The following is a 144,179-nucleotide window of genomic DNA, read 5'->3' as shown; positions in this document are numbered from 1 at the left end:
GGGTCCCTGGCCTGGGGGGCCTCTGCCCTTGTCCCAGGAGCCAGCAGGGCCCTGGGTGTGCTAACGGGGACATGGGCTGCAGGCAGCAGGTTTAGAACCTCTGAGACCAAAAGGAAAAAAAAAAAAACCCAACACATTACGGAATGTGATTTCTGCCTGGATATGCCAGAGAGGAAGGAAACACGGTTGTCAGAGAGCAGGTCTCAGCCTGAATGCCGGTGCGTGGCCAACTCTGGCCAGGAAGGCTGCAGTGGGTGCGGTGGTGTCCGGGAGGAGGGGGAGGGCTGTGTGCAGAAGAGAGGCTCAAGAATTTCTAAGTTGAGCTTCTCTGGTTCCTAAGAGAGTCAGCATGAGGCTGAGATGTCCACAGTGACACCACCGTCCTGCGAGGGACGCACCAGGCAAATGTAAAACACGAGGCGACTCCATCCATCCAGGCCAGGAGACGGCTTCTTAAGAGACCAAGGTAAGACAGATGCTGGTGGCTCACGCCTGTCATCCTAGCTACTCAGGAGGTTGAGGTAGGGGGATCATGGTTCAAAGCCAGCCCGGGCAAGAAAGTTCATGAGACTCTTATCTCCAATAAACTTCCAAAAAGCTGGAAGTGGAGCTGTGGTGCAAGTGGTAAATACTAGCCTTGAGCAAAAAAGCTCAGGGACAGCACCCAGGACTGGCACCAAAAGCAGACAAAGAGAGACAGAGAAAGAGAAGGAAGGAAGGAAGGAAGGAAGGCAGGAAGGAAGGAAGGACAAAAGAAGGCAGGGAAATCCTTCTCAGTTGAAATTACAGTGTTCTGTGACATCTTTGGAGACGTTGCTGAAGAATGGCGTTACTGGCAGGTCAAGGCTGGCCTGGTTCTTCTCTGGAGAGTTTAATCCACATGGAAAAGTCTGGCACAGGCTGGGCCCTGCGCCCTGGCTGCCCCAGCCCAGCCCCTTGGTTACACACACATTCTTGGTGGCTGTCTGCAGGAGATGTCACGCCACGGCAGAGCCCCATGCGCCCCCACTCCTCCTAACTCGAATAGCAGCATTGCGACTTTATCGTTCACAGCTCAGTCAGGCCATACCTGCCAGGCAGGATTTCTAAGCAAAATGATTTGCTGTCAGAAACGGTCAATGGCTCTGTTGGCCTTGGTGACTCCAAAGAGACTGAAAAGCCCAGAGATAGGGAAGGAAAATATTTGTGAACCGGGGTCCTTGCCTGGCATCCTGGCACCCCGCTGATCTTTCCCGGGGAATTCTAAGGCTGGAGTCCAAAGCTCACACGGATGCCTTTCCACGGGTGTCTGAGAAACTGGTCATCTGTTTGCTACTCAGCACACTAACTTATCTTAGACAGGCAGTGAACCGGGTTGCATGTACGTTTTGATCACAAAGAGTCTCGACCTACCACAGGTGACATATGACAAAGAGACACGTCACACGAGTTTTCCTGACAGATCTTTTCGTATACAGGGTTGTGTGGAGCTCATTTTCTGATTAGAAAAGCTGACCCGCCTGCAAGGGTCCACGCATCTTCTCAGCCCAGCTGCCTGGCGTCGGCTAACTGCGACGTGCGGTTTGCGTAACCGGATTAGGAGCTGGGAATGCCAGAAACCACTTGAGGTTGAAGGAGCACTGAGGTTAGGCTGACTGTGGTCAGCAAAGTATGGAGCAGAGAAAACTCTCTGGTTTCACAGAGTGATTGCAGACGCAGCGAAAGGAATTCCGTGGTGTCGGGCAGCCTAGAAAGACTTGTGCATCCACCGTCCGCAGCTGCAGCTTTGGGGGCCTCTTGTGTCACTTTTACCTACCTCGTCCCGTGGCTCTGGAGACTTGGCGTCTGGTCTGCGCTGGGGAACGAGGTGCCAGATCTCAGGGTGTCCCAAGTCCCATCTGTGGCCGTTCATCTGTGGGGCGATTACAACACTTGAGACCGTGTTATTCTGAGCGGTGAGGTAGGGTTCACTGTGATTGAACGAATTAAAATTTGTCCCATGTAGTAGAATGCTTAGGATTTTTTCAGTGGCTTTTTGAATCCGTGCACCCGGTGTGGTTAACCAGGCTGTCTAAACAGAACGAATAACCTCTGGTCGCATGCACGTATGCGCGCGCGCGCACACACACACACACACACACACACACTCTGATCCTGGGGCTGGAACACAGGGGTTTGGTGCTGTTCCTGAGCTTTTTTGCTCAAGGCCAGTGTTCCACCATTTGTGACAAATCTCCATTGCTAGCCTTTTTTTGGTGATTTTAATTGGAAATAAAAGTCTTATAGACTTCCTTGCCTGGGCTGGCTTTGAACCCCTCTCCTCTGGTCTCAGCCTCCTGAGTTGCTAGGCTTACAGACTTTTCTCATGGCAGTTCTTCCATTTCACTGGATACTGTTGACAATCTCTTGCTGCGCCTGACTTTGCTATCCACCTTCATCGTAAGTGTGTATGGAAGAGGAGCCTGGGTTCCGGGCCTGTCTTGGAGTGCATGCCCGGCAGAGGGAGGGCCGCTCACTCAGTCATAGTTGGAAACCCCGTGTCAACCATCTCATGCAGTAAACTTAAGATCTCCGCTTGAACGCATTCTGCGAGAAATAGAAACGTAAGCAGAAAGACGGTCCAGAGGGAGCGGCCCTCACTTGACGTGAGGCTGCAAACCACTCTGCCAGCCAGGCCGGACGCAGCCAGCCAGGGCAGCCTCTCTCGGGGGGCGGGGGGGGGGGGGGGGGGCTGCAGGGTGGTGGTGGGAATGGCCGGCTGGGGTTCCGGCCTGCCCGGGGCTCAGGCTGCTCAGGGCCCGGGCCTGGGGAGGAACAAGGCTGAGCCACACAGGCCTCTGCCGCCCCCCAGGATGTTCCAGAGATGGGGCGGCCTCTCCCCGCTTCCTAGTCTAGTCAGCTGTGCCAGGCGAGGCTTTTCCACGGCCGTCAGATGGTCACCAGATACAGGGAGCCCCTGGGAGGGAGGGCACACAGCACCCCATGGCTGGAGGGCAAGCCCAAGGAGTAACTCAGGTCCTAAGCAGAAGCCATCTGCAGCCTCTGCCGCAGCACACACCCATGCCTGGCAATACAGAAGTGAGGTCTTCAGTGGATAACTACGTCATAGAGTGAAGTCTCAGCCAGAGATCAGCTCCCAAGCAACCCTTCCGATTAAGAACCGATACCAGTGCCAGGCGCTGATGGCTCACGCCTATAATCCTAGCTCCTCAGGAGGCTGAGATCTGAGGATCTTGGTTTGAATCCAGCCCTGGCAGGAAAGTCTGTGAGATTCTTACCTCCAGTGAACAACCAAATCCACCAGGAGAGGAGCTGTGGCTCAAGTGACAGGGCATCAGCCTTGAGCAGTGGGCAGGCCCTGAGTTCAAGTCCCAGGACTGGCACAAAGTAAAATAAAATGTCTGAGCAGATAGTAGATGTGACTAAATCCATGCCCCCAAACTAATGAATGTTATTCTTGTTTGTACAAGAAGCCTGGCGATAACGGGGCATGCCTGCAAGCCCCACACTCGAGAGGCTGAGGTAGGAGAGTCATGAGTTCAAGGCCAGCCTGAGCTACTCTAAGTAAGAGAGATGCTAAAAAGCTTCTTACTCACAGGGGCCTAGAGCCATTAACGGTGTGTTTGGGAGGGAGGAATGAAGAAAGTAACATGGGACGGGAAACGAATCGTCGCGTGACCGCTCATTACTGTGATTTATATCAACAGTGAGTGTGTCCTCAAGAAAATCACAATGGAGGGGCGAGGGGGTGCACACCTGTAATCCCAACCATATGAAGGCTGAGGCAGGAACACGGAGAGTTCAAGGCTAACTTGGGCTATCTGGAGAGACCCTGTCCTCAGAAACAAGAAACAAACACGCTCTGCTGTGGCACTACCCCCAGTCCACGGAGTCACACTCTTGGCAAGGTCCGCCCGCCTCTTCAGCCATCCCAAACCCTGGCAATGTCACGAGGTGCCATTCCCGCCAGGTCTGTGGAGCCGAGTCTTGACTGTACACGGCGTGGCTTCAACAAGGGCTTTAGCAGGTGGACGTCCACCCACAGGTCTGCGGCCATACCCCTGTGTCCTGTTTCTTTCCTTCCGTAATCAGCTCCCCTGGCGACTGGTAAGGGAGCCCCAAGGCCGGGACAATGCCCTGCAGGCAGCTCTGGCCTGCCCGGCGGCCCAGCCCACCCGCCGGTGTCTTTCTTCCCAGGGAAAGTGGCTCTGAGGCTGCGGGCAGCACGTGAGCCCGGCCTTGGGGTCAGGGTCGCAGTCTCGAGAGCATGCCTGGAGCCTGGCCTCACGGGCCAGCCAGTGCCACCGGGCCGCGCGTGGAATGCTGAGTGAGTTGCCGCCGGGCGTGGGGCAGGTCTCTTATCACCAGGAGGTCTTTAGTGACTGGGCACTCGCTGCCCGGGGCCCAGCTCGAGGCCCACGTTCCCTCCTTCCTAACATCACAGAACCGGGAGGCACTGAACACTCCCAAAGCCTTCAAAGGACTGGACTTGATCGCTACTTATTCAGTTGTTAATTTGGAATGACACTGGGGTTGAACTCAAGCCCCGTGCTTGCTAGGCAGGCCCTGTACTACTGAGCCACACCTTGAGCCCTTTTTTTGCTGCCATTATTATGATCGCTTTCTTGTGTGCTGGCCTTGGTAGTTGGACTCAGGGCCTGGGCGCTGCCCCTGAGCTTTCGTGCTCGAGGCTGATGCTCTACCACTTGAGCCACCCTCACTTTTGGCTTTTTTTTTGGGGGGGGGAGTTAAATAAGAGTCTCACAGACTTTCCTGCTGGCCTGGATTTGAACTGAGATCCTCAGGTCTCAGTCTCCTAAGTAGCTAAGAGTACTGGCATGCAGTTTTTTAATTTTTTTTGAAATCTTTTAAACATTCCTTAAGCCACGAAAACAACTGCAAATCTTTTCATGTTAAAATTGCCAAATATTTTTTGGAGGGGTCCTTGGTCAATCCTCTTGGTTTAGGACATTTTTCTTTTCATTTTCGAAGCACCAGGATTTGAACCCAGACTCTCAGCGTCTGCTGGAACGCGCCCTACCCCGGCCCTCTGTGGTGTAGTTAGGGTCTTGGGCTTTTGCTGCACCTGCCTACCTCCACCACGCCTGGCCGGACGTGACACTGGCCATCCAGGGGTTCCAGCATGGAGCTGTCTCCTGCGTGGATCTGTGCCAGGCTGCTTCACGCAGCTGTGCCTAGTGCTCAGCGCATCGCACACGCAAATGCGAAGCTCTCCTACCGAAGAAGGTCAGAGTCCCGGGCCCTGCCGGTGCTTCACTCCATTCAAGGCGCCCTCTGCTAGACAACACCCACAGGGATGTGGGGATGCAATCAGCCCGGGAACCTGTTCCCGTGATTAACCCGGATCAAGGCGGGGGGTGGGGGGGGACTGCCACGGAAGGCCACGGAAGGCGGTGTGGAGGAAGGAGTCAAGCCCCTGTGTAGGGAGGACGGCCGGGAGGAAGATGTTAAACCAGTAACAGGACCTTCTGGTGCTTGTTCTGCATGTGGCCTTTTTCTAGTTGGGTCAGTGGCATCGGAGGCCACCGGTCAGAGACGGGATGCGATGAACGGCTCGGCCCATGGCCTCGGCGTCCCAGAAGCTTGCTACGGGTGGGGGAGGGGTGGTGTTTGTTTCCTGTGGTTCCCCATCCCCTTTGACCCTTTGGGCTCATTTCTAATAGTTGTTTGTGCTTTTCCTTTTAGATGTGTTGAGATTCGCTTTCGGGTCAGCACACAGGAGAAGGTTTCCTGCACCCTGTGAAGAAGCTCTTCTTGCACAATTGCGCGTGGAGCGATGGAGAGGAGTCTGTGAGGCCTAACTGGTTTATAAAGTTGCTGGAGCCTTGCGCTTCCTCATCGGCTGCTGAAGGCAGCCGCTGCGCCCTCCATCCTCGGCCCAGTGCGCCCTCCATCCTCGGCCCAGTGCGCCCTCCATCCTCGGCCCAGTTGCGCCCTCCATCCTCGGCCCAGTGCTCTCCTTGTCATGCTGTCCACTGCAGCCCACGTATTTTGGTCTCCATGTTTAGGCACCTACACGTTAATAATCGTTACGTCTTCCTAATAGATTGATCTTTGACAGCACGCAAGGGCATTCTAGGTCTTATCTAAACTTTTTAAAGTTGAACCTAGTTTTGGGTGTTTTTTTTTTTTTTAATTTCAATTTTTGGTCGGTCGTGGGGTCTGAACTCTGGGCCTGGGCGCTGTCCCTCAGCTCTTCAGCTCAAGGTGAGCGCTCTACCACTGAGCCACCTTCCCAACCCATAAACCTAGTTTTTTGTTCAAGACTAGGTTGTTTAAGCCCAGGGCAGATACTTTATTACCTGAGCCACACTTGGAGTGTCTTCCACCTGGTGTCTACTAATTATATAAAAGATTATAACCACCAATTCTCCTTTGGAACATACTTTCTACCCTAAGCTCTCAGTTGCTTAGCGTGTTGCGTGTAAGTCTCCGCACACCATCTGTAGAGGTAGACCAGGTACTGAGGCCCGTCCTGCCCGTCTCTGCTTGTAATGTAGTTTCTCCCTCCACTTGCTCAGAGCAATTATTGATAGTGGATAAAAGCTGCTGTTGGATCTCTCTTACCTGTTTTGTTCTTGTACCACACAATTTTGTACCTGACGTTTTTTAAATCTGTGTTGTTTTTGTTTGTTTAAGCATACTGGTACCAGGGTTTGAACTTCAGGCATACAAAAGTCTCACAGACTTTCCCGCCTGGGCTGGCTCAGATCTCAGTAGCTAGGATTAAAGGTGTGAGCAGCCCATTTCTCTATGTATTTTGAAAGTTATCAGTGTTAATTTGGAGATTACCGTCAACATCTCAAGCTTCTAATTGCCTAGTTTGAATAATAACAGCTTGGTTTTTAAGAGTTCACAAGTAGTTGGCTTCTATGTGTTTCCCTTCCACGCTCTCTACCCTCCCTCTCCTCTTCCCCTACAGAGGGGCAACTGGACAACCAGAAATAGCATTCCAAAGTAAATTATTGAGGGGGAAAATGTACAAGATGTATATAAGACCTGCGCAACATGAACTGGACCCGTGGCCAAGAGAAACTGAAGAAGACCAAATCAAATAAAGAGCAAAATCATGTGCCTGGATTAAGAGACTCAAATCTTCTCAAATTGATCTCAAGATTCCACATACTCTAAAATTCCAATACTCAAAAATCTCATCAGCCTTTAAAAGGAAATCCACACACCGAATCAAAAAAAAAAAAAAAAAAAAGGTGCAGAAATAGATGATCTGGACCAGCCAAGAAAAGTTCAAAGATGAACCGAAGGACTTCAGGGCCTTCTACGAATGACAACACGGTGTGGCTCAGCGTTCAGCAGACCTGCCAACCAGCCTGACTGTCAGGCAGCCCAGCAGTAAGCCAGAGCCGTGTACCCACAGCAAAGCCCGAAACATGGGTTAGCCAATGAGTACAGCGGCGAACACACAACAAAAAGCAGAGAACATTTATGAGGTTCTTGTCCAATAGGAAGGTACATTATTGGCAAGGAGAGTTAATAAGGAACTGACAGTGAAGTACCATTCTGGGCCTCTTGCTTTTTCACCCTCTCTTATGGAGATCAACTGCCGGGATGGAAGGAGGTTTGCGAAGCAGGTGCTCTACTATTTGAGCAGCTCAGACAGGTCCTTTGTTTACTTACTTATGCGGGCTTTTCTTTATGGGGCTGGTCTTGTGCTTGAACTCCGTCCACTCACCCCCTGCACAGCCTCTCTACTGATTGCTTCTTGTTCTGGTTACTTTCGAGATCCAGTCTCACTTTACACCCAGGCCAGCAGGGGCTGTGATCCTCCCGTTTCTGGTTTGCATGTCTTACAGTATCAAATCTTCACCGTAAAGCTGTCAAGTTGGCACGATTGTTATTATTGCTGATTGATAGATAGGGAAACTGAGGCCTGGAGAGGGAAGCCTTGGCCGTGTTTATGGGTCATAATTCGCAAAGCCGGACTCTAAGCCTGCTTTGGGGACTCCCAGAGCCTAACTGGGAAACGGTTTTTCTGCCTCAAATCCCAGCTCAGTTCTTCTCAGCCAGCCGTCCCTCCACAGGCAGCAAAACCTTTGAGCCTCAGGCAAAAGCCTAGAGGGAAAGGACAATTTGAGGAAGGCCATTATCCAGATCATTTAAGATACACTGCTTGGTGCAGCACAGGGAAAGCATAATATCAATACTAGTTTTTCTTCCCTTTATACTTTAGATTTAGTTAAAAACATCTGAAATGCTGGACTTTGTGAGGACCCAGTGAGAATTCTATCAAAGTCATTTTGAGCAGGAAACATTAAATACATTCTGATGATGATGATGATGATGGTGATGATGATGATGATGATGATGATGATAAACGTACAAAAACCTAAGTATAAACTAGTTGAGAAATCAGCATGTGAGGTCGAAACTCTCAACACACAATGGAGTTGCTGGAGTGAGTGTATAAAATCCAAGTTTCTGGTTGTATTCCATCTAGAGACTTCCTGAGTGTACAATCTTTGGTGGTGAAGCCCTGGGGCGAGAAGGTTCTAATGGCCACAGCATCTGCGGCGGCTTCCTTATGAAAACTTCCTGGTCTTAATCAACCACCAGTCACTATTCGAGTATTTGGATTATGTCAAAGCCAAGTCCTAAGGTCAACAATCTACTAAGAGAGCTATCAATTATTCATAATTGGAGTCTGTGACGTGGATGACGACATTTTCTGTAGTATCTTTAAATATCCTCCATTTCTTGATTAAAAAAAAAACCCATCAACCACTTCCTGGGAAAGCCCTTTATTAGTCAGGTGCTCTAGGAAACATTAGTCGCTGGATGGATTCGGGTGGAGACACCGCACTCTGCGGTCCACTCTGACCCCCTCCCCGCTTCCCCTGGGAGCAAAAGAATTGGAAAAAATGGCGCGGGTGCAGGCTTTTGTCTTGCTGGTTCTGCCTGAACAATGTGGTGTAAGAACTACTTCCTACAGCGCGAGTTTGTATTGTGTGCACTGCAGGGCTGTCCTGGGACCAGGGGAATTCAGGAGGATGTGTGTCGGATGGTGTTCATGCATGAGGGGTCCTGTGTGTGCGCGTGTGCGTGTGTGAGCGCATGTGTGTGCATGTGAGTGCACGTGTGTGTGTGTGTGAAAGAGAGAGAGAGAGAGCGCCTAAGAAGGTCATGGCAACCCCACAGACAGCATCCAGAGAATCTCAATCCCAGACATGAAGAAGCACACATGAGAGAATTCCAGACACTAGAGGGAAATGAGAGGGACGTGGAGGGAAGCTGGCCGGGTCTCCGGCCACAGGGGAGGAGAGGCAGTGTGCAGCCCGCCACATCCACGCCACCAGACAGCGAGTCCGCTCACACTGGCACGGAGCCTCTCCGTGAGCGTGTGGAAAAGACTGAAAAACACAGAAGGCAAAACCCAGCAGGGTCCCAAAACGATTCAACAGAAGAAAGAGCAGTCATTTCTACAAATGCTGTCGGGAATGAACAAGGTAGACCCTGACCTCACACCACTCACACACACCACACACACCACACACACACACAACACATACACTACACACACACAACGCACACCACACACACACACCACACACACCACACACACATACCACATACACCACACACACACACCACACACCACACACATATACCACACACACACACCACATACACCACATACACCACACACCACACACACTACACACATACACCACACACCACACACACACACCACATACACCACATACACCACACACCACACACACACACCACACACCACACACACCACACACCACACACACACCACATACCACACACACCACATACCACACACACACACACTACACACACACCACACACACACCACACACACACCACACACCACACACACCACACCATACACACACACCACACATACCACACACACACACATACCACACACACCACACACACACACCACACACACACACACACCAACACTAGCTGAAGACAGACCAAAAGCTTAACTATTACTATATTTATAAAGCATGTGGAGAAAAGTAGACAGGAATCTTTATGGAGCTGAAGTAGCAGCACCCATGTTTGAGACCAGCCAGAGGCCAGAGGTCACAACAAATAAGTTGGGTATGAGGGTTCACAGCCGCATCCCAGCTACACGGGGGCTCCACCATCAGAGGCCAGCCCTCAGCACTAAACTAAGCAAAACAGAGTTGGGGATATAGCTCCAGTGGTAGAGCACCTCTCTAGCAAGAATGAGATCCTGAGTTCAAATCTTAGTACCACTCAAATCCCCAGAAGCCAAAACAACAACAACTACCAACACAACACAACACAACACAAAAACCTCTTATCTAACTGTGGCTGTAGCTGCTTGGGGGGAGACCAGGAGGATTTGTTTGAGGCTAGCCTGGACAAAAACTTCAACAGACCTATTCTTAGCTAACAAAAAGCTGAGTACACAGACATAAGTCATTACCCAACTATGCAGGAAGCATAAATAGGAGGCTTGGGGTCCAAGCTAGACTGTACAAAAAGTGAGAGCTATGAAAAAAACCCCTAAAACCTAAAAACTAAAGAAAGAAATAAAAAAGGAATGGCTACCGCACAAGTGTGAGAATGTCTTGTCTGATTCTCTTCATATGTACTGTGCAACCCCACCCCACAAATCAAAGGACACTCCAGGTCAACCTCGCTCCTAACAGAAATGAGCCGACCGAACCCAGGCTGCTGTATCAGGGAAGCCGCCCAGCCACATAGACATGTGAGAGAGACCGGCAACTTCAGAACCAAGCACTGAATTGACAAAACAGAAGTACAAAGAAAACCCCAGCCAGCACCTAATCAAAGGCAACACATCCCTGGAGAAAAACCCATTCTTGATTTAAAGGTTTAATAAACCAAGAGAGTAGGGAAACTTGCTTAATCTAATAAGGGATCTGTTGAAAATCAAACAAACAAAAAACAGAAGAAAAAACAAAACAAAACACTAGTAGATTTCATATTTGATGATAAAATGTTGAAAGCATTTCCCCTGAAATCAAAAATAATCCAGAAAGGAAAAAAAAATGTCATAGAGATTGGAAAGGAAGAAACGAAGTTGTCACAGATGACTTGATGGTGTGAGTACAATCCACAGGTGTCGCCAGGAAAACTTATAAACACGTGAACCGTGCAGCATTACACAGATCAACACACAAGAGCACCGCTTGTATTTCTATACACCAGACGTACACAAGAGAAGAAAAAGTGTTAAATGACAGTATGTAACATTAAAAAACACAAAAAATCTAGCAAAAGATGTGGAAGACCTCTACAAAGAAAAAACAGCACAAAATATTACATACAGGGATTTAAAAAAGAAATATCCGTGCTAGCACCTCATTCGGGATTGGTGAGCCCGCTTCCTCCCAGATCGGTCTTTAGAGTAAATGCAAGCCTAATCCCAACGGACAAAGGGAAGAACAGTAAAGACCATTCAGAATACGAAAAGTGCTGCCCAGCGCAGACGGGAGAGAAGAGGGCTCACTAGGAAGCTGTGGGCACGCGGGCCGCATGCTCATTAGACGCCATGGATCAGCAGAGAGTAAGAGAGAACCAGAGACAGACTGCAGATCGCAAGGCAAAGCCTGCGAGGATTTAGGAGGTGATAAGTGGTCCTTTCAACTAATGAACCAATTTGATATCTATATGGATCTATCGATCAATAAATCCTGACTCCCACCTCCCATCCCACACACCAATCACCACTCATGTTCTAGGGCTACACATGAAAGGAAAAGCAATAAAGCTTTTAGAAAAGAACACAGGGAGTGAGTAACCGTTTCCTAAAGCTATAGAGCCATCAAAGGAAAGATTGATAATGAGGACTTAATTAAAATCCAAAGTTCTTTTCCTCGAGTGATAGAGAGGAATGAGAGCTGAGAAGCCGCAAAGGGACAGGCCTTCCCCACAGTGGAATGAACGAACGTCTGGAATTTCTAAACAGGTAATGAAAAAAATCAGCAAACTTCCTGAAGGCAGATTGCTATTTGAACAAATCCTGAGGGCCGGAGGCATGGCTCAAGATGAAGATCACCCACCTAGCAAGTCAGGAATAAGATCTTGAGTTCAGTCTCTAATACTGCCAAGAAAGGAGGGAGGGAGGAAATAAGGAAGGGGAAGAGGGAGAGAAGGAGGTAAGGAAGGAAGAAAAGGGTGGAAGAAGAAGGGTGGGAGAGAAGAAAAGAGAAAAAGACAGAGAGAAAGACGGAAAACAGAAAAGAAGGAAAAAGAAAAAGAAAACCCACAGCTTTCCTATCCCAGGCAGTAACAACTAGCATTAATGGTGTCAAGACTCCTTATCAGAATCACAAAACAACAAGCTACGGTGGAAACATCCAGCAGTGCTCTGTGACAACGACATGACTGTAATTTACAAAGCATCACTAAACACATACAAGAAGTCTTAGATAATTGAAAGACACATCACATAGGTGACCAATATGACTAAGTATTGTAAAAAAAAAAAAAATACAGCTCCCCTCCCCAAGCAACTGCACGTACTGAATACAATCAGAATAAAAATCTCAACATGAGGAATTTGTCCATCTGAAAATCAGGGCTGCAGGAATCTTACAGGGGAAAGAGTCGCAGAGACGATTTGAAGGAGAAGGTGGGAGGGATTGAAAGTCACTCTGTGGTGATCCTGCAAAGAGAGATGAATACCTGACACAGACGTGAGAAGCCGGAGCCTCGAGCGGGCGTGGGTGTGTCGTGGAAATCCCACGGCCCTGATGAGGGAGAGCAGCCTTTCCAGGCTCTGAACTAGTCTCCCACAACCATAGAAGAATGAATCTTGGCCAGGCGCCGGTGGCTCACACCTGTAGTCCTTGCTACTCAGGAGGCTGAGATCTGAGGATCAAGGTTTGAAGTCAGGCAGGGAAAACACATCCAAGAGACTTATTCACCACCAGAAAACTGGAGGTGCAGCCTAAGTGGTAGAGTGCCAGGCCTGAGAGAAAAAGCCAACCGAGAGCATGAGGCCCTGAGTTCAAGTCCCCGCACTGACGTGTGTACGCGTCACACAACGTGAAAGGTTTTTTTTTTTTTTAATTTAAATTTTATTTTATTTTATTTGAGAGCATACTGTACAGAGGGGTTACAATTACATTGGCGGGATAATGCATACATTTCTTACCAAGCATTGCAGCCTCCTCCTTTGTTTACCCTTCACTTCCCTTCCCAGCCTCCCCCCTCCCCCCCACCCAATCATACCCCCCCCACACTGACATTGTAAAGCTTGCTTTGACATGACATTTTGTAATTCTCCTTGTTGCAACAGGTCCACCTGAATCCTTAAATGACTTGTTTGTCCCCATCTCCTCCACATGTTATACTGACATCAAATAAAGTGAAAGCGGGGGTTACACTGTGGGGGAGGGACATACAAAGCAACAAAGAAATAATCTTATAGATGCGTTAGAAACACATGCATGAAAGAAACGAAAACATTAAAATACATATTTAAGGGTTCGTTTTCCTAACATCACATTATCTGACCTTTTCCGCTTGACTCATACCTATACTAGATATTGCAAATAAGGGAAACCATGGGACCTATGTTTCTTTGGGCCTGGCTTACTTCACTTAATATAATTTTTTCCAAGCCTTACGTGAAAGGTTTTTATTAGAACTTGGCGATGTGGTTCTACATTTCCCGTCCAACGTGGAAGAGAAACTGCATGAGACAAAAGAATCCTGACAAATTTGAGGAGGATTTTCCTGAAATAATTGAAACATATCAAAGTGATCATATAAAACTGTGTGACACTGGTCTAGACACAGAAAAGTGGATGGAGTAAAACCAAGGCCCAGTGGACTCGTGGCAGCTCAGCAAGCATGGAGAGACTCGGTATTTGTCCACGGCATCTCCACCCTGGGGCTCAACCGTGCGGGGCGTCTGCTCTACCAGCGAGCTCCCAACCAGCCCTGTACTAGTACTGAGGTGTTCTGACATTCTGGGCTGTGTGCCGCTAATGTTTTGTGGTTCTACCAACTGATGCTCTCTAAGGTTTTCACTGTGGTATTCATAAATGAGAACCATCTGTGGGCGGTGTCATTAAATCGTGGCGGGGGGGGGGTACTGGGGCATGAACTCAGGATTCTAACTTTTTCACTCAAGGCTGGTGCTCTACCACTTGAGCCACAGCTCCCCTTCCAGCTTTTTGGTGGTTATTGGGAATAAGAGGCCCACAGACTATCCTGCCTGGGGTAGCTTTGAACTGCAATCCTCAGATAGCCTCCCAAGTGAGTAACTAGGATTACAGGCGTGAGCCACCGGCAATAAATAATTCGATTCTCTTTTACGTTTTATTTTTGAGGTAGGGTGTTGCTTTGTAAGTCGGCTTCAACTCCACATTCTCCTGCCTCAGCCTCTCAAGGGCAAGGATTGCAGCCTGCACCGCCAAGCTCGGCTCTAGCTTCTCGGTAAGTTTTACTTCCTGAGAGTATGACCTCGGCAGGTGTGGCTGAGGCTTCCCTGCTCCGCTTCCTGAGGTCTCTTACCGAGGTGCACGTGTAACCTATTGCCATAAGAATACTGACGGACATTACTTACTTCTTTCACTCAGACTCTCTCAGCTCCGCAGGGCCGGGTCTGCAGAAACACCTGTGAGCCCCGCTCCTGCCCTCGGGCCGGTGCCAGAGCCGGGAAGCGTGAGACAGCGCTCTGCTCAGCCATTTTTTGTTAAGAAAAAATGCAATTGTTGGGCTGGGAAGGTGGCTCAGTGGTAAAGCGCTTGCCTTGCATGCCTGAGGCCCTGGGTTCGATTCCCAGCACCACATAAGCAAAAAGAAAAAAGCCGGAAGTGGCACTGTGGCTCAAGTGGTAGAGCGCTAGCCTTGAGCTGAAGAGCTGAGGGACAGCGCCCAGGCCCAGAGTTCAGGCCCCACGACCGGACCCCAAAAAAAAAAAATGCAATTGTTTTTCATTAACTTGCACTGTGTTCACATGGAACGCAACTATTTACTATTGTTTTAAAATGAACACCTGTATTTTTCCCCCCAAGACTGGGACTGGAAGAACTTGGTAACAGATGCTTGCTTTTGCTCATTGGCTGGCGCTCTACCACCTGAACCATGCCTCCTTTACACTTTCAAATTTCATGTCTAACGGTAGATGTTGATAGCTACAATCCTCATAAATGAAAGCACATTTGAGTTTCGAGCCCAGGGCCTGGCACGCATCAGCTCATCCTCGCCCCCACCCTCCATCCCCTCCAGGCCCAGCAATGATTTTTTTTAGGAGTCCCAAAAGGTTTGATAATCCGTGAGGCAAAGAATCTATTTCAGGTAGGCTTGAAACTCGCCTCTCCTTTGGCATTCCCTTTCTCCATGCCTTTTCTCACTTGTAGCTTTGGGCTTTCCTTCTCTTAAAAAAAATTTAAGTGAGCTATTAGATGGTTTCTTTTCATTGGTTTTCTCAGTTGACACACCTGTTTGGTTTTTTTTCTTCCTTTTCTTGTGTCAGAACTGTGGCTTTCTTGCTCATGGCTAGGACTCCTCCATCACTTGACAGCCTCGACTCCAGTCTGGCATTTTGCTGGTGCATTGGAGATGGTGAAGGCAGATTTTTCTGCCTTGTCTAGCCTTGTACCATGATCTCCAGGTCTCAGCCTCATGGGTAGCTAGGATGACAGGTACAAGCCATAATGCCTGGCTTGAATCACCTTTTTAATTTACAAGTATCCATTTCTTAACCTCACTAATGTTTGCTTTTATCTCACTCACTTCTTTCCGCTTGTTACTTTCCTACTTCTTAGTTGCATACTTAATTGAATGACCTGCTATTTATGAGCCAGGTGCTTGGCGCTGCGCTTTCCTCGGGCGCTGTGTCCGCACTCATCACCGAAGCTCGGCCATATCTCTTTCCAATCTCACTATTTTTTTTTCCTTGAAATTCTGCAAAATCCTTTTCCGTGTCTCCTTTGATCTTGGCTCTTTGATTTCACATTTCTAATATTGCAAATAGCACGAGCTTTTAATTTTCCTTTCCATGCTTCTGTGTCCCTTGTGCAACATGGCAAACTTTGAAGTAACCGGATTTGGAGGCTTTGGCGTGTGCGCGGTGCCCGCAAGCCTGGTGCCGGCTCCGTGCCACGCCCGCGCGGGCTTGGCATCCTCGGAAATTCTTTCCAGGTTTAAGACTCTGTTATCCCGAATATACATGCAAATGAGGGAAGATCCGCTTTTAATGATGGCTTCTCCCTTCAGAGAGATTTTACGCTCTGAGGAAGCCGGCATCCTCACCGTGACTCACGCGGGGTCGGCTGCCGAGGCCGGACTGACTTCACCAAGGAGCTGCTTAGGATAAAGTGGGGTACGGAAAGTGGGGGATGCGGGCACAATGCTGGCCGGCGCCGTGCCCAGCCCCTGCCACCCGAGTCCCTTCGCCCCACCTCAGGCTCAGGACGCTGGGGCAGAAATCTCTGTCTATGTCCAGCCTGGGGAGCTGTGCTAAGCACTAGGGCCAGACACTGGGCCCACAGGGCCACCGAGCCCAGCACCCTGACCCCATGCAGCACACAGCCGGCCAGGAACTGGAGCTGTGAGCAGAATTCATAGGGTGCGACGCGGTCAGTGCCCGTGGATTTGTTTCCCAGTTCTGTGACGCGAGCTCCCAGCAGGCACCTTGCAGCATTTTATTCATGAGCTGGCATGTGTGCACAAAAAGCTAATCTTGAGCCCGTGCCAGTGGCTCACGCCTGTCCTCCTGGCTACTCAGGAGCCTGAGATCTGGGATCGCGGTCCGAAGCCAGCCTGGGCAGCAAGTCTGTGAGACTCTGATCTCCAAGGTGCCACCGAGAAAGCTGGCACCGGAGCTGTGGCTCGAGGGGTAGAGCGCTAGCCTTGAGCAAAAGGAGCTCAGGGACAGCGCCCAGGCCCTGAGTTCAAGTCCCAGGACTGGCGCAGGAAAAAAAATCTCACCTTGGTTGTTTTGAATTTTCGTAACTTAGCTCTGGTGCCACATATGTCTCCTCAGCGCGCAGCATGCTGCACTGACTTTCAGACTGTGTTCAAACCCAGCAACCCCGTCGAGGGGGGCTGGAACAGGACTCCCCCCATGGACACAAACACCTGACGAGTTCAAGTTCCTTATTCACAATGGCGGAGCATTTGCTGTGGGTCTACGCACATCCTCCTGTGACCTCTAAACCATTTGAGAGGCCTCTCCTGGTCCTGGCGCTGGGCAAGGCCTTCTGTCCCTGCGGCTCTCCTGTATTGTGTAGAATGACAAGAAAAGTCTGTGTGTGTTCAGCTCAGGAAGGAAATTCTGTGACACTCTTATCTCCAATGAACCACCAGAAAACTGGAAGTGGCGCTGTGGCTCAAGTGGTAGAGTGCTCACCTTGAGCTGAAGAGCTGAGGGACAGCGCCCAGGCCCAGAGTTCAAGCCTCACGACCAACCAAAAAAAGCAAGCTATCACTCTACCACAGAGCCACAGGTCCAGTTCTGGCTTCTTTTATTTTGGGGTGGGGGTAGTTAATTAGAGATGAGAATCTCAAGGACTTTCCTTCCTGGGCTGGCTTTGAGCCTCCATCCTCTGATCTCAGCCTCCTGAGTAGCTAGGATTACAGGCGTGCACCATCGTACTGGCTCTAGCTGTGTTTTAAAATCACCATCGCTCTCTTTGGTGTCGAGTTGTGCCTTCCTCTCTGCCCTTCTGACTCAAACTCGGAGCCCCTGACTCGGACCCAGGCTGCGAGCGGGACTCCGGCTCCTTCCGAGGCTAGAGGCTACAGCCACAGGATTGGAGGGGGGGCGGGGGGGGGGGTGACCGTGTTGATCCACAGGCTACAGCCACATGCTTGGGGTGGGGGTGCAGGGGGGTGCAGGGGGAGGTGGGGGGTGGTGACCGTGTTCATCCACGATCACCCACACTTCATTTGGGCAGAGGTCCTGGCAGGCCGAACCCCTCACCTCCCAGCTTCCTTCTCCCTACAAGGAACAGTGAGACTCATTTTGTGGTCCAGGGTGATGGATCTAACCCCTGAAGCCTGGGACGTCAGCCGACAGACGAGAGAGACAGGGAGGGAGTCCGAGACAAAGGCGGCAACGAGTGGAACGCGTCCTCCCACCCTCTGCCCGAGTCCAACCCTCTACCTGAGTCCAACCCTCTGCCCGAGTCCAACCCTCTGCCCGAGTCCAACCCTCTGCCCGAGTCTCTGATCTTTCACTGGGAGGCTCTGACGCCCCGGTGCACATTTTAATTAAAACCATAGCTCAAGCAGCCAGCAGCCCCCGGGCGAGAAGCAGTTGCAAGGATAAAGGTTCTGCCACGGCCCAATCCGATTTTCCAAGGTGCTCTGTGCCCGGGCCTGGGGCCTCGGGTTCCCTCCACGGTCCCGGCCGGGCCCGGGGGCCACGGGGCCTCTCCCGCCTCCCTCCCACAGGCCGCGGCTGCTGAGGTGATGTGGGTTGGGGCAGCTGCTTGCTCTCCCTGCCCCTGCAGGAGGTGTAGGAGCCGCAGCGCTCAGTAACCAGCCGTGTGGGGTCGCAGCCACCAGCTACTGCTTTTAGCTTTTGAGAAATAACAAGTCTTCTTTTGTTGTTTTGCGGTCGTGGGTCTTGAACTCTGGGCCTGGGCGCTGTCCCTCAGCTCTTCAGCTTGAGGCGAGCGCTCTACCATTTGAGCTACAGCGCCACTTCCGGTTTTCTGGTGGCTCACGGATGATGAGAGTTTCACAGACCCCCCCCCCACCTCCCCACCCCCGCTGGCTTTGAGCTGTGGTCCTCAGTTCTTTGATTACAGGCGGGGGCCACCGGCACCCAGCTGAGAAATAACACTTTTATGGCCACAAGTTAAACTGTACGGAAGAAGTGGTTTTATCCTGGCATCCCCTTACGTACAAACAGCGTACTTTGATCAGATGGCATCCACCCTGGATTAGCTTTGCTTATCCACCCCAAACCTTCCCTTCCACTCCCTTCCCTTCCCTCCCTTCTCCTCCCCCTCCCCTCATTCCTCCGGCATTTTCATGACCCTGTTCTATTTTCCCTAACTTCTACAAATAAGAGAAAACATACAATACTTGTCTTATTTTGTTTCACATGTAATAAAACTTATTTTTTCTTTTGTTGGTCATGGGGCTTGAACTCTGGGCCTGGGCGCTGTCCCTCAGCTCTTCAGCTCGAGGCTGGTGCTCTACCACTTGAGCCACAGCACCACTTCCGGCCTCATGCATGTGAGGCCAGCGCTGGCCAGCGCTCTACCACTGAGCCATCTTCCCAGCACCAATAAACTTTTTTTTTTTAAGCCACACAGTTTTCCATGAAAGGAAGCAAGAATCTCGTTGGGGTACAGGGACAAACGAGAGACTAGCCCAGCGTGGTCGCCTGGCCTGTGTATAAATCAATCTACTACCATCTGCATTGATCTAAGCAGTATTCAGAAGGCAAAATGTGTTTTCGAAAACACATCAAAGTGAGCTAAGCTGGAAACGTGGACTCGTGCCTCTCAGGAACGGCTCCCTGCTGCTCCTGCGGGATTTCACGTGCTCTTCGAGCTCAGTGCTCTCAGAGAAGGGATTTCCCGGCTTCACGTCCACTCCGCAGGCAGAGCATTGTCTAGAGTTGCTCCTACCAAGGCTCACGTGTTTGTTGCTTTTCTGTTTGTTTGGGTGGTTTTTGTTTTTTGTTTTTTGCAGAGCTGGGAATTGAACCTATGGCCTTGTCCATGCTGGGCAAGCATTCAGTCGTATTATAGCTTCAGTCAAGTATTATTTCAAAGCAAACTCTAGAGAGCCGGGGCTGAGGAGCTGTGGGTCCGGGCTGCTCCGCGGCTTTACCTTTGGTCCCCATCCAGCACTAGACACACAAGTGGATAATCTTATCAATACGAAAAGCAGCCTTTTCTTTTATTTTTCTTTTAATAACACTGTAAGTCATTTCAAAAAGCAATGGCTTTTCTGTGAGATAAGATGGCAGCCACGCTGGCGGCTCAAGGAGAAGGTAAGCAACGGATGCGAGGTGTCCCAAAGGCAAAGAAACATCATTTCATCACCCAGGGACCAATCTCATGGGGTTTGCAGAGACACCCCCTCCCCCTCCCTCCCCCCTGGCCTCCCTCCCTCCTTCCCTTTCTCTCTCTCTCCCTTCCCCCCTTTCTTCCTTCCCTCCCTCGAATTAGTCTTTCCTTTCCAAACCATCTGCTTGCCACGTTGCAATAATCAGTTTAAAAATGAGCTTTCCAAAAGATGTCAGCCACTCTAGGCAAAACTCCAGGGAAGTCCTGTTCTCAATACATATTTTGTTGTTGCTATTTATCAGTCAGCTGTGGTATGGAAACAAACAATTCTCAAATACCAATCTCTTACACCAGAACCACGTCTTGATCCCTCGGACGCTCGCAGCTTCCCACCGGCTGCGGCTCTGCTTCTCCTGTCTCTCCACTCTGAGGCCCAGTTTGACCATTTCCACCACATTGGAAGGAGCAAAAGAGCCATGGCGTCTATTGAGTAAGTCTTTCGTTGTCCATGCAGCTGGCTGCAGAGCACCCTGTCACGGGGTGGAGGCAAGCATTTGGCAATGGTGGGCGAGGTCTCGACGATTACAGAACCGGACAGTAAAGCCTGGATGACCGGCTGGGCGCCCGCGGCTCACTCCTGTGATCCTAGCGACTCAGGAGGCCGAGATCTGAGGATTGTGGTTTGAAGCCAGCCCAGGGAGCAAAGCCTATGAGACTTTTATCTTTAATGAACCAGAAGAATAGCCAGAAGTGGAGCTGTGGTTCCAGTGGTAGAGAGTTAGCCTTAAGCAAAAAAGCTGAGGGATTGCTCAGGCCCTGAGCTCAAGCCTCAGTACTTGTGTCTACACACACACACATTTATATACACACATACACACAGAACTGGGTGGCTCAAGTGGTAGAGCGCCTGCCTATAGTGTGAGGCCTTGAGTTCAAACCCCAGTACCACCTCAAACAAACCAGCAACAGAAGAACGAGGAGCAATGATACAACTGCTCATACCTCCCTGAGGCCAGCATCGGTCGCCCAGCCAGTCTAACGCGTTACCTATGCGGAGTCTCGTTACCAAAGGCAAAATAAATAAAGAAGAAAGAAATATGAAAGCGGGAGCCCCCCGAAATAGCTTCTCGGGGAAAGGGATTCTGTCGAGAACCTGTTCCGCTAGTCTTGGCTCAGTGGCCAAACTCTTAAGAGCTGGCCAAACGCGTGGCCTTGGAGACACGGGAAATCGGACAGAGCCATTTCCTTACCTCCGAGGGGTAAAGCGGATCCCAGGAGAAAGCTCGGAAGGGGCCGCCAGCTGGTAGAGACGGCCCCGGGAGGCCATGTTTTCACGTGCGCCTCCTCAGCCGGCCGGGGAGTTACAAGGTGCAGTTCCGGGGTCACTCTTCATGAGATCCTTCCATGTGTCGCTCTTTGGTCCTGCCCTACCCCACGCTTCCTGTGAGTCGGATGGCCGCTGTCAGCTCCTCCTGTAGTCCAGTCTGCGCTCTGTCCAGCTCTCTGAGGTCACTGTCTCTCGTGCCAGCTCTAAGCACGGGGCTCCACGTGCTGCAGGCTCGCCCTCCAATGGCCTCTCTGAGCAGCCGGCCTCTCCCGCAGGACGTGGCAGTCGCGTGTGTTCTGTTCTGAGGCAGTCCCGCTGGCCTCCAGCTGGCCTCGCAGGTGCTGGGATGACAGCCAGGCACCACCTGCCGCGTTTAGGTACCAAGATGACCGTGGTGGGTGGCAGCGTTCGGAGATCAGCACCAGTCACTGTGGCTCCGGGGTGTCCTGGGGAAGGCTTTTGTTTTTCTGAGTGACTACCCTTCGAAGGCCTTTTCCAACCCCAGACTTGGTTGGTGCGCACGCACTTTCTCCTTCAATCCTTTGGACGGACGGGCTCTAAGCATCTTCCCACATCAGCTATCAGGCATCCGGCCGCAGCAGAGCTGGCATCTGTTCTGTGATTCCTCTATTCCCAGGGCCAGGCGGACGAGCAGGTGCATAGTTGGCGGCCAGCACACAGTCACTTACTTATTGTGAGCTAATGTTAGGCTAACTACTCCACCCCTGAGGATGTTCGTTTTTTAACCTGCACAATCAGGGGATAAACTGGATCATCTTTGATGTTCTCGGCAGAGAGACCAGACTTGTATAGATGCCCTGTGAGTTGTACTGGTATCTAAAATGGACTACAATGCATACAATAGGATGGGCGCGGGCCCGGGGGTGATTGTTTGGCGTGGTGACCAGATCTAGGGGTGATTGTTTGGCGTGGTGACCAGATCTAGGGGTGATTGTTTGGCGTGGTGACCAGATCTAGGGGTGATTGTTTGGCGTGGTGACCAGATCTAGTAGAGCAAGTATAGTGAACGTGAAGACACAGGTCAGAGGCATGAGGATGTTCATTGTTTACTGCAACTCCCTGTGTGTTTTACTTCTTTTTTTTCTTTTACAATAATATGTTGGAAAAGGGGGGGTGTATTTCATAACAGCCTAGAGTTTAGATTATTTCATCTAGGGGAAAAAAGGCCAATCGAATGCAAATTTTAAACAGGATTAAAGTTGAAACAATAACGGGATTGAAATGGACACTGGCACGTTAGTTGAACTGCAGGAACGTGTAAGGTCTATGCTCTGTCAACAGTCGCGGCAGGAAGGTGTCCCGAGAGCTCAGAGGAGAGGAGCCCGGGGAGCAGCAAGGTGGGCGGGCCTGGAAGGATGGGCAGCGTTCGGATGGTTCAGGAGGATGGTCAGGTGCTTTTCAAAGGGGCCACAGGTGGCTAAAGCGTGAGTGAACACAGCTGTGACACCAGACCATGAGAGCAAGACAAAGCAGGGACGGCGAGGTTAACCCCAGCAGAGCCGCCATGCTGGGGAGAGAACAGAGCAAACCACTGATGAAGGGACAATGCCTGGTGCAGTGGCATCCGCCACCAGTGCTGAGGCCCAAGGACGGATTTCAAGTCCAAGGTCAGCCTGGGCTACCGAGCAAGGTCAAGGCCTGGGATACAACATGAGATCCTGTCTTAACAATAAAAAAGGGCTGGAGGTGTGGCTCGAGAGGCCAAGGGCCTGCCAGCGAGCGCCACACCCCGAGCTCAACAGCCATGCTGCCAAGAAACAACAGCACAACCCAAAAAGAACGAGACAGAGACAGAGAGACAGAGAGAGAGGGAGGGAGAGAGAGGGGGGTACCAGACCTTTCCTGATCTACGTGGGGCTGGCAGCCTGGGGTACTTTCCATTTAGTATCTCAGTGAATGTTTACACCTGCGCCAGACAGAGACAGAGACAGGGGAAGCTGAGTTCTCAGTTCAGTGGCTTTACTGGGGTCACATGGAGTGCAAGTGGCTGGACCAGCCCTGAAACCAGCCCAGCCCCCCCCAACCGCCCCGTGCGGCCTGCTGAAGGGGGTTCAGATACTCAGTGAGGGGCTTGAGCTCGAATCCCCAAGCTGCTGGAAGATTCCGGCCAGGGGGACAACACCGTCAGAGATGACTGTACTCGTTGCATAGCCCAGTGATGGTTTTGATGTGTGGTTCCCCGCATTTCCGCACGCGTTTACCGTGCGTTCCAACCTCACCCCTGCTGTGCTCCCTACCTTCTTAAGACAGGGCTCCCGGCTCCGTTTTCATCCACCAATCATCTTTTTTGTCAGTTGTGGGGCCTGAACTCTGGGCCTGGGCGCTGTCCCTCAGCTCTTCAGCTCAAGGCTAGCGCTCTACCACTTGAGCCACAGCGCCACTTCTGGCTTTTTCTGCTTATGTGGTGCGGAGGAATCGAACCCAGGGCCTCAGGCATGTGAGGCAAGTGCTCTACCACTGAGCCACCTTCCCAGCCTGTCATCTCCTTTTTAAAGAGGTGGACAAGGCGGGAAGGGGCACGAGCGGGCAGCCAGCAAGCCCGGCCAGGAGCCCATCGCCCGCGGCGGACAAGCCCGCGATCGACAACCCTCAGCATGGGGACAGAGGAAAAGAATCGTGCTCAAGAAGAAGCAGCCTGCCATCCTCGGCTGCTGCTTCCACGCATCAGGATGCGCGGGGCAGTCATGGGTGCTCTGTAATTATCCACACTGCACGAGGGAGGCCAAGCACTCCGGGCGTATGTGTGTGTGTGTGTGTGTGTGGCTCTGGGGGTGCTGGCAGTACCGTTTGCCTTCCCAGGTGTCCACCCTCAACTCCAGTTCACCGCTGGGAGCCACAGCCCTGGCTAGGTTGGGGCAGCAGGTGGGCTGAGGTTGCCCCGAGGCCCAGCTGCTCACAGGAGCTGGAACGAGGCACAGCTGGCATTTGTTCGCCAGCCCCAGGAGGAGCACTGGGGAAAGGGGCCTGGGGCCTGCACCGAGCCACGCCGCCCGAGACAGAGAGTGCTCGGGATTCTCACACCTCCGCCAGACTCGAGTTCAACCACTTCCTCACCTCCTCACAAAGGCCGTGCTCTTCTCCTTTTACAGATGAGAAGACTGACACAGACGCTGAAATGACGCAAGGGCGTCCCTGAGCTACCAATTCATTAGTAGAGTGAAGATTTAAAGCTAGATTTGATTCCAAAACCTCGGCTCTTTCCATTGCTCAACACCGCGCCTTCCTCTTTCCTCGGGGCCTGGTGAGCCTCTGGAAGCGGAAGGCTGCATTTCTCAGGAAGGACACCTGGGACGGAGGACTGTTTGTCTCCTCCCTAACTCCCTTCCTGACCCGGCAAATCTAAGCACCCGGGCCTGGGGTGTCAAGTCAGGGGGACAGCACAAGACACGGCTTCCGCGGTGAACTTCCATGCCGAGTTCTCGGCGCCCCAGTCCCTCTGGCCGGCCAGGCCTCCCGGCCGTGGGCGGCCCAGCTCAGCCCTCCAGCGGTCCATTCTGACCCCCGAGCTACAGGTATGCTGCGCCGTGCCACGTACTGCACCGTCCACCCGCACCGCCTCCCTCGCCCGCCCGTCTTACTCACCCCCTTCCAGATCTTATCGGAGCGCATGGGAATGCCTCGCATACTTCTCCTGACCGCCTACAGGGCTCCTGCTGATGAACAAGCCACCTTATGTGATTTAATCCACCCCCGCACCATGAGTGCGCTGGCCTTTTCCACTTCTTTCCCCCTTTTCAATGCTGTGTCTTGTTCTGGTTTGGGTTTTTTGTCTCTTGTGCCCGTGCATGGAGGTTCTCTAGAGTAAGAATTGCTGCTTTGGAGGGTTTGGGTTGCCAAGTAGTTTCCCAAAGTGACAGAACCAAACATGACCACGCGAGCAGAGGGAGAGTTGTTTGCTACACGCTCGCCAACAGCTGTGCAGCCCATGCTTCTCCAGCCCCCCTTGGACTCGCTCAGCTCCCGGCACCATGCCTGCTTCCTCGTGTTCACTTACCTCCCTGGCCGGGCTGTAAGCTGTGCACTCACTTGTACCCTCCTCCCAGGAAGTCTGCCATGCCCCGAAAGACATCCTATCTCATGAAGAGAATCAGTCCACCTTGCCCTGGGAGCCGGGAAGCCCCCGAGGACCTCCTGGGCTTACAGACTTGGGGTGGAGGTGTGGGAAGGGGAGGCCCATCAGCCGCACAGGTGACTTGCATGTAGTCCAAAGGCTTCAAACTCTACACAGGTCTGTGCCAACCTCTGGAGATGCTGGCTTTAGATCATGTTCTTTAAGTCATAGTATTCATCTGATGTTTGCTGACTACTGGGGCCATCTCTATTAAACACCAAGAGGCCTACTTCTGAATGGAACTCCTCCAGCCCCCTTTACCAAGGGCTGGGCAGAATCCGTGGGTCCCGTAGACTGGGGTACGGCATGACCTCTGGTAAACACCTCCCTTTTTTGTCACCCCTAGAACTCCAGGCTGACTCTTTTTCTAGATAAGCTTCTTGTAGTTTGGGGGCTGACATCACAGGTAGAAGATGAGTAATTTTCCAAGAACCAGAATTCTATTTGGTCAGAGTAAGCTGCACGGTGTATGCTACTCATGGTTTTAAGACAAGGGAGTCAACAACGACTCTGATCGTCTCCCACCTCTCCTTTCCCTAGGCCGCAGGGTGAGAGGCAGTGAAGGAAGATGGGCACAGCTGCGGGGAATTTCTGTATAGACTTCTTATCTTGTGGCCACATTGCATAAAATTCAATAAAATTGTATCGTATTGTCTGTGACACATTAAAAGCATATGGCATGAGTTCTGCCACTTGGTTTTAAATTCTGGCTCAACCATTTGATCCGCTATGTGGACTGAAGTTATTGAACTTTGACGTATCAAGCATCTTCCTTGTGTAAAATTATAATAGTGCTTACCCTTATAGGTTGACTGGAAGAAATAAGTAAGTTGCTACAAGTCACTTGCTTAAAATCATGCCTGGAATTTAATCATTACTATGGAAATGTTAGTAAATATGTCTTGGAATCTGTCACAATGTTCACGCATATTGTAAGTTCTCAATAGGTGCTTTTGGACAAAATGAAGACCTAGAAAGACAACATTCGGAATCAGGGCAATAGAAGCAGTCATGTATAGCAGGCTCCTGGCCATGAAGAAGTTCAGAGCAAGATACCTCAAAATGGCCGCTTCAGCAGGGCAATGCCAATGTGGGAGCGCCCGAGCTCCTCCGGCCTGGAGCAGGCCTTGAAGCTGGCGTGAGACCCACCCCCTCCACCCGCACACGGAGAAAGGCAGCTCCCTGCCACCGGACACCGGAACCCAGCAGGCTGGAGCTATGATTTGTAAGATTTCTTACTTTCCCACGATCGGCTGTTTGGCTTAGCCTCCTTTGCCTTTTACAACCTTGCAATGGATCCCTCTTTGTTTAAACTGTATGTAAGTATTGGACCTAACAGCTTTTCAGGACTTCCTTTTTCTAATCAAGTCCTGTGCATGTGTAAAAAATAAATAAATAAAATGCATGTGTTGGGCTAGGGATGTAAGAGGTAGAGGGCCTGCATAGCCTGAGAGAGGTTGGCTTCTATTTCCAATGAGAGAGGCAGAGAACGAAGGGGAGAGAGGAAGAGAGAGGCGTGTAAGCTGTGTCCTGCCTTCTGTGAGGCTCATGCTCAGGCCCAGCCGCAGAGAGAGCAGAAGGAAGATTTTCTTTCCCCTAAGCGGAGCCTAGCAGGAACCTGAAGTTCAATGACCTCGTGCCTGCTGTCCCTCGCTTTGTCCGGTGGTCCGTTCCCTGTGTACGTGCACCGTGCCGAGGGCTATAGCCCACAGCGGGCAGCGCGTGCGGTTCTAATGCTTATTTCACACACCCTGACCCTTCAACCTGGAACTCGCGGGCTGGGTGTGAGTTAGGGGGCGTCCCTGGTGCCGCGGCAGTCCAGCGGCACCCGGCATTCCCCTGGTGAGTCGGCAGGATGGGCACTACAGGGGACACCAAGATCAAATGTTGGCCTGTTGGTTTCTTTTTTAACGGTGCAGATGTGATCTTTATGTTCCGGTCATGCATGGTCTTTGGCGGGAGTCGGGGAGAAGGCAGCCGGAGGAAGACCCCGCAGCCTGCGGGGCCGCGGGCCTCTCCGGGATGCCTGGGCAGGGCTGGTGCCCGCAGGTGGCCCGGCCGCCTTGCCCCGCAGCGCGGGCCATGAGGACGCCCGGCGACAGCGCAAGAGCAGGTCCCGACGTGGCTGGTGGGGGAACCGGGGTCTGTGCTTTGTGGAAAGGCTCAAGTTCAGTGGAGCTGCTGAGGGAAGGCCGGCTGCTCTGGGGAGACAGGCCCGGAGCGCCAGTGTGGCACCCAGAGAGCCACGCGCCCACGAGCCAGGCAGCGCCGCACAGACGCACGCTCACCCTTACCCCCACCCGCCCACAGCCTCGAGGCCGCCCTCCCCGCCTGCACGTGGTGGGGGACGGGTGGGGCTCACGGCTGAATAGAAAGCCGGTTGAGGTTGCTGCTTTTATTACACCAAAGGTCTTGACACGGCTGGGGAGGCGCGCGGGCTGGCCCAGCGCCGCGGCAGGGCAGGCGGTCTCCACAGGGCAGCTCTCCACGTCAAGGCCGGTCCCACACAGGAGCGGCTCTCCGGAGGGGAGGAGGGAGACACGGAGGAGTCCCCGCTCTCTCGGGTGGGCAGACTCACAACACTGTACGCCCACAGCAGTTTAGGGAGCGTGGGGTTTGGGGAGTGTGCTCTAACAGGTACCACGAAGGATCGAGGGCCAGGAGGGCTGAGACCAAGCACCTCTGGGCAGGTACTTGCTGCCCAGCGGCCCTGACTACAGGAGGCATGCATCTGCGCGGGGAGAAGCCTCCAGGGGTCCTCAGACGGGAGGATCCTGGCTTCGTGGGGAAGAGAAAGACAGGATGGCGCCGTCACACCAAGGCCACTAAACTCACAATGACTCAGGAGGGAGCTCTCGGGACTACAGAGAGCAGCTCTCTCCTCTGGGGTCTGGGCTGGGGGCCTCGCTCCAGGCCTGCACCTGCCCTCACACTATCATGTGGTCCTTCCTGGGCCGCCCCACACCACCGAGCACAAGGGAACACAGGCAGGGGCCACGCAAGTCACAAGTCACAGCCCGCCGCCACCCCGCACGGCAGCCTGCTGCTGGCGAGCATCTTGGGTGCCTTTCCTGGTTGGCTGAGGAGCTAATCTGAAAACAGGCTGGCAAAGGACTTCCTCAAGCTCCGGATTGTCTCCGCTTTGGCTTCATCCTCATTGGCTGAAGACCGGAAGAAGGAGGACTCAGCGAAGCTGAAGGCATTTGTCAGGGACTGCGACTTGCTTGAAGATAAAAACCAGAGAGAGGGTAAGAGGGTGGCGCTGCCAGCGGGCACGCACAGCGACGTAAGGGCCACCACTCCCGCATCCGCCCCAGGGAGGTCAGGGGGACAAGAGACAGTGCCACCGGGAAACAAGCAGGCCCTGGTGCTGCTAGGACACAAAAGGAGGGGTAATGAGGGAGAGAAGAGGGAAAGAGGAGGAAAGGGTGACTGACTCCAGAGAGCTTTGTTTAAAGCTGCGACTTGGCAAGCGTGCCTCTGGGCCCTCAGCCCCCCTGGTAAAAGGTGGGCCCAGAGCCTGTGGCTCCTGCCCCCACGTCTGTCTGTCAGTCGTCAGGTGGCGGGGGAGGGGTGCAGCGTCTGCAGGCCCAAGCAGATTGAGAGCTCTCTCACACCGGGCTGGGGCAAGCCACGTGCCCCTCCAGCCCCGGCGCTGGCCCGCGTGACTGTGTCGGGCCGTTTGGCACATGGGTGGTCTGTAGGCCTTCCTAGTTCTCATTCTCTTCTCAATTCTTTTGATTCCAAGGGAACCCTAATGCCTCCATTTCCCTTTTCTTAAGTGGGTGTGGCCTTCCCCAGAGAGCCCTAATAAGAAGTCTGGTGGGCACAGTGAGTAGGAACTCAAGGAATACATATCAGACCACGATTAGTGGTAGATTGCTAATGAAAACCTCACCCCGTGCACTTTAGGGACGTATTTTTCCCTTCAGAGAGTAACGAGGGATTCAGGGAGAGAACCCATCAGGGTAAGGGGCTGCGGGGAGGCCGCAGGTGTGCGCACGCGCATTCTCCAGGAGGGGCGGGAGGTCCTGACTCCTTGACTCGCACTGGGTTCTGGTACCCGGGTCTCCCTGCCCTCTCCTAAATGCTGGTGCGACCGTGCAGAGTCCCTTCTGTGAGGTCTGTGACTGGTGACCTATCTCCTTACCCCCTCCCCCGCCCCCTCCGGCAGGGAACGGGATGGGGGTGGGGGTGGGGAGATGCCTGCCTTTCATTAGAGCTGGGTAGGAGCCCCCTACGCGGGCCTCTGGGGCAGAGGACACTGGCACAGAAGCCTCCCGCCTGTCATCGGGGCTGGGTCCACACAGGGGCTTCAGCTCTGAGGCAAGTCAAGAGCCGGTGGACGTGAGTCACGGCCAAGGAGCCGCCAGAGAAGACAGCGGTGCTGAGGAAGGTGGTAGGTGGGCTGCCAGCCAGCGTGGGGGAGGGGTGGGACCAGAGGACCAGGAGAAGTGACCCCCCCCCCCCGGCCTGGACTGGCCCTTAGTGCGGAAAGGCTCTTTCTCTCCAAGCATGGCTTCCTCCCCTCACTTCACCTCCCACACGGCCACTCCCGGTCAGAGGCCCGGCGAGCGGGCGGCTGGCACGCCCGGGCTGCAGCGGTCCCCTCAGGATCTGCCGCATGGCAAGGCATGCTGCTCGTGGCGGTGCTGGCCGCTCTCCTCACCCAGGGGCCCGTGCTGCGGGAGGCAGGGCAGGGCGCGGGGCCTCTGCGCAGCCGCCCTGGGCTCCAGCTCCCGGGATGGCTGGAGGTGGGAGAGGCTGGAGCCATGACCCCCTCGGCCCTCGCCCTGGCAGCCCGGCTGGGTGGGCGCCCTGAGCCCTGAGCCTAAGCCGCGGGTCAGAGGCCGGAAGGACTTATTTCTTTTAACTTTTAGGAGAGTGACACCCACAAAGGAAAGGGATGGAAAAGAGAGCGGGAGACGGGGCGGGGGAGGACTCACAGCAAACAGACAAGATCCCCAAACTAAGCTACTGCAACGCTAGAGAGGGAGCCGGGGCGGAGTCGTGCCATCCAGGCTCACCTGAGATGTCTGTGCCCCACCCCGACCCGCGGGGCAGCCTGTCACACACGCGCACGCATGTGAACACACACACGCACAGTGTCTGCAGGAGGAGGCCCGTGGGAGAGGGGTGGCCACGCCGTGTCTTACTTGAGCTGTGGGTGAGGCTGGGGCTCCCGCGGCGGCGCACCCGGGGGTGGCTGGGCGTCTGCGGGGCAGCGGCTGCTGGAGGGCGCCTCTCCGTGGGCGATGGCGGGGCCTCCTGACCTCTGAGGAGCCGAGGAGGAGGAGGAGGAGGAGGAAGAGGAGGAGGAGGAGGAGGAAGGTGTCGGTGCTGGTCCTGGGGGGAGCCGGTGTGGAGGCAGCGCTCTGCCTGGGGGCTGCCCAGGGCCCCCTAGGTTCAGTACAAGAAAAACTTCATCATGTAACCGTATCAAAGGGTCTCCTTAGTAGAATCTACATTTCCCAGAATGCACTGCATTACCAGCTCTATGACAAGCGGCCCACGCAAGGCCGCCCTTTGAGCTGTAGCTTGTCACGCAGTGCACAGCTCCTCCCTGCAAGCTGACAACCTGCCCTCCCCCCGCAAGGCAGGTGGGGGGGGAGAGCAGAGGACCAGATGCCAGGAGCAAGCCCGCCCTCTTCCCAGGGGCCCCTCAGGCATCGGCCCCCTGTTCCACAGCCAACTCCGAGTCCCAAATGCCACTCACTGGGGGCCGGCGTGGGGGGGGGGGAAGGAGAGTGGGAAACGGAAGACCCAAGGAACAGTCTACCAGAGACCAAACAAGCTGCCTTGCTTTGCTTTGGCTTCCCTGACCATAAAAACCAGGCAAAAGTAAGTCCTAGTGCTTAGCTTTTAAGACAAGTATTTCAGAGACGATAAGGAGGGAGAAGCTGTTCAGAAAGCGCTGGTGCTTAATGAGCATCCTGGGCGCGGGCTCACGCTGTTGCGTGCAGCGCCCGGCACCTTGCTCCAAGCCCGCGCATGTGTCTGGCTGCCACACCCACCCCACCTGGGCCGCACCGACGCATTACTGCTTTCTTCCCAAGCCTCTGGCCTCGGTGCCATCATCCTCAGGGGCTCCAGCGTGACGTGCCACTCAGGTGTGTGGGAAACTCTCCAGACATCCAAGCCCCGCTTGCCCCTGGGGATGTGGTGGGCACCATCTGGCAAAGAGCTCCCCTTTCTCCCAGCCTGCAACACAGACCATCTGGTGGCCTGGAGAGAAAAGCCCTCCTTCTCTTCGGGGCTGACAGGCAGGAGGGTGGTGCCAGTTTGCTCTGTCTTCGCTGAGGGGTCCCTACACCTGGAAGTCAAACGACGCCTCCACGAGCACCCGGCGACTTGTGGAAACAATACACAATTGGCCGGTAAGATCCGGTTTCTCAGCCTCACTCCGAGAGTCCACATCTGTGACACAGCCCGCTGGCAGGAGTGGGCTCAGGGAAACTTGACTAGAACAAAGACTTGTATTGCTACGTGGCTCACTGGCAACGCGGGAGCACCTGCCCCTTCCGGAGAGGAAGCGCTGTGTGTCTCTACTACCATGCTGTCCCGTCGCCTCACCTCCACGGCCGGGCGCGGGCTGTCACCAAGAACCGGTTAACAGCAGGGTTAGTTACACACACACACGAGTACATGGGATTCTGCATAGTTCAGAAGTTCCCAGCTCAAGTCAGACAACTAGTGAAGATGAGAGATTAGTAAATTATTTGATGTTAGTCAGCTTTTGTCTCTTCCAAAGTCTAACACCATGACTAAATTGTATTAGTATTTTATTATAAAGTAATTCCGGTTGATAGCTCGTCCTTTTGTGCCAGAGACCTGAGTGCTTTCCCACTTGTGAAGAGGTCATTGAACAGCCAGAAACTTTACAACTTAACACTGAAGACAGATATAACTTTTCCTTTATTGCACATTAAGCTGTACAAGAGAGTCACAAAAGAGAGGTACTTCAGTCACACTTCCAGCACTGGCTGAGGGGCTCCCCGCTGGATTAGTACAAAAAAGGGGACAACGTCAGCAAAGAAATGGATACAAAACACCAGAACAGCAATCCTACACTGTGACAGAGTCCCCAGGGCACGCGGCTGTCCCCTAGTGTGCTGCCCGAGGGCCCGTGGCAGTCAGGTGGCGCTGTCGGTGGTGCCAGCCAGGGGGAGCCCCATCAGGCCTCCCCCCACCTCAAGGCCTGGCCGACACACCGTGTGTCCTGACTGAATTCACATGGCAACGTCATATGTGTGGCTCACAAATGTCACGTGAAAGCACCTGGATGTGCACGTTGGGAAACATGCAGAGAAGCAACACCACTATCTTCACTTGGACAGTAAATAAATAGATACATAAACAAACAACAGAAAAGGTATTCCTGCATTCTGGGAAATGTGACTTTACTCCTCTCTGTCATCTTGCCAGACTGGGAAGTCTTTAAGGACCGGTTCCCTCTGTAACCCCCGCCCCCCGGAAGTGCATATGTGCATGTATGTATATATTTACAACAAACTGACGAGCACCGTCAGCTCAGGGACGGGTCACAGATGAAAACACTCTCGCTCTGTGGCTTCAGAATCTGCCAGCAACCAAAGAAGAAAGCAGGACGCGTGCCCTGGCGTGGAGCTCACGCTGCACACCATCCATACGGCTTGCTCCTCAGGTCTGGTATTCCAGAACTGCACCTTGTCAGTACACAGGGAATGTAAAAGTAGAGCCGGAAGCATATCTTCTAAAAGGCAAACTGCTGGCGTGAACTCCCCGGGACCACGGGGCTAGAGAAGGACACTTGGTACCTGATCCAGCCCTGCCTGGGGATGAGAGGTGAGGCACTGGCCCCGCGTCCTGGCGTGGTTACCTGCAGCAGCATCTCCCAGGTACTGCTTGTGAGAGGAAGGCGGACAAGCTGGTGAGGGGTCCTCAAGCCGTGAGGCCTCTGGCCAACACCACACAACCTACACCTGAGACAACTCTCCCAGCAAGCTTCTCACTCTCGGGCCTGCGGGGGAGGTGGCAGCTCAAAAGCAATGCTGGGGTCGTCGTCAGGACTCGTAGGCAGGGCGCCCGCCCAGCTACACGGGGCGCCTCTGATTTGGTCTCAGGTTCAGATGCTTCGGGAATGGTCAGATCCTTCCCAGACTCTTAGCGGCTCCCTGAATCCTCTCTCCGGCCTTGCTAAGGAGTCATCTGTGCACACAGATCAGGCTCTGGGGACACAAAGCCGCCCCATTCCACAGAAGCACACAGATGGCTGCTTCAGAAACAGCGACAAAGAGGAAACAACTTTGGGGACTGAGATAAACACACAAAAAATACGCACAAGTTCACTTGAATATTGCACATGGGCGGCCCTGTTTTTGTTTCTGTTTCATCTCCAAGCTAATTAGTTAATAATAAAACAAAGGGTACACTGGGGTGTAAATTACGGAACACATTCCTGGAAGCAGCTTGCTCTTTGTACTTCATCACTAAAAACACAAGAGCTATGCAGGCACAGCAGCCTAGTCACAAAAACACAAACCGCACCAGATTCTAGCAAACAGAGAAAAAGATGGATGCCTTCAAAGTCAACAGATGAAGCTATGGAAATGAGACCTTGAAAAATCTCTTAAAAGTTCTACCTATTTACCCTAGTCATGCAGAAGCAAAAGCACAATTCACTGAAGACCCGGAGCAGACCTATGCAGGTGTCGGGTGTGGATCGGAGCCTGGGGGAGGAGGGAGGAGTTGGGGTTTATTCCTGTGGTTGCTGTTTCCCCCCCACACCATCCCTGGTACTCCTGTCTCGCCCCACTTTATGCAACATTTTGAAAATACTATCAAACCACCCAGAAAATAGTCACACCGGACTAAGGAGAGGCACGGTTCTTTTGTACACTGTGGACGAACAGCCCTAGAATCACAAGTTATACAGAGAAACGTAAGTGAGCATTACAAGCACAAACAGGAACAGGTAAACAACCAGACAGAGGCGCTGACACTGCACAGAACACACAGTGCAGCCAGCATTTAAAGAACGCGGCGACCGCGCTGACCGCGCTGCCTGCCTGCCCGAGGGCTGCGCCCTCCCACCCCACTGGCCTTTCTTTTCTTTTCATTTGTTTTTGGCTTAGATTTTCTGCTTTAAAAAAAAAACAAATTAACTACTGGCCATTCTAAGAAGCTTGGACTTGTTTTGGCCCTACAGCAATGCCATTACAGTCGAGAATATACTGTAAACAACCTTGGGGAGCTGGCCGCTGAGATGGGGTCTTGCTCGGATCCGGATCCTTAAGTGTTCCACTCTGGAAGACAAAAATGCAAAAGAGATAAAAACAAACCTACAAGTGAACTCCACAGAGAGCCCCTGTGGCTGGGCTACAGGCAGCCATGGGGTCTGGCCAGAAACACCTGCAGGCCTGTGCGGTGAGGTGGGGGGGAGGGCTCAGAGCCACATGGAGACCTCTTCACCCCTCTTGTCCTCTTTCTCTTTTAGACTTGCTTTTGCTAGGAGCTTTGAGTCTTTTAACCCAGCCTGGCGTCTTCTCTGCCGCCTGCCCCACGCTTGGCCTGCAGTCCTCACAGGGTGGGCTGCGGGGAGCTCAGGAGAGGAAGGCAGAGCACAGCGGGGCTGGACCAGGTGATCAGCCTAGAAGGGGCTCCCGCCTCATCGGGAGTGAAGTTTTAGGTGGGACTGGTTCTGAGACTGGCTCGGAGTCAGACCCACTCTGGACTGGGCTGGAAACGAGGGGGGGCTGGGAGCAGGGAACCCCCTTGTTTTTCAGAATCCTCCTGACTCAGAAGGGTAAGACGCTAATGTCTGTGAGCACTGGAGGCCAAGCTGCTTTCCCCTCTCAAACAGCAGAATTACATTTTGCCCAGCAGCAAGGCTCCACCCCCCTGCTTCCTCTCCTCCCAGCTGTGATTCTGATTAGGTCCTGCCAGGATCAAAGACCACATGACTTCGTTTGTCTGACAGTTAAACTAAAGGCAGCGAGCGTGTGGAGCTGGACAGGTGGAGGGGAAACTGTAAAGCTAAAGCCAGAGGAGGGTCTGCCGGGAGTCAGGGAGGGGCTCAGAGCCGGCTGCGGCCTGGGCCACGCCTATCTTCCGCACCCTCCCACTGCCCCTCCCAGTGCTCTCCTCCCTCGGGCCAGAGCCCCCTGCACCACTCCTACGTCAATGTTCCTCCGGTCTCCATTCTCTCTGGACTTGATTCTGGCTATCTAGTTTCCCTCCTGTCGTGGCCACGTTTTTCAGTCCTACCACCAAGGAAGTAGGTAGAAGTGCTACCCTTCCTCGTTATTTTGGGAACAGCGTGATGTCAAGCTGTTCTAAGAGGCTTCTGGGCAGCAGGCAGCGAGGTCCTTGAAACACCTTCGTTCCATTACGTCTTGGGGCCGCAACTACTCACCAATCACAGCAAGAACGCCAACACCGCCTGTCCCTTTTCCCCCCGGCACTCGCAGCAGACCAACAAGACTCGGTCTGAGCCTTGTCACTGTGGTACCCATACCCAACAAGTAGGCTGGGGCCAGGGGACCCCCTCCATCCAGCCCCAAGACTCCCCAGTTCTTCCCACCTTCTGTTCATATGCTCTGGTTAGGTCTGTATTAATTCTTGTTCAGACTAGCATAGCCTTATCTTCTCCGTGGCTACCTGCTATCCAAAACACTTTCCCAAGTTGTACCCATTACCTTCTCTAAGTCATTCAGGGCTACCCTTTATTGTGCTTTTTGTATGCCTGGTCACCGGGGGCCTTTTATTCAGTATCTCCCTCGTGCCTTATGAGGGCCTGAGGAGGTAGATGTCATTTTTCCAGTGACCCCAATTACTTCAGCATGGCCAGAATCAGCCTGTCTAGCCTCCTTTCCTAAGTCCTACACATGCCTGCTCTTTCCAGGGCTGCCCTTTCTGTCCTCCTCTAGGCTGTCTCTGCCACTGGCCTCTCGTTGCCTGGGATGGGCACCCTGCCAGGTATAGGGCAGCAGAAGCCCAGCCTGGCCCCAGCAGGTTGGCTCTTGCTAGTCCCCTCTCTTGGGCCCCATAGGCCAAGGGAGAGCACGCCACGCAGGCTAGCCTGGCTCTCCTCAGCCACACAGCGATGCACGTGAGTTACTCAAGGACTCAATGACCTCAGAACGCTCTTCCCAAAGCTTTTGGGGAAGAGCTCCCAGGGGCCATCCTTGAGGCCGAGCCTGGGAATGTGCCTTGGCCACCCTTGCTGGCGCCTAAGAAACTTCTTCTGTCTCCAGCTCCATCGAGGCTGTGGAACCAAATACTTCTCAGAGGCTCTGAGAGGCACAGAGGAAGGTCCCCGAGGAGCGCCCATGCCAGGCGGGGCCCTCGCTCAGCCCACAGGCCCCGTCTACCCAGGCTGAAGGTTTATTCCCGTGTGGTCAGAAGTCTCCTGGGAAGTGGAGTTCCACAGAAGTCTGGTCACCCTGGCGTCACCGCCGAAGTCTGGCCTGTAGCCAGCCCAAGGCAGGCACTCGTGGTCAAACTGAGCAGCAGTTTCCCGCAGGAAGCTGGGTTGACTCAAACAGGTAAGAATGTGAAGTCTAGAACACGTGATCAGCTGCACACAACAAAAAGGAAAACAGCCTCCCGGCAGGCTAAGAAGAAAGCCTCCAAACCACCCGGCACTTAGAGGGTGTCGCTGGGACCCACCGCCACCCCTGATGTGGCTGGCGGCGCCCTGCAGGGGACAGGGTCGATGCGGGCTCACCTCTTTCCACCTGACCAAGACAGGAGAACAAGCACTGCTGCCATCTGCCAGGCATGCTGGCAGAATAAAATGAGTCTGTGACCTCTTTCTTCACGTGACTTTGGGCAAGTTGCCTGATCTCTGAATCTCAGTTTCCATTAGTGGGGACCCTGTGAGGATTCTGTGAGGTAACGGTGCAGCATGTGGGCTCAACACACTGAAATCTGCCGGTGTGAATCTAGATCCTGTCTAGGCGGCCGTGGCGGGAGGGAGGCGCTACCATGAGGTGCTAAGCAAGACCTGGACACACTCTGGTGAGAGGAGTTTGGTCAGTGGAGAGCTCGGGGCTGACTTCTGCAGGCCCTGCTGGCTCCAGGCTTCTATTCATTCCTTTGTGTATTTTTCAGTTCTCTCAATGCTGGAGATAAGATAAGCCCTTCCTCACTGTACAGTCTTGAGCTCTTCAAGACCCCAGGGCTACCGGGCCTGAGCAGAGATATCCTGAAGGCATAGGTTTGAAGGGGCTTGGTGAGGTGTGTTCTGCTCCCCTCCAGAGCAGCTGACCGGACTGGCGTCCTGCTGCACCCAAGGGTCTTCGGTGACTGACCAGAGGGGCCCATCCCAGGCAGCAGCACAGATAAATGTGCCATGGGGGCGGCTGGTACCACGTTGGCAGGCCCAGACTTGATTGCCAAGGAGAGCAAGGGTTTTCCTTACCCAGGGCCACACACACCCAGTTCTTTATTCCTCTGTTCTCTGGTGGAAGCAAAAGAGCTATAGAGATGCCCAGTGGAGAGACCTAGAAGGTCCAGCTCTCCTCCTCCACAGCAATGTGACTCCGGACAAGTCACTTGCATGATACTGGCTGCTATGTAAACAGAGACAGCCTTACTAGCCCATCTCACATACGATTGTGAAGCTGACAATAATGAACGTGCTTCATAAATGTAAGAGTAGTGCCAGGCCAAGTGATGTCAGCAGACATCACCACCTTATCTGAGTGAGAATAAATACCACTCCAAGGGAGCAGAGCTGCTACGTGGGAAGCCCCTGTGTCCACGGAGAAGGCACTGCTGTGTGGCTTCCCGTTGCCTGGCACACAGCTCACGCGCGTGTGCATGATTTGGGGCTGGGCTATTCACCGTGCCCTTTTGTAGGTCAAGTTCTGCAAGGTCCCTGCAGATGCAGAAAAGCCAGTTCAGAGAGAGTAAATATTAGCTCTTGAGGTGACAGGAAAGAAAACTGCTGGCCTGGTATGAGGGTCTGGGGGGTTTTGCCAAAGGCATCTTGAAGTTGCCATCCTGTGGCTTTCTGCAGACAGACCAGGAGAGAGGTGCTCCTATCTAAGGTCCCAGCAGGATGGAAAGCTGAGGAAGGAAAGGCACCGAGTGACTCAACTCTTGCTGGAGACCAGCTGCCCCCACCAAGGAGGAAGGCCTGTGCTTGCTCAGCATATCTGAGACAGGAAATTGAGAAAGGGTCCCAGGGCCTGGCCCCAGGAAAGGGGCCAGGCCAAATCCTTGCTGGACACGCCACAGAACTATTCTGATCAGCTCCCCCAGGCCTCGCTTCTCCGGCCTGGGACCCCAGGGAGCATGAAGCGGCAGGAAGGAATGTGGTCAGGAGGTTGTAGAGCAAAGGGGACGGCATGTTTTCAGCACCTTGGAAGCATTCCGAGCTTGCCCTGCATGCCCGTGCCCACCTTCCACTGGAAGGTTGTGAAAGGTCATGGGGGTCCAAGGATGGGCTGTCCCTCCTTCCTGCCTGAGGGAGGTTTGCTGCTCTTCTGATGGAGCTCATCTACTGGACTGCGGGCCTCCCACAACCTAAGGACACTAGGAATGTCCCACTGGGCGGCCCATGAGTCCCGTGGGGGCACCGAGGGTCAGGTCACCCTGGGTCAGAATGTCAGCTCCAAGTGATTAAAGATGTCCCTGAAAGTTAAGTCAGTCCCAAAATAGTCAGTGTCTCTTAATAGTCCGTTAAGGGATCTGGTCACTAGTGGCTTTATCTGAATCTGCCTCAAATCCCCTCACATTCTCAGCTTACACTCACTGGGGAACATACTCTCTGAAGCCAGTCCTGCTGTGGGAAGAGGGAAGGGCTTGCATTTGTCCTAAATTTACCTCTTGCAGGCTCAAGTGAATCTTACCCCTATGCACTGGGCGTGAGTGACAGTTGTGACTCCCACCCCCCACCCCCACCCCCGCATACACAGATCTCTAAGCTGTGCTTCTCAGAGTACAGAGACCCTCATCTTAGTCTTGGTCTCCTTGAACTCAAGAGATCGTAGCAAAGAACTGGGCAGAAATAATTTGAGTCTCCTTTTAGGCAAGAAATCCAGGGAACAAAGACAGACAGAACGTCCACCAGAAGCTAGAGAGGTCATCCAGCTCCAGTCCTTCATTTCTGAACTCATCACTGCCTCTCCCAGGTCCCATGGGCTGCACAGCTGACAGCAAAGCATCCCAGATCTGAAGATTTGGAAAGCCATCTGATCCCACAGCCTAACCTCAGCCATCTCTCCTTGTCACCATGTCCCTGACAAGAAACTCCTCCTGTCCCACCTGAACAGCAGCAACAACTGGACAGTCCCTCGCCACTCCCCGGAAAAGCCGCTGGTGCTCTCTGCGCGTTTCTTCCTCACAGAGCATCAAACCAGGTCTTCCAGCAGATTTGCCTTTGGAGCCATTTCTAATCTGAGACTGCATCAGAGAGCTGAAGACCTTGAGTCACAGGCTCCTTGAGACAATTGTTATTCAACTGTGGTTCCTTTAACTGTGACCACACATGGTCAGCCCCTGGCCCTGCCTCGTGGCTTCTTTCCTCCCAGCATTCTCAGTTAAGAGCATGTCCTTGCAGCCCCAGGTGTGGCCTTGTCAGCTCAGGGAAGAAGATGTTCATCTGTACCCTGGCACCAGATGTGTATCAATGAATCATTCCCCCTGGGTCAAATCCACAAGCTCAACAGGAAGCGAGCTCTGAGGCTTGAACTGAGGGGCGCTGAAGTTAGGCCTTACCCATCAGCATCTGAAACTCCTGCATTAGCATTTGGCTTTTGTCTCTGGAAGTTTTTACAGGAAGACATAAGGAGTGGGACCAGTGGGATGAGAAATGAAATGTGAGCCCATGAAGGTGAGGAAGAGAATGCCACCCCACTGGCAGGGACTGAAATCCCTGCCCACTTAAGGATCTGTCCCTTTTTCCTGGGAGCCTGTGGGGCAGCCCACACGTTACCAGAGCCCCAAGAGGCAAGAAGTCGTGTCAGATCCTGGATGATAAAGCTCAAGAGAGCCGGTGAACATGTTGGAGATGGATGAGGGAGCAGAGTGAGTATACAGGGAAAAGGCTTTCTTGGCCTCCAGCCTGGAGGTGATGGCCATTACTGGCCACCAGGTGTCACTGCTACTCTGAGAAGAGTGCCCCTAAAACACCACCGAGTCCTTGGGTGGAGGGTCAATGGCCTCAGCAGCCCTGGGGCTGGGAGTGTCGCCAGGCAGAAGCTGAGCTTCAGCCAAATCAGCTTTGCCACTCACCTCCTTGTTTCAGTGATACGGCCAATGCCTCTTACACCCCTGTACCAATTTCTTGGGACCGTGAATAGCAGCTAGCTAATGTACCCCAAGGTAGAGGGCTAGATCCTAACAAGGTGTGCCCTCCGCTTGCCATCCTCTCTCTACTTGCAGCTTTACTACAATCAATGAAACGAAGGCTCTAGAGGCAGGGCTGAAGGCAAGGACAGACAGAAAGGCAGGTAGTCTGCCAGTCTCCCCAGATCTCTGGTCTAGAATTCACAGCCCTAGGGCTGTGACTCCAGGCAGGAGCTCTTGAAGCCTGAGCTTCCACAGTCATGCGAGAGGCCAGCGAGAGGACTTGATGTGTGTGGCCCAGTGATCCAGGCCACGTCCGGATTGGCTCACATCCCTTTTATGTGCACACTGCCAAGATCTCCACAGGTCTCTAAGATCAACTCCAAATAGGCAGATCAGACTGTATTTACGCCAAATGGAAACTCCTTCATCAAATGTGTCCAACCACAACCAACCAAGGGAAGAGAGGTGGTGAGAGCAGTTTGCCTAGATAGGAAGAGCTTTTATCTTGGTACTATCGAAGGTACACATAATGGAACAGGAAAGGCAGATAGTTTTGTCAGTGCTGTTGACATTTTTGACACATGGGTGACAGCGGCCAGGCAAACCACTTTCAAGTACCCCTTGGTGTTCAGTCATGTGCCCCGTAGTGTTCAGAGCAATGACTGACCACACAAATGATGCGGGTCCGTGAGGAAGTACAGCCTAGTGATATCACCGTCCCTACGCGCCTGTGACTATGCACTTTAGGGAGGAAACCGTACAAGAACACAGGTCTCAGGATGTGCCCTGGCTGTCAGGCTGTACTCCGCAAGGGGTTTGCGGAGCACATGACTGGTGGGCGCTGTGTGATGTTTAGAAACAGATTTCAAATGTGAATTCTGCTTTTTCCTTCTCCTCCAGAAATAAGGACTTGATTCTTTCCCCTCTTCTATGCCAGCAATTTCTCCTAACATGGCCAGCGAGATCTGAGCCAGCTCTTTATAAATACGGCAGTGAACAGCTAGCGAGAGCTCTGTCCAGCGGTGTCTCCTAAGCTCCTTCCTTGAAACTTCCCTATGACAGTGAACGGCTAGGAGAGCGCTGCCCAGCTCTTCCCGGACCTCTCAGTGCACAATGAGAGTGTCCCAAGTCCAGGGAGACACTGGCTCTGGAAACATCAGGTTCAGGAGGAAGACCCAGCACTGCACCCCCACACAGTTCTGCAGCTGACCTTGAGAAGGGCCCTGTCAGGGGTGGGAAATGATCAGGCCTCCAGAGAGGAAGGAAGGAAGATACAGAAGAGGAAGGAGCCTCCTTACATCCCATAACTGACTTCGACTCCAGCCTGGAACCCCTGCTGTCTAATGGTGGTGCCTGGCAACTGTCTCTGCGGAGCTGCTTACCTGTGGCTGCTGGGTGGTTAGGGGTCTCTGAGGAGACAGGACAGGAGTCCTGGACAGCAGCCGGTTCATCTTGCTGATGACTAGCTCAGTGATGAGTTGTCTGTCTTCCACCTGGTGTTCCCCAATCAGTGGCATGCTACAGTCCATGACCTGGAAGAAGACGTGGCCCAGTGAAGTACAGGGTCTAGAGACATGAAGGCCTGGCATGTGTTTTCAGAATGGTGGAGATGAGTTGGCAAGGAAGAGTATCCTTGTTTTCAGTTGAAAACATGTTCCTTGGCAGATGTAGAACCCTTTCCTCTGTCTCAGACCCCCTCCTGTTGATCTCCACTCAAGCCAGAGCCCAGCAAGATGGAGATAACTGGCTACAGGGACTGGAGAAGAGGGAGAGGGGAGAGAGGGTTCGGCCTTGGGCTGGAAGTTTGCAGAGGGGCTGAAGACATTAAGGGCATTTCTTGACATATCTGGTAAATAGCAGGCATTTCTCATCTCTGACTTTTCATTGATACAACCTTTGTTTTCAGATCTGCTCCGCTCACTAAATGACCAGATTCCTGCCTTGCTTCTGACCTGGGCTGTCTTCCCTTTTTCCCGCCCCCCCCCACAACTCCCCCTCTCCAGTCCTTATTTTTCCTGTTTCTTAAGGTCAAGATCAACTGTTTATTTCCACTTAAGAAATGTCTAGGATCACAGACTCCATCATCCAGCTCGCTCATATATGGAGGAAGAAGATGGAAGCCCCCGCCCCCCCCAGAGAAGGGAACCCTGCCCATCCCCACAGCATCTGCCTTGGGTTTGGCCTCTAGGCTAGGGTGTGGCTTCTTGATGAGACATTCCCTGGGGCAGACTTACCTCAAAGATGTAGTCCTTCCCATCCTTCCCATGTACAGCTTTGACAGCACAGATGTCTAGGCCGCCAAACATCTCAGAGCAGGTATCCACCCATAACTTGTACCTAGAGGGAGGGAAAGGGATCCTGAGGCTGGGACACCAGCTCAGGGCAGCTGAGTGGAGGGAGAGATCTCCTTTTGCCCCAGCCTCTCCTATTCCCCGTCCTGATCCGTTCCCCTCCCCTTCTGGTGCCTTCCTTTTCTGCTCTCCAAGTTTTCTCCATCTTCCCGAGCCAGAGCAGCCCTGACCTCTTCAAGGAGGCCTTCCCTGGATAATCTCAGCCACATCTAACTACTCCTCCTTTCTTGGAGCTTCTACAGTATGTAGTCTTTACCTCATATTTAGTACATGACCCAGTCCTGCCTAATGTCAACTGGATGCTTGGGAACTCTGCGTGTCACTTGTCCCGCCTGTTTAGAGGCGCCCTTGCGTCTTACAGCTCTTCCTCAGCAGCAGTCTACCTCCCAGGGGACTGGGACCCTCTCTACTCACCTGTCTGACATGGCGATCTGCTCCAGCATTGCAGAGCCAGTGTTGGTCTTCCAGTTCCCTGAGATGGATGTCCTCCTGCAACAAGGCCCGCAAAGCAAAAACAGGCCGTGAACCCCACGCTCAAGAAAAGCCCATGAAACCTTCCAGAATTTTCTTTCACTGCTGTATTGCCCACCTGCAATACAAATAGCCCAGGAGCCTGGCTGTCTCTGTCAAACCTCTATCTGTGATGCCTTCCTCTGCATGAAGGTCTCGCCTCTGTGGTGCTGCCCTGACCGTTTCAAGCAAGGGAGCTCTGGCCGTCTTTGGAAAACCTTCAGAACTTTGCCTGTATCTCACTTGGAGTCTTCTACTTTTTATTTTAGTGATTTGAGCTTAGTCTTAAGCTAAGATATGTCTACTATTACATAACTCACGGGGGTATATATGGAATATGTTCTCCTACAAGCCTACTCACTCAGTAACCTGGGCTCACTAAGAATATGCAAATAGAGGTAGGGCTCAAGTGGTAGAGCCAGCCTTGAGCACCCTGGCTCTGAATTCAAGTCCTAGTATTCACACACACACACACACACACACACACACACACACACACACACATACACACACACACACACACACACACACACACACACACATGAATATACAGACAGAATTCCATTCATCCTGCTAATTCCTACAGGTTCTTGTCTTGTGAACCTCCGACGTTTCTTGCTAGCCGATCCATTCATTCAGTCAACAGTTAAGAGCCGCTGGAGACGAGCAGTGTGGCTGTTGGTAAGTCCGTTGACTTCAAGGGCCTCATCAAATGGAGCCGACAGCTTCAAGCCCACCTCTCCTATGCTCACTGGACCCTCCATTCACAAGCACAGGTGACATCTGACGAGTCTTTGACTAAATGGGGTGCAGATGGCCAAGTTCCTGGATCTGGATTTGCTCTTGACTGGATGGGCAACCGTTAGCACTTCCCCTCTCTGAGTCTCCCTTGTCAGTAAACACAGAATAGCCAGAAGGACCCATCGGAACAGGCCTAAGTAGTTCATTTTTGTCTTTTTCTTTTCTTCTTTTTTTGTCAGTCATAGGGCTTAAAATCTGGGCTTGGGCGCTGTCCCTTAGCTCTTCAGCTCAAGGCGAGCACTCTACCACATGAGCCACAGTACCACTTCCGGTTTTCTGGTGGTTTATTGGAGGTAAGAATCTCATGGACTTTCTTGCTGGGGCTGGCTTTGAACCGGGATCCTCAGATCTCAGCCTCCTGAGTAGCTGGGATGACAGGCGTGAGCCACCGGCGCCCGGCTCATTTTTGTCTATATAAGGCCGGGAGGATCTTACCATGTAGACTTAACTTCCCATGTGCTAAGATTATAGGCATGTATCATCATACCCGGTGCACCTTTTAAATAATTATTTTTCGCCCCTCCATCATGGCGGAGGGGATAGCCTAGGGAACAGGAAAGTCCCCCATGTGCTGTCTCTACCACTCAACACCATTTGGGGAGTTGTGCCAGTTTCCAGCTATATCTTCTGGTGAGATTCTGATTCCAAACACTGAGAAACCGAGAAACCTATGTGGATAGTTTTTTCAGAAGCCTAAGGCAGTCTAGTAAGTCAGCTAATGGGATCACAAAACTCCTCCCACTTGGCCAGTACTGACTTCTTTCCTCATGAATTTCCTTACCCAAGAGCCTCACTTCAACCTCTCCCTGTAAGAAAGCTGGAATTCTTGCTCCATTTTAAAAAAACAAAGCCTTAAAATGTGATATGATTTGTTTAATACTGTATATCTAGTCAAAACAGATACCCAGAATCTGTAAAATATAGTGGCGGACACCTACTATCCCAGCTACACAGAAGACAAAGAATGCGAGGACTGCAGAGATAAGGAGGATCTTGGGAGGCTAACTAGAGAAAATGTTTGTAAAAGCCGGGCGCCGGTGGCTCACGCCTGTCATCCTAGCTACTCGGGAGGCTGAGATCTGAGGATCACGGTTCAAAGTCAGCCTAGGTAGGAAAATCTGTGAGACTCTTTCTCCAATAAACCACTAGAAAACCGAAGTGGCGCTGTGGCTCAAGCAGTAGAGCGCTCGCCTTGAGCTGAAGAACGCAGGGACAGCGCCCAAGCCCAGAGTTCAAGCCCTACGCCAACCAAAAAAAAAAAAAAAAAAGTTTGTAAAACCATATCTCAAAAAAAAATCTGGGTGCAGTGCAGTGATAGGCACCTCTCATTCCAGTTGCCCAGGAAGCATAAACAGGAGGAGGATGGCCAACTTTGAAGTTTTTTTTGGTAAAAACAAGTAAGGTTGAAGCATGGCTTAGTAGTAAAAAGCCTGTCTAGCAAGCACAGGACTCCAAATTCAAACCCCAGCACTACCACAAAAATAAAAAGAAATAAAACAAAATAATCCATAAATCCTTAATTCCTCAGCGTGATGTGCTACACTCACTACCTGACTCAGAAACGCAAACAGCAGAGTGGCTTGCAAAACCGAAGTAGGAAGACAAAGACAAAAATCCTACTAGAAATAACTCTGTCTTTCAAACGTTAATGGTTTACAATTGTGCTTCTGTGACAGTCACTCACTTCTATGTCCTCAGTGCAAAGCCATGATATGCAGGATCTCAAAGGCTTTGGGTATCTGAAGAAGGGGGAGGCTTGTGAGGAATGGCAGAGAATGATGAAAGGGATGACATCGATTAATTGTTTCTTTTGTTTTTGGTTGGTCATGGGGCTGGAACTCTGGGCCTGGGTGCTGTCCCTCAGCTCTTCAGCTCAAGGCGAGTGCTCTACCACTTGAGCCACAGCGCCACTTATGGTTTTCTGGTGGTTAACTGGAGGTAAGAGTCTCATGGACTTTCCTGCCAAGACTGGCTTTGAACTGCGATCCTCAGATCTCAGCCTCCTGAGTAGCTAGGATTACAGGTGTGAGCCACTAGCACCAGCAGGTTAATTGTATTTATAAATTGCTTTGTTGAATGGTATTAAAGATAATAAAAATATAATGAAAAGATCTTTGAGTAAATAATAACATCACTTATATCTGTGTGGCACTTGGAAGTTTGCAAAGTTCCCAAAGATGTCATACCCTTCTCTAAAACACTACACACACCCAGATCCATACAGGCCCCCTCTCTGGGCTGTGGGAGCAGCTGAAACACTGAAGGCTCCTCAGTGATAGCACAATTGCTCCTAGAATTACAGGTCATGTCACTTCCACAGAGGGGCCCTGTCTGGTCCGATGACAATGGAGCCAGCACCGCTTTCCCCTGAACTTTGCTGTCCCAGGATCTCTAGTGGGGGAGCAGGATACAGGTAAATCCCAGGGCTTATCTTAGCCACTTCTAAGGGCAGGAATATAGCCAAGAATCTGGAGAAAAGATGTGATGGAAAGAAGCTGAGAGGCCTACACATTCTTCCAAATAACTTATGGCCTATTCCAAAAAAGAAAAGTAAGTAAATGTCATCCAAAGCTTCTCTGGTCATCTCCCTTCACCAATGTTTGGAATTTCTCCTTTCTTATGCATCATTTTATATCGCTTTGGAAACTAATTTTAAATTTTTAGTGTCTCCTTGCAGGGATCAAAATATTTTTGTTCCATCATTGCTTTCAGTCTTTCATATTTGGAGCATGCAAAATGAAAAGGTAGAGTATCTGCTTAAGTGTCTAAAATACGTGTTTTTCTGTTTAATAGAATTGTTCAAACTTCTGTCTTACATTGTGTTCATTTTAAGATCCAACTTAAGCCAGGTACCAGTGGTACACGCCTGTAATCCTAGCTACTTAGGATTATGCTTCAAAGTCAGCCCAGCAGGAAACTTTTGTGAGACTCTTCTCTCCAATTAACCACCAAAGAAGCCAGAAGTGGATCTGTGGCTCAAGTGGTAGAGGGTTAGCCTTGAGCAAAAAAGCTCAGGAACAGTGCCCAAGCCCTGAGTTCAAGCCTGAGGACCAGCACATGCATTGCAAACTTTACAAAAAGGAAATGTGGTACTAAGACCCAATGGAATTCTACACAGACATTAGAAAGAATAATGCTGTGTCATTTGCAGGAGAGTGGATGGACTTAGAACAAATCATGAGGTGCAGTAAGCCAAGCTCAGAGAGACAACAGCACATGTTTTCTCTCATATGCAGAAGCTAGATCTAAAATACACAGAGACATGATAAATTATACATGACTCAAGTCATTCACACCCAGAGAGACCAAAGGAGGATATTCTTAAGGAGGAACACAAAGGCGTAATGCTTCTGTAACTCTGATCATATAAGATATTATTTATTGAAATGAATTCCAGGTAATAGGGGAAAAAAGAAAGCCAATCAATGGAGGTAAAAAAGAAAGTTCTGGGTTGGAGGTATAACAATGATAAGTGCGTGTGCTTAACATGTATGAAGTCCTGGATTCCATTCCCAGCACCAAAGCAACAGTGTGCACACACACCACACACACACACACACACACACACACGTACACACAGTACAACTCAAATCACAACAACAAAAGCTCTGGCTCTGCCTCAGTTCTCTCTGGCAGAGCTCTCCCTGGAGCACCTGTGGGTATCTGCTGTGTGCCTGCTGCCAGAGGATGTAGGGTGATTCCATCATTCTTGCCCATAGGAAGCTCAGTCAAGAGAAGGAGAGCAAGACATAGCACCCACATGCTGAAAGGTCTTAACTAGAGGAGGGATTGTGAAGGGGACACGGGAAGGCATGCAGGGAAGGGGTGCCTAACTACCTCTACCAATGGGGGTACAGACATTAAAAGAAGGGCAAAGGCAGCAGGTGAGGAAGGGACTGGAAGGTTGTTGAACTTTGACATGTGCTGAAGTCTTGAATGGCAAAGGTCAAATTCATCCATTAAGACTCTTCGTAAAGGAAATACCATCTTAACTTTTTACCAAGTGGGAGATTAATATTTTTAAAATATTACTTATAAGCCATTTGTAGTCCTATGTGTATTATGAGGGTTAGGCAGTCTCGAAATCTCATGAGGGCAATGGTAGCTTTCCATTTTGCCAAATGGCAGAGGTATGTGGGGAAAACAATATTCTGTAGCATTTCCAGGTTGTTTATTTGAATTAGGGGTTTAACTTTTTTGTGTGATTTAGCAATCTGGTAAGATATATGGATTCTTCTCTGAGTATGAAATAAGTAAGATGTAAATGTATTAAAGTATAAAGGATGACAAAGGTACCTAGCTAGAGTTGTTCAAATATTAAAGTTATGATAAGTAAAATATATATTTATGCAAATAAGAAGCTGTAGTAGCAGAGCTAATAACTACCATGATTTTTAAATAATGACCAGAGGAATGAGATCTAGACATACATGTTATAATGTCGTGTGAATGACACAAGATTTTCTGTGATTATCTTTAGTGACCAAGTCCTACATATTTCCACTACTTCAGTCTGCAGTCTAGTCATAACCCGAGGCTAGTAAAAAGGAGTATTCATTTTCATTCTCACCTGAGTTCATAGGTGAATTATATAAAGAATCTAGAGCTTCGGTGGCAACCTTCCCCTATAGTTTGCCTTATGGGCCAGGTGAGAGGAAGCTTAAGATAAGATTAATGAAGACGCCTTCCTATCCCCACTCACATGTAAGCCTTGTAGTTGTTGCCAATCTTCTGGACCCGGATATCGTATTTGGCATCAATGAACGGCTCTGCTGTAGCATATGTCTGGGTGAGGGCCACCACACTAGCAATGTCCTGGAAGTCGTAGTGGTTTTCCACTTTGACCTAATGGTGGGGCAGAGAGGGGGAAAGAGCCACATACACATATATACACTAAGAAGTCACAAGGGCAATCCCTTCTTCTCTGGCATCCCTCTCTAAGGTGCAGCAGCCAGGCCTGCAGCCAAAGACCCAAGGGACCGACCAGATGGCTTGTACTCTGCTTGTGGAAAGGGGTATGATGGCAACATTCCTCCCCTCCAAGGGACAAGACTGTATCTTTAGAAATAATTCAGTCACATAGAGAGAAGAGCGCTCCATTTATGGACTTTCTGGAAAATGCCTTTCCCGGCATTGAAGGGCCTCCTGCTTACCTTGCCCATGCCTGAGTGAGCGTGGCCAATCTTCACCACCACAGGGAATGTGGGCAGCGTCAGCTGAAAGCCGAGAAGGAAAGAAAGGATGGGTCAGCGTGGGCCTGTCTCTAGGGAGTCCTGCGAATATTTTTCTTGAGAACAACCTTGGAGCATTCTTAAGAGAACTAATCCAATCCACTTCCTTATAAACGAAAAAACGGAGCCCACAGAATGACAGTGGCCTGCCCAAGGTCACAGCATGTTACAGACCCAGCTGTGAAGCTTCCATTCTTCTGTTTGGTACTCTCTACATCTCTCTGCGTCTGCATTATATGAACCCTGGGCAGGGCTGGATTACCACTGAAGAGATCTTTGAAAGGGTAACTTTCACTGAAGGCAAAAGTGTACCCTAACAAGCCTCAATCTTTTGGACATACCTTTAGCATGTTAATGTGCCTCTCCATACCCATCTCCTTCCAACATCCAGCTCTCCTGTGCTGAGTTGGGCTGCCCTCTCCCTCATTCACACTCTCCACTTACCAGCCCCTGAAACTCACTGCAAAACACAGCTTAGCAGCTTGGTACACTAAGGCCTGCTTCCATCCAGTGTGGGGTTTGGGGGAGAAACAATGTAAGAACTCAGTATAATTATCCTTTGGAAGGCCTTCTTAAAGTAAACTCTTTATGGTAGCTCAAGAAAGAGGAACAATAAAATCTAAAGGCAGAATTTAAAGGTGGAATTACCCTTCACAGGTTTCAAGCTGCAGCAAAATGCAGGTGGAAGAAGTAGTGGGGAGGAGGAGGAGGCTCACCACACCCTGGGACACATGGCTTCGCGCGTCTCAATAACTTTCTGCAAGTTACTTTGCATCAATGAGCCCCAGCCTTTGTGTTTCTCAAATGAGACTGAACTGAATGCTTTAAATAACAACCTGCCTTGGTTTGGACTGTATGAAGAACCAACTTGCACACCAACTTGGCCCTGTCATCTTCTCAGCCTGACTCAGTTCTCTTTTGTTTGTCAAACGTCACTAGTACTGTCCAAGGAAAGGCATCCTCTAAAGAAAACAAGGCTGACTCTGGTGACAAGTCAGATTCTCATGGAAGTTAGGTATGACGAGATGTTTGAGAGAATCTGACTTGAGGACTTCAGCACTCCTGGCCGAAGCCAATCCAGGCTGCGGGAAAGACTCGCTTTAGAAATGTACTTCAGAGCTGAGGATGAAACCTGGGGGGTAGGGCACTTGCCTGCCATGTTTGAGGCCCTGGGCTTGATCTCCAAGTCAGAAAGAGAAAGGATAAAGTAGTTCAATTTAATTTTTGAAGAACAAGTTATGAAGGTCACAGAACTGTCTAGTGATAGGATCAGAGTCTAGCCCACCCCGTGACTCCTGCAGCTGGAACGCCATGTCTCTCAGCGGACCCCTGTGCACTGTGCTAACCAACAGTGGGCCAGGCTTGCTTCTTGGTTTTGATCTGGCCTGCCTTCTACATCACCACAGTCTCAGGGTGCGGGGGGTGGGGTGGGGGGGAACGTGGCAGTGACGTGAATTAAGAATCAATGTAGCCCAGGGCGTGGACACAAGGCTTTGAGTCTGCCCACTGAGAGCGCTGCCTCCGCTATCTGCAGACTGAAGGCTGGGCTGTGAGCTGCCTCCGCCATCTGCAGAGTGAAGGCCGGGCTGCGAGCAAAGTGTTTCTAAAACTCTGGCTGCCTCTCAGACATCCCTCCCCACCCCCCAGCTGACAGAGCCAAGACACACACACACACCCCAACTTTCTCTGTCCTATTCCCCAACTGTTTGCTGCTGCTTTGGAGCCTCATAAATAGGGCATTGAAAACACTTCCTGCAGCTGAAAGGAGGCCTGAGTAGCCTGTCTCATTCCCAGTGTGCAGCCCAGCGAGGAGTCGTCCTTCTCTGTCACCGTCTCTTTGCCTGTTGTAATTCTGCCTGCCTCTCTCTGGTGTCAGCATGTCTCTTCCTCTCTGTCTGTGCCGCTCCTCACTGGCTCCTCCTGTGTGAATGGCAGTACCTCCATCTTTCTGCTCATGCACGGCTTCACTGCTCTCGCTGTCTTCCTGCCCTGGACACCATCCCCTCTCCCAGTGCCTTCCCTCGGTTTCTAGGGGCTTTAATTGCTCAGACTCTCCAGGCTTTGCTCTTCAGTTTAGTCTGTCGGTCAGGAGGACCTCAGGTCCTGCAGCCATGGGTGGGCCTATAGCCAAAGGAGGGCGGAACCCATCTGAGAGGGACTGGTCCTAGAGCCCCCTCATAAAGCGTGGGCAGAGGGCCGCAGGGCGTTCTGGAGGAGCGGTTTCCACCACCAGACTTAGAGGGGGCTCTGCAGTGTCATGCCCTGGAGCCCCTGGGCACTGCTGCTGCTGCGGCTACTGGCAGCGCTGTGGCCACCGGGGCTGGGTGAGGCGTGCAGCTGTGCCCCTGCCCACCCCCAGCAGCACGTCTGCCACTCTGCACTTGGTGAGTTGAGGCCCACAGGGTCCTCAGCAGGGGTGGCTGTGGGAGGGCTGGGGTAGGGCTCCGGAGCAGAAGTCTAAAGGGAAAAGGTGCCTTCTGCTGAGGCTGATTTGTAGGGAAATAAAGGCTGTGAGAGGACCATCCACGGCAACCCCCTCAGCTCCGCCACACTGCAATTGCCCAGTATCAATGTATGAGATGTCACTGGGGTTGTCCGGTTACTGCTCAGAATGACTGGAATATTGAATATGTGTGTGTGTGTGTGTGTGTGTGTGTGCATGCACATGTGTGTGTGCGCGAGCCTGTGAGGGAGAGGGGTATTTTGTGTGTATATGTGTTATTGCACTGTAGTTTTTTTTGTTTTGTTTTGTTTTTGCCAATCCTGGGGCTTGAACTCAGGGCCTGGGCACTGTCCCTGAGCCTCTCTGTGCTTAAGGCTAACACTTGACTATTTGAGCCACAGCACCACTTCTGGCCTTTTCTGTGTATGTTGTACTGAGGAATGGAACCCAGGGCTTCATGCATGCTAGGCAAGCACTCGACCACTAAGCCACATTCCCAGCCGTGCATTGTAATACCTGTCTCTGTCCAGGCCTATAACTGAGGTTGCCAACCAGGATGCATTTCAACACACGTTTTGCCTTTCCGTTCCCTGCCTTCTTATCATTAAATTTCTGGTGAGCTACTATTCAACTTCTAATGCCTGCCTCAGGTCTCTATTTCTCTGAAAGCTTCCTGACTCCTTGGTGTTACCACAGCATCTCTAATCTTTGTGCGCCTACTCTGCTGTGCTATTGTTCTTTTTTTTCTTGAATGCTATTGTTCTTTACATGTAAGTCCTCCTCTAGACCAAGAATTCTGCAGGATGGGAACCCTGTCTTAATCATACTTGGGAGGTCCTGTGGTAGTATAAAGCCAGACACAGAAAAAAAATCTTTCATACATAATTTTTATGTTTTAGCAATGATTTTTTTAGTATAACGGGAAAAATGAAAAAAATGGAGAAACATTTACTGCTCCCCATGCAAAGAAAAAGAATGGAAGCAAAGACTCCTAGTTTTGAATAATGCCCAAGTGGCAAGAACTGAACTTCCTCAGTGTAAGATCAGGGTGTTTTTTAATTCAATTAACATATTAACACAATTTGGGGTGCGCTCTGAGCCTCTGAGCTACCCAAGCAGATGATCCTCACCCCTTCTACCCTGGCTCTATCCTCTTGATTACTACACCCAGGACTATGGAGAGCCAGATCTTTCCAAACTCATGGATTACAATGGCAAAAAAAAAAAAAAAAAAAAAAAAAAAAGCACTGAGGTTGAGGATCTAACAACCCTGAGGGGTTTGGAACCTGGAACGACTGGAGAGCAGGAGTTTCCAGCCCCCTGCTCTCAACCCAGTAATGCCTCAACCAGGAACCCCCAGAACCCCCACATCATCCCTATCTCAGGGTCATCACCCCCACAAGGGCTGAAGGCTCCCTCTTTTCTCTTTCCATGCAGTGATTCGGGCCAAAATCTCCAGTGAGAAGGTAGTTCCTGCCAGTGCAAACCCTGCTGACAGTGAAAAGATGGTGCGGTATGAAATCAAACAGATAAAGGTACATGGGGGCAGGACAGGGCCATGACCCTCGGGGGCTGATGGGAGGAGAGCCTGTGCTCTAAGAGGGAAGGGTCTGTAAGCCACAGGCACTCCAGCTCAGTGCTCCTCTGGAATGCTGAAGTGGAACTAGATGAGAGCTTGGGGACAGGCCTATAGAATCCAAATGACACAACAGGACAGGACGAGACAGGATGGGCCTTCGATGTCCACATGGCCCTGCATCTGTGTGTACACAGGATCACTAGGTACCTCCCTCTCAATGAAATCAATCGAGGTTTAGCAATTTTTTTAAGACAGATACAACTTGGTAGAGCCATCTGTTTACCATCGGTATGCCAACTAGCATTTTGCCTCATTTTTCAGACTAAGAAATGAGATATTTTTGTCTGTTAATACACATTTATGCTCATTGACCTGGTATTTCTCTTTGTAATTGCCTTTCAGATGTTTAAAGGGTTTGAGAAAGTCAAGGATGTTCAATATATCTATACACCATTTGACTCCTCACTCTGTGGAGTGAAACTAGAAGCCAACAGCCAAAAGCAGTACCTGCTGACTGGTAAGTTTTAGGCAGAAATTGCCTGAGAGTCTGTCCTAAGAAAGTTAGTGAGACAGAAGCCAGGGGCTTCTTTGAGTAGCAGGTTGAGTCCAGTGGCATATTTTCTTAGACATAAAACAGAGCTGTGACTTTAATCAACTAACACGCTCCATTCAGTTCGTGAGTCTATTAGAGTGATCTTGCCACTTAGTCACTATATTAAGAATAAGTCTAGGGTGGCTAGTTTCAACAGGAAACGGTTTTAATTGGTATAAGATTTTTGGCACTTAAGTCAAAATCTGCTCTCTGAAGCTGCTTCTTACGTGTTTACAACTCTACCATTTGCACATGCCCTAATGTGAGACTTGAGTCTACCACAGTTCTCCATGAACTTGGGCCCAGGCAAGCTTCTTCCACACTGAATTGTTTGGGATAGAACGTTAAAGCGACACACAAGAATATAACTCGGTGAATGAATGAATATAACACTGCGTGATATTGGAACTCGGGGGAAAGAGTTATTTGTAGGGTTGTGAACAATCAGGGAAGTTTCACTATGGAGGGAGGGAGGAAGGGAGGGAGGAAGGAAGGAAGGAAGAAAGGAGGGAAGGAGGGAAGGTAAGGAAGGAGGAAGAAAGGAGGGAGGGAGGGAGGGAAGGAAGGAAGGAAGGAGGGAGGGAGGGAGGGAGGGAAGGAAGGAAGGAAGGAAGGAAGGAAGGAAGGAAGGAAGGAAGGAAGGAAGGAAGGAAGGAAGGAAGGAAGGAGGGAAAGAGGGAGAGAGGGAGGGAGAAGGGCAGGCAGGCAAAGATTGGAAGGAGCTTGATTGCTAAAGCAGGAGAACTTTCCTAGAGGGAAAGATTCACCAAGGTAAGCATCCATAGGACAGGAGACTAGTAGGTTAGATACTGGGAAAGACTGGAAAAGGGAAGGGAACCTATTTTTAACATCTTCTTTTAGCCTACAACAGTACAGGGAGCTCTATAGACATTCTCTCACTTCCTCTTGACAACAATATTATTATTCCTACCCCCGAGGCTCAGAGGTTATGTGACTTTCTTTAAGGTAACACAATTAGAAATGATTAAAAAAAAAAGGGGAGTCCCACTCAAAGTTAGTCTCTCTCTTTCTGCCTTCTCCTCTCTTCTCTCTCTTTCCCTGTCTCTCCTCTCTTCTCTCTCACCCCCTCCTCCCCTCCCTCCCTCCTTTTGCAATGCTGGGTATCAAGATGAGGCCTCCTGCATCCTAAGCAAGCACTCTATGACAGCTACAACCCTGACCCTCCAGTCTGATTTTAATCCCACTTTCTCTTCACCATAGTAAAAGAAAAGGATCCCACAATTCTACCTTTTACAAACAGAATGTATTGGTCTCCTTGCTATAAAAAGTCATTGGTTTTTCTGTCCCTTCATTGAGCCCCATTTCCCCACTGCCACTAAAAAGGCTTTGGGGGGCTGGAGTATATATATGCTTAGCGTGAGTGAAGCCCAGGTTCAATGCCCAGGACAAAAGCAAAAGTCAAAAAGTACAAAGGCAATCAAGTGGCAGCAGTTTGGGGCTTTGTAGAGACTCGAGCTCTTAGAACAGACTCTTCTGTCTTCCCACAAAGGCCAGGTCCGTGGTGATGGAAAAGTCTTCATCCATCTGTGCAATTACATTGAGCCCTGGGAGGACCTGTCCTTGGTGCAGAGGGAAAGTCTGAATCATCACTATCTTCTGAACTGTGGCTGCCAAGTAAGGGAATGTCGTTTCCAAGGTCTTTTGGGGGGGCAGGAGAAAGGTCTTGGGCCTTGTAACCTCATCCTTCGTGTCTTTTTTCACTCAAATGTATAAGTATGACTTACTATGCTGTATTTGACATGTGACATAGACGCTGGGCTGGGAAAGCAACGGACTCCATAGTCCCCAATCTCAAAATACTTCTGTTTTAGCTGAGAATGCAGCCACCATATAAAGCAGACGAGATGACACTAACATAGCCACCATTTAAATAGAGTCTAAGCTGGGCTTGGTGGGACACACCTGTAATCCCACCACTGAGGAGGCTGAGGTGGGAGAATCACAAGTTTAAGGCCAATCTGGGTGACACAGTGAGACCCTGACTCAAATAACAATAATGTAATTCTGACTTAAACCAACATAATGCATTAGTCCCAACAATAATAGTAACAACAACGCACAAGAAAAATCAACAGGGCTGGGAAGGTGGCTCAGTGGTAGAGTGCTCGACTCCAATGCATAAGGCCCTGGGTTCGATTCCTCAGCACCACATAAGCAGAAAATGCCAGAAGTGGCGCTGTAGCTCAACTGGTAGAGCCCTAGCCATGAGCTGAAGAGCTGAGGGACAGCACCCAGGCCCAGAGTTCAGGCCCCACGACTGGCAAAAAATAAAAATAAAAAGAAGAAGAAGAAGAAAAAAGAAAAATCAACAGAGGGAGAGGGAGAGGGAGACTAAGACTACACTCTGCAGCCTCTGTGACAGTCAATTTATTGTAAAATTTCAATTTAGTCTCTACAAGAAATTTGTGAAGAATTATTATTTCCATTTAAGATAAAGAAAAGAACGCTCTGGGAAGAGAAACTACTTGCTCAAGGTCAGCCACATAGGGCTGATCCCAGAGATGACTTATATAGTGATAGTATTCATAGGGAGCATGGGGGAGAATTCAGAGGTCAGTTTGGAGACTAGAAAAGGGTTCCTAGACAAGGGCAGTTGACATGGTCTATGAGGATATACAGGAGGCAGCGATATATGAGAGGCAGCGATGAAAAATGAAGTGCCTTCTACTCACTTTGATGATGTGCTGTTCATGACTAGATCACCACGTGCTATTCAGTGCCCTGTACCATCCCGGCCTCCAATGACTGCCTCTGGACAGACTGGCTGTTGGAACGGAAGCTCTATGGGTACCAGGCCCAGCATTACATCTGCATGAAACATGTTGATGGCACCTGCAGTTGGTACCCCGGCCACCTGCATCTCAGGAAGGAGCTTGTTGACATCATCCAGCCCTAGAAATAGTGACTGCCTCAACCCTTCAAGAGTCCTGAAGACCAAAACCGTTCTCTTTTCCCCTGTGGCACTCTGACCATCACCACCTGCTCTGTTGCTGCTAACCAACAGAAAGTAACAAGCGGACGGCCAGACCAGCATCATGGCAGGGATGGACCATGTTACAGCTTGTGTCTAAGCCTCCAGCCCGCAGCCTGGGGGCTGAGGAAGGTAGCATGCTTTTCCAGTTTGTCCTCAGACCTTCTCCTCATCCCACGCCCTACTGGCTATCTTAGTACTGCAAGTTTGACTCTGGCCTAGTTTACCTCTCAAAGCCAGAGCTAGTCTCTTTTCTCTTCAGGAAAATGTGGTTTTCTTTTTCTTAACTGATACAGCAGGGGAGAAATGGGGCCTAAGACACCCTTGAGATGAACAGCCTTGGGATGTATACTAGCAGAGGCAGTTGGCAGAAATGAAATGAACAATATACTATGACTGTGTATCCTTTACTCCCACCCCTTCAACTCATCTTAATACTCTAATACATTTTTATCTGCTTGGTAGAGTGGCTAAGAGGATTCAGACAGTCTAACCCCACTCCCTGGGCTGTGAACCTGACTCTACACCTGGCAGGCCCAGCCCAATTAGCACCCTTCTTTGAACAAAAGTGGACTTACTATCTAAGAACAGACATTTTTCACTTCAGGTTGAAAAGCCTCTCTCTAATGCCCTCAAATGATGTCCACAGGGTTTCTCTGCTGCCTCTTTTAGGTTAGTAATGTCTTAATTCCTACTTCACCTTTTTTTTTCAAGCTAAAGAAGCATTTATCTTGTAGAGCTGACATCCCCCATGCATCCACTTTGAACACCTCTTCTCTTGAGGATAGAGGACAAGAAAGAAACACATCTTTTCCCCTAGAGGGAAAAGATGCTAGAGGAGGAGTCCACCTTGTACTTGTTGCTATTTTTCGGTGGTCAGGTCTGCAAGGTATTAGAGGAGAAAAAAGCCAGCTCTGACCCTGCCACGTGGAGACCCTCCACCTTTCAGCTCAGTCTCCTCACCACCGTGTCTTGGGCTGTCTGAAAGCTCAGACAGATGTGAGGGCTCCTCAGCCTCTGCATGCCTTTTTGGCTCACCCTAGATGGAGAGCCATAGTGCTGACACCCACGATTCATAAAGGACAAAGGCTTAAAATCCCAAAGCCTCTTTCTGGGGAAGTTCTGGCAAACATAATGGAAATTTTCTTTCTTTCTTTCTTTCTTTCTTTCTTTCTTTCTTTCTTTCTTTCTCTCTCTCTCTTTCTTTCTTTCTTTCTTTCTCTCTCTCTCTTTCTTTCTTTCTTTCTTTCTCTCTCTCTCTCTTTCTTTCTTCCTTTCTTCCTTTCCTTCTCAGTTGTCATCTTCTATTCAGCAGGACCATGTGCAAGGTGCCAGAAGGAGGCTCTGGATACACAAAAATGCTAAAAATGGAGGGGAACAAACATGCTCACTATCCCAGAGCACAACACTTGGCAGGCTTTATCAGGGAGCTGTCCCTGGCGGGCTAAGCAGGGTCACACCAGCCTTGGGCAGAGAGTATAGAGATTGGAAAGATGAAAACTTGAGCCCCAGGTTGCTCTGGCAGAAAAACATGAGCAATGATCTCCTGAACAACAACCATCCTATCTCTTTGTCTCCTGATCTCCTTCAGGGACTTGGAGAGCAGTGTTATCCCAGCAATATCATTGTGTGAAGGTTAGACAAGGGAGGAGAGGTCTGGAAGTAACAACAGGAGAAATAACTTGTATCTCAGGTGTGATACACATTCCTAGAAGGTTTTTACTTTAATTTTGAGCATACCATATTAGATACCCTGGTGAAGGACAGTTATGTCCACCGGACTGTCTGCTTGAGAAATTGACACACAGCACAGGAAGAATGTCACTTGTCCAATGACACACAGCATGGCTGGAGGTAAACCCAAAGTAATGAGATCTTCTGACTGTTGATCCACAGGTTTGCTACTCTCAGACTGAGTAAACTGCCCTTGTTTCTGCTGTTTCCAATTTTATCTCCAGAACACAAAACCAAGAGACTTTAGTGAAAACTGAGATTTTTCTAGCCCTACAAAGTAGCTTTACAATGACACCCCAGTAGGCTGGGCCTCTGAGTTCCTGTGCAGGTAGGCTCAGAGGGTGAGGAGCAGAGACGCAGGTACTCACTCAGATACCTACCATCTCTTTGTGGTTGGGGTAGTAAGTCTGCTCAATGAGTGGGAACTTCTCTCCTCCCAGTGTTTTGTAGATGGCCACCATCTGGGCAAACTGCAAAAGAGAAGAAAGCATTTTCGGCTTCTCTAAGACAATTTCTGGAACAGAAAGACAAAGAATCAGTTCATCAATTATTGAGCATTTGCTCTGTAGAGATCAAGTATGTTGAAGATATTTGACAAGTATAGAAGGCAAGCACTGTAGTTCACACCTGAACCTTATGCTCAGATGCTGAGCCAGGATGTCTGTAAACTGAAGCTAGCACAGGTTACACAGTAAAACCATTTTTTCCTCCCTCTTTTCCTCCTTCCCTCCATCCCTTTCTTTTTTTAAAAAAAATTCACTCTCCTCTCCTCCTCTCACAAGTAACATGTCTTAACATTCTTTGATTACCTACTTAATTTTAGTTGTTTCTCATTAAATCCTCATATCAAGTTGATGAACTAGGTGCGCTATCATCTTCATTTTATGGATGAGGCTCAGAGAGAGTAGTAAACCTAACTAAAAATCACAGAAATGAGAAGAGGTAAGACTAAGATTGGAACTAGGGACTCAAAAAAAAAAAGTAAGAGTAAACTCAGGGTTCAAACCCTAAATAGCTGCTACTGTAAACAGTGACAGGAGACAAAGCTAAAGAGGTAACATGGGGCAAGTGTTGGAAGCTCAATGCCAGGCAAAGAAACAGCAGCTTCCCTGTGAGCTGCAGTCACCAGAGTGTGAGCAGGGTACATCATGAGTAAACTGTTATAGAGTACACGGAAGGCAGACCCACCTTTGGGGATCTGATTCATTCATCCAAAGAACTGACTAGAGGGGCTGGGAAGGTGGCTCAGTGGTAGAGCGCTTGCCTTGCATGCATGAGGTCCTGGGTTCGATTCCTCAGCACCACATAAGCAAAAAGAAAAAAGCTGGAAGTGGCGCTGTGGCTCAAGTGGTAGAGTGCTAGCCTTGAGCTGAAGAGCTGAGGGACAGCACCCAGGCCCAGAGTTCAGGCCCCACAACCAGACCAAACAACAACAACAACAACAACTGGCTAGACCCTTTACCTATGAGAAAGAGGTACAGCTTCAAGGAGCATAGGCAAAGAATACATACTTACAGTGTTAGGGTTGGGGGGCTACTGGTGTACATCCAACATTCCATGGTACTTTATAACTGCAGAACCAAAGGGACAACTGCCCAATGTGACACAGTACTTGAACTAGATTCATAGGCAGGTCCCTTCTGAATCACTCCAACTGCTCCAAATAGCTGCTTGTCAGTTCCACAAGCCATGTTCTTCCCACAGGAAAAGGGGCCGTACACACTACCCACGTGTCTCATGCCACCATCCCCAGTGTCCGGGCAACAAGACAATATTAGCATCTTCTCCCTAGAGCGATTAGATTTGTTCACCCTCCATGACACCAATAGCTGGAACTACTAGAAGGGAAAGTTGTCACAGCTCTACTTATCAGAGAAAGGAAAGCTAGAACATTTTACAAACACTTCTGTCCTATTCTCTGTACGGATTGTTGGCAGGTGGGCCAGGCAGGGCATGAGTAGGAGTGGAGAAAGCTCAGAGCTGGGATGTTAAGAAAGGGGAGTCTTCCAATTCCTGTTCTTCCTCCTAACTTGATAGATGTCCTTAGCAAAAGATTTTTCCTTTCCAAGCCACATTTTCTTCATAAAAAAGAAAATAAACAAGGCTAAATTTCAGTTCCTCAAATTTTGTACTCCAAAGAATATACTTTTATTCCATTTCCTCCTAAGCTTCATCAAACTGAACTTCAAGCAGTCATTTGTTGTGGTTCTTTTGTGGATAGAGATAGGATTTTGTTATTTCCAACCTGGTTCAAAACTTCTGAAATTCCTGAGCCGCACCCTCTAGTGTGACTGGACTTAAGGCCTCCTCTGGGACTGAAAGTGTGATTCCTGAGTTCTCAAGCCTCTACGATTTCATGGAGGAAGAAAGAGACTTCAGATGATCTCCACACCACACCTGCCTCCCTCGCGCCCCCTCCTACCCCACCCCCAGTTACAGAATTGAAGAAGTAGAGGGAATGGTAGGCTCCTGGCTCAGCTGGGGCTGTATAGAAAAGCAGCCCCCATTGTGTCCTGCTGTCTTCACCATGCTTTGGTTCCACAGTCAAGACCACCCCTTGGAACTTCCCTGTTTTCTCTCATTCTCCCCACAGCCCCATCTAACCTTTAAGATGTGATGCCCACCTAGGAGTGGCCAGACTCTACTCTGCCCGGCCCTCTAGCCTCCCCTGAGAGCTGATGCCAGCTCTGCCTCATGACCTCTCTCCTGCTGTAGCCCACGCTCTGGCACAGCACCAAGGCATGTGGGACTTTATCTTCCCCACATGTGGGTGAGTTACACAGACACCATGCCGATGCCAGGAAGGCCCCCGGCAGACTCTCAGAGCCCAGGGACAGCCAAGGCTAAGATGACAGCCAGTTCCCACACTCCAGTTGGGTCCCAGAGAGGCCTACTCCACCCTCCTCACCTGATTGCCAGCAGTCCATTTCTGCTTAAGGTACTGGGCTTGGCATCTCTCCTCCCTGGAAACTTGGATTACAGGTACACAGTTACCAATTAAATAAATGTAATATCTGATAAGGATTATTTTCTCCACTCACAGACCAAAGAATTAGTTTGGGATCTGAGTCAATGAACAAGGAAATATGTTCATATAAACACTTATCCATTGAATTAAAGAAGAATTCATGGGGTTGGGGATTTATCTCAGTGGAAGAGCGCTTGCCTGGCAAGTGCAAGGCCCTGAGTTCAATCTTCTGCTCTGGGAGGGAATAAAAAGCTATAAAAAAAAAAAAACAGGCAACTGTATACACACAACCTTTGCTGGGCACTGGTGGCTCACACCTGTAATCCTAGCTACTCAGGAGGCTGAGATCTGAGGATCAAGGTTCAAAGCCAGCCTGGGAAAGAAAGTCTGCAAGACTCTTATCTCCGATAAACCATCAGAAAACCAGAAGTAGCACTGTGGCTCAAGTGGTAGAGTGCCAGCCTTGAGCTGAAGAGCTGACAGAGAGAGAGAGAGAGAGAGAGAGAGAGAGAGAGAGAGAGAGAGAGAGAGAGAGAGAGAGAGAGAGAGAGAGGAGAGAGGAGAGAACATCCATCTCTAAAAGAGTGGCAGGAATTCAGATGAATTTATAGCACTGAGGGGTGAAAGCATTCTTATTTTCTCTGGAATGCTGCTTTTACTAACAAGGCAGTGAAATCTATTAGCCTGCCCCAGCCAATGCCTTGTACTAGGCATGCTAGTACAAGGAAGAGCCTTTTCCAAACCACCAGAGGCTTCTCATAGTAAGCAGTCACAGTAGGAAAATGTAGAAACATGAACCAAAGTCATTCTCTCAGAAGGACCCTTCTCCCCTTGAAGTTACCAAATCTGTCCATTTCCATTCGAGTAGAGAAGAACATGTGGAATATCATTTGCATAGCAGCTGCTCAGTGAAGTTCAAGGGAGAACTTGGTGTGTGGCCAAGAACCTCACCAATCTCATGAGATGCCAAAGGCAACGTTCTGGGCTTGTGAATGGGTGAGAGTGTGACCCCTCACCAGATCCCAGGAGGGATAAAGCCCTGGGCACAGGCTCCCCTTGCCCCTCCCTTCCCTGGCCTGTACCACAGTTTAGGAAAAGAAACCACAGAATGAGCTTCTTTAAGAGGTCTCAGACAGCAGGAGACTACAAGCATCAGGCTGGTAAATGGGTGGCAGGTACCACCAATCCAGATTAGTAGACAAAGACCCAAGGCACAGAGGTTTAGTAGTAAAATCACCCAGAAAAAGTTCAAGATAGCAGCATCACCCTATGTGCCTAAGAGGGAGCCAAATTCTAGCAAGTGTTCCTCCTGCAAACAAGTAGGAGGAAGGCGATATGATTGAGGAGAAAGGGGAGACCTAGGAAAGAGCTCCATATGCTCTTCTGGGATTAGCAGCACACTCGATCACAGCACCCTTTCTAGCTATTTGATTAGAACGAGGCTCCCTGGAGCTGCAGGCTACACACAGCAAATAGCTGAACAAGTGGGGTTTGGAGACACAACCATCCCCTTCTTAACCACCACCACTCACTGCTCTCAGAACTTACTCCTAGCTCACTGTTTGTCACTCTTCAAGGTTTCTATGGTGTCCAGAGAACAGCAGAGTTGTCAGTTCAGGTGGGGAAAAAAAGTCAATAGCAGAGGTGTTTAGGTGTGAAAGTAAGATGGAGAACAGAGGTGAAAGGCAGATCTGTTTGGTTAAAGAAATAGCCTCTCCATCTCCCTAAGTGGTGGAGGAGCTGCAGAAACCACAATAAGCCCTGGGACACTTGGCAGTGCAGTGTGTATAATAGTTAAAAACTGAAAAACAAGGGGATGAGAGGATGTGATTAAGGGCAGGTGTTTCCTTCTGAGAGGGTCAGCCTGGAGTTGGCAGAAGAGCAGGAGCGGAGCCCACAGTGTCTCAGAAGGGCACAAGAGGAAGCTACAGAGTCTCACAAGAGCACAAGAGGAGGCCACGGTGTCTCAGAAGCCACTACAGGTCATTCCTCCAGCCTAGTCTCTTTCATTCTTTTCTCTTCCCACAAGACACCTGCTAGCCCACATTTCTATCCTGGCTAACAAAGAGATAACTAGTCCAAGTCTTCTTCACATAATGGCCCCATCTATGTGAAAGACAAGGTGATCTAGAAAAATCCTGGCTTTATAACTTTGGCAAGCTTTTAAGTTTTGGGTTCTTATTTCTCTGTACAAAGTAAAAATAGTGATAATAATACTATCCTTGTAAGGTTTTAGTGTAGATTACATGAAATTGACACCGAAAACTTCAGAGGTTGGCACCATCTAGTAAGTAGTTTTATACTCCTTACTTTCCTTTTTCAGTTTACATATTTACTCTCAAGAGGTGAGATTTGATCATCGCAAAAGGTACCTCCAAGCTTGGCACCAGTGGCTCACCCCTGTAATCCTAGCTCCTCAGGAAGCTGAGATCTGAGGATTGTGGTTCAAAGCCAGCCCGGGCAGGAAAGTCCATGAGACTCTTATCTCCAATAAGCTGCTCAGAAAAAGCCCAATGGAGCTGTGACTCAAGTGGGAGAGTGGTAGTCTTGAGCAAAAGCCCAGAGTTCAATCTCCAAGACCAGCAAAAAAAGAGATACCTCCAGCTCATCTGAGTGTGTGATTCACATAAATATCACTTTACAGTTATTACAACACTGATGGGTTTTGTGCACTATGCTGGACTTGGCCTGCTGAGCTCAGGCCTTTCCAATAATCAAAAGCAGACCCTACAGACCTGAAAGGACTTCTTCCCAGAATCTTTGACTTGGGTGAAAGGCCACAGGTCCACTGTGTAGCAAAGGCGTCCAGCTCATGACAGCCAGTGCCATGCTGCTGACGTAACCTGCTCTACCCCAATGTCCCTGAGAGGCTCTTCTCCCACCTCCTCAGCCAGCGCCTACCACGGGGATCACGGCGCCTCTGCTGGGAGGAGGGGAAAGGTTGTCTCACTCACCACCCATGGCTTGTCGCAGAAGTTGTAAATGGACTCCAAGGAGTTGATGCTGGGGAGGCCTGCATACTGCATGCCGATGATCAGGTGGCGGAAGTCCTCGTTCTCTGCCATGCCAAATGCATGCTGCCGGATGAGGACAAAGTCTGGCCGGAAGGACCTGATAAAGAATGCAGAGGAAGGTTTTCCATTATCCAGCACCAAAGGTCATACATCATCATTTCCAAACCCAAAGGGGGGAGAGGTATAAGGAACCTAGTACCTCATTGTATTATTATTGTTGTTCCTTTCTGGACTAAGAAAGTGTTCTGGTAATTTCCAAAAGAGATCTGTGAAGAGATTCCTGAAATTCTCATTCCTTGGGCTAAGTACTACCCTTTACTCAAAGGGAGAAATACTGCAGGTCTGAAGAAACCTTTAAAGACCTCACACCTAAAGGGAAAGCTTTTTCCTTGTCCTCATGGATAATATAAATCTTTCTGTGGCTGCACAGTTGCTGTTTATAACAGCGCCTGGAAGACTGAAGACACATCCAAGGCTACCTTCACCTTGCTACTGCCAGGTCTCGGGTCTTACAGCATTTTGCTTTAACTCTTCAAATCTACTCCTGAACATAGGCAACATCCTTATCATGCCCCAGAGAGCAAGGAGTCAGGCTGGCCAGCATGCCAAAGTTCCCAATGTTATTCTTCTAAAGCGGGCACTAGGGAGGGATAGAACTATTTTTCACAGAGCTGAGGTTGAGCAATGGCTGCAGGAAGCACTGAGAATACAGAATGTTCCCACGCATGGGAATGCTCTCCACATTTCACCCCTAGCCAGTGAGCTTCCTAGTCATAACTGTGCTGCAGTTCCGGGGTTCTTGTCTTTGTGCTTTTGTTTCAGAGATCTTCCCAGAGGCAGTCTGTGGCAGTATCTGCCCCCCAAGGTTCTAAGGCTCAGAAATTTCACACCATGTGCAATGATCTTCCTGGTCCTCTGCCCAGGCAACCAGCCAGCTCCCACCTACAAACCCAGTCCAACCCAGGCTCAGCGATCAGGCTTCGATACCTGAAGGAAATATCTTTCAGGGACTTAGCATCAAGTCAGCATGATGTCTATTTGGGTTGCTCTGAACCTTCCTGAATCTAGTTCTGGGACCTGTGTTTAGTTCCCAGATACCCTCAGTCAGGCTTTTCCTGTCACTGACCCAGATCCTTTGGGGCACTGGAAAACTTCAGACACATGCTAGAGATCAAACTTCAGCCTATTCACCAGTTAGAAGAATGGAACTCTAGACTGGTGGTGGACCCTGAATTCCTATACTGGCATCTAAGAAGGCTAGCCTTACTTTTGCCAGATTCTTCTTGGCACCTTGCTACTGGATCTTTCTGTCTCCCCCTGCTTGTGTATGTGTTTGTATGTCCATGACACTCTAGCTCCAGCTGAAGAAAGCTGTCCATCTTTAGCTGTAGCATCTATCTGAGCTCACTTTGTACTTGGGCATTTTTTTTTGTCTTTACTTCAAAACAGACAAGCTCATACTTCCTGTCTTTCAGTTCTAGACATTACCCCCTCCTAGTACAGCCTTTGTGACTGACCCAGATCCTGTTGGACCCTGGAAGCCTGAGAGTCAGAAAACTGAAGGCTGAAGTGGAGGGAGAGACTCCTAGAGTAAGTATGATTTCTGAAAACCTGAAGCTACATTGACCTCCTGGGGGGATATCACTTTAGAAACCATTTCCTGCCATCTGGAATTCTCATTACTTTCCTCAAAGAATTGTTGTGTAGACAACATCCCAATCTATAAGATGCCCACCTGAAATGGAAGGGTTTAGTAATTTCTATTTTCTTCCACTCACAATGTCTATTCTAATCCTAGGTTTTCCTATCAGACATATGAGTTCCTAGGAATGAGTAACATAGAAAGAGCACAAGGCCAAGAGTCCTGTGCTCACGCAAAGCACAAAACTTCCCACCTATTCACTGAGTGAGTCTAAGCAAACCAACATAAAAGAAAAGGCTGAATTAGATCAGATGTCTGAAAACTTTTTAAAAAGCAATAGAGAGCTAGAAATGTGGCTCAGTGGTAGAGTGCTTGCCTAGCATGCATGAAGCCCTGGGTTCAATTCCTCAGTATCACACAAACAGAAAAAGCCAGAGGTGGCACTGTGGCTCAAGTGGTAGCGTGCTAGCCTTGAGCAAAAAAAGCTCAGGGATAGTGCCCAGACCCTGAGTTCAAGCCCCAGGACTGGTGGGAAAAAAAGAAAAAAAAAGCAATAGAATCACCAGGTAATTATAGGCTTGAGCCTGAGTAGCCTAACTGCTCAGGAGCCTGAGATCTGAGCATTTCAGACTGAAGTAGGCCCAGGCAGGAAAGTCCACAAGACTCTCACCTCCAGTGAACTACCAAAAAAGTTGGAAGTGGAGCTGTAGCTTAAGTGGTAGAATGCCAGCCTTGAGCAAAAAAAGCTAAGTCCGGCATCTGATAGTCCTCGAGTTCCAAGGCCAGTACAGCAAAACAAGTAACAAACGAACAATGGAATCTCGTGTTCCTGGGGAATTGCATAGAGAGGTAAAAAGCACAGAGCAGCACTGACTAGGGGTGAGGAGACAGGATTCCTAGGAATCCTGTGACCTCTAAGCGTGCTCTCCACCCTTGGACCAAGAATTCAGGGAAGGTAGAAGGCTTCCTTATCTACCACTTCCATGCAAGAAATATTATTACGTTCCATACATCCTGCACGCTAGTGCCATCATATTCTAATACTCAACTTGAAAGCTACCTCTTCAAGCCAGAGCTAGCGACAGACTCAGTGGCCCCAGGACAGCTCTGCTCTTACCGGACAACTTTTGTGCCATTCCGGAGCACCTGCATATCCACAGCATAGGTTCCATCGGCGTGGGCCACCAGGTTGAGCTCTGAAAACTCCGCCTGGAAAATAACACAGGGTAGTGATTCCAAAGTCCCAGCTTTGCCAAGTTCTCCAGAGATACCCCACTACCAAACATTTATTTCGTTTTCAAAGCATTTTCACACGCTGATTTCATAATAATCACAGCAATCCTACAAGACAGGTGGGAGAGATTATCCATATTTACCTAAGGAGGAAACTCTGCCTCCCTTAAACTTTTCTAGACAAACAAAACTTAGCACTGTTAGAGGCAAGCGCAAACTTGGGTCTTCTCACTCCTAGCTCAGCATGGTTAGTGTCACTTCTCTATAGAGTGAGATGTGAACCAGGCTAAACACCCCCTTGCTCCATTTCAATTCTTAAGCACTAGATTTTAGGTTAAATAAGTAGGTTTTTACTACTGTTCTGCCCCTGAATAGCCCCTGTTAAGTGAATTACTTGTCCTGCTTGGATCTCAATTTCCTGAATGGGATCATTTCTATCCATTTTCTGTATGAAACAATTTAAAATGGATAGAGTATTCTGTAAATCATAATACACTGTGTAATGAATGAGGAATAACTTCTATTACAGACAATACAGACATTATGTAATGAATGAGGAACAACTTCTATTACAGACAATACAGACATTATGTAAACCGGATACCCCATTTCTACCAAGTGGGCCCATGCTCCTATTATCATAAAACAAGGGGCAGAGCCAGGTAAAAAAAAATGGGCCCTTCAAGAGTTTACTGTAGGGGGCCGGGAGTGCGGCTTAGTGGTAGAGTGCTTGCCTAGTATGCATGAAGCCCTGGGTTCAATTTCTCAGTACTGCATAAAAAGAAAAGGCTAGAAGTGGCGCTGTGGATCAAGCGGTAGAGTGCTAGCTTTGAGCAAAAGAAGCTCAGGGACAGTGCCCAGGCCCTGAGTTCAAGCCCCAGGACTGGCTAAAGAAAAAGAAAAGATTCAGTTTATGAGCAGACAGATGACTACTCAGAAATCAAGAGATGTGAACAGTGTCCTAAAAATACAGTCCTCTGAGGTTTTTTTCAGCCAGGGGATTTGTTGCTGTAAGAGGCCCACAAGAGTCACATTACTTTCCTTTATACCAACACCAAAATTGTAAAATAAAAAAATCAAGAGGACTAGCGGCACGACTCGAGTAGTACAGCACCTGCCTAGCTAGTATGAAGCCTCAAGTTCAAACTTGAGTGGGGAAGGGGGGGGGTATGGAGGAGTCAAAGACACTTCAAAATTATACCTCGCAGGGAAAAAAAGCTCTAGGAAAAGCAAAGAGACAACACCCAGAATCCAGTACAACCACTGTTGTATTAGGCAGAACTGAGGCTTCCGGTCAGAAACCTGAGATAATGGTAATGATGCAGACAGATCTTACCTGTTCTACCTTGATATCATAATCTCCAAGGACTTTTTTGCCCCGAAAGCACTTGGCCCTGCAGAAAGGAAAACACACATAAACACACAAAAACAAATTCAATTTGAAGAAGTATTTGAAGTCAGACATTTACTCTGACAAAAAGAAGCTACCACACACTAGATCGCAGAATAGGGTCAAGGACTTGGCATCTAACACTGTCTGCTGTGGACACCATTAAGACAGCAGCCAATCCCCTCTCTTTGAGTCTCAATTTATCCACCTGTAAAATAATCCACAGTGTCCTTTTGCTCTCAGCTTTGGTGATTTTATGTTCTCATCCCCAGCATTTGACATTTTTTTCAAGTCTAGAAGTGGAAATTTCCTCATGTTGCTCTGGGTAAAGAACAGACTAATCTGACACGTGGTCTTCTTAAGTTTTTGGTCCTTTATTTTGTTTTAATTTTACAGCATTTTCCTATCCTTGGATTTTTAGGTTTTTAAGGAAATTTCTGGTAATGGTTTCCTCTTCATACTCATAAGAGGAGAGGAGACGGAGGGGTGCTGGTATAATGGGGCGTAACGTTTAACAGTTCTGGAGATGGATGAGTCCAGCAGAGTGATGCAGCTTCCCCCTTTGTCAGGGGCCTCCAGGAGCCTCATCTTAATGCAGTAAGGCATCGAAGCCCCTGGCGAGCAAATCGGATCTATTTCTATTCATCATTACCTTGCCTCTAATCTACCCTCTTCCCATAAGATTTTCTTTCTCTGCCCATTTTTTGGGGTTGGTTTTCATTTGTCAAATGAGCCTTTTTTCCTGTATCCATTAACTAGCTCAAACTTGCTTTTTCAGTGCTTGAAACTTCCAACTGGCATATTTCAATAGAGGTTTTCTGGGAGTCTCTTCTCAAAATAAATGAATAAACCAATGTTTTGGGGCATCATGTTCCAGGAATTTTAAGTTAGTTGCTTTCAAGAACATTTCATTTAATACAACAATTTAGGAGATAGGGAGACAGCTCTTCATTTTAGAAAGAAGGAAATCAAGATTCAAAGGAGAAAAATGTCACAGTGGAGGGGTCATCCAGCAAGTTGGTGACAGAGACGGCATTCACCCAGACCTGTAGGACTGTGTGTGTGACACCCTGGGCCGCCCACTGCACAGCACTGATTCCCCTGCTGGCTTATTTACTCCTTCCAGCTCCCCTTCCATGGTGTAAAAACTGACTCGCCATGTGTGCTCACTAATTTTTTTTTCCAGTTTCCTTCTGCTCTACGGGGGCTTAATGATGTTATGAGCATTAGCCTTCCCACTACAAATACTTCCTACCCTGGTTCCTGTCAATTTACCCAGGATGAGGCCAGGCTATTTCCTTTTCTCTATGGACTCTGGAACAGCCCGTTCTAGGAAGTTGTCATTTGTCCTATCCAAGTCCCTGGCCACCCTGAAATTGCTCCTCTGAGGCACTCGGCCATCCTGGAGCTAGATCACTGGAGTCCATCCCCCCACCTCTGCCCCAGTTCCTTACTAAGCTTCACATCAGCTTGTTTCCAGACCCTGATCAACATTCACAGCTCAGCAAGCCCCTCAGGCGGGCGGCCGTAGCATGTGCCATTCCTTGGACTGCTCTTCTGCTCATACGTGGCGCTATCCCTGCTTGGCAGATGATGGATTCTGTAGGTCTTTGTCTATGATTATAAAGAGTGAGAACTAGAGTAAATGTCCCGCAAGGTAGCTTTCTTCCATTGGTAGAGGTATGTCTACATTGCTGTCAAGAATGTTTTTCTGATGCTTCCTACTATCTTCTGGTCTTAAAAATTAGCTCTACTGTGAGGTAAATCTCAGGGATGATAATAATAACCTTCCACTGATTCTGTATGAACCTTGCATTTTCAAAGTACATTCTCAACTCATTTTGTTTCTCACCACTCTGTGAATGAGAGCTGAGAGAGACAGGGTTTGTGCCCATCTGACGGCTGGAGAAACTGAAACCCAGAAGTTAAATGACATGAACAGATCACAGAACACATCATATGAGTTAAGCCTACAATGAAGAATCTACATCTACATGTTCACATGCTGCCAAGTATTTCAACTCACTTGCTTATTTTGCAGGTTTAAAGCAGTGGTACTAAAGTACATGAATAGAACTTGGCTGGGTTTATCTGCCACTTCCTGCACCTGCCCATTGACCAAGCTGGCTAATGAGACTGTTTTCAGGCCTCTCCTCCACCCCCACCACTCCCCAGCAATCCTAATGCCTTTTCCTTAAGGTAAGGTAATCTGTCCTGCTGGAAATCTTAGTTTGTGCTTCCTGGCCCAGGTCACTGACCTCTCTTGGCTGAGCCACAGTCTTATAATAAAAGAGCCAAGACAGCAGGCAGATGGGACAGAGCCTCTTCTGGATAATGAGCACATTTTGTGCAGTTCCTGGCCCTTGATTTCAGGTATTTAAGGAGGGAGGTAGTGTAATTTTATTTTTTAAGAAAAATTATATGTTCTAGAAGTAGGAAAAAATTAAAAAACTACTGAACAGTAGCATACACACATAACGCATAATTTAACTTTGGCTATAGTAAATATACCTCTGAGCAATATTTCCATCTATGACATCTCATATTGTGTTAAGGAGGAGTACAGGGAAGTGATACTAGAGAGCAAAAGAATCCTGGATTCTGCGGCACACGGACCTTACTGGAGCTAGGAAAGGTGTCCAGGACAACAATCTAAAGCAAGGAAACAGCTGTGTATGTTTTTAAAATGCTGTTTAATGAATCTGGGAATGCCTGTAGACATAGCTCCCACTTCAATGAACACCACACCAGTTTCAGTCATGATTCTCACCTTACACTGCCATATGCAAACAAATAAAGTCATGATTTGCATCTTAACCAGCCTTAACTATTGCAAGTAGTCGGAAACCTTATTAGATGTGCTGAAATAGCCCTTAACTAAGCCTTGCAGTTTAATCGACATGTGAAAAGTCACACTGGGTAATGAATCATTCAAAGTTAAGCACTGTGAAAAAATTTTAGAAAACAGCATTCAAAATGAAGACAAACTGATTTTCACTAGAAGCGGGGGAAAAAACAAAACAAAAGCTACTAAACACCAGCATAAACACATATTTAATGCATAATTAACTGTGTCTGATTAAGTGTATCTTAATCTAATATTTCCATATGACATCTCATTGTGTTAAAAACAATATAATAGAGAACTACAGAATCCTATAAGAGATTCTGTGGCAGATAAGGTCCCTTACTAGAGGCAAAAAAGGGTCCCTAGAAGGTAGAGAAGAGAGAGCATCTAAAAATTAAAAAAGAAAAAAAGCAACAAGGCTTTAGGTAACGCACATTAGCGAATCCTATGCTGAGGAGAAATCGTATATATATACATATATACATATATGTATTATACACATATGTATTATTTACGTATATGTGTGTGTGTATATATATATATATATATATATAATAGCAAAAGATGAGTAGGCCTTAAACTGTGTACTCATGCCTTATTGCACCATTAGTGTCCACAAGAGAAACTGTATGTATGTAAGGACTATCTAAAGCATGAAACCTACATGGTTGAATCTGAAAACATAAATAAATGCTGAAACAGTAGACAGATACTCAGATGTGCCTTCTCAACTGCTCTAAGTACAACAGTTCCCATCTCTAAGTCACATCAGGCCCATACACCCTGCAGTCTTCTTCAGGTCTTCTGTACTAGAGCAAAGCTCCTCAAGAGGAAGTTTACTGCCTCAGCTCCTAGGACAAAATATGGCAGTAGGTGCCCAGTGGCCCTTGAACGAATTAATTATAGCCCTTTCCTTAAGGGGAGTATTTGGTAGTTTGAGGTTATTTCCATCTAGATAAAAAGTTTACTTAGCAGGCTTTAAAGCATACAAAATGTGTTGTTCATTTGTAACACACCAGAGTGAAAAACAATGTAACTATGATAGTATTCAAATTACTATCCAGTAATTGAAGGGGGATGAGAAGATGTACAAAATGCACCCAGAAACACCCTCATAATTGTACCAAGCAATCAGTCCATAGGGACCCCAGCTTCCTCAGACAACGCCCTCTGGTTTCCTCGGGATGTAAATCACATGACTCCCGGGAGGACTTCACACTTACCTATTGGCCCACCACTCACAGGCACAGAGGCCACAGCAGTGTGGAACCCAATAGCAACCATTCTGTGCAATTTGGCATTGAAAATCACTAATCACTAACCAAAACATACTACGAAGGCCCTGCTATGCTAAGCATTTAGTATAAAGGCAAATTTCCTTATGACTGAGCTCTCTCAATAGTAAGGAAAATAATGATAAAGCAATGTAGTAAGTGAGACAATGGGAGGAGAAGACTGAAGGAGCACAATGAAGCAGTACCTGATTTTAACTAGTAAGAGCTGAGAAAGCCTTTAGACACTGCATCACTGAGGTTATATTCATAAAGTCACACACACACACACACACACACACACACACACACACACACACACACACACACACACACACACACACACACACACACACACACACACACACACACACACACACACACACACACACACAGAAAAGTAATGAGGTTTACAAAGGTACCGAGGTTGACAAATGTAAGCACATTTGAAGAAGGAACTGGAACTGGAAGTAGTGGTGAGTACTTGATCATGATCTCTAAAAGAAGGGCATAACCTGTGCTTCCAGAAATCAGAGCAAAAAGCCTTTAAATCGTTTTAGCTGTGTAAGGGTAAGCAAGGAGTCTGGGCAGGGATGGGGAAAGTTTCCCTTGCTCCTGATGCATTCACATGTTTATCACAAACACATTCAATTATGTTTATGAAAAATGAGCTTGGAGTGTCAGTGTGTGAGGAACATGACCTAGAACAAACAGCTGTAAAAAAAAATTACATATTTTCTTCCCCTGCCCTGTGGAAGATGCAAGAATGAGAAAAGATGAAGTAGATAAGCATTTGCAGAAAAGATGGGGATACATTACTTGAATTTAAAGTTGAATTTAAAGTTATTATGCCCAAGAGAAGACAGTTAACAGGCAGTCTGAAAAGCAAGAGGAAGGCTAAGATTCAAGTTACTGATTTGGGAATTAGTCTAATATTGTGGTGGTAGAAGAAGTCCTGGCTACAAAGGAGATCACAGAAGAAGAGTATTCAGAGCGAAAACAAAGGAACAAAAATAAAGGAAAAGAAGAGAGGAGGAAGAGAATAGATCTCCAGTGAAGATCAATACCAAAAAGCGAGAAGCCACAGAGGAAAGGAGAATGGCACAGATTCACCTTCAGCAAGCAATAGGCAACCTCTTTTCCTCAAAAACAGGGGGAATGAGTAAAGGTTGGTAAATATTAATTGACCTTCTTCTAGAGTCACTTTTCTGTATGATAGGAGGAAAAGTAGAAGCCTAGAAAAGTGATGAAGTTTGATTAGCCCTTCAAAATGGAATCACTGTAAGAATCACACTGACTTGAGAAGAGCCCTCACTGGAGCCTCCTGTTTGATTCGAGGGTATGAATCCTAGCTGCACCCTGTCCTGGCTGCATGATCTAAAGCAAAAAGATAGACTTTTAAAAAAAAAGTATATGGGGCTGGGAAGTTGGCTCAGTGGTAGAGCGCTTGCCTTGCATGCCTGAGGCCCTGGGTTCGATTCCTCAGCACCACATAAGCAAAAAGAAAAAAGCCGGAAGTGGCGCTGTGGCTCAAGTGGTAGAGCACTGGCCTTGAGCTGAAGAGCTGAGGGACAGTGCTCAGGCCCAGAGTTCAGGCCCCACAACCGGACCAAAAATAAATAAATAAATAAATAAAATAAAATAAAAATAAAAATAAAAAAAAGTATAGCATATCGATTGTTTCTAACATATTTATAAGATTATGTCTTTGTTGCCTTGTATGTCCCTCCCCCATGGTACAACCCCTGCTTTCATTATATGTGATGTTGGTATATGTGGAGGGGAAAGGAAAAAACAAATTGTAAAAACAGGGATACAGGAGGACCCATTGCAACAATGAGATGTACAAGTCATTATGTTGAAAAACGCACTTTACAACTTTGGTGGGGGAGGACGGGGGGAGGGGAGGATACGAAGGGACAGGAAGGGGAAACAAAGCAGGAGGCTACAATGCTTGATAAGAAATGTGCTCATTATCTTACCCATGTAATTGTAACCCCTCTGTACAGTATTTTCACAATAAAAATATATTTTAAAAATGTATAGCATATAATTTAAAGCGGTCAAGTGTTCAAAAGCAATTTGAAGCATTTCAAGTGTTCAAAGGCACATAAAAGGATAAAACATGATGTTCTCTACTCTTATTACTTACTCTCTTTTCACACGTATCACCCACCATCATTTGCAAATGTGTTTTTCCAGGGGGAGAACACAGATAAAACCACAGCATATTAATTTCAATCATAACAATGCAACATACTAGAAAAACTATTTTTGAACCTTGATTTTTTCCCACTTGTATCTTGGTGACACACTTTTTACACATACCAATGGGACTCCCTTTTTTAACAGCTGCATAAAATTCCATTTGAAAAGCTATCGTAATTTAACCAATATTTACTGGTGGGCATTGATATTTGGAGATTCCTATTTTTGGAATTACAGTTAGTGTAACAATGGTTTACATTTAAAATATATGCACAGAATAAATACTGTAGAACTACTGGTACAAAGGCTAAAGAGTTAAGAGTTTTTACTGAATTATGAAACTGCTTCCCACTCAAGGAAAGACTGTACCATTCTCATTCTCATCAATGACTGAGCGTTTAAGCAGTGTACTTTGCTTCCCTTAGTTTGCCCCCACTGTCCCTTAGAAGATGGCAACAGTAGCTGCTCAGCATGGACTTTCTGAATGGCAGTCATATAAAATAAATTCAAATTCCTCCCTGTGCTCACAGGCCCAAACAGAACCCAAGGTGTACATCCTTCAACATTGGCTAAAAATATCTGTGATGCCTGTGTTGTCAATTTCCCCCTATTGTGACATTTTCTTAATAAGCCTACCAGCTGAGGATCTATGTGAGTTTAATGGCTTAGAGCTTCCTTGATGGACCAGGTAATGAACTATCTCCCCTTAACTGCTAAAATTGAGTAGAGGCTTCTAGATTTAACTCTTGTTATGCAAAGAAAAAAATAACTTCCCTGTTTTCCATCCACTTGCTTGGGGCTTGTGGGACGGAGGAACATGGTTTCAGAGAGTCCTGGGCCCATGCCACACTCGCAAGCTGGCTGGCTGAGGCGGAGGCATCCATCTCTCTTGTGGGGTCATGGAGAAAGACTTCTAGAAATAGCCATCAGGGAACTCAATTCTCAGCTATGTGACTTGGGGCAAGTGTCTGCCTCTTCTTAACCTTGGTTTCCTTATGTTTAAAATAGGATTAAATCTGAATATAGTACACTGTGCCTATTAATCCAGCTACTCTGGAGGCCAAGGCAGGAGGATGTCTTAAACCCAGGAAGTTTAGACTAGCTTAGGCAATTGTCTCAAGCACAAAACAAAAAGGAGGTGGTCCAGGGTGGGGGTAAAGGGTTAATCACAAGTACCTGCTAGGCACTAAACACTAAAGGTTTTGTATATTTCACTTTAAGAATGCCTGGAGCCGGGTGGCGGTGGCTCACGCCTGTAATCCTAGCTGCTCAGGAGGCTGAGATCTGAGGATTGTGGTTCAAAGCCAGCCCTGGCAGGAAAGTCCGTGGGACACTTATCTCCAATAAACCACTAGAAAACCAGAAGTGGAGGTGTGGCTCAAGTGGTAGAGCACTCACCTTGAGCTGAAGAGCACAGGGACAGCGCCCAAGCCCAGAGTTCAAGCGCCACAACCGACAAAAAAAAAAAAAAAAAAAAAAGACTAATAATACCTGGCCTTGCAGGTTGCTGTGAAGAGAAGAAAATTAGGTGATGGTAAAATGATTTGGAAACTAAAATGCTCTGAAAATACGAAGCATTGTTAGTAAAGTGCAGCAAATATTTATGCTGTTTTAGTGTTGCTACAGCCTACATGGCCTCTCCTCTTCTGAACTTTCATTACATTCATTGTCTGCTCCTTCTACTTGGCTCATAGCAGCAGCACCTGATACCACATTTAAAGTCTAATAATCTGACATGACCCCACTACCACCTGCAGGTGAGAATCCCGGATTCTCCTGAATCTTTTGGATTTTATATATTGATTATGTCTTGTCTGGTTATATATTTTTGGCTTAGTCTTGTACAATTGCAATCACTGTATGTTTTGATTTCCAAGTCTTTTGCAGAGCTGTACACTTAGCAGATCTATTATCAGAACTTGCTTATTAACTGGAGACGTTAAGAGTGGTAGTTAGTGCAAGAGCAATGTAGAAAACCAGAAGAGCCTGTCCTCAGGACTGAGAGAACTGAGTCTGTTTCTACAGGCCCAGCCACCTCTCTCCTCCTCTCCCTGCCTTTCCCCCTCCCCCTTCCTCTCCCTTTCTCCTTCTTTCTTCCCCTTCTCTTCCTTGGTATGTGCCTGTGCTAAAGTATCAAGTCTTTTCCTCCTTATCCTTTCCCACAGGAAAATCTGTTCCCTATCTCCATCTACACTGGACCTTCAGGACCTGGAAACAGCCTGAAATATAAATTATCCCTACATGGAGGAAATGTGCCTAAAAATCAAACCTCAAACTACAAGCAACTGCAGTGATGGGGCGGGTATTTGGGCGAAGACTTCCTTAAAGCTTTGAAAATAATCCAGCACCTAGCAAACTCCTAACACTGGTCTAACAAAGTGCTTAAGTTTTAGACTCTCAGCCTTGTTCTTTTGACTATTTCAAATCTTTAAGGGCACAGATAATAGACATGGCAAGGGATTCATACTTCCTGCCCTACACAGGAAGGGTGACACCAAGGCTGCTTGCTCTGAGAGTTTGTGAGCACCTGCTGCCACCCACTGGCAAGACATGCACTGAAAATTCACCCAGTTTCGGCTCACCCTCCCACTGAGTGGTCACAACTCCAGTGGCCTTTAGTGCTTATTAGTCATTCTGAAAAACCACGCCGTGGGGATGAGCAGCAGCTCAGGGGTAGTAGAGCACTTGGACAGCCTGGTTCTATAACAAGCACTGCAACAATGAAACCAAACAAACAAACAAAACCCCTCATGCCCAGAGTTTAACTGTCTTTTCTAAAAAAAAATCATGTGTACCACCCAAGCTGAATGGCCAGCTTTCTGCAACCTACAGAAATAAAAGATTAGTTTGTCAGTAAAAACAGTTACTGAGAGCTAGTGGTTAAAGTGCTAGAAATATAAAGATGTATTAGTGGTTGCCAACCATAGAAAACATAATCTAATCAAACTGTATTCCTAATTTTTAATCTCTTCTTTACAAAAAAATAATCTAAAGCATACAACTAAAATAACAACAAACAACGAAAGTTTCATCTAGCCCAGAAAGATGTGCCTGGAACATTTCCTCAAACTTCAAGGAAAAGTAAGTTTCCTCTACCTTGAAGGTTAATGAAGAGACAGAAACAATGAAAGTATGTAGTACAAGGTATATGTTATACACATATGAACAGAGAATCACGAGGACCCAAAGGAAGGGCAGTTCTTCTTGCCTGGAGAAGTCAAGGAAGGCTCAGGAGAGACAGAAGAAAAAATATGACTAGGACACAGAGTTAAAAGGCCAGGGCAGAGGTCGGGGACTTAAGTGAGGTTCTGGGCACATCAGGGTCCAGATCTCTGAATGGGCTGAATGAGAACTGAGGTTCCCAAAAGTCATTCTGGGGCTGGGAAGGTGGCTAAGTGGTAAAGCACTTGCCTTGCATGCATGAGGCCCTGGGTTCGATTCCTCAGCACCACATAAGCAGAACAATAAAAGCCGGAAGTGGTGCTGTGGCTCAAGTGGTAGAGCACTAGCCCTGAGCTGAAGAGCTTATGGACAGCGCCCAGGCCCAGAGTTCAGGCCCCACAACCAGACCCCCCCAAAAAATAAATAAATAAAGTCATTCTGGGTGTCTGGGATTTAATGGTTGACTTCCAAAGGACTTTTTTTTAACCTGACTTTGAAACTGTAACTCTTTGTACAACTCCTTTTTAAAAAATTTATCATGGACATTTTTATCCTCAATAATTGCAACATTTTTTATGCCTTTTCATTTATCACCTGCACTTTTTTTTGTTGTTGTTGGGATTGTGGCTTGCAAACTTTAAAGCAAATCTCCAATTTTGTTTCTTCTGCCCATGTTTAATTATTATCGCTAACTGGTTGCTGGGCACTGGTGGTTCAAACCTGTAATTCTAGCTACTCAGGAGGCAGATCTGAGGATCACAGTTCAAAGCCAGCTGCGGCAGAAAAAAATCCCAAGAGACTCTTTATCTCCAATAGCTACCTCCAATTAATCATCAAAAAAGCTGGAAGTAGAGCTATGACTCAAGTGGTAGAGCCTCAGCCTTGAGTGAAAAAAGCCAAATACAAGGATAAGGCTCTGAGTTCAAGCCCCAGTACTGGCACAAAAGAAAACAAATATCTAACTGGTAAGTGACACAAAATTTTATTTATTGGGGCAAAATATACATAAAACCTGATATTTTAACAATTTCAAGTGTGCAAGTCAATAGCATTAAGCACATTCTCAATATTGACTCATTATCACCACTTTCTACATTCAAAACTTTTCATTACCCCAAGCATAAACGATTTCTCTCCCCCCCTTAGTCTGAAGTAACTGCTAATGTTCTCTGTTGCCGCAAATTTATCTTTTTAAATATAGGTACTATGTCATTATCTCACTGAAGAAAATTAGCCATTTTTATTAAAGGATTTATTAAGTCTATATTCAAGTTTTCCTATCTCTAAAAATACTCTCAAAGATTTTTACGAAGAGAAGTGATATGCCCAGGGCCTGCGAGACTGCTTTGTCTGCAAGCCGAAGGGCCTAGAGGCAATGAATTAGGGATCAAGATCATTTGGGAGGCAGTAGCAGTCCTGGACTTCAGGATTTTCTATTTTATTGGAACTTGGAAGCCCAATAAAATGATTGCATAGCACTCAGCTGACAACTTAGTTGTTTGACTAATTAGACCTAGGAACTTAAAAACTATTGCAGACATGATAAAATTTAAACTTAGCATGAAAGTGACATTAAACATTAGAACTTAAGACTGAGTGCAGTGACTGGTGCCTATCATCACAGCTACTAGGAAGTGAAGAACAGGCAGATGATGCTCAAAGCCAGCTCAGGAAAAGTTAGAAGAATTTATCTCAACAAGTTTGGCAAGCAGTAGTGGTTGGCACTTGTAATCCCAGCTACACAGAAGGCTGTGGGTAGGATGATACTGGTCAGAGACTGAGCCCCAGAAAAAGCACAAGATCCTAACTGGAAAATAATGACAGCAAAAGAAAGGTGTGGAGGCATAGCTCAAATGGTAGAGCACTACCCAGGTACGAGCTTGAGTTCAAACCCCAGCACTGCCAAAAATAAACAGAATTTTCAGAGAGGATCTACTAGAAATGAAAGAAAGTCAGACAGCCTGGCCTGGCAGATATTCTGGAACAGAGATAGAAATGAGACCTCAACAGTCAGGTGGGACCTTACAAATACTTGAAGGGATTCTCAGTGCAAATTACCTAATTCATGGACCACAAAAATTCCCTTCAGATTATGGAGACATTTCCATTGGGGATAACTGGCTTAGGAATAAGAAAGGAAAAACTCGAAGAAAATAGCATGTGTCTGCATAAATGCAGTGTCCTGTGGCTGGTTCTTGATACCATTAATTCTTGATTAAGTTGTTAAATCAAAGCCACTACAACGAAGGCACTGCGTGGATAGAGGAAGCTGCGCAGCATCTGAGTCAACATCCATACAAATGATCTGGAAGAGAGGGCACGGGGAAACTGCCAGGTCTGCAGATGGCATTCAGCACTGCCAGGGATTAAAATGCCAAGCTGATTAGGGATAAACGGAATGAAGATGTGGACGTGGGCAGAAAAGTGGCAGAGAAGTTTTAATGTGACTAAGTGTAAAAAAACAAATTCAGGAGAAATAATCTTATCAGAGGATAATGAACCAGTGTTCAACTACAACATGGTAAAGGAAGTCAAACAACAGAAAATTATTCTTTTAAGATACGCCAAAAGATGTTACAGAAAAAAAAAAAAGAAAAACAAAGAAACTAAGAAAACAAAGAAACTAAGTCTTAACTATCAGGGGGCAGTTTATTGGAAATCCGACAGAAAAAGCATCAAAATGCCTTCTCACACTGATCTCAAATCATACAAACCACAACAGAGCATGTCTGCTCACACACACACACAAACAACACTATGAAGGTAGAAATGTTTTTTTAAAAAACCAGAACTCAAGGAAATGGGTGATTTTAGGAAAGCTAACTTAGTCTTCCTCAGTCTATAAACACAAAGAAACAAAGGTGCACATGGGTGTGATGGGAAAGAGAAAACTCAGTGACTGGGGCTGGAAAGATGGCTCAGTGGTAGAGTGCTTGCCTTGCATGCATGAGGCCCTGGGTTCGATTCCTCAGCACCACATAAGCAAAAAGAAAAAAGTCGGAAGTGGCGCTGTGGCTCAAGTGGTAGAGCGCTAGCCTTGAGTTGAAGAGCTGAGGGACAGCACCCAGGCCCAGAGTTCAGGCCCCACGACCGGACCCAAAAAAAAAAAAAAGAAAGAAAAAAGAAAACTCAGTGACTGTGTATGTCACTCATCTCAGGCAACCTCGATCATCCTATAAGGTTCCATGCACCTCACCTCAATGGTACCGGTTTTATGGGAAAATAATGCGCAATTGCAATTGAATTAAAGAAGAAGAAAAAATTAAGCACCAGCTCTTTTGATGATTGTGTTTAGAGACTGCACATTTCTTGATGTATATTACTGTGCTCTACTCATTTTGTATTTCCCATCACTATTCCACTGCTTGACAAAGAGCAAATGCTCAGAAAATGTTTACATGGTCACTGAATTGAATATAACTAGACATTTGGAGGTTAATATCAGAGAGGATGGTCAGGCTCAGACAGACAGCATCTTGGGCTAAGAGATAGCTGAGGATACTTGGTCTTTTTCTGGGGTTTATAAAATCCCAAGTGATCTTCAGGAGGGCTTCAGTAGCAGAGGTGGGAGCAGATGAGACCCCTTTAGAAAAACAGCAATCAGAAAGCTCTGAAAATAACTAATTTCTGAGTAAACACTCCAGCTGTGACTGTAATTGGGAACAGCAAATCAGTTTTTCAGAGCAGATTTTCTGAAGATATCTATTTTGGGGAATAATTAAATGATGCAGTATCACAAGATAACAAGATTATCATATATAGAAAAAAAATTTTGTAATTCAGAAGAACACGTGATGTGGTGATTAGATGCATTTGTCTGTAATTATAGTGGAGCTACAGAACAGAATGCTTTGGAGTCATGGGACAGATTCTCTTTCCATGACTGGCTTATAAAATTAAATCAGCTGATTTCATATTAGAGCAAAGTGAATCAGTTCTAAAGTTTGCTTTGGAGAAAGATCAGGAAAATATAATTTTCAAAGGATATAGGTGAATTTTATATATAAGAGAAATAGGGCTCTTAGCATTGAGAAAGCACCAGGTTTATCTCCAGCCCAGGGTCACATACCAACCACCACCAAAGCTCAAAGCTGCACATTTCAGATGCACTTCTGCATCCATCTAGCTGCAATCCAAGATCTCCATGATCTGACCACCACGTTCTATTTCAGACTTATCCCTCCTTCTTTCCCTATTACAATTCTGTTAGTTTCTGCATCAATCAGGAAAGACACCTCTACACCCCTGCCACCGGGTGCCTTGCCCAGGGGCACTTGGCTTGGTGCACAGGATGTGATTCAGCTCTGGCTTGCATGCTCAGATGTTCGTGTGCAGTGAACAAGCCATACTGTTCAGGAGCCGTGACCTACTCCATCTCCCATTCAGATAGCTTCCTGGACATCACCCCTGTGTCTCTGTCCACTTTAAGTTTGCCCCTCTCAACATTCTTCAAGGACTAAGAAAAGTTCTGCCTGCCTTGTGGAACTTTTTTCCCCTGCAGTAGCTTCTTTTACTTTTGAAATTCTTGCCAAACGTGAGTGAGACTTGAGTGAGAACATGAGGCCTAGAGTTTAAGCTCAAATACCATTATTTGGTGTGTGTGAGGGCATTTTTGAATAAGACTGACATCAGCCTCAGAAGAACCGGCAGACTGCCATCCTCAATGTGGTGGTATCATTTACCACATTCAAACCTGCATAGGACAAAAATGTGGAGCAAAGGAGAATCTGCTAATCCACTTGACTTCATCAAGCTGGTTCAGTGGTCTTTAGACTCTGACTGAAACTTATATCATTGGTTACCTGAGTTTCTAATTAGCTTACTAAAAATCTTCGGATTTTTTTTCACATTTTTAGTTAAGTTTTTATTGTGAAAATACTGTACAAAGGGGTTACAGTTACATGAACAAAGGAATGAATACATTTCTTAGCCAGCATTGTTGCTTCCTCCTTTGTTTTGCCCCTACCATCCCTTCCCTCCCACCTCCTCCTCAGTTACACCCTCCACCCCCCCTACCCCACCCCCTCTTGGGACTTTCCTATTAACTGTACAAACCAATTTCTTCTCTCTTTCTCTCCTTCCCCATCTAGATATGAACAAAATACTGTTACAGTAGGACCCTTGCCCAGGTCTATCTATCCCATGACCAGCTTGAACACATACAAAAACATGATCACGTATTCTAATGGGAAGTTCTCCATCTTGCTATACTGTTTTAGTAGTGTAGGGTGACAATGATGAGGATCATAGGTAGGGCCTTGTCACACTAGGGAAGCATTCTACCACAGAGCTACAGCACCACTACTTCGGGTGTTACTTTAGATACAAATCAACATACTACCGTTATTGAAGTGCTTATATATTTTATGATAACATGAAAATTTAACATAACATTTTCTCATTCTTCCAAAGAGAAATTTTTGCTTAGAGACCTTTTGTTTATTTTATTACAAGGAATAAATCCAGAGGGAGGAAATACTTGATTGGTTCCAGATCTACTAGCATGGTGGCACTTGGGAGGCTGAGGTGGGAAGACAGCAAGTTTGAGGCCAGCCTGGGCTTCATAACTAGATCCTGTCTCAAAGAAAAACAAAATCAAAATGGAAAAGAGCTTTGGATGTAGCTTAGTGATAGAACACTCACCTAGCTGTACTAGGCCCTCGATCAGATTGCTAGCACAGTAAGTAAATAAACAAACAAAATAAAATCCAACAAAATGAGAAGCAGACCATGCTCCCATTCCATTCCACAATGTTGCCTCCTTACAGTAAGAAAGGCAATGTACTCCAAATTAAAGACTTCAATCAAGCAAAGACCCTAAACGATACAAGGCACAGAAACCAGGACTTGATTTCCATTATCGTGCTTTTGAGATCAAGGATGTAAACAATGGCTGAGCTACAGAAGTATAATGGAGTTTTATTTACTTTTGATTGATGTGTTGATTCTGCTTCTAATACTGCATGACCAGTGGGTACACAGCTCATAGAGCATTTGCTACAAAGAAATAAATGAATTCTCCCCACATCCTGCTTTCATTAGGAAAGGAGACCTGAACCTCTTTCCTGGTCCAAGTACAAGCGGCCATGGCTGGTATTATCAGCCCACTCACCATCATGGCTCAGCAGAAACATCCTTGTATCTCAAGGCAATACACTTGTGATTTCCAAATCCAAACCCAGGTGCTACATTCCATTCCACAATTTTCCAGCTGGCACCAATTCGGGGAAGATATTGTTCACCAGAAGAGGTGCTCGTGACGATTCTGGCAGCCTATGAGGAGAACTGGCACTGTCCTGGCAGAGTCATACCATACGTTCCCAGGTGCACCTGAGTTTAGCAACATGGAGCTAGTCAGGTTCTTCATAGAGAAATGCACTTTAGGCACAATCCTCTCATTTTCACAAGTGGCAAAACTAAACCTTAAGGAGAAAAAAAAAATGGCCCAAGATCACGCAGTGGGAGCCCTGTGGAAATAATAATGTCTTCTCATCCCAATGGCTTTTTTAGCTACCTCCAGTTTATCCCAGAGTGTGAAGCCCAGGCCCTTGTAAGAAGTGCAGATGCACGCAGTGCTGTCCAGGCTCTTTCCTGTGATTTTGTCCATCCTTCTGGCCACCTCTAAAGATCCACTGACATTCTCTTCATATCCAACAAGCTCTAATGAACTATTTTTAAAATGAGCCTGAACGTATCAGCCTGAAAATCTGGCCCACTTTATCCTTAGTGTTTGAAAGAGAGACTATTATTCAGTGCTATTGTAATGAAATGCATTCCATAATCCTTAAAAAAAATTACAGGTCTCACTCATTCATTCATTCAACAGAAGTTCACCTATTATTTGCCCGAATGTATGAAAAATACCGGGAAGGGTCAGGGGAAAGGAAGGCCTTACATAGCTCAAACAAAAAGAAGAATAAAAATAAACTGGTATTGTCAGAAGTGTAGTAGATTATTCAGAATACAAACATTACATTAGCTATAATAAAATTAATAATAGGAAGTGGCACTGTGGTTCAAATGGTAGAGTGCTCGCTTTGAGCTGAAGAGCTGAGGCACAGCACCCAGGCCCAGAGTTCAGGCCCCACAACCAACAAAGAAAAAAATGCATATAAAACTAATAATAGATAAAAGTTAAAATTTAGCACTAGTTACATGCTAAATACTTCTTATTCAATTTATCCTCACATGGGTCTTGATAGGTAGAAAGCCTCATCTCCTGATATTTGGATAAGACATGTATGGGACAGAAAGACTACATAATTTCAAGTTCATAACACTACCGAAGAGGGATTTAGGATTTGAAACCAGGCAAACTGGCTCTGGAGAAGAACTTATGAACCACTTTACCCTTGTTCTAAAATATGACATTATTCAAAAAGAACTTTTACAGAGAATCCAGTAAAAAAAAAAAAAAAAAAAGTCTCAGAGTTAGGTGTGGTGGTTCACACCTGTAATCCTTGGGAGGCGGAGATGGAGAGAATCTGCTTGAGGCAAGCCTTGGCAAAAAAGAGTTTACAAAACCTCATCTCAACCAATGAAAAGCTGAGCATGATGGCACCCTGTCCGCCTGTCATCACAGCTCACAGGAAGGTCAGGGTCCAGGCCGGGCACTATTCAGAAGGTAGGGGTTGTGGCTCAAGTAGTAGAGCATCTAGCAAGTATAAAGTATAAAGCCCGAGTACTGCCAAAAGAAAAATAAATTTCTAAAATATTCACTTTATATTTGACTTTTTAGATTAAATAAAATTTTGTAATAAAATAAGAGTATAACTATTTCTATCACTATTTTAAAATAGATTTCCAAGGAAATACTACTTTTGAAATAAAACCTAGCTTTAAAAAATGCATACTTGTGGAAGAAAGTAAAAATGACCAACATGTTGCGGCACAATTTGATATCTTCCTCACTAGTAGTCAACCCTTTATAATGTCAATCATCATTTTCCCCACAGTAGCTTTCAGGAGAAAAAAATCTTTACTCTCAACTCTTGAAAGTAAACTTTTCAGTTTCTTTATAGACAAGGCATATGTACATTATGATTCCTTTACTTAGTCATATCCTACACAATCTCTATTCTACCTATGCTCACTGACAGCCTGTTTAATAGTCAGATTCAGTTTTGCAAAATGAAACTGTTTGCACAATGAAGTGAATATATTTGATACTACCAAACTATACACTTAAAGATGATAAATTTCTCTTGTATTATTTTATCAAAACTAAACATAAAAATTGCTGTGGCCTTTTAGACTCAGGAGACCTAAGCTTCAAAAATATTTTTATTCTAGAGCAAGTAACATCCTAGACTTTTGCTAAATTTTGATTATAAGATGAAGAGGGAATTTGTGCACCTGACCAATTTATATAAATTTTATTTTCTTCATTTTCAAGTGCAAGTATTTGCCCACATGACTTACAAATGACTTCCAGGCTCTGAGATAGAGGAGTTAAACAGTGCATGTCACACAGACTTGAATATGTATGAGAAAGGGCATTTCAGGTGGCTTTGACAAAAGTACTCCAACAAGAGCATGTAACTCACAAAGCCCTGGTATGTGATGTAGTGCAGTTTAATACAGGTAGGAACAAGGCAGAGAAGAGATGGGGTCAGGGAATAGAGCAGGAGGACAGAGCCAGGTCCTTGCTTCATGCAGGACCTGTGAAGTAAGTAACTTAGAAATTGGAGAAGGATAACACAAAAACTTTGATAGGATCCTCTCTAGGAGGGAGATTTCTACCTGAATATTATGTATTTCTGGGTTCCACATTTCAAGCTTTGAGAGTTTTGCTTAAATATACCTTGAAGCCGAGATGAGGTTCCTTCTTCATGTCAGCAACCTGGATGCATATCTCAGAGACACCCATAGGAAACATAACCAAGCAGGTCATCAAATCCTACCTCACATGCCAATGCAAGAATCTCCTCTACAAGATTCATAACAATCACTATATTGACATATATATTGACACTATATTGAAGGTGTTTCTGGGGGCTTTTTTTTTTTTTTTTTTTGTCGGTCATGGGGCTTGAACTCTGTGTCTGGGCACTGTCCCTCAGCTTTTCAGATCAAGGCTAGCATGCTACCACTTGAACCACAGCGCCACTTCCGGCTTTTTTCTGCTTTTGTGGTGCTGAGGAATGGAACCCAGGACCTCGTGCATGCAAGGCAAGCACTCTACCACTGAGTCAACTTCCCAGCCCCTGGGGCTTTTGTTATTGTTTTCATTTTGGGCTGAAATGCACCATCCTGAAGCCTGCTTTTGTTCTAGATCTGCCCATATAAAACCACTGTCTTGCTTTCTTGCCCAGCCCATCCTGCTGGAGACTAGAGGCTACACTGTTCCTCTTCTCTCAAACACTGCTTATATGATATAGGTCTTGGTTAAGCCTGAAGTCTGCTTTTTGAAATGTGTTGATTATGTTCTCAGAACATGATGATTAAAATTCAATGGGATTCTTCTGGATGGTCAAATCAAGACTGTGTGAGGCAGCAAGTATTAGAAGTTGAACAAATCTGAGCTTTTATGGAGTATAACTTTCTCCAGGCAAACAATCACTTAGGAAAAAAACATGACCTTGGAGAAATCCAAGTTATTTATTTCATTAAATGTATTATTTTGGGGGAGGGACAGGAAGTTCTGGGGTTTGAAGCCATTGCCTCAGTTGTAAATGCTCTACCACTTACACCATGTCTCCAGCTTTGCTATAGTTATTTTTCAGACAGGGTCTTGTGCTTTGCCTGGGCCAGCCTTCAGAGAAGTTTTCCCTGTAACTCCTGCAACACCAGGATTATAACATGATTCCATGCCTGACAAAACTGGAGGGTTTTAATCAGACTTAGCAGAATCTCTTTAAATGTATACGATTCATTTTAATCAGACTTAGCAGGATCTCTTTAAGTGTATATGATTCATTTTTAATGTGTAAAAATAAAAATTCAGTTATTAGAATCCTCAGCCAGCTTTGTATTTCCTAAAATTTAAGTTCATCACATCTAAAGAAAGATTTCAAGCATGCAGACATTTTAAAACAATGTAACAAGCACCTGTTTTTTCACTGTTTATCATATTTTTCTTTTTTCAGATTTTTTTTTACATTTGTGATTTTTTTTTTTTTTTTTTTTTTTTTTGCTGGTCATGGGGCCTGAACTCTGGGCCTGGGCACTGTCCCTCAGCTCTTCAGCTCAAGGCTAGCGCTCTACCACTTGAGCCACAGCGCCACTTCTGGCTTTTTCTGCTTATGTGGTGCTGAGGAATCGAACCCAAGGCCTCATGCATGCAAGGCAAGCACTCTACCACTGAGCCACCTTCCCAGCCCTCAGATTATTTTTTAAAATCACATATTATTAATACCTATGGTTGAAATTTCTTGTTGGAGGGGTAATTATTCTGAATTCATCTTTTCTGTTTCTCTGTGTATTTAGTTTTACCTCATGTATGCCTGTTAGTGGAGTAGTCTCTATCTACCTGCAAGTTGCTTTCCACCCTACATTGCATTTTTTAAAATATATCATGATATTATACAAACCCTGGCTCATTCATTTTTATGATTTAGATATATCATAATTCATTCTCCCAGTGGATATTTATATCTATGAACATTTTATAAATACCAAATTGACTTTTATTGTATGGTTCCTTGTGTAACACTTTTCTTTTTTCTTTCTTTTTTTTTTTTTTTTGGTCAGTCAAGGGGCTTGAACTCTGGGCCTGAGCGCTGTCCCTCAGCTCTTCAGCTCAAGGTGAGCACTCTACCACTTGAGCCACAGCGCCACTTCCGGTTTTCTGGTGGTTTGTTGGAGACAGGAGTCTCACGGCCTTTCCTGCCCAGGCTGGCTTTGAACCATGCTCCTCAGCTCTCAGCCTCCTGAGTAGCTAGGATTATAGGTGTGAGCCACCGGCGTCCAGCCACACTTTTCAATTGTCCAGTAATCACACTATTTTATTCCTATTCTTTTTGTAATAATCCCTAATTTCATTTTAAAGTATGAATATTTGGCTTACTTAGGTATAAATCTAATCAATAGTTCTACTCTCTCTGCAATTATAGAATATTTTAAGAATGATCACTCCCCTTCTCTTTTTTATGCTCATTGTTTTAATTTTACCTTTATATACCTTTTATATAATTTTTATGTCCAGTCAAGATTTTTCCATTTCTGTTTTGTTTGGGGTCTACTGTGTCTATCAACTTCTTTGCTATTGCTTTTTTGAACTATTTCCTGATTCCTGAAAAATATTATTCTTAAATTCCTTTCATAAATGATAATATGAAATGTAAACTTGATGTCCTTATCTGTCTAAAATTGTCTATTTTATCCTCATAGTTAAATGAAGGCTTAATTGGAAAATTCTAGACTGTTTTTTCTTCTCTGCTTTTGAAGCCATAATCCCTTTGTATATTTGCCCTTGCATTCAAGTCCCCATAGGGCATTTCTTTCCTTGTGGGTGCTATTAAGACATGTTTTTATCTCTGACATTCTGCGGCTTCACTTCACCATGTCTACTGTCGCCTTGTTCTATCCTTCAAGCTTAGTGTAGTTCCTGATGCCTTTCATAAATGCTGGAAAAACTGCAGTCATTCTGGTCTCTCTCCAGAAGATATCTCTACTACTTCCTTCCTGTTACTGGACAGATAGTCAATCTTCTCACTGCATCTTCCACATCTCAGCTATGCTTTAACATTCTCTTTGTATGTCACAGGGTAATTTCAGCTTTACTTTCTATTCACCCATTATGTTTTCACTAGTGCCTAGTTCCTGTTTTATGAGAGGAAGGGAATGTAACCCAGTGGTACACCACTTGTCAATAAGCATGAACTCTGTATTTTATTCCCAGCAAAACACACACGCGCATGCGCACAAACACACACACACACACACACACACACATACACACACACACACACACGGTATATACCTATTTAAACAACTATTAAATTTTTTATTTCAATGGCTGCATTTTTTATTTTTAGAAATTGTATGTCATATATTTCTTATTTTACTCACAGCAGCCTGCTCAAGCTTTTCTTAACTTGACATTTAATACTATAGACTTTTTTGACAGATCTTCTATCATCTCAGGGTATGTGTGTGTGTACGTGTGTGTGTGTGGTGCTATATGTATGTGAGCACGTATGCACATATGAGCTGGAGATGAGACCCAGGGCTTCAAGCTCTATCTCTGAGCTGCCCTCCACAGCCATGGCTTTTTATCAGTGTAAGCAGGTTTGTGCTTTTTCTGCTCATCATCCTAAGCTGTCACTGGCTAGGAATACTTCTGTTAACTAATCAACCTGTGTGGCCTTGAATGATCCAGGTTGTATAAATCCAAACTCCAAGACAGGATTGTAGCTATGATTTTCACAGAGAAAATGCCCCTTTTTTAAAATTCAGAACAGAAGCTTGATAAGAAAGCTTTCTTGTGCATATGCACAAGTGAGAATTAAAATTTTCTACCCACCATTCCACTGAAAGTCCCAGCCTTACTTATAGATCTCTGTTTCACAAGAAACCCAGTTTACAAGAGTTTTATCTTGTGAGAACTCTCCTTACCATCTCCTGTGTCCAATATAAGTATCAAAATCTAAGCCCTGAAGCTCCGAAGACTGATATCCCAAGAGACCTGATACAACATCCTCTTCTAGGCTAAGTCCTCAGTCTGTCTTAACTTCCAGCCTCTAGAGCTCTCCTCACTTTCCTGCAAGCTCAGTTATGTATTTCAAAGAACATTATTTTTTATTTAAAGTTGTTAAAAGTTTAGTAGTAGAGGATTTTCAGGTTACTGAGTTCAAATTATTGCTAGCAATAGAAGATTGTTTTCTTTTCTGAGCTTTAGATAAGAAGCTGAAAAGCATATTTCAATACAAGCATTTATTGCTCATTTATTTTGATGATAAAAAATTTTATATCAGTTGCCTAGCACTAGTCTTGATGTTGTTATATTTTGTAGATGTGAGTAGGATCTCCAGTAAATTGATTTTAAGGGGGATTACTCTGAAAAACACATAAGAGGTTCATCTAATTAACTGAAGGCCAAAGGAGCAAAAACTGATATTTTGTAGAGAAAGAAGAAGTTGGCCTTAAGTCTGTATACAGAAACTCTGCCTGATTTTCTGAGATCCTACAGATTTCAGATTTATTGTCTACTATACCAACTCTTACCTGAGTTTCCAACCTGAAGCCTTCGTGGCAGATTTGAGATCTACCAGCCTCCATAATCAAGTGAGCCAGTTCCTTAAAATAAATAAATGTATAAGAGATATATCTAGTTACCTAACTGACACACTTACTATGAAGAAGTCCTTATGGGACAAAAGAGTAAGACACTATCTCTTTCCCTGTCCTTCAAGGGCCTGTATTCTAGTGGTAGTCAAATAACTACAAAAAAAAAGCATAGAACTCAAAACATTTTAATAGTACAAATTACTTATCCATTTATCCTATACTTATTAGACACCTACTATGAGTGAAATGCTGCTGAAGGCCAGCAATAGAAAGACAAAGCATGGATTTACTCTCTAGGAATACTGAGTAAGGTGGGACTCAGAAACAGATACAAATGGTGTGGAAGTGGGAAGAAATGGGGCACTGTATTTGTGAGGAAAACCTAGCCCAGCTCTGAAGGGCAGGGAAACATTTCCTGTAAGAGGTAATCCTTGAGCCTATCCTACATTTAAATAGGACTTAGCCAGACAAGGATGAAGTAAAAGTTTGAGAAAAAAAAAATTCTATGCAGACAGACAGCATCCATCACAAAGGCACCAGAGCGAGGAACAACCTGGTGTTCAAAGACGCCACAAGTAAAACACAAGCTGGGAACAATGGAAGATGAGGCTGAAAGTTATGACACTATAACAGAACAAGATTGCATAAGTTGGAAATTGAGAAAGACTTCTTGAAAAGGGTGTATATAAGCTTGATCTGGAAACATGAGCAAGATTGTAAGAGATGAGGCTGAGGAGGAAAGGGGAGACAAGGTGGTATCCTGGGGGGAAAAACAGACAATACTTCAAGGAGACACACGCTGAGGCAGGGGGTGTCCTGAGGAAGGTTATGGCCAGACCACAGAGAGCTCTGAATGACAGATGACTCCCAGGGGAGAGGCTGAGATGGATTTCCCTTGGGTTGTGGCTAGAGGCCTGTGAAAAACAGAAGCTAATGAGGAAACTGCGGTTATAAACACCTACCACCTCCAAGGGCTTGGAAGGCCCTGAAAAACACACCTGGCCATGGCATTCAGCTTGCTGTGAAAGACATCGCCAGACTGGCCAAGGGACAGGAAACATCTGTGCCACCATGACCTGCCTGAATCCGCTCTCCCTATCCTTCTTGGCACCACAAAAACTGGGAACAGAACAAAGGCTGAGGCAAGCCTCAGCCTGGGCCCCAGGAAAAAACAATAACAAGAGGGGGCCAACCGATTTCCTAGCAGGGGAACGAGATGGACCCTTCAGATTTCATCAAGGGGAAGACAATAAAAGACTCATTGTTACTGCCTCCTCCTCTGAAGCTTCCAGGTAAGTGTGGTTGGAAGAGCACTGACCTGGAAAGGAAACCTAGGTTCTATCTAGACCCTGCCCGCTAGCTTGCAGGGTGCACAAGGCACATGCTTTTTCTTCACCAAGTCAATACTTCCCCACTTTTTTGGGAAGGAGTGAATTCACCTTGTGGTTCTCAAACCATGTTCTGTGGAGCCCCAGATTATCTCTAAGAAGTCCTAGCATCACTTCAATGAAATGTCTCTGTGTGTGTGCACGTGCGCACACATATGTGCATGTGTCCTGGGGTTAGAACTCAGGGCCTGGGCAATCCTCAGATCTCAGCCTCCTGAGTAGCTAGGATTACAAGTGTGAGCTGCCAGTCCCAAGATGAAACCCCTTTTAATAGTTTTAAATACAGGATCTGTCTAAAGCTTTTTATGAAAAGAACTCAACTCAAATCTCTATATACTTCTGTGACTAGTCTGTTTCAGACATTGCCTTAGGATCTCTCGCTTTGAGGTCAACTGAATTGCCTGCATGGAAACTCAAGGTAAAGGGAAGGTCCTAACAGAGCAAAGACAGGAACGAGAGGAGGAAAGAGGAAATGAGAAGTCATAATGTAGGAAATAGCCAAACCTCCAAAAAGACCCCAAAGGCTTTCTTGTGAGGAAAATAAAGTCAGACAATCTGAAAGGTGACTGAAGAAAGAACTTCTGGAAAGAGTGAAACAGGGTTAAGATTCTGTTTTTGACCCCAAACAAGGCCACACCAAAGCAACTAGCACAACCATGTTTATTGCAGCATTATTTACCACAGCTAAGATATGGAATCAACCCACATGCCCCTCAGTAGATGAATGGATCAAGAAAATGTGGTATATGGAAGTGGCGCTATAGCTCAAGTGGTAGAGCGCTCGCCTTGAGCTGAAGAGCTGAGGGACAGCGCCCAGGCCCAGAGTTCAAGCCCCACGACCAACAACAAAAAAAAAAATGTGGTATATATACACAATGGAATTCTATGCTTCCATCAGAAAGAATGACATTGCCCCATTTGTAAGGAAATGGAAAGACTTGGAAAAAATATTAAGCAAAGGAAGCCAGACCCAGAGAAACATAGACTACATGTTTTCCCTCATTTGTAATAACTAGAATATGTCTAGGATATTCTTAGCAGAGAATCACAATCATTCAATAGCAATTTACATGACCATATAAAATGATGCTTATCAAAATGAACTCCAAGAAATGAAAGAGATTTTTTAATGTACTGTTTGCAGTTATTGCCTTTTTCTTTTTTTCCCCCCCTTTGGTTGATTCCCTGTGGTCATTGTTTTTGATTTCTCTACCCTTTGCCTTGTATAAGTTTATCTGATTTGGAGAAGGAAAGGGGAATTACAGAAACCATGGGACAAAGGGTGAACCAATGCAACAGTGATACTCACAAGACATTATGTTGGAAATGAACTTTACAACTTGGGAGGGGAGAAGGTGGGAGGAAAAACAGGAGAAAATGAGGGAGGTGGTAACACTGTTCAAAAAGAAATGTACTCATTACCTTATTTATGTAACTGCAATCCCTTTGTTCATAACCTTTACAGTAAAATTTTTAAAGTAAAATAAATAATAAATAAGTCATAGCCTCCCCCCAAGAAAGATTCTGTTTTCCTGCAAATAATTAAAAACACAAATAAAAATAATGGCTGAATGTGCCACAACACAGCAATGTATCAAAAACTACTGTTGCAACAAAAGAGAAAAGTACTGTTTTGGGCAAAAAAGAAATAGCTGATAAGGTATCCCAGAATAGCTTGTTCATTTCTTCCTTCAATTATTAAAAGTTTATCAACTTTCTCTAGGAACCAGAAACTGTCAGGATGCTGAAACTGTAGAAATAAATAAGACACTGTCCTTGTCCTCAGAAAGCAGAAAACACAGTAAAGATATTCATAGGTAAAGTAAAATGGGCAGCTCACACAGAAGAACTGCACGTTCCCAGAGAAGCAAAGGAGTAGTTCAAGGAACAGCAGTCGATTTTAAAAGGGAGCCGAAGACCAAGGAAATACAACTTGCCATTAGGAAGAAAAGAACACTGCTCCTCTAGGGACTAGACCAGGGAAAAATAAGCAAATCCATGAAAATCAAAAATTGACCAGAATGAAGCTCAAAAATCCAGAACTGCAAAGGTGGGAAGCGGAAACTGCGGAAGGCTGCAGCCCTCAGCCAAACTGACTACGCGGCACCTGAAAAGTGTCTGGTGCAAATGAGACATGTGGGAGGGAAAAACACATGCTCGCTTCTGAAGATCTGTTGTGAAAAAGGGATGCAAAATATTTCACTAAAAAAACATGTTTTTGTCAAGTGTGATGGTCTAGAAAAAAAAGTTTTGTATTCACAACATGTTAAAATGAAGATGCTTTAACATAATGCATTAACTGTTAAGTTCATCTAAGGGTTTTTTTTGCTGTTGTTTTTTTGGGTCCGGTCGTGGGGCCTGAACTCTGGGCCTGGGCTACCACTTGAGCCACAGCGCCACTTCTGGCTTTTTCTGCTTATGTGGTACTGAGGAATCGAACCCAGGGCCTCAGGCATGCAAGGCAAACGCTCTACCACTGAGCCACCTTCCCAGTCCCATAAGGGTTTTTTTTTTAACCTGTGGCTTCTAGAAAAGTTTAAAATTTCACATTTGCAAGTTGTATATTTTTGTTAATTGTACTAAAATAAGCTTTTGCCAATCCCAAGAATTAAAACATCAGTACATTCCTATAACCAATATTCTTAGGATAAAATACATAGCCCCAAGCTGGGCATGGTGATGTATATACAGTAATACCAGCATTCTGGAAGGAAATATTTAACATCTGAGGCTAGCCTAGGTTACAATCTGGTCTAAAAGAAAAAAATCTGGGCACTGGTGGCTTATGCCTATAATCCTAGCTACTCAGAAGGCTGAGATCTGAGGATCATGGTTCAAAGCCAGCCTGGGCAAGAAAGTCTGTAAGCCTCATCTCCAATTAACCACCAGAAAACCAGAAGTAGAGTTGTGGCTCAAGTGGTAGAGAACCAGCCTTGAGCTGAAGAGCTCAGGGACAGCAAACAATTAAAAAAAAAAAAAATCAAGCACCTAGCTCCTTAGGAGGCTGACAATGGGAGGACCGAAGTTCCAGGCCAGCCCAGCCACAAACCAGACCTTATTTCAATCAGGGGCACTAGTTGTCATCCTAATTATGTGAGAAGTATAAATAGGCAGATGGTTGTTCAGGCTGTCTGGGCATACACACAGACTCTATTGGGAAAAAAAAAAGGAAAAGAAGGGTTGGGGGCATGGCTCAAGATGTAAAGCACCTGCTTTACATGGGCAGGGAAGGTGGCTCAGTGGTAGAGTGCTTGCCTTGCATGCATGAGGCCCTGGGTTCATTCTGCAGCACCACATAAGCAGAAAAAAGCCAGAAGTGGTGCTCTGGCTCAAGTGGTAGAGCACTAGCCTTGAGCTGAAGAGCTGAGGGACAGCGCCCTGGCCCAGAGTTCAAGCCCCATGACAGACAAAAAAAAAAAAAGAGTAAGGCCATGTATTCAACCCCAGTGCCACAAAAAAGCTTCCTCACATTCCTCACATTCTTCCATTCCTTAACCATCTTGCTGCACACAAGAAATAAAGGGAGAACAGAAACTCACACTGTGTTGTGTCTGAATAACACATGGCTATTTGATCACAACTGTGAGGTCTGGCCACAACCTTCCTATCTCCACACACCTGTATGTGTAATACATATTTCCCCAAGTATTTTTTGTATCTCACTGGAACTTAAGGGTTAAATAGGGTCAAAATCACTTTTCTTTTTGTTTTAGATTAGTAAACTAAGGCAAACTAGGTTTGTGTGCACATGGACCGAGCCTTAGAACCTGAGTCTTCCAACTCTAAGTTCGTTGCTCTTTTCATCACCTCTTAACTGCACAAATGTCACTCACCGGAAAGATGCTGCCCCTGCTTTTGTTTTACTGTATGTTACCCATCTCCCTAACCAAACCAAGTTCTCTGTGTGTCCTTGTCGTATCCTTCTGTGACCAGCATGTCATCTACCAAGCTGTCATAGCAGGAGCTGGGCAGTAAGACTAAGGAGAGTGGGGGGAACAGGGACATTTCCCCACTCATTCCAGATAAGGTGATGCCTGCCTCTAGAGACAATGCCACTAACTCCAGGACAAGAAGCTCTATCTTTTCTCAGAAAGGCAAAAGACACAAAACCATGCAGACACATACATGAGCAATGATTTAAAACGTGACCACTCATAGTGCAACCCCAGGTACGTAACAGATTCTGGCTCTTTCCCTCATATCATCAGCCTGCTGTTGTTTCCAGTGTCTGGTGTTACTGGGGTGGGTGGGTGGGTGGGTTAGCTCTCCTCTCCCTGGGCCTTTCTAAATAGTGAAGGAGGAGACTTTACATGGGGCTAGCACTGAATGACACAAAATAACGCATTATTTGTAGCATTTCTTTGAAGATTTTGTGACGAGAATAAACAAAGTACTTCTTTTTTCCCAGCCTTGATCCTTGGCCAAGTACAATCAGGTACTAAATCTGTGTGCCTCCACAATGAATCCAAGCACCTGGCAAAACTTTCAACTCAATAAATGTATGCTGAATGACCAGGTAGTCACTACTTGGAGCTTTCTCTAAGAAAAACAGATGCAGTGATCTTACATCTGAGCTGTTGTGAAGAAGAAGAAATCACTCTTAAGTGAGTCTTTTTTGCCAGTCTCTGACTGTGGGGATGAAGACATGAAACCATAATTAATGTGTTTGTGTTCATCTCTGGATGAACAGGAAAGTCTTGGACAGCACGGGCAGGCTCCATCTTCCTGAGGTTAAATTCCAGTCAAGAATGCCCTGGACTCTAGAGCTTACAAGCCACATTTGTAACCAACAACGAAGAGGCCCTCATTACTGCGCAGGAGCAATGCTGTTACTTGAAGCTACTTCCCCCTTTCTCCACCAAACATGCAAGGCTCACTTTGTACCCGAAGGGTCTGAAGACTAGGAAGGTGTGGTGATAATGACAACTACTGAGGTCAAGCCTACAGCAGCCAGAAAAGCTGGCTTGCCACCGGGTCACTGGCCACTCACACACCTGGTGTGAGGGCACAGCCTGTGCTCTCTCAGAGCCTCTTTCTCTCTCTCTCTCTCTCTCTGCATTCCTAAAACCTCTTGGTGCTTGCTATAGGTAAAGTAGCACTCACTCTTCCTGCCTTCTCCAACCTGCCCTTTTTCCCTTTCAACTGCCAAACTGGAATTTAGCAACCTCAAAAATCTAGTTTTCCCAGGCACTTGTGACTCACACCTGTAATCCCAGCTACTTGGGAGGCTGAGATCTGAGGATCCCAGGTTGAGGCCAGCCAGGGCAGGAAAACCTGTGAGCCTCTTATCTCCAATTAATCACCAGAAGAGGAGCTGTGGCTCAAGTGATAGAGCACTAGTCTTGAGCAAAAATGCTCAAAGACAGCACCCAGGTCCAGATCAAGTCCCCAGACCCAACACAAGTGCCCACGTGTGCTCATGTACGCGCACACGTGTGCACACACTCTCTCTAGTTTTAAGTCAAGACATCTGATGAAGGAAATTTCTTTTACCCAGGATACAAGAAGATCTGCAATGTTTGCTGCCTGTGGGCTACAGCTTTATTATTGTGGTTTTTTATTTATCTAGGCCACTTCCCTCAGATACGCTGATGTATGGTCCCATGAATCAGCTAGTAGGTTTAATCTATCTTCTTTGTGCTATGACTCATTCAAGGCTGCAACTCTCAGAGATAAAATGCCTTGTTAAAAGGACACACACTCATCTAAATGTGAGCCAATGTGTTATATCAGTTCAACTGGATTTTAAAAATTATTGGTACCTGCCACACACAGTGGCACATGCCTTTATTCTAGCTATTTGGGGAGGCTGAGATCAAGAGGCTCTCAGTTCAAAGCTAGCCTGAGCAGTAAAGTTCACACAACCCTTTCTCAACCCACAGCTGGACAGAAAAGTCTATAAGACCCCACCTCAACTAGAAGAAGCTGGGTGTGGTGACACACATCTGTTATCCCAGTTATGATACGAAGCCTAAAATAGGCAGATCACAGTCCAGTCATGCTCTTAGGAAAAGAAGCTAAACCCATCTCAAAATAAGCCAGTCATCCCCAGGCAGCAGGAGGAGGAGGAGGAGGAGGAGGAGGAGGAGGAGGAGGAGGAGGAGGAGGAGGAGGAGGAGGAGGAGGAGGGAGGAGGAGGAGGGAGGAGGGAGGAGGAGGGAGGAGGGAGGAGGAGGAGGGAGGAGGAAGGAGGAGGAGGAGGAAGGAGGAGGAGGAGGAGGGAGGAGGAGCAGGAGGAAGAGAAGGAGAAGAAGAAGAAGAAGAAGAAGAAGAAGAAGAAGAAGAAGAAGAAGAAGAAGAAGAAGAAGAAGAAGAAGAAGAAGAAGAAGAAGAAGAAGAAGAAGAAGAAGTGGAGGAGGAGGAGGAGGAGGAGGAGGAGGAGGAGGAGGAGGAGGAGGAGGAGGAGGAGGAGGAGGAGGAGGAGGAGAGATATAGCTCAAGGTAGAGCACCTAAACAAGCACAAGGCCCCAGCTTCAAACCCCAAAACAAATATATTGAACATCTACTAAATGCTAGGGGATGGGTACAGGGAGATGTATAAACTCAGACCCTGCTCTGGGGAAGCCAACAATGCCCCAATCCAGCAACAGGGCACAGATGGTACTTGGTGCTACAAACCATGATGAGTGCTGGGGGAAAGACAGATCATGGGAAGGAAATTTAGCAAAATTAGTCTTGATGCTCCTAAAACAATCCCAGCCTGACATAAAATTAGGGAGCCAAAATCAGATTTTCTTGAGACTTCAGTTCCTGTGTAAATTGTAATGCTTTGTCCTTTGTGCTTCTCTTCCCAGGAACTGGCTAGTTAAGAAGGATGTGAAAGAGCTGGGTGCTGCTGGCTTAAGCCTGTAATCCTAGCTACTCAAGAGGCTGAGATCTGAGGACTGCTGTTCAAAGCAAGCCTGAGCAAGAAAACCCGGAAGTCTCTTATCTCTAATTAACCACAAAAAAAAAAAAAAAAAAAAAGCTGGAAGTGGAGCTGTGTCTCAAGTGGTAAAATATTAGCCTTAAGGGGGAAAAAAAAAAAAAGCTCAAAACAATACTCAGGCTTTGAGTTCAACCCCCAGGACTGGAACAAAAATTAATGAAGTGGAGAAGGAGGTAAAGGAGGAGGGAGAAGGAAGGAGGGAAAAGAAGGGAGGAGGGAGAAGGGAGAAGGGAGAAGGGGGGAAGAGGAGGAAGAGGAAGAGGGCAAAGGGAGGAGGGAGAAGAAGGGAGGAGGGAGGAGGGAGGAGGAGGAGGAGGAGAAGGAGGCTGTAAGAGCAGGTTATTAAAACACAGGATGAATAAAGGATTAAAGGGGCTCCTGAACTATGGAAGGTTCCCTCCAATATGTGGCACAAAAATTTGTATTATTCACAGCCAAGTTTTTGGTGCTTGCTCCAGGTAAAGTAGAAAAGAATCTACAGTGTTGAAGGTAGAAACGAACCTGATGCAATGGCTGGGAACGGACTTTGGACCCTCCTCCCCCAAAGGTGATTCACCTCCAAGGCTAAGTCCCAACTCCGCAGTACTGCCCACAGGGCAGGATTTCACTCCTTGACTTCTAAAACTCCACCACACTGGGCTGAAGGGATGGCGTAAGTGCTTGCCTAGTACGTGAGAGGCCTGAGTTCAATCCCCACGAAAATAAATCAATAAATCCCATACCACTATTTCTTTAGGTCTGAAAAAGGCAGCAATATGATAAATTGGATTAAAGTGTCCTAGATCTAGTCTCTTCCCTATCAATTTACTTTAAAAGATGGGGCTGGGAAGGTGGCTCAGTGGTAGAGCGCTTGCCTTGCATGCTCTAAGCCCTGGGTTCAATTCCTCAGCACCACATAAGCAAAAAGAAAAAAAAGCCGGAAGTGGTGCTGTGGCTCAAGTGATAGAGCGCTAGCCTTGAGCTGAAGAGCTGAGGGACAGCGCCCAGGCCCAGAGTTCAGGCCCCACGACTGGACCCCAAAAAAAATAAAAGAAAAGAAAAGAAAGTCTTTTGCTTCCCAGTCACATTTTCTGTTAAAAAAAAAAAATGCCTTTGTTCAGATGAAAATTAGATTGTTGATTAGGAAGAAAAAAAATGGGAAACCATTTCAGAGAACGAAGATATGTCTCCAACAGGGGGAGTCATCAGGGATAAAGCTTGGGGCTGAGCGGTGAGTGTCTTAGGGTCATCTGGTAGAGGAAAGACCCTGTCCTGGGTAGGATGGAAAGAGCTGGGGTAGAAAGCCACCACCACTCAGCTTGCAGCCTGGTGAGTGATCACCTGCCCGTCGCTTTGCCCAACATGCCCTTAACCCTACATTAGGCCCACATAATGGGGAACTGTGGATGAGGCAAGTGTACAAAATGGTGCTCAAAAAGGAACAAAGACTGATGGGCAGAACTACAGAAAACTGTTAGGACGTTGGGTTAGGCAATGATTTCTTAGATATTCACGAAAAGCACGGTAAGCTTTTTATTGTTGACATCAACAGTAATTTTTTTCTATATCAAATGACATCAAAAAAGCAAAAAAAGAACTCAATTCAGAACAGGAAAATTATTTGCAAATCCTATCTCTAAAAAGAGTCTAGTGTCTAAAATATAAACCTTTATAACAAAACCACGAAAAGCTCGATAAAAAAAAATGGGCACAGGAGCCAGGAACCAGTGGTTCATACCTGTAATCCTAGCTACTCCGGAGATAGAAATCTGAGGATCATAGCTCAAAGCCAGCCCAGGCTGTGAGCCTTTTTTTTCAATTAATCACCAAAAAGCCTGAAGTGGAGCTGTGGCTCAAGTAGTAGAACAATAGCCCTGAGCAAACAAAGCTCAGGGACAGCACCTTGGCCCTGAGTTCAAGCTCCAGGAATGGATAAAGGGGAGGGAAGGGGTACAGAGATTGAGTACACATTTCCTCAAAGAATGCATCCAAATGGTCAATGAACACATGAAAATATGCTCAACACTGTCAGTCATCAGAGGACACAAATCAGACCCACAAATGAGACATTACTTTATGCCTACTAATATACCTTTAATTTTAGAAAGATAGACAATAACAATGATGAGCTTGTAGAAACATAAAAACTCTGATGCATATCTGGTGGAATGTCAAATGGTGGAGAACTGTGAAAAAGTTTCATAAAGGTTAAGTATAGAGTTATCAGATGACTCAGAAATTCCAGTCCTCAGTATACAGCCCAAAGACCTGAAAACAGGTTTTCAAATAAAATCTTATAAACAAATGTTCAGAGTAGTGGTATTTCCATTAGAGAACAAGTAAAAATGGCTCAAATGTCCACTCAATGATAGATGAATAAACAAAAATGGGCTATATCTACCAAATGGAATCTTATTTGATGATGAAAAGGGATGACATGCTAATAGACACTACAACATAAATGAACCTTGAAAGCATCATGGTAAGGGAAAACTCTGGCACAAAAAGAGCTCATTGTGTGATTTCATTTATATGAAATATTCAGAATAAACTATCTACTGGAACATAAAGTAGATGAGAGGTTTCCTGGTTGGGGAGGGAGACATAGAGAAGGAGAGTGTTCAATGGACACAGGGAATCCTTTTGATGTGGTGAAAAAGTTTGGGATTAGGTAGTGCTGATAGTTATACAACAATGTGAATATGCCAAATGTCATAAATCTTACACTTTAAAATGGTAAAAGTTTCTCCAGGGATTTTCTTATATGACTTATAATTTAAGAATTGAGAGAGGTAAATATGCTCTGCCTTCCTGAAGTATAATTTTTACTCAAAGGTTTATTCTCTTCCTTACTTTATAGGAGCAAACTGGTGGGAGGTGGGGGGGGGGTCAAGGAATTTTGAGTTTTGGAGGTGCGGTTGTGTACTGGGGAAAGAAGAAAAGAGAAACTAACATTTTACTGAGGAGTCAGTAAATGCCAGGTACTACACATGCTTTCTTTTTATATTAAAGCAAAAAAAAATGTTTGCTGACTTTTTTGCTCCAATGTAATTAGGGTAAATATTTCAAACAGAAAGGAGAAAGGAAAAAATATATCAATGTCACTCCCAAAGGCAAATGCTAATTGGTTTGATGAATGTAATATGACATAATAAACATCCTCACTTTGGTTTATGTAATCCTTATAATGATAAAGATGGAAGGTATTATTTTCATTTTAGAGACCTGATAACAAGCTCAGAGAGATTAAATCCCTGGGTCAAGATGACATGACTCAAAACCAGAGAATGTGGAGGCTGCAAAGTTCATTCTCCCCCACAGTAGCTGTGTCTCTGTGCCTTTCTGATTCTTGCCTCAAGCCTCCGTGTTCCCATACTTCCAGTCACGTTCCTTTCCTGAGTCCAGCCTATTGCAATTTTTTATCAAATGCTTCCTTAAAATAATTTCTGATCATGTTACTTTCAGTTATGAGAATCCCACATTTAAAGAACAAAAATGTAGGACTGCGGGAGCAATCTGTAAATCTTGAATGTTCATAACTACATTTTTTATTGGATATTAGGAATTGCTTTTTGAGTTTTTTTTACACAGAATCTACATTCTTCAAAGTTTCTCTCCCTTTTCTTTAAGTAGATTACCAGGAAAAGCTCTAAGAAAATTGGCTCCAAGATGGGCACTGGTGGCTCACAACTGTAATCCTAGCTACTCAGGAGGCTGAGAGTTGAGCATCATGGTTTAAAGCTAGCCCACGCAGAAATGTCCATGAGACTCTTATCTACAATGAACCACCAGAAAACCAAAAGTGAAGCTGTGGCGCAAAGTGGTAGAGTGCTAGCCTTGAATCAAAGAATTCAGAAAGTAGCTGGGCCCCCAGTTCAAGCCCCATGACTGACAAAAATAAAAATAAAAATAAAATTGTCTCCTAAGCTGATTACATTTTAAACAGAAAACTAAAGAACATCAGCCATCAAATAACTTACAAATGACACAGAACCCCACTCACATTGCCCATTTTCTTTAGAAACAAAAATGGCTGAATTAGTTCACCCTGAAGTCTAAGGACTTCATTATAGCCTTTACTTCTGATGGAAAGAGAAATTATGGGGCTGAAGGCATGACTCAACTTGGGAGAATACTTGTCTACCAACTGCAAGGCCCTGAATTCAAACCCCAAAACTGTTGATAACAACAAAAACAAACAACAAACAATGAACTCTACATTTTAAAAAATAATGGAATTGGAATTGGAAAAGGCTATCTTGTGTGATATTCTTTAATAGAAAGCTAGTATACATTTTAAGTCAAAGTCTCCAAACTGAAACCTAATGTTGAAGGTACGACATCTGCAGCAAAAAAGGGCTCATGCCTCATAGCAGTTAGGTCCTTTTCTCTGTTTGCTAAGAACTGCCCTGTAGTCAGAAAAGCACGAAAATGAGAGACAAGATATCAGCATCATTCTCATGTAAGCCCTTTCTTAGCCAAATTACTTCAGTATACACACACACACACACACACACACACACACACACACACACACACACACACACACACAGAATATGATTCTAACTGTGGGACTGTGTATGAAGATGAGGACAAGGGAGAGGAAAAAGAAAGAAGGTGAACGACTTCCAAATACAGTACAACAGTATCTGAAGATGGCAGAAGAACCTGGATGGGAGCCTGTGATCACTAGAGACTGGTGGGCAAGGAGACAGAAAGAGCAACAGAAAGGATTATTCCGAACAAAACAAAATATACACATGTTGGATATACCATAGTGAAACCCCTCGATACAGTTAATAAGCACTTTAAAAAATGACAAAATAATAAAAGAGGCTTACTTGGTGGGGGAGCAGAAGGAAGAAGGGCTAATGAAGGATGGATATACTCAACATAGTTTATTTGCATGTATAAAAGTATACGGTGAAAGCTGTGAAAATTGTCTTAAGAAGTGGGGAGTGCGTTGGAGAGTGACCATGTGTGGAGCTGATCAGGACACGCTGTTTACATATGTGGAAACGTTTAGTTAAAACACATCCTGAAGAGAAAGATCAGAGAAGACGAGTAAATTATATTACTGCTCCTTACATGGTTTTCTTTAAAATATAATACCATAGTCCAGAATCCTGAAGTGAGTCATCTCAGATGAGAATAACCTCCTTGGAGGACCATTCACAACTGAAAGAAGTAGGGAATCATATTACCAGCCTGACTACAGTGACGTCATTATACCAACAAGCTCTCTGATGGGATATCTGCTAATCTATTTTTTCAGCAGATTGTCAATAAGGGCTGAGCAAATGTCATTATATTGTAACAGTACTCATCAATCAAAACCACCGTTAATAAGCTGCTCAAACAGGAAGGAAAACATTTAGCATTGCACAATCCCAGGATAATAGGATTTCACTTCCAAACATAAATTTGTCTTAAAAGCTATTAGTGGCATCTATCTGGATGGTAGGGGAAAACAGTGCATCTCTCTAGAGCCTAACATCAGTTTTTCCTTTAACTTGAGTATTTCTATGAAATGGACTGAATCAGAATGAGTAAGGCATATGTCTATGATATCTGAACAGTGGAATAGTACAAGAAATAGCTGCCCAGGATATTAGAATGCAAAAGGTTTTCCGATCTTAAATCGTCCTTCCTGCAAAAACACATGCCTACCTCTCACAGAGTAAAGGCAGGGATGAGACCAAAATCCAACTTTCAACACTTATTCCAGTGTTCCTCCTTTATGCCAAAAATAAGCATGGCAAATACCTGCAAACTTAAAATTCAGTTTTTTAAAAACCTGCTTTTTGAAGCAGCAATAAAAAAAACACTAGAAGATCATATCTGTATCACTTTGTTAAAACCAAGAAAAAATTTCAAATAGAATTATGTGGGCCATAGCCGAGTTATTTAATTGTTCATTCTTTCATCTATTTACTTATATATTTGCTAAAACTATACCAGAAGTGATATGTGCTAGGTATCAGGGATATCGACACAAAGGAGTTAAACATGAACAAGATTATAATCCTCATGTATAACTCAGAACATTAACATTTAGCCAATGAAAATGTAAAGACCAATGTTACTAAAGGAAACTGTTGTACCAGGCATTAACTTGTCCTCAAGACTCTGGAGGTGTAGTAAATGAGATAAAACAAAACTTCCTATCTAACATTACAGCCACTGCATGAGTTGGCATTTTCCTAAGTTAAACTTAATGAGCAGCTGAAATCAGATTGCTTGTTCAATTCAATTGTGCTGTCACAGACAGACAGTTCCCTCTTAATCCACAGCAGGTCCCACAAATGGGAAAAATGGATGAATTTCAAAAGATGATCAGAGCTTCAGAAACAGTGATGTGGTGGATGTGTTCACATTGCTCAAAACCAAGAACAGAGTTAAAACGCTATCTACACCATCATCTATTATTTATTTAAGGTTTGTAGTTTTGGTTTGACAAGTGTTTGGCATGTGCTTAAAAACAATGTACGCTGTTGAGCGTGTTATCTGCATGCCCATTTAATTCACTGTGTGGGTCAAATGATCTGTATCTTTACTAATTTTTTGACACCACTAAGATCTGAACTCTGTGCTTGAATACTTGTTAGGCTGCTGCTCCACCACCTGAGCCACACCTAGCCCTCTTTGCATTTATTTTTGAAAGGGTTTCGCTTTTTTGCCAAGATTGGTTTGAATCACAATTTCTTTTTACACAACTGTGCCAAGATTTCTTTTCTGATGGGGGTCTCAAACGTTTTGTAGAGCTGACCTCAAGCCTCAAACCTTCTGATCTCAGCCTCCCAAGCAGCTAAAATGATATTCAAGAGCCAATACATCCAGCATTATAGCTGCAAATATTTTTATGTTTGATAATCAAATAATTGTAAAGGAGGTAGTAAAATCTCCTAAGAAATACAATGCATTTCACATTTCTCCTTGTAGTCATTTCAGTTCTAAACTATTCTTTTCCTCAAGAAGAAAATCATCGAATTTGTTGTTTGCTGGTAAGACTGGGGTTTCACCCGAGGTCTTGCTCAGGCCTACCTGGCCTATACCTCAGGCACCCCCTCAGGAAAGTGCTTGTTTGTTTGTTTACCTGTACAGAGGCTTAGCCCAGGCTTGCTAGCCCCATTCCAAGGCAATCTATTAGTAAAGTTTCAGGTTTCCTTGGCAAAGCCTCCACCCCTACATCCAAAATCCCCACAACACCATTCTAAGGGATTTTTTTTTTTTTTTTTTTGGTCGGTCGTGGGGCCTGAAATCTGGGCCTGGGCGCTGTCCCTCAGCTCTTCAGCTCAAGGCTAGTGCTCTACCACTTGATCCACAGCGCCACTTCTGGCTTTTTTCTTTTTTTTTTTTGCTTATGTGGTGCTGAGGAATCAAACCCAGGGCCTCATGCATGCAAGGCAAGCGCTCTACCACTGAGCCACCTTCCCAGCCCAATGCCACTCTTTTGAGTAGTTATCATAACTGGTTTGTCTTGCACATGTAATGAAGGCAATGTGGTATAGTTCCTTAAAAAAAAAAAAAAAGCCAGGTGCTGGTGACTCACATCTATTATCCTAGCTACTCAGGAAGCTGAGATCTGAGAATCAAGGCTCAAAGCCAGCTTGGGCAAGAAGATCCATGAGACTAGAAGTGGCGCTGTGACTCACGTGGTAGAGCGCTAGCCTTGAGCTGGAGAGCTTAGGGACAGCGCCCAGGCCCAGAGTTCAGGCCCTACGACTGACTAAAAAAAAAAAAAAAAAAAAAAAAAAATTAGCCTATCATAGGACTCTTACCTGTAATCAATCGTAGCTACTTATGAGGTTGCAAGCTTTGTCAGTACTAGTGCTAGAGGAAATGGACTATTACCCACAGGGATCCTAAACAGTATCACTTCCAAAAGTATACACTTGTCCCAAAGACAGAAGCACCATCAGAGCTGGACACTGGTAGCTCATTCATACCTGTAATTCCAACTACTCAGGAGATCAGGATCTGGAGGAGTGAGGTTCAAAACTAGCCCAGAAAGAAAAGTTGGAGAGACTTTATCTCCAAAATAAACAAGAAAAAGCCACGCTGAAGACATGGCACAGCTAAGCAAGCATGAGGACTTGTGTTCCCTCAGAAATATAACAAAAACGAAGTCCAAAGACTGATTAAAATCTACCCTTTACAAATCATGATTTCTTCAGGTGTCGCACAAATTGTTGAGCAGAGCAATCATGTTGCTGCACTTCAGTGATTAGCACAGTTCTAATCAATAGCAGGTATAAAAAGCCAGAAATAAGCCGGGTGCTGGTGGCTCACGCCTGTAATCCTAGCTACTCAGGAGGCTGAGATCTGAGGATCTCGGTTCAAAGCCAGCCCGGGCAGGAGAGACTGTGAGACTGTTATCTCCAATAAACCACCAGAAAACCGGAAGTGGCGCTGTAGCTCAAGTGGTAGAGTGCTCGCCTTGAGCTGAAGAGCTGAGGGACAGTGCCCAGGCCCAGACCACACACACACACCCAAAAAAAGAGGACAAAATAAAGAAACAGAATGGAAGAGTGCACACGCAGGAAGCCAACTCTAAAATGCTTCTTACAGAAACTGAATGAATGCCTGAGGGGAAAAAAATCTATGACGGATTAAATCCTACCACCTCTGGTTCACAAAACATAGAGAGGATTTTGTCACAGTGTTTGCTCCAAATGATCTTCACAAATAACCCGCTTAAGGACAGAAAAACATTTAATAAATGCATCCAAGTGAGTTGATGCAGGAACATGTCTAGGTATTCCATTTCAGAGACTAAACATTCACTTCATAGTTGGAGAGTAGCTCAGCTAAAAGTACTCCATAAAACCAAGGAGTAAGACCACAGCGTCCTTAAGACACATGAGGATTGGTCTGTACTGCAAAAACTACCGGGACAGTGACAATTGAGGGACAGAGCATTACCACACAAAACTCGATGATCATGAAGAACTCTGGAGAAGAAAGTAGCAGTCTCTGGGCTCCTGAAAGAGATGTTCAATGTTGTGACTCATCCCTGAATACCTGTCAAACACAATGCCCTCTCCTTTGCTTCAATAATGAAGACTATTCTCCGCTGAAAGCCACTAAGAGAACCTAAAGAAACAATGCCTTTGCCACAGTATTACAAGGTCATTTTACAATTGTTTTCATCTGGAAAGCTATCGATTATTGCTAAGAATATTGCGCAGGATTTACTTTTTTCTGTGTACCAAGTCTGGGGCTTGAACTTAGTAACTGGGCACCGTCTCTGAGCTTCTTTTGCTCAATGCTGGAGCTCTATCACCTAAGTCACAGTTGCACTTCCAGCTTTTGGTAGTTTTTATTAGAGATAAGAGTCTCATGGTCTTTCCTGCCCAAGCTGGCTTTGACCTACAATCCTCAGATTGAGCTGCTGGCACTTGGCTTTATTACTCGTTTTAGTCCTCAGTATCTGTACATTCTTATTGAGAGGCCAATTAAAGAGTCAAAAAGAGGTCAAAAATTGGCTTGTGGGGAAATCTGGGGCTCCATTACAGGTTGCTTACTGGTTGCTGCACACTCCCTGGAAGGACACTCATCCTTTTGCTTTTCTACTTCTGGATGTCTGTCTTCTTGATATTTAAAATGAAGAAATTAGATGACATGATCCCAAAGATCCTTCCAGTTCTACAAGCCTGTAAACATCATTCCAAACAAGACACACCAAATAAAGGGAGCACTGTAACCATCTAATATACCTTAACAGTCTAAGATTTGCACTGACAGTCATGTTTGTAGCCCAAGAACTGCGGAGACTGATTTGTCTGCAGGGTTCTAGCACCCATTGGGAGCTCTCCAGGGTACTGAATTCCACTTCTAAATGGTTTCTACTCTTGGAAGCAAGCAAATTTCCAAATCTATCAACCAGCCAGGCAGAGTTATGTGCAGCACAAACATAATGTATATATGAAAGAACAAAAGTGAAGAATGTCATAGCAGAAAACATAACAAAACTGCAAAACAAAATGAGTTCCAAGTCATGGTTTTCATTCAACATGTATCTACCATCTGTTTCAGCAAACCCTCCAGAAGATTCTGATGTGCTCTAACATTTGATCAGTGCTTTCTCAGTCCCTATTCAGCTTAGACTACATGTTATTTCAATAGCCTACATTTCCTTTCCTTTTTGTTCTCTCACTTAATTAAAAAAACTTCGGAACCCCTTAGTGGAGCTCACATAGCCTCCTCTTATGTCTCCAAGGTGCTGAAATGCTGGGGGAGAGAGAGGGAAGGAGGGAGGAAGGTGACACAATAGACCAATAATCACAAAGGTCTTCAACTCACAATAAATCACCTATTTGGTCAAAAGGTGATGACGATCAGAAGTCTGGTTGCCTTCAGCTAGCACCCTACATCCTCCTCTCTCCTTCTCAGTGGCTGACCTAGCCTCCTACTTACAGAGAAAATAGAAGCCACCAGATGGACGCGTCCTCAACCTCCCACCATCCAATCTACAGAGCTTCTCCATCTCCACCCAGTCTCCTCTATCTCTTCTGTCCTCTTACCTAGCACAAAGACCACCCGTGAGAGTGAGTTGGTGGTCACTCATTTCCTCCTCTTAAAGGAAACTCATGGTATGATCTTTTTTCCATAGCACTCACCTTTTCCTTAAGTTTACTGCGACACATAATTGGTACTTAGTAATACAATAAAAGATTGTTCAGTCATGAAAGAAAAAGATAAAGTTTTTGCAGTCTGTCCTGATACAGAACAGTCATGGAGCTCAACTGAAGTTCAAATCTATAAACTAATTTCCCATAGCCCTTTTCTACTTGTAACTTGTATATATCATACAGGCGCTTCAAATCAACTAAACACATGCACGCGCACGCACACACGCGTGCACACACACACACATAATCTATCATCATCTCCCCTTAATATCAGTTCCTTCCGACTCATGCACTGTCCCTCATCTAGTAAATGGCACTTCTGTCCATCCAGCTGTGTGTTAGAGAGCCAGCTGACACCCTCCCAAGTCATCCTTTCCTTCAACTCCCAGCTCATCAATCAAGTCCTGACAACCTTATCTATTAAATAGTTCTTGTACTATTCCACTAGATTGCATTCAGGGCAGTCACTTCAAAAGGAACATCCAACTATGGCCTTCTTCTATCAAAACTCTTATAGGAAACATTTATCAAAGCTTCTAATCCTCCTGACGATCTAACTTCTCTCGATACTCGCCTCATTTCACACCCCTCTCCTTTCTACATCCCAGTCACACAGGAAGGCACTAATTCAAACTAAGTTCTCTCTTTTATATTCTTTCTCCCAGAATGTTTTTCTCCTTATTTGTCTAACCAACTCCTAGTCATCATCCTTCAGGTTTCTGTTTTGCTGCAACATCCTCCATGAAACCTCAGATTTGGTGAAACTGATTAGTAGTTCCTGCATAAAGTTTGCCAGGCATTCATTCACTTCCTCATTCAACCAATATTTGCTGAGCATCAAAACTGCACCAGTTACTAGGCTAGGTACAGAGACTATAACTGTGGACAGTATTCTTTTTAATAAAACATATAGCCCAGTAGAAAATTATAATCAAACAGCTAACTACAGTTGTAATAAATGCTATAAAAGCAAAATATGAGGTGCTTTGAGAATGAATGAATGTCTGGTAAATGGAGAAGGAAGTAATTCAAATCCTGCTCTGTTCTGTTGATTCCAAATCCTGTGCTTTCCCCTCACTACAGCAGGACACAAATTCAAGCTTCACTTTTATTTGTAAGCATGGCAAGTTTTCTCCCTCAACTTCACCAGAACAGAATTCATGGAATTGTCTCCTGTGCTTCTAGGAGACATTGCTGCGCCCCTGGTTAGCTAGCATATTAACTCTCACCTTCACAGGGCCCACAGGTCGGCTCCCCGTAAGCGCTGTCCTGAGAGACAGCGGTGCGACAGGACTCCAGCACAGGGCAAGTATATGTGCAGGAACATGGAAATATTAATTCTGTCTGTGGACTGTAACAAATCAAAGTACTGTGGAAAATATTAGGCACTACTCAAATTGTATTAATAATTGCAATAGTAGTAATGGACTCTCCAAACAACAGAACCAAAAAAAAAATCCTATTCAAATTGAACAACAAAGTCATGAAATGCATTTCTACTTATTCTTAGAAACTCATTTTACAAAATTCTTACTCTCCGCAAAGGATCAATTAATGTATGTTTTCTTCTTATCCACTCCCTTTCATTGCATCAGAAAAACCGTAAGTCTGATTGTTCTGACTTATTATAATCACTTCTCAGTCATTAAGCAGTCACTGATGTTGAAAAATAAATAAAGCATAGGAGAGGAACACAAAGGCCTAATGCCTATGTGCATCTGATCACACTGAAATGAACTCCAGGAAATGGAAACCAGAGCTTTTTGCTTTTTGACTGTTTGGGGTTTCTTTGTCCTGTTTGCTCATTTATATGTCTGTGGAGGCACAAAATGTAGGGGGAAAGGGCGACCAAGTGCAGCACTGGTACTCATTGGACACTATGTCAAATACCACAAATGGACTGCATGCGAGTGGGCGGGAACTGGGAGAGTGACACTGACCCAAAATAAATGTATTCATTACTGTAACCCCTCTGTATATCACCTTTGTAATGACAATTAAAATTTTTAAAGAAATAAATTAAATCCAGGGCTGGGAAGGTGGCTCAGTGGTAGGGTGCTTGCTTTGCATGCCTGAGTCCCTGGGTTCAATTCCTCAGCACCACATAAGCAAAAAGAAAAAAGCCGGAAGTGGTGGTGTGGCTCAAGTGATAGAGCGCTAGCCTTGAGCTGAAGAGCTGAGGGACAGCGCCCAGGCCCAGAGTTCAGGCTCCATGACCAGACCCAAAAAAAAAAAAAAAAAAAAAAAAAAAAAAAAAAAAGAAAGAAATTAAATCCAACAGTTTATTTTCATGACATGGAACATATACTGCCCTCTAGAGGTAATATACTGCAATGACACCAGATCAAAAGAAAGCAATAATGAGACTCTCATGACTATACTGCCCAGGATAGAGACCATGATGAGATCTTTTGGAGTATATAATCTTTAAGTCACACAATCAGACTTTGAAATTATTCCAGTATGCCTCTTCTCAGCTGTATGACTTTGGATATAGTTCTTCATCTCTTTAATATTCAATGTTTGCATTCATAAAATTGAAATAATTGCACTTAGCTCATGAGGTAACTATACATGTAAAAATATTAGCATAGCCGGGGGCTGGTGGTTCATGCCTGTAATCCCAGATACTCAGGAGGCTGAAATCTGAGGACCATGGTTCGAAACCAGCCTGGGCAGGAAATTCTGTGAGACTCCTATCTCCAAAACTACTCAGAAAAAGATGGAAGTGGCACTATGGCTCAAGTGGTAGAGCCCTAGCCTTGAACACAAAGAGGCTCAGTGACAGCATGCAGGCCCTAACAGCCCTGAGTTCAAGCCTCAGGACTGGCAGGGAAAAAAAGATTACCCGGTGTTTTACATATAATTACTATGAAACATATTATATATTATTCTTATTACCTATTTCAGTTCTAAAGTCTTTGTCATTCTAAACCAATGGCATTGAGCATAATAAAATATAGAAAACCTATACCTTAGTAGTTGTTCTTATTCCAACCAATAGGAGTGTGCTGTAGCTCACAGCAAGTACTACTGCCATGAAGACTCATGGCTAAAAGGGATTCTAACCGCTCATCTAGAAATCAATGCCTCCAAACACTTCTATGAAGTTAAGTGGCCAGGTCTGGCAGTAGCTCAGTGGTACAACATGTGCCTAGTATATGCAAAGTCCTGGATTTATTCCTATCACTTCAAAACAACAAAACAACCCTAAACGATATTACCCATAAAATATAGGAGTCCCTCTATTTTGAAGAGTTCTAATAGTCAACCAATATCTTCATCAGATTCCAATGTGTCAATCATATCCTATTTCTTTCCTCTGAAAAAAATGGAAGCAGTACCTCAGAATTATTTTAACCAGAGAAAAGCATAATTTTAGATTGTTAAGTTTTCAATTGTATTTTTCAGTTGTACATGTATTCCAGAGGATCTAATTTCTGATCTCTCAATACACTGATTACCCATGGAGACATGCAAAATACAATGTAACACTCTACGTGGAGTCTGAATAAGTTTGACTACTCCAGAATTTCCTTCTTTTCTTTTTTTCCTTTGATCTTGTAGTTCGTAGTTATGTTTTACCTCTGTTCTGCTCATCTGAATCCTATCCTTTAATGCCCAAATTATATTTTTCTATTGGTTCTTATTTTACTTCACCATTTAACTCTTGTGAGTTGAGCAAGACAGCTATAAGCATTGGCATCCTATCAGTGGAAACAAAGGTTTTGGAGCCAAAAGATACACTACGACTTTTAAATCACAGTGGGCATGGCAATCACAGTTATCAATAAAGGAAACACAAAGTCAGTTAGTGGCACCAAGAACATGTAGCCTGCCAATACAGATTATTCTGATGAAAAAGTATACCATTTATTTCAAACACGTATTCAGAGAGAAGTAAATCCACCACTTAATGATTCCCTATGTGGAAGAGATTGTTCCCTGAGAAAAATCTGGAACCTGGTACCAAAAGACAGGGAAATAGAGACAAAACCATAAAAGTCACCACAATGATATTACTAATGATAGTCAGATTTAGGACTAGAACTTGAATTCTGACTTCCAATTCAGCATTCTTTCTAGTATGCTCTGCCACTTCATTAGAAGCACAACTGTAAAAATTCTCAATCCATTCTCAACCTTTAATCTGAAGCTGGGGGTGCTTTCTAGTATGCTCTGCCACTTCATTAGAAGCACAACTGTAAAAATTCTCAATCCATTCTCAACCTTTAATCTGAAGCTGGGGGTGTAGCTCAGTGGCAGATTACTTGCCTAGAATTCATGAGGTTTTGGGGATCAATCCTCAATCAATCAATCCTCAACTCTATAAAACAAACTTCCCAGAGCAGGGTGTTGGTTCCTAGCTACTCAGGAAGCTGAGATCTGAGGATCCCACATTGAAGCTAGTCAGGGCAATTAATTATCTCCAATTAAACACCAATAAGCCAGAAGTAGAGTTGTGGCTATAACTGTAGCAATAGAGTGCTAACCTTGAGGGGGGGAGAAAAAAGCTCAGGACAGTCCCTAGGCCCCAAGTTCTAGGACACACACACACACACACACACACACACACACACACACACACACACACACACACACACACACACACACACACACACACACACACACACACACACACACACACACACACACACACACACACACACACACACACACCTTCCAAATGTGATGATGCACATTTCTAATCCCAATACTTGGGAGGCTGAGGCAGAAGAACCAAGAATTGAGGTCCAGTTTAGGATGAGTTAATCTCAAGACTTCTAGCAAATTATTTCTGCAAAGACCCTATTTCCACATCCTGCAATCCATATGAACATTCACCTACATACACCTTCCTTCCCTGCTCCGTTATGTTCAAATATTTGCAAGTGTCAAAGCTGGAAGATGCTACCTTTTCTTGTGCTTCCAGGATATCTCCATAGTATTGAACAATAATACCTACAAATACCCTTAAGGAACACTGGGATTTTTAAGAAACCCCAAAACAAGTCACCATTTTCAACAGTTTCAAAATATAAGTTCCAGTCCTGCCTACAAGATGTTGGGCAAATTATTCTGACTCTGTAAGATTTTTTTTTCATTTTTAAATAGTAATATTACAACTTGGGGAGAACTTTTAAAAATAATGAATGAGTGTTGTGAACTCTAAAATAGTATACAAATACTAGTTATTCCTTTAAAACTCTTTAATGTTATTTAATAAAATGTACTGATACATACCAGGCACCATCTTAAATATCATGGAGAGGTAAGAGAAACAAACACATCCTACAACTTCACAGGGTTCATATTCAATATTAAAACATAAACTAAAAATACAAAACAATTTACACAATTTGGAAATTACTATGTCAGAGTAGAAGTGACAGTGGTCCATAGTAGATTAAAGGAGTAAGATATTGCACTAACTTCTACAGGACAGGAAGGATTCAGTTAGAGAGGAGAGGAATGGGGGAGGGATTTGAGGCAGGGTTTCATTTGTACCCCAAGCTGGACTCAAACTTGTGATCTTTCCACTTCTACCTCCCAAGTACTAAGATTAAAGGCTTGTGCTACCCACACCTGAGAGGAATGTTTTGAGCCAGAGGTATAGGTAGAAATGAACACTGTGTCTTTGACGATGGAGAAGCTAGTTGGCCAGGAGCAGAGGGCAAAAGCTAGGAAAGAAGATAAGACATAAAGGAAATGTCAAAGCGACAGTGTGCCTAGACTGGATGCCATGGCAGCTACCAGGAGTACCTAACTGGAAAGTGCCACAACAAGAGCCGGAATTTAGGGACGAAAGCCTGGCAGCACTGACAGTCTCGCCTGGCTGGGGAGAGAGCATGGAAACAGGCTCATTGTCACCAGCTGCTAAAATCGTGACTGGCAGCAAGATCTCTAGTTTCTGGAAAGCTGTTTATTTCTTAGATGATAATTCTAAACCTTTCCTGCGGTTCCCTCCCTCCCCAGCCTCCCCTCCCCCTGCCCTGTGCTGACTCACTAAACCAATCACTGGATCATACAGAAGCTTCCATTTCATATTATTATCCCAGGGCAGAAAAACAGTTTGATGGACACATACACACAGGCTCCGATCCAATGTAAAAGTCAGGCATAAAGCAGACTGGAGGAGTCATTCAGTCTCTGTTTAAATACTTTAGATTGAAAAATGCCCACTTTCCCAGTTCCCATCCATGAGACAGCAAAGGTTGAGCACACCAGCTCGTGACAGAACACTCAGGCTGCCTGAGTCCTGGGCAGCTCTTCTTCAGTGAAGGCTGGAGCACTCCACCACGGGAATAGAAGGAGGGCACCCATGATCCTCCTGCAGCTTTTGACAGAAATGTAAGCCGTACCCTGTGGCGGCTGACTGCAGGAAGACAGGTCTGCGTCAGTCTGTCAGGCAATGAAATCCTCACTCCATCTGCTCTGAGTAAGTTCTCTGCCAGATTTTGATGCCTGGACACATGAGATCCCACTCCCACGCCCATCCCTTTCTCCTCTGAGAAGGAGAAACAAAATCTGTTTCAAAGCTTCATCTTTTACTCTTCCCACGCTCCAGTTCTAAGAAATCACCTCTCAGTTACACATTGAAGAAGAGGGCAGAGGGACACATATTTTCATAATTCCAAATGGACAAGATGACTACAATACAACCTACACTGAGCAAAGAATCCCCCAGTTTGCTATCACTAACATCCTCTTCCTTGTCCCTCCATCTTTCTTTTATTGCTTTCTTTTTGAGTAAAATACTTCATGTATAATTTAATTGTATTTATATATTTTTATTAAGTAGTTTTATAAAAGAGTTGTCATTCCAGAAGTCAAGTTATGAGCACAATGCATCTTGGTAGATGTATTTTTCAAATGTTATCTACATGGAAGTTATAAAACCAGTAATAGAATAATGCTAAGAAACGGAACTTGCCAGTATCTGAAAGCTTTCTACCACACTCTCCTTCCTCTTTCTGGTTTGCATCAAAAGCAATCACTATGCGTAATTTTGTGTTTATTCTTCTTCTCTTCTATTCCTCAGAACTAAATTAATTTGCTAATTCAAAGACTTCCTGCTTCTTATTTGTCCACTTTCACTGTCATTTTTGTATGCAACTACACACTTACCAGCCTGCTTTTCTTCTAATTTAATTGCCTTTGGGATGCTGAATCTCTATCAAATCCTAGTTCATGATAAGCCAACTGATGAACAACAATGAAGACTCTCTTCACTGAACATAGAGACAAATCTCCCAAATCACCAATTGTCTTGCAAATCAGGACATTTTTTCTTTTCTTTTCTTTTCTTTTTATAGATGGGGCCTCACTATATTGCCCTAGCTGCTCTCAAACTTCTAGGCTCAAACAATCCTCCTGCCTCAGCCTCCCATGTAGCTGAAACTACAGGTGTGCACCACATCTGGCTCATTCAAACTAGCATACTTCATATCTACTCACTCTAAACTTTATTGCTACCAGGTATTCAATGAATAATCCATGCCTATTTGGCTAATATGAATATTGCTAGAGACCTAGAGCCTCATTGTACAGCTTATATGTCATTCATACATATTACTTAAAGGCAAGAAACATACCTACAAGAAGCTCTGATTTATGAGTTAAGGCCTGAGCCTCTCCAATCTGAAAAAGAATGGCCATACAACCAAGAAAGACTTAAGTTTCTATATACGTCACGAAGCCTACTGTTGATTCTCAAAAACCATGTTCTGACACTAACACTTAAAGTCTTTCTACAAAACTTTTCTCCACTGAATTATCAAATTTATACTTAAAAATTACTCTGTTCACAGAGACATGAAGCAGAGGAAACATGAGTTATGCATCCAGACATAAAATCAAACCCTCACTCAACACTTTATACTGGGGAAAATTACTTGCTTTATCACTCACATGCAAAAATAGAGGCAATACCTCTTTAAAGTATAAGGACTCAGTCAGATAACACGTGTAATGTGCCTGCTAAGAATAACATTTCAATAAATGTCCGTTTGCTCCTTTTCAGTTTTGTAAAGTGCATGTAGATGACATTTGGCCCCAAAACTGCCCAGGTACTATACCCCAATCTGAAAACCTTCCTTAACCAGGATAGGAATCTCCTGGGATTTAGGAACATGTTAAGATCACAAATGATTCTAAAAAAGAGGTCAACAACTGAAACATCTTTCCTATGCGCTTAATTGGAAATCTGATTTCCAACTGGATGTAATTCATAGGCCTATTACATCAGGCTCTGAGGCTCTCTAGGCAGGAAGACGGGTATTTGACGGGAAAATAAAAGGCGTGCTGGGCCAATTACCACACATAGAATACATTACAAATAAACATATGTTTCTGGGGACAGAATGAAGAGATCCTTTATGGGGAAGAGCTGGAAAAGCTAAGCTAGGAGGTCTACTATAATTTTTCACCCAGGAGGTAAAATTATAACCTTCCTTCTCTGGTGATGACTTTAGCTGGCAAAGACACCACCAAATATGAGACTTGCTGCCCATCAGCAAAGCCTCACAATGTCCTCACCCCTCTGTGTTATGTGCTACACATATACCCGATACCCTTGAGCCAATTAAGAGGAAATTAGCGTAGACCCCAGAGCACCAAGGCAATCTTTAACCAGAATCACTCCTGAGTTTGTGAGCACTGAACGGCCTTAGTTAATACCCAAATACTGCTCTAGAATTAGGGGTCCTGAGTCTATGTGAGCCACTAAGTGGGGCAGACACCTTTAGGGAAAACTCCTGCACCCACAGGGAATAAAGCTTCTGCCTAGAAAGCCTTAACACATCTTCAAAGCTGTTCTGCTTGCTTGCTTGTTTCAGCTAAAACTTTCTGGAGAAACCTAAGAACCAGTTTGCATCACCAAGTCACTCTGACTTTCTTTTAAATGACCACAGGAACTCTGCTAGTTGTAATACTAAATTCTTCTAGAAGTATCATCTTTCCTGCCATATTTCCTTTCTAATATGTGCTCTATGATTTTGACTTGAGTGTGCTCAGACATGGAACCACTATCTTTCCTTTTTGAACATGTCATCTATGACCTGGAACATATGATCTATGACCTGGAACATGTGATCTGCGACCTGGAACATGTGGTCTGTGACCTGGATCACATGATCTGAGACCCAGAACACATGATCTATTACCTGGAACACATGATTTATGACCCGGAACTGGGCATGCTTGGAAACATATGCCTGAAAGTACTTTCTGAATAGAGTTCCAGGGGCTCAGCAAATAGGAATTCAACAAATGGGATAAGCATTAAACTAAGCAGTTTCTGCAAAGGACATAGTTATCTAAGCTAAAGAGACAGCCTACAGAGTAGGAGAAGATCTTTACCAGATATACATCTGATAAGGGCCTAATATCTAGGATATATAAGGAATTCAAGAAAACAACACTGGGCTGGGAAGGTGGCTCAGCAGTAGAGTGCTTGCCTAGCATGCATGAAGCTCTGGGTTCGATTCCTCAGCACCACATAAGCAGAAAAAGACAGAAGTGGCTCTGTAGCTCAAATGGTAGAGCACTAGCTTTGAGCTGAAGAGCTGAGGGACAGCACCCAGGCCCAGAGTTCAGGCCCCATGACCGACAAAAAAAAAAAGGAAGCCAACACTTTCGCCCTCCCCCTGCCCCACAAACCAATTAACAAATGGGCAAAGGAGTTAAATGAGACCTCTCAGAAGAAGAAAAATGGCCAATAAACACATGAGGAATGCGCAACATCCCTGGTCATAAAGGAAATGTAAATCAAAGCAACATTAAGATTCAACTTCACCCAGTTAGATTGGCCATCATAGAGAATATAAACAATAACAAATGCTGGTGGAGATACAGAGAAAAAAGAACCCTACTGCACTGTTGGTGGGAATGTAAACTAGTGCAACCTCTCTGGAAGGCAGTTTGGAGATTCCTCAAAACACTAAACAGAGAACTACCCTCCGATCCAGCGGTACCACTTTGGGGCATTTGCCCAAAATGTCACAAGTCAGGATACATCCATGTTCACTGCTACACTATTCACCATAGCCAACTTACGGAAATGGCTCAGATGCCCTACAATGAGTAAATCAAGAAAATGCAGTACATATATACGATAAAGTTTTATTCATCTTGTAGTAAGAATATTATAGCTGGGTGCTGGTGGCTCATGCCTGTAACCCCAGTTACTTAGGAGGCTAAGATCTGAGGATCAAAATTCAAAGCCAGCCCAGACAGAAAAGTCCATGAGATTTTATTTCCAATTAACCACTCAAAAACCGGAAGTGGAGCTATGGTTCAAAGTGATAGAGCACTAACCTTGAGCACAAAAGTTCAGGGACAGCTCCCAAGCCCTGAATTCAAGCACCATGACCAACAAAAAAAAAAGGGGGGGGGGAGAAAAGAAAAGAAAAAATATTAAGTCATTTACAGGGAAATGGATGGGAAATGGATGGAAAAAATTATGTTAAGTAAGCCAGGCTCAGAGAGACAAACAAGCATATGTTTTCTTCGTAGAGATCATCTAGGAGAGTAGACTTTTAGCAAATTATTTGTCGCATACTTTCCTTGCTGTAACTAAAATCTGACTGAAAAAGTTCAATACATACACAACAAATAAAACAGGAGCTGCTCTCAGTATTTCCTACTCAGGTCTTCCCACTCTAAGGCCTGAGGCCCATGGAACCCAGGACCCAATACAGCACCCTCTTTTCACAAACGAGGAAACTTTAGCTAACAGAAGGGAAATGTAGTCTTTAAGGTCATACAGAAATGTAATAGAGCCAGAGCCAAGGCCTCTTACCTTCCAGCTCTTTCAAGCATGTAATTCTAACTTTTGAGAGGAGGGAAGACGATACATGGAGAACAGTGAGAGGAGAAAAAAGCTTAGCTAGTCTTAAATCTTCAATGGGAGCTTCTTCCATCAGTGTGCCAGCTGGAGCGGAGGATGTGCCAGTTTAATACCTACCTTGAGACAGCTGTAATGACTGGCTGCTAGAACATTCAATGGGAAAGCAAAGAGGGCAGAGATTTGTGGGAAGGATTTGGTCAGGATGCTGCTATTTGCACAGCTAGCTAAGCATCATGTCTCAGAAGAGGACCACTTATCTGATCTGACAGGCTTCCCGGGCCATCAGGAAAAGCTCCTCTATCTACCAAGACAAAAAACACCCTGACACAGCTGCAGCTTCTATGTGGTTTGGACTCAAGCATACACTGGCTTTGTTCTAATGGCAAATAAGAACTGCCTAACATTTGGTCTCAATTTTGTGATCTGTAAAATCAATATAGTAACACTGACCTCTTTATTTACATAAGTATTGCCTTGATTAAATTCAACAATGTAGATAAAAGACTTAAACACTAGCAATATTTCCTTTCTTCCTTTATGTTAGGTACAGCCTTTTACCTCAAGTTTCTTAAAACATAAAACCCTTTGAAATATAAAACAAATATCAATAGACTATCAATATGCTTTGTTCTGAATGCTTGTGCCACACCCAAACTCATTATGTTAGAAGCCTCATATCCGCTTGTGGTAAGACCTGGAGATGGGAACTTTGGGAATTAGTTTAAATGAAGTCATTAGATGAGAACCATCAAGATAAGTTTGGTGCCGCTATAAAAGGGTGAGAAGATGCTGTCTATAGATCAGGATGAGACCTTCAAGAAAAACTTGATCAGGATGGCACACCCTGATCTGGGACTTCTATTGTCTAATTTCTATTGTTTAAGATACCCAGTACATGGTCTTTGCTAGCAATCCCGCTGACTAAACCACAGCTTTGGTGAGGAATCTCATAAACTACAAGCAGGAATGTAAACTGGTAATCTCTCGATAAAACTAGTAGCATTGACTAATAAAGCTGGTCATACAAATGTACTGTATTATAGCAAATTTCACTCCTTGATACACACCAGTTTCTACTCATCAAAAACACACGCGCAAGAATTATGTATATCACTACTATCTGTAATAGATCCTACTCTTTAAGTATCTATTAAGAGCAGAATGTATGAATTGTGATATGGCCATATAATGCAATAAAAATAATGTTACATAAAAGAAAATGTAGTCCCATGAACATAATGTTAAGTTGAAGAAATCAGACACAAAAGACATTATACTGTATCGTTCTATTTATAAAAAACTCCCAAACGTGCACAAATAGTATGTGACAAAAGAAAAAAAACAGGTTTATCTGTTAAAGGAGAAGCAACTATTGAAATAAAATTATAGTATTATAGAAGCTTAGCAGGTGCCAGCAATGCTGTATGCCGCAACTGGAGTCCTACTTTATGCTTTGTAAAATCTCACTAAGCCATACAGTCATTATTTGTGCACTTCAATATTTGTGGATTTTGTACTTTAACTTTCACAAGAAAAAAAACAAACAAACAAACCTCTGGGACAGGGCCGTAAGATCCCAAAGTCCCTTGGTCTAGGACTATGTTCTGACCCCTCTATAGTCATTCCTTCTTCTCCACTGCGAGTGTTTTATTTCAGGCTCCCAGTAACTTAGGGATGGACAATCAAAACATGCTCCCAGTTGGTCTCCAAGGCCACACACAATCTTCCTCTTCCTGATATTCGATATTACCTCTGCTACACCTCACACTGGTCAAGTCAGTGCCCTGACCAAAACCATAACTCCCATGGGATAAAGTAAAAAAAATCCTAGCTTTGCATTCAAGGTTTTCCTTATCATATCTCAGTCTACTATGCCAGCATCAACTCATCGTTCCTCTCACCTAACTGCTTCCATTTTTAAAAAATCACACAAATAAAGTATGTTCCATACTTTGCCCTATTCTTTTCACTGACCTATAGGAAACAGGTATGAGAAGAAATAAGTTTGTTTGCTAGTGTGATAACAAATTTAACAGGCTATATACTTTCCCAGTCTGTATATTTCCTTCTAAATGTTCTCTATCCTCCATCCTTCCTCATTTCCTTTGGGGGTGTGGAAAATAATATTCAGAAACTTCATCTTTAAATGATAAAGTCTGGTTGCAGATTACAAATAATAATTCTAACTCCTGGAAAATAATAAAAGTAATTTTATCCCCTTATTCTTAGGTTTTCTATATGGTAATGATGGTGACGATAATGTTTTATTCATACAGAGTTTACAAAGCACTTTTATGACCTATTTTATTTCAATTAAGCCACACAATAACCCTAGGACAGGGGCAGTCTCATCCACATTTACACATAAGGACGCTAAGAGTCAAATAAACACTACATTCACATATCCCTGGGCTCTAATGGAGTCTGCTATTCTATGAGCTTGTCTCTCACCCAACACGCACTTCTTCAATATGTAGTCTACCAGTATAGCTACTACCCCCATATTGTGGCTATAAGGTTCAATATGTTGCCTTTAATACCATACTTCTCCTATAGGTGTTAATTTTCTAGAATCCTCAAGATTAGAAAGTCTTGAAAATCCAAAGTATTGAACTTCAATTGTGAAATTTTAGGCAACACAAGATGATATGGGTATGATGCTGGAAGAAGACTATCCAGTGCCCCAGGAACTTCATTCCCTTCAACAGCTGTCTGAGGCCTACCATCAGCCAGGAGGAAAGAACAAGAAAGGCCTTAACCATCCTGGTGTCAGTCCTACCTGCAGCACTACCTTTAGCTTAAAGAATTCTTTTTTTCACTCCACAATCTCAGATGTTCTTGGCCAAGTTAAAACAGACACTCTGGCATTCTAGTCACTGACATCTATCATTGTCACCAACAAATGTCCATTCAAAATCAGACATCTCACATAATTTTAAACAAATATTCAGCAAAACATTCAAGCTTTACCTACACCTAGAGAAATACATATTAAAATAGTCAACTGTTGCTTTTTACTGCTTATATATATATATATATATATATATATAAAATATATAAATGACATATAAAAATAATAAAACACACATGTATAATCATGGCCATTTCTAAAGACAGTATCAGATGGATCCTGGTGGCTTATGCTTATAATCCTAGCTACTCAGGAGGCTGAGACCTGATGGTTGCAATTCTAAGCAAGTTGGGGCAGGAAAGCCTATGAGACTTTTATCTCCAAATAAACACCAAAAATATAGAAGCGGAGCTATGGCTCAAGTAGTAGAGTGTTAGCCTTGAACAAAAAAGCTCAGGGACAGTGCCCAGCCCCTGTATTCAAGCCCCAGAACCAGTAAAAAATTAAAAAAAAAAAAACAGACAATATCATGTGCTGAAAAGGAAAAGTGAGCTGAAAAAAATTTAACTTATATAGATATTGTAATATCTATCAAAAGCTACATCTCCTAAAAATATCTGATCACACGGCTCCTCTCCTGAACACTGAGACTGCTATGCAATAATGGCGAAAACCAGAAGCCAATGCAGTTCTCTAACAGAAACATAACCGAAGAAATCAGTAAATCAGCCATCAAAGGTTCAATTATTAAACCAATACGTGAAAAAATAATGAAAGAGAATATAGAAAATATATACCACTATGGCAAAATTGAGACTCTTCATTTAAAACTTAATCCTGATATAACAGTAAATCAGACTTTATTACATTGCTTGTCTGATTCCCTATCTACTTCTCCAAACTATAAGCCTGGTGAAGACAAGTCTCTTGTACTTAATATTACAGTATTACTTCCTGTGGGATTGTTCATGGGAGAATGAATAAAGTATATGGAAAAGCTCAAAATAATTACCCCCAAGAAGGGGAGAGAAGGAAGATCATTAAATAAACAAGAGGATGTGCCTGCTTCTAGGATTCAATTGTGAGAAGGGAAAAAAAAACAAATCAGCCTACTGAATCTGGGGTGTCTTTGTTCCTTCAAAGTCACTGCTGAGCCCCAGGCTCTAGGAGGTGGCCATGCCCATTCAGAGCTCCCACAATTTTCAAGGGACAATCCAATGCAGGAGCTTGCCAACTCCTTTCCCTGCCCAACACTCACCTGACTCCCAAAACCTTGTGTACAACTCAGCTGCATTGAGTAGGGAAAGGAGGGCAGAGCAAGGATTGGCGCAGATCAGCAGAAAGTACCTACAGGAGTCTGACACCATTCTGAGAGCTAGACAAGAAATAAATTTCAAGGTACAGAGAAAATTAAGATGCTTTAAAGGAATTGAGTTCTGAAGTGAAAATTCCCATCTCTGAAAATTAAAACCATTCAGAAATACATCCGAGGCACCAGAAGGAGTCTGAAGTTATAAAAGTATTATAAGAATTAACAAAAACATACAGGGAAAGGAGACAATCTTTAAGTTATTTTCAACCAACCTACACAACACCTGTCACAAACCACACAAGCTCTCTCCAGCTTGAGCAATTTTTCTATCTGTCCTTGCAGCTGCTATGCAAAATCATTAACCAACTAATGCAGAGCTCAGAAAGGAGTTCAGCGGCAGAGAAAAGGGATGCTGAAGAGGAAAGAGGTATAAAGAACTGAGTGAGATTCCTGATGCAACTCTACCTATTTCAGTGTGGCAACTTTAGGCAAATCACAATCTGAGCCTGGTTTCCTAATCCAAAGAAGAAATCATATTAATTTATCCCAGGTGAGATGATCAGGTTTTTACACTGCAACAAATGCTAGAGTATCCTTCCAAGGTCCACTGAAGAGTGATTTTTTTCTTCAACCAAAACTGAAAAACAGTCTCAACTCATCTTGCCAAGTCAAGTGGTGGTTCATTCTTTCAAAGTATACAGTCGTCTTCATGTATGTAGGTAGCAATAAAAAATTATTCTCATTTTCCCATACAATCTTAGGGTTAACGTTTCATTATTTGTAACCTGAGAAGCTTTTTCTATGAGAATGCAAAAATCTGAAAAATAATTACCAACAACCAAACAGTCATAGCTGAGCTTAAAAATAACTCAACCTGCTGAAGAGTGACGGTCAGAAAATAAAAATGCCAACAGCAATTTGACCTACATTTCCTAAGAACCTGCTGGTTTAAAGTTTTCATTCTCCTCATCTCTAATCACCAAAATGTCCCCAAAATTCCGGTATCTAAATATCTTCCAGACTATTCTTGCAATGGAAACCTAACTCTGGTTTCTCAGGGTTTGTTTTGTTTTGTTTTGTTTGGAGGCAGTACCAGGGCTTTGTGCTTGCTAGGCAGGCACTCTACCACAAGCTATGACTCCCTCAGAACCCCAATTGCTCAGAAAATAAGAGCAAGAATTGAAAAATAAAGTTACATTAAATCAAAAATATTCTGCAAAGTTAACATCAGATAAAGGATTAATGGATCTGATAAGGGATTAATAACTAGAATAAAGAGCTACAGCCAGGCACCAGTGGCCCATGCCTGTAATCCTAGCTACTCGGGAGGCTGAGATCTGAGGATCACAGTTCAAAGCCAGCCCAGGCAGGAAAGTCTGTGAGACTCTTATCTCCAATTAACCACCAGAAAACTGGAAGTGGAGCTGTGGCTCTGGCTCAAGTGGTAGAGTTTAACCTTGAACACGAAAGCTCAGCACTTAGGCCCTGAGTTCAAGCCCCCACAACCAAAGAGGGGGGAAAAAAAGACAGAAATGTAAACCGGGTTCTGCTTGAGGATGGATACCTAGAGCACCTAGAGCAAATAGGGTGAAAACAGTTAAGTATCTAATACACATATATGAAAATGTAACAATGGAACTATTGAAGTTGTTTTAAGAAGTGGGGAAGAGGAATGAACGAGAGGGAGGAGCTGACTTCAGGTACATTACAGGCACATATGGAAAATCTACAATGAAGCCCCTTTGTACAACCAATAAACGCAAATTTTAAAAAAGAAAATATGATTTCATGTCCCAATTTTGTTTCAGAAAACATGTTCACCTGTGGAATAGGCTTCAGGTCACAGGAAATATATCCATGAATAAAGAAAAGACTGTGTGGTAGCAGCTCTGATACTGGGTAAAACCTATTTTCTCTCTTACATCCTTATTTCTCCTAACTAGAAAAACATCCTGTGCATCATACTTGAGGTTAAATGTACAATTCTTCCTCCTTCTACTCTGGGTCCCACCTGTTGCTAGTTTCGGCCCATGTGCTGTAGTGCAATCTACTGTTTCAGTGACAGTCAAGTCCTCTCATAGACATTATCTTATGAAGAATGAAGTGCTTTTACTACATTTGTTTTCTTGGCTTTTGAACTCTGGGCCATACACTTGCCAGGCAAGAGCCTTCCCACTATGTCATGACCCAGCCTTTTTTGCTTCCATTATTTTTCCAACAGGGTCTCACATTTACCTCCAAGCTGACCTTAGCTTAGAGGACAGGCATGCGCCACCACATCCAGGCTTGTGTAAGTTAAAGGGTTTCATAAGCTTTTGTTTCTTTTTTTTTTAATTTTTGTTTTCTGGGTTTATCCTCCCCACCCCCAGGCTGGCCTCAAACTTCAGTCTTCCTGATCTCTACCTCCTGAGTAGCTGAGATTACCACTCCCAACAGCTATTACAGTTTTAAAGATGAGGAAATTGAAATTGATAACAAGGGCAACTTGCTATGGGCTGAAGAGAACTGGTCCCGATCTTCACATCACAACCTTTCATGGTATTGTTTACTGGCTTTTTCTGTCAGAATTTAGCAAGAGAAATCCTAGTTAGTGCCAAAGGGAAATCATTAAGCTAAATACCTTTGCAAAACCAGTCTATAAATAGCTTTAAGAATTGGTATTTTTGTTCACTTAATATTAAGTTCCCAACCAAATTAGCAAACTACCTAGCTTTATGGCAACCAAGGCTCAGTCCAGGAAGCCTACAGATAGGATCAAAATCAAAGCCCTGGATGCTAGTCTTGATCCCATTATTTCCAGGCTATCTGATGTCAGGCAATCATATTAGCCTCTTCAGATCTCAATTCCTTACATAAAATGAAAATAATAATTACTGCACCACAAATATTTCTGTGTAGAGGATTAAATGAGGCATGGATATGGATAGTGCTCAAAGCATAAACTTTCCACAAATTAGCCAACTTTAAAAAAATCTTCCCTGGAGACTATCTTAAAACACTGATAATTAGTGATTTCTAAGCCAAGTACAACCAAAATGAAGGACTATTTAGCCAGCTTTGTTCTATTTTTCAAAATTATTTTTATTGACACAGAATTCTGTCTGCAAACAACCTTACTTGACTCGAAAGCTCCCATAAATACACGTGTGGTGAGCTGTTGTCTTAAAGCTTCTATGAAAAGCTGCTTGTCACATTGAACTGTTTATTGAGTATCTCTCACATGCCAATCACGATGTGAGACATTTTTACAGTGCATTTCAACTGATTCACCTAAGAACGCTCTGAGAGATGTTCTAGTCTAGCTCCTCTTTAAAAAGTATTTTAAGTTCGGAGAGAATAAGACATAGCCTAATGTCAGGGCTGTGGATATAGCTCAGTGATAAAGCACTTGCCTTGCATTGGCAAGGCTCTGGGTTCAATGCCAAGGTAGGCAGGGAGGGAAGAAAAGAAGGAAGTATGGGAAGAAGAGACGGAAGAATGTCCCCATAGCAAATAACTTCTGTATGTTTAAGGAAAAGAAACAGCAAGGTGTGTAGGTAAGGAGAAATACCGAACGCTGTTTTCTAGTGATAGTGCAACATGGCAGAAACTAGAACTATACTCCGTTGGTTCAAACCCTGTGGGCTTTAGTCTGCTCATTTGTAAACTGGATTCATTGTCATAATCTATTTTATAATATAGTAAATTAATACATCTACTTAAAACTCAATATATGAGACAATATCATTATTCTCTCACTTAGCTTATCTGCATTTCCCTCCCTCTTTTCCCTGCCCTAAACTTGATGTCAACTAGCCTATATTTACTCCACACACATCTCACTCATCCGCTTAACTGAAATGCTTCTCCTTTACTCATCTAAAATCCAGGTATCCTTCAAAGCCCAGATCAGATCTTCTCTCCTGTGAAACATTTTCTGACTTCTCTAGCCCACAGGATCTTCTTCATATTTGAACAACTCTTTAAACTGTCATGATCTGACCTTTAGAAAGCACTCTATTTCTTAATTTATAAAGGCCTGTGAATATAGACTATTTAGCCTATATCCCTATTTATAAAATAGGCTTCAAGGCCCAAAGAAACATAGGTCCCATGGTTTCCCTTATTTGTAATATCTAGTATATGTATGAGTCAAGTGGAAAAGGTCAGATAATGTGATGTCAGGAAAATGAACCCTTAGATGTGTATTTTAAGGTTTTTTTTCTTTCATGCATGTGTTGCTAATGCATTTATAAGATTATCTCTTTGTTGCTTTGTATGTCCCTCCCCCACAGTATAACCCCTGCTTTCACTATATTTGATGTCAGTATAACTTGAGGAGGAGATGGGGAAAAACCAGTTGTTTAAGGATACAGGTGGACCTGTTGCAACAATGAGAAGTACAAGTTGTCATGTCCAAAACGAGCTTTACAACGTCGGTGCGGGGGGGGGGGGGGGGGGGGGGAGGGAAGGAGAAGGATTGGGATTGGGGGGGAGGGGGGAGGCTGGGAATGTATGTGAAGGGTAAACACAGGAGGAGGCTGCAATGCTTGGTAAGAAATGTACGCATTATCCTGCCCATGCAATTGTAACTCCTCTGTACAGTATGTTCACAAATAAAATAAAATTAAATTATAAAAATAAAATAAAATAAAATAGGCTTCAAAAGTTAAACTGTCTATGGTGACACAAAAAGCTAGCTGGCACAGTAGAGTTGAATCCAGATGTTTAAAGCCCTTGGAATGTGCTTTCTACTATACAAGCCTGATTTTGTCTTCTGTGAGATCCTGTATCTTGACACAAAAAGCAAACATTCTATAATATGATTCCAAGTATTGCATGGGTTTTGTGGCAAGTAACACACTGGAGATAGGAGTTGTCTGTTCATTCATTGATCTTTCATTACCACCCTTTCTTCTCACAGTTAAAATGTTAATGAACCCTGGGGTCTAGAACTTCAATCCTCAACAATAGCTCTTTGTTAGGAAGAGTGCAATACATTCCTATGGAGCCCGGAGTCCATCACAAGGCCAGGCCTTGTGCAGGATTAAATCAGGCTGTCGTCAATGTATGAAAGTATTAGGCCTTTTGAAGAAAAAAATAGGAAAAGAAATTAGACTTGTACTTGGGAGGACTAGAATGGCAGAATGGTCCAAGAAGAAAAGAAACAAGAGAGCCCAAAACTTGAGTAAATGAAGATGTTTCTAAGCTGAGAAAGAAATGGAGAATGAGACAGCTGTTCCCCAGAAGGCGCAGGGAACACAGGGCGTTTGCATAGACCAGACGAGGGTCAGAGAGCATCACAGGGCGTTTGCATAGAACCAGAAGAGGGTCAGAGAGCATCGGGCAGGCATATTATCAGCATTTCTTCTCCAGGAAATAGTCATCTCAGTCTCCAAGATAGATATGAGTTTGGCAAGAAAGAAGAGCAAGGCAAGTACCACAGCAGTAGACAGCACTACTGTATTTTGAATTCCCCCATTCTTAATAAAATGCCCAAAGATTGGCCAGAAAAGAATGAAAAAGAAGGCATGAGTGTTGTTTACATAATTCATCAATCCAGTCTCTTTGTTGTCTCATTTTTCTTTATGCTATCTACTGTCTAGACAACGCCAACCTTATCTTTTTTGCTTGAAATGTCTTCGAGGCTCAATTTAAACCTCACTTTTTCCATGAAGCCTCTTCTTCCCACTCAGCCTACATCCATCACTCGATCTTTTAAACTCTATAATATTACAGTGCTATTGTAAAGAACATAGCATAACATCTGGCATACAGTAACTGCTCAAGAAATGACAGTAGATGGTGTTGCTGCCCTGTCCATACCACTACTCACATATCCTCATCAAGTGTCCAAACTCAATATAATTATAAATTACCTGGGGATCTTGTTCAATTGCAAGCTCTATTTCAGTAGGTGTGAGGTGGGGCCTAAGATTCTGCAGTATATTGACTGTTGCCAATGCTATTGGTTCAAGGACAATACTTTGAACATACAAAATAGGATTCAGTAAACTTAAAAGTGAGAAAAAAATTAAAAGCATAATGTATCTTATCTACCTAGCTAGCTAGTGAGCTCTTAGCAAGAAGATACTATTTCTCGTATTTCTTAGCAACTGTGCCTTATAATGAGAAGATGCTCAGTAAGCATCTCTTGACTTATCACATCTGCAGTGTGATAATCGAGAGCCTGTGATGAACTGATTTTCAAATCAAATGACCATATACAACACTCACTTGTTCACTGCAGTCAGAATCACTGGCATAGGAGATTCTGAGAGAAAATTTGCCTTTCAACCAGTGAGTGTAAAAAAGAAACAGTAACGTACATCAATGTTCACCTAATCCCTACATAAACAAAAGGATTATTAAAATCAACTCTTAATCACACTTCAAATGTTTGGACTTTAAAAGATGCCATGCATTTCTGGCAATGTAAGAAATATTAAGTAATCAATAAAGCATATAATGTGCTTCATTACATTTTTAATGACACTCATACATTCTCAATGATCGGTTAGTGTGCAATTAATCTCAGGGCCACCAATGGAAGTATTTCAATCATTGGGCTGGGAAGGTGGCTCAGTGGTAGAGCACTAGCCTTGCAAGCATGAGGCCCTGGGTTCGATTCCTCAGCACCTAAGCAAAAAGAAAAAAGCCAGAAGTGGCGCTGTGGCTCAAGTGGTAGAGCGCTCGCCTTGAGCTGAAGATCTGAAGAGCGCCCAGGCCCAGAGTTCAGGCCCCACGACCGACCGGACCCAAAAAAAAAAAGAAAGTATTTCAATCAAAAGAAAGAGAAACACCCTCCCATCATCCCATCAACCTAGACAGTAGTCAGGTCTTCCGATTAAACTGCCCACCAACTACCCTGATATAAATTCAAGGGAATCTGCTGGGTATTAAGGATAATTTGAGAGGCTCTCTAAGTCTTTCTTTTAAAGCTCTAATTATTTTATTATAGGATCCTATAATTCAAAGGGAACATTCTTTTTTTTTTTTTTTTTTTTTGGTCCAGTTGGGCGGCCTGAACTCTGGGCCTGGGCGCTGTCCCTCAGCTCTTCAACTAAAGGCTAGCGCCCTACCACTTGAGCCACAGCGCCACTTCCAGCTTATTTTTTCTGCTTATGTGGTGCTGAGGAATTGAACCCAGGGCTTCATGCATGCAAGGCAAGCATTCTACCACTGAGCCACCTTCCCAGCCCGGGAACAAACATTCTTAAGTTCTATTGGAAGACTACATTTCTCTTCCTACTCAAATACTAGGAAAATTATACTGGGCATACATGACACCAGATGCCAATCAGGTGTCTGAATACTCAATACCTTGGTAATATTCAGTGAGAGACAAATTTATTTAAATCAGCATTTGGAGCAAAAAGCACCTATGTAAGTTAGTATGCTGATGACAAGTAGACACCTTTCAAAAAAATCACTCACCAACAGTCAACTGAGTTGTTTCTGAACAAATTTAGAAGACAAACACAGCAATTCTGGGAACTGCTATTAAGCACCAAAATAAGAGAAGCACAGAACTGCCATCAAGCAGTGGGCTCCAGCTCGGCTTGTGAGTCTTAATACATCAATGTTATTACTTCAGAGGAGATCAGAAAGCAGTTGGGAGTCACCTCACAGGAAGGCGTCCCTGTGGCTCCCATCGCAGTGCATCTCCAGGGCAAGGCAAACTCTCTGCTATACGCCAGGCCCTTTTTCTAGAAGATAATACCATCCAAGGAGAGTTTCAAATCTCAATCCACTGAAATATTTCCAACTAAACACAGATCTATGGCCGCTTCATCATACCCACACAGGTAACAATTTACCTACCTAGGGACACCTGACAAGTAAGCAGAAACAAACAAATCGCTTGGACAGGATGAGAGGCCAGGGCAAGGAAAATTAAACACCAGTGTCATCCTCAGTTCTCCCTTTGCCTGGCCTTTCTTCAAGGTTCATCTAGTGTGGAACTTTCTCCAGTATCTAGCTGTCACTTCCTGAAACACTAGTCTCAACCAAAATTATTCTACATTCCTTTTTGTTAACTGTTTTATGTATCCATTTTGTCTCCCAAATTGGAGCCTGAATTCTCCAATAATGCCCCTCCACTACCTAGCCTATAGACAGAGTTTCTGATTAATACTGCTAGTAACTAATGACTAAATATATTATAATTAATATATTATAATTACTACAACATAGTGACAACGGTACAGTGGAAGAGGCCTAAAATCAAACCCTCATCCTACCATTTGTTGGTTATATGGCTGTGAACACATCACTTACCTTTTCTAAGCCTCACTTTGTGGAAAGAGCCCAATGGGATAGCGTATTAAGACACCTGCTAGACGGCGGCATAAAATGGATACTCAACAGAACTTAACCTTCCTTAACTCAACCTTCCTTTCCCTCTAAATAAGCACTTGTTTATCCGAACTAAGTTATTCTTCTAGAAGGGCCAGTATCACTGAAGTATTCTCTTATACTTTCCGCACTGCCCTCTTGCATGTACTTTTGTCATTTCCTGACAAAAAGGTCTTTTCTACTCTGCTATCTTGAAGAGAGAAAACCAATCACACCAGTCACCCCAAGGTCTCTTCAGATGGGACACATTAGTAGCCAGCAGGAAGGCATGTGCACAAATGCATTTCTCTACCAGTTCTCACACTTCTTTCTTTTCTCCAAGACAGGAGGAATGCCTGAGAGAGTAAAGCAGGGAAGCAGCCGAAAGAGGAAATGGAGATAAACAGTCTTGTGGTTCCTCCTGTCTCCCTTTTTAGGGACAAACTTGGGTCCAGGTTCAACCTCCTGACAAAATAAACATCTCTTCCTGGTAGTATAAGAAAAAAAGCATCCCAGATTCCTGCCCTCTAAATTTTTTTGAACCCTTTACTATTCACTTCCACCATCCCATCATCCTCCAGGCCCATTTCCTGCTCCATTAAACAAGAACCTGTCTTAGTTCCTTAGTCTTACATGGACCTCATTCATGCTTTTCCCATCTAGAGGTAACAATTTCCCAATCTTTACCCTTCTCAGTTGGAAAAATACTAAATATCCTTTTAATATAACAAATAAAAGGAAAGAAAGAAATCTTGAACTTTCCCATCTACTGCAGCAGTATGACAGATTTTTTTTTCTTTAATTTGTTCCCCTTTAAAAATACAGAACGTTTTCCTTAAATCTTCACCTTTCAGCTGGAAAAAGCCACCATCTCACACACACACATACACACACACACACACACACACACACACACACACACACACTCACTCACTCACTCACTCACTCACTCACTCCATATATATATCCTCTCCTGCTGCACAAAACAGAATCATTTTCTCATTCTTACACAAGACTTCCACCTCACTGGCCATGGGGAAGAGAAGGCAGTGCACGGACACCTGGGACACCCATCTGTCATCTCATCTACCTTCGCGTAAGTCTCCCAGAGCCCAGATTTTAAAATAAATAAACAGAAAAAGTCAGCCTCACCTGTCCACCTGGACACCCATCCCCAGTCCCAGTTCACTGAGAACCCTTTTGGCCAGCCTTTTTAAATGGCACTTTGGGGTCCATTTCCATCACAGCTGTCAAGTCCGTGTCTCCCTTCCCACACCCCCCAAAAATTCTTCATCTTCTTTCTTGGTGCATGAAGTCGTTGCTGTTCCGTCTTGGGTATTGGGGCAACTGAGGCAGGTCTTCCCCTGGGATCCACCTTGCTGGCCCACCAGCGGGCACACGCCTGCCCCTCGAGGCCCTGCCCGTCCCACCACCCGACTTCCCGGACACCCCCTCCCTGTGACCTCCTGGAATCCCCTCCTGGGTCTCCCCCGGCCCCCCGCCCCTCCCCGTGACCTCCCCGGCCCCCCATGACCTCGCGGGGCCCTCCTGTGACCTGCAGCTCCCCCCTCCTGGACCCTGTGACCTCCCCGGACCCCCGTGTCCTCTCAGCTTCCCTCCTCAGCCCCCCGCGACCCCGCGGATCCTCCGTGATCTCCCGGGACCCCCGGGACCTCCCGGGACCTCTAAGCATCCCCCCCCCGTGACCTCCCGGGACCTCTCAGCATCCCCCCTCCCCGGGATCCCCCTGGGACCTCCCGGAACCTCTCCGCATCCCCCCCCCCCGTGACCCCGCGGGCCCCGGGACCTCTCAGCATCCCCCCCGTGACCCCGCGGGCCCCGGAACCTCTCAGCCCCCCCCGTGACCCCGCGGGCCCCGTGACCCCGCATCCCCCCCCGTGACCCCGCGGGCCCCGTGACCCCGCAGCCCCCCCCGTGACCCCGCGGGCCCCGGGACCTCTCAGCATCCCCCCCGTGACCCCGCGGGCCCCGGGACCTCTCAGCATCCCCCCCCCGTGACCCCGCGGGCCCCGGGACCTCTCAGGCCCCCCCCCGTGAGCCCGCAGCCCCCCCCCGTGACCCCGCGGGCCCCGTGACCCCGCAGCCCCCCCCGTGACCCCGCAGCCCCCCCCGTGACCCCGCGGGCCCCGCGACCCCGCAGCCCCCCCCGTGACCCCGCGGGCCCCTCACCAGTCGGTGTGCGGCTCGTCCACCACCAGCAGCACCTTGGCGCGGCGCGCGGCGGGCGCGGGCGCGGGCGCGTCCACCAGGCCGGCCGAGGCGGCCGTCTGCTTCACGGCTTGGGACAGCGAGCTGAAGAAGCTGCTGCCCACCGACGGCGCCGGCGCGGGCTGCGGCGCGGGCGCCGGGGCGGGCGGCGGGCGGCGCTCGGGGCCCGGGGCGGCGGCCGGGCCCGGGGCGGCGGCCGGGCCCGGGGCGGCGCCGGGGCCGGGGCCGGGGGCCGGGCCCGGGGCGGCGCCGGGCCCCGCGGCCGGCGGGGGCTGCTGCGGCTCGGGCCGCTGCAGGTCGGTCATGTAGCCATTGGGCAGGTTGGCGATGAAGCTGCTGTCCGACAGCCGGCGCCTCAGGAAGTTCATCATCTGGCTCGAGGGGCCGGGGGCACGCGGGGCGGCGAGGGGCGAGGGGCGAGGGGCGGCGGAGGCCACCCGAGCCGGAGGCGGAGGCGGAGGCGCCGAGCCCGGTCCGCGGCGCGCGAGCCCAGCAGACAGCCGCGGCGCACTGGGCGGGGAGGGCGCGCGGCGCCGGGCTGAGCGTGCGGCGGGGGGCGGGGCGGGGCGGGGCCGGGGGCGGGGCCGGGGCTCGCCACGCCCCCTCCGCGCCGCCGCCGGCACCCGCGGGCCCGGCCGGCCGCCCCCGGGAGCGATGCGAGTGGGGAGACCCAGGCGTCCCGCCACCTGAGCGTGACCGTGCCGGGGGGCGCGGAGAGAAGGGGGAGCTGAGTCACCGACACCTCTCTGGTTGGAGAGGAAAGGGTTGTGTCCCGGCGGAGATGGAGGCCAAGAAGCCACCCCGCTTCCTGAGGTGTCAGCCCCCCACCCTGAGGTGCCGGGGGCGCCGGCCCCTGGGGCGCATGCGCGCGCGCGCCCAGCCGGACACACGAACCTACACATACACACACGTGCACGCACGCTGCCCGTGGCGAAGAGCCGCCTTCACCTTCCTTCTGAGGCCCCGGGCAGCGCTGCCATCGCCCCAGCCCCTCCCGCCAAGGCGGGAGGCCAAGCGCAGGCTGGGACCCCGCTGCAGGACGCCTGGAGGGAGCCCCCAGCTCCTCAGATTGATCCCACCACGGGCATTGGTGCATCCCTCCCCCACGGGCATTGGTGCATCCCTCCCCCACGGGCATTGGTGCATCCCCCCCACGTGCATTGGTGCATCCCCCCCACGTGCATTGGTGCATCCCCCCCACGGGCATTGGTGCATCCCTCCCCCACGGGCATTGGTGCATCCCCCCCACGGGCATTGGTGCATCCCCCCACGGGCATTGGTGCATCCCCCCCACGGGCATTGGTGCATCCCCCCACGGGCATTGGTACATTTACGCCCCCATGGGCGTTGGTGCATTCCCCCCCACACGACCATGGGTGAATCCCTCCCTCCCCCACGGGCATTGGTGCATCGATGACGCTGCTCCTTCTTTCCAGTCCTCTCACAGGTCAGACAAGCCTTGGTCTCCAGGAAGACTATTGTCATTTGCCAGGTTTCCGTGTAACCGTCAGGACCTGTGTTTTTCAGATATTCTCATTTCCCAGGTTGTGCGGGCAAACACGGCAGAGATGCATTGCAGGCAGACTACTGGGAGTAACCTGTGACCTCAGACACATGATCCCGCAGAGCCTTTTTCCCACAGTGAATAAAGGGGTGGGGGGGTGGGGAGCTGGGAAGGTGGCTCAGTGGTAGAGCGCTTCCCTAGCATGCATGAGGCCCTGGGTTTGATTCCTCAGTACTCCATAAGCAGAAAAAGCCGGAAGTGTCGCTGTGGCTCAAGTGGTAGAGCGCTAGCCTTGAGCTGAAGAGCTAAGGGACAGGGCCCAGGCCCAGAGTTCAGGCCCCACGACTGACCAAAAAAATAAATAAAGGGGCGGGAGGAGGAAGGGGGATAACACTTTTCAAAGTTGTGGGAGGAAATGAGATGGTGTAGGGAAAACATCTGGTACACATTAGATATTCCAGTAGTGCACCTCGGTTCTATTATTCTTTGAATTGCTTCTCAGTAAGTGATGTGGCCTGGATGGAATCCACGAGGGGCTTGCCACTCATACAGCTGGCCCTCAGCGCAGGCGTGGATGCACACATTCTGGCTCTGAAGCCACGGTAATCAAAGAGCTCTTGTCTGTGAGAAGCTCACAACACACCAGGGAGAAACAATCATGGTAAGACAGGAGACATGGTACGGTATGGCGGAGCAAAGAACGCCAAGGAGAGATTCATTCCACTGAGAGGCTTCTTAGGCGAGGCTTCTCTCTCACGGGAGGTAACAGCTGAGATGGATGTCTTGAAGCATCTGTAAGAGTTGATCTGAAGAAACGTGGAAGAAGGCTCAGGTAGAGAAGCCTTGGAAGGAGGGAGACCCACCTCTCTGCCCCCCACCCCAGAAGACTTCCTCCAATCTTTATAACTCTTTGGGCAGCAGAACCTGACTTGAAGCAAAGCCTTCTCTGGTTATTGATCCTCGCCTGGTGCACTTGTGCCTGCATTGTACTGCAGAAATATGAAAGAAGGCGCTGATACCAGAGCTGGGGGCGTTGCATCTATACAACTGAACCCCTTGCGTGGCTCATTTTCAATACAGTGCATTTGGTCACCCTTTGTCCCTCCAAAATTTCTGCGCCTCCCCTTACACTCCCAAAGACATATAAACAAACAGAACAAAAAGGAAAGAAAATAAGAATAGCAAAAGAAAAAAAAATAAACCTCTTGTTCTCATATCCTGGAGTTTGATATCCCTTTTTATAATATATACTTCATTAAGCAATTCCCCTTAACCATTAGCTTGTAGCATAACACACAGCATTTTGAAAATCAATCACAAACATGTTTTGAGTGCCTAATACAAGCATTAGGATGGGGACTGCAGGGTAAAGGAGATTGAAGGATGAATAAAACCCACATTTCCGGACTCCCCCTGAGACCAGGGAGCCTTCCCCATTTGCAGGGGCCATGCATTCCCCCAGAGCAACCAGCAGAGAGGTCTCTCGGGCAGCTCGGGAGTCTTTGAAGGGCCTTTGCTGTGCACACGTTCTTGTTCCCTGGATTGTAAACACAGGTAAACATCTGGCAGCTGCGGATAAAAGAATCATGCTAAAAATCAAGAGCCAATTAAAATGCTTTATCACCTCTCTGATTTCTCTTCCCTTGAGCATCCTGTAGCTGACATGCCTTGAGCAGGCCAACTCAAAAGAAAACTCTAGCCTGGAGGAGCAACTTGGCAGAAGGCTTGTTATCTGTGGAAGTTGGCTGGAACCATGCCTAATTGGCACTTCCCAGGATCCGGGAATTCCACTCAGACTCACCTTCTGTAACGAGAATGAGAAGGAGTCTGGGATTCCGAAATCCCATGTCCTAGTCATACATCATCACCAATTGGTTTATTTGCCATCTTTGACAGGTTGGTGGTTTGGGCCTCTGTGCCTCCTATGCACAGGGAATGGTGGCACCTGCCTGTCCTGGAGCTCTCCTGAGATGGCCGGAGAGGCATTTTTGGAAGTGACAGAGCTCTGCCGGAGAAGTCACGGTGACACTCTTACACATTGTCTTGTCACCTGTCTTTTGGAGACTCCATGGATGTCAGCGGGCCATCTCTCTTGAGGTAGGCCCTCTTGGCAATGCTGGCTTTGGCCCATGGGCACCTCCTCATACAGACAGAAGACAGCCATACCCCCAGCTTTCAGTTCGGCACAGGTGGCCACGTCAGCTTGGTCAGTTTGCTGTAAGTCAGATCTTAAATCATCGGCCTCACGTTAGCTGTGCATCTGTGAGCACACCACTTTTAGCCTCCGTTTCCTCTCCTCTAAAAGAAGGGTGATAATTATTAGAACTACTTCAAAAGACTACTGGGAGGACTAATCAGGAATGAGTGTGTGTGTTTTATGAGTAGTAAAGCACTGCACACATGTTAGCTATTGATATTTCTGACTCTCCTAGATCCACAAAGCACAACAATTCTACAACTAAAATACATAAAAAAAGACAAGCGTCTCCCAATGTCAAACATGGAAGAGATGTCAGGCTTGAGTGAGCGGGTTCCTCCAGCCTTAGTCATACCTGCTAAAATAAAGGCAACGAGCACTTCAGCTCACGGCTTCCACCTTCCTGAGTGACCTTGAACATGCCACTTCGCTCTTCTCTAGAGACTTCTCTTTCCTAGCCTGGAGCTGACGCTCGGGCGATCTCTCAGGTCTGCTGCTGTGATATTCTCTGGGCAGAGACTCACAAGGGGGAAAATCAAGCACCTGATGTCACCAAGCTTAGCCAGGGAATCCAGGCAGGGGTGAGGCTGGTGGGCAGAATGCTGCACGCTGGCGGATGGTTTTAGAGAGAAAGGAGTGCAGGAGACATGAATTCACAGCTTGCTCTGATTTTAAGGGAATCAGAAATGATCTCCTTGCCAAGCCTCTAGTATAGAGAAATCAAAAATAAGTCCAATTCCATATTGACCCTATACCAGAGACTGCCGCGTATCGTTTCATTTAATTCCCCAACAAGGGACGTGTTTTAAATCCCTTCCTCCCCCCCCCCTTTTTTTTAACCAGTGAAGCAATTTAGACTGTAAGAGGTTACACCAGTATTGGATATTAGAACTGAAATATTGCCAAGTTGGACGCAGGACTGGCTGGCAGCAAAGCCCAGGAGATTCTCCATTAGGATACACTGACAGGCCCCAAGGAAGGGCCCCATCCCTCAGCAGCTTGCTTACTAAACACGTTTATTTGAAGGTATAGAAGAATTACACGTCTCCTTGGAGTCTCCTTGTAGGCATTCCTGTGTTGTCTCCCCTTAACCCAGAGTCCTGCAGACACAGGAGGCTGGGAATCTATGTAGCGCCCAGGCATTAGAGAGCAAGGATTCTATAGAGTCTTACCCACAAGCAAGCTAGCTTCAAGCGAGAAGAAACCTGGCTGAGGAGACACCCCACCCCCAACGCCAGCATACCATGCTCCTATTTTCACCCAGCAAGGACCACGACTCCCTACAGAGCAGCTCCAGCCTCTTGCAACATGCTGGTGTGTTGGCTGTTGCCATGGTGATGGAGGAGCATCTCTGTCACGCACACATGAGCAGCCCAGAGTGGGTTTCCCCTGCCTGAGAAACTCAGAGGGTTTATCTGCAGTTGTTTTCCAGCAGCATCCTCACACTGTGTTGAGGATGAGTGAAAAAGCGTTCCTTCTGCTTAGTATTCAAGTGACACCGGAGGCAGGACTGAAGTTTCCATACTGAGGCTGTGCAGAAGTAACCCCCATCTCTACTGCTAGTACAGCTCCTATGTGGTTTGATGTGGCTAGAAAAGGTACTTGACAAGGTGCCAGTGAATGCGCTGTTGTGTCTACAGAGTCAATGGGTAGCTTCCCCCCACACCCCAGCTTCCCAGTTCTTCCTAGCCATGACAAGATAGTGGATCAATTAGACCTTTAGAGTCAGACCCGTGTGGGTTAATCCCCTGCTTCAACCTCTTACTGGCAAAGCAACATCATTCCGTTTCTTTAATGCAACTCTATTTATTTATCTTAAAGTGGGATTCATTGTTCTTTGCAGAGTTGCTGAAGAAAATTAAATGAGATTATATATAAATGGCTTCCAGTCGCAAATCTAGCATATGGTGGAAACATATTTCTGATAGCAGTTATTTTGAAGAAAGTAACTTAATGAAACCATATGTTCTGACTTGGAGACAGACAATGTTTGAGTTCCTGGTTCATCGCTTAATCGTCCGATAGCTATGTAATATTCTAGAATAGATTTTCTTTTGAGTCTTCATAAGAGAAGAGGTTGTGATTGCAATCTATGAGGTTCTGTGTGCACATTCAGTTTTGGAGGTGTGATCGTAATAACTCCAGTAGGAGTCTGAAGACTACTAAGGGCAGCAGCAGCAGCAGCATCTCATTGGTGGATGGCATGTCAGCCTAATTGCCACCTTTCCTGTGTGTCATCTGTGTGCGGAGGGCTGTGACAGATGCTATACATCCACTTCTCATTTAATCTGGCAGCAGCCTTTAGGAGGTAGGAATCGGTTCTGCAAAAACCGAAGAATGTGGGCAACCTATTAGTAAGTTGTAAAATAAAAATGAACAAACCCTAGCTGTGCCCTTACTGTTATCTGTACCTGAGAAGAAATGTTCCTTTACCGTCGACCCATGGAGCCACATTGTACAAGTTCCTACACAGACAGGGGGCAGAAATGAACGCAGTTGGCCTCATTTCTTCCCTCAACCACAGCCAGCTTTGGGGATCTGAGAACACAGAGTTGTCATCCAAAGTTGCGTACTTGGCCCTGGTCTTTATGAACGAGGGTCTGCCTGAAAGCCCATCTGCGTTTCCTCTCGTCCTTCCCCTTTACCCTGTGCACCAGCAAGATGGAGGTTTAGTTAAAGATTCCTTCCTCGCTGGCTTGCCTGTCCCCTCCGCGCCTGATCAGAAGTGACTCGCTTTTCCTATCTCCCGGTTTTCTCCTCTCCCAACACTGCCAGTGTCAAGAAAATGTCTTTCCTCCTCTCCAAAATAGCATCTGGTCCATGCGAAGCAGGCCGCAGCAGGCTGTCTGCCAACACCCTCATTTCTTGGCGGATAGAAGGCATTCCCCATCCAATTATTTAAAAGTCTCCTTGCTGATGATTCAGCCAACCCCTCCGTCTGCAGCTAGACCTCGGCCACCTAAGGTCACCTTGAACAGATGCATAGTCAAGAAAGCTATGTACTTCTCTTGAATTCTTGCCTCCGGTCTGCTAGGTAGAAATCTCATTCTCATTAAACACATGCAAAAAACAGATGCTCAGAAAAGGAAAGCGCTTTTCCCAAGGCCACACAGCCTATCATGGCAACGCTGAGACACAGATAGTCACTTTAGGAGGAAGTGTTGAATCCATCCCTGGTGCTATCTCTGGGGTGACTGCAAACCCTCGCCCAGCCTGTTCTGCCCGCCCTGTCTGAATCATGGGACAGCGGGGCTTCCCCGGCTTTGTGGCCGGCAGTATTCCTGGAGTCCTGACCGCGTCATCTGTAGCTCTAGGATCTCAGCATGTTCTCCCCCTTGAATCAGAGCTGCCTTCCTCTCTGTTGACAGTAGGGTTCACACTCAGAGGGCCGGGCGTGGTGCCTGGCAGCAGGTGCTCCCAACGACGGCTCAGACACCGGCGGCGTCTCTAGGAAGCCCTCCCGGATTGCACCTCCCTCTTCCGAGCCCTGACATTTCATTCATTCATTCATTCATTCTCTTCTGTCTTCACTCAACCAATACTTAAAACAATAAAGACCTCAGCCCTAGAACTCAGCACGTAATACCGTGGTTGTTGTGTCAGGTTCTGATTCCCCATTTGAGCAAGGTCTCGCAGAGGGCACACTTTGTCTGAGTCATCTCAGAATCTTGAATGCCCAGTGCTGGGTATGGCAAGAGGAGAAGAGGAAAAGAATAGGCAAAAATGAAAAGGAAAGACAGGTGGAGGAGAAAACAAAACTCAGGGCAGTTTAGGAAATCCTGCTTCAAAAACACAGCCTGGTCCTTCTCCACAGCCTCTGCAGAGACCTCCCGCCCACCCCACAATGACAGCCCAGGCAGGAGGTCTCAGATGAGCCCAGGGTCCAGAGTGCAGACAGGCCAGGCCCAGCTGCAGAAAGGAAATTTCCGTCTGTGTAGCCAATGGGGACAGACTGCAGCCCCAAGCCTGGCAACAGTGTGTGCGTGCGGAGACCAAGCTCCACCCACCTCCAGCAGCTGCTACTGCTGCTGTGGCCCCAGCAACAGACCAGCCTGGCGGGGGCTGGAGGCCGCTACAG

The 144,179-nt window shown here is 46.2% G+C and overlaps 2 protein-coding genes across 3 annotated transcripts; one reads left to right on the top strand and one right to left on the bottom strand.

Moving 5' to 3' along the window:
* Window positions 1-26,301: 26,301 nt before the first annotated feature.
* LOC138824817 (synapsin-2) lies at window positions 26,302-136,892 on the bottom strand. The gene is made up of 13 exons (XM_070019145.1): window positions 136,362-136,892; window positions 69,141-69,198; window positions 67,689-67,780; window positions 64,870-65,026; window positions 59,328-59,417; window positions 49,530-49,592; window positions 49,079-49,221; window positions 43,480-43,554; window positions 42,949-43,051; window positions 42,097-42,246; window positions 34,659-34,719; window positions 30,592-30,835; window positions 26,302-28,658 (listed from the first exon to the last, which is right to left on the bottom strand). The coding sequence occupies exons 1-13, from the start codon at window positions 136,769-136,771 to the stop codon at window positions 28,523-28,525; spliced, it is 1,782 nt and encodes a 593-aa protein (XP_069875246.1). The 5' UTR covers window positions 136,772-136,892; the 3' UTR covers window positions 26,302-28,522.
* Window positions 51,637-61,430, top strand: LOC138824818 (metalloproteinase inhibitor 4). Of its 2 annotated transcripts, none has more exons than XM_070019147.1 (5): window positions 51,637-51,991; window positions 53,488-53,585; window positions 54,032-54,146; window positions 55,732-55,856; window positions 56,960-57,140. In XM_070019147.1, exons 1-5 carry the CDS (start codon window positions 51,865-51,867, stop codon window positions 57,056-57,058), a joined length of 564 nt encoding a protein of 187 aa, XP_069875248.1. In that variant the 5' UTR covers window positions 51,637-51,864; the 3' UTR covers window positions 57,059-57,140. The 2 variants fall into 2 exon arrangements, with proteins under 2 accessions (XP_069875248.1, XP_069875247.1); XM_070019146.1 differs by having other exon boundaries at window positions 51,655-51,991; window positions 56,941-61,430.
* Window positions 136,893-144,179: the final 7,287 nt, after the last annotated feature.

The sequence above is a fragment of the Dipodomys merriami genome, unplaced genomic scaffold (genome assembly GCF_024711535.1).
Source record: "Dipodomys merriami isolate MVZ:Mamm:240054 unplaced genomic scaffold, mDipMer1.0.p SCAF_13, whole genome shotgun sequence".
NCBI lineage: Eukaryota > Metazoa > Chordata > Mammalia > Rodentia > Heteromyidae > Dipodomys > Dipodomys merriami.
This window is presented reverse-complemented; position numbering and strand designations above follow the sequence as displayed.

What these genes read in the sequence shown, in the direction of transcription:
- LOC138824818 (XM_070019146.1), top strand. Translation starts at nt 51,865, where the DNA reads ATGCCCTGGAGCCCCTGGGCACTGCTGCTGCTGCGGCTACTGGCAGCG. An exon ending in ATGAAATCAAACAGATAAAG is followed by an intron (nt 53,586 to 54,031) that starts GTACATGGGGGC and finishes ATTGCCTTTCAG; the next exon opens with ATGTTTAAAGGGTTTGAGAA. An exon ending in TTCTGAACTGTGGCTGCCAA is followed by an intron (nt 55,857 to 56,940) that starts GTAAGGGAATGT and finishes GTTCATGACTAG; the next exon opens with ATCACCACGTGCTATTCAGT.
- LOC138824817 (XM_070019145.1), bottom strand. Translation starts at nt 136,771, where the DNA reads ATGATGAACTTCCTGAGGCGCCGGCTGTCGGACAGCAGCTTCATCGCC. An exon ending in GACGAGCCGCACACCGACTG is followed by an intron (nt 69,199 to 136,361) that starts GTGAGGGGCCCG and finishes TCCTTTCTGCAG; the next exon opens with GGCCAAGTGCTTTCGGGGCA. An exon ending in CAGCCTCACCCACAGCTCAA is followed by an intron (nt 28,659 to 30,591) that starts GTAAGACACGGC and finishes TTTATCTTCAAG; the next exon opens with CAAGTCGCAGTCCCTGACAA.